This window comes from Macrosteles quadrilineatus, unplaced genomic scaffold (assembly GCF_028750875.1).
Source record: "Macrosteles quadrilineatus isolate MER2022 unplaced genomic scaffold, UCM_ALF_1.0 Scaffold_1__1_contigs__length_201487025, whole genome shotgun sequence".
Taxonomy (NCBI): Eukaryota; Metazoa; Arthropoda; class Insecta; order Hemiptera; family Cicadellidae; genus Macrosteles; species Macrosteles quadrilineatus.
In genome coordinates, this window is record NW_026542594.1 from 129,081,746 (window position 1) to 129,202,340 (window position 120,595).

A 120,595-nucleotide genomic window follows, 5' to 3' on the forward strand; every position below is an offset into this window, starting at 1 on the left:
CCCTGAAGGACTTTTTTAAAAGTCTCTCACTAGAGTTCAGGATATATTTTAAGAATAGCCCAAACAAAAACAGTCTACTAACTCACATGACTTATGACACTAAAATGTTCCTTAAATGCTGATAGTGGTTATGAATGTGTCTTTTGATATTTTTGGATATATTACCCAAGTTAAAACCTCCTGCAACAGCCTTTAAGGTAATCTTATCCATAGTTGGGACAACTTTCAAAGAACAAAATATTACCAAACTTCTAGGATTTGTATTTGAAACTGGGTATTTTTTCATGCCATCAAGCTGAATAAGTTTTTGATACTGCAAATGTCTACTAGGCAGATGTGATTTGTATTTTGTTTTCTTTAATTTGGTACAGTAAGGAGAAAATGATCTAAATTGTAAACTTGAAGGGAAAGAAATGTGACATGAAAACTTAAACTGTTATTTAATTGGACTTATTATCTCATGACTAAAGTGAAGCAAGCCAACTAATACACACAAAAGATATTTTTATACCTATAATTACTGAGTAGATACCACAAACCAACTTTGAGTAATAAATGCAAATATAAACATTTTTTTACATAAGGATAGACTAAGTAAAAAAATAATGGGTTTCCTATAAAAACTAATAAAAAAACCTTTGTTTATCACCATGAGAAAATAATCCCTATAGTCCATACCTATCTTCATGATATGATAATTCCACCGTTAAAGGAAATTCCTTGGTATTAATAGTACGGTGCAATTAGACCTAAACCGGGACATCCAAAAAAAAAGTTTCAAACCAGTGCCAAATTGTTGAGTACACTTCCCTCAATATGTAAAAAAAAGTTACACTGATTTGAGTGTCGGGTTTGGGGGGGAGGGGTGAAAATGGGGTGGAAATATGACTTTTTTTACTTTTTCGCAAATAGGCCTACCTCAAAAACGGTGCGTTTTTCTTAAAACATAATCAATTACAAAAATAATCTACATAAAATTTCGAACAAAATGATACCATACAATACCTATCTAATATGAACGGTTCAGGTAATATTGAGGGGTAAATGTGATTTTTTTCTTAAAATTCTAAAAAAGTTGTTTTTTAAATGGAGGAAACCCATGGACACCCATAAAAAAAGTTTCTAATGAGTGCCAAATTGTTCAATAAACCTCCCTTAATATGTAAAAAAAAAGTTACACGGATTTGAGTGTGGGATTTGGGAAGGAGGGTTAAAATGAAAGGGGGAGAATGGGATTTTTTTTTTGCTATTTTACAAATATCTCAGAAACGGTGCGTTTTTCTTAAAATATAATGAATTACAAAATTAATCTACATTAAATCTCGAACAAAATGATACCATACAATACCTATCTACTATGAACGGTTCAGGTAATATTGAGGGGTAAATGTGATTTTTTCTTAAAATTCCAAAAAAAAAAAGTTTTTAACAAGTACCAAATTGTTCAATAAACCTCCCTTAATATGTGTAAAAAAGTTACACTGATTTGCGTGCCGGTCTTGGGTAGGAGGGTGTGAAAACGGGGTTGGGAATTTTATTCTTAAGTAATTTTGTAAATTTTGTTAAGTAACACTTTTTATTTTCCATTTTAACACAAATATAACTACAATATAACTAAATATGACTTACCTACCTAAAAAAGACAAATCTACCTAGATACGGGAACACGGTGAACTTTCTACCGTTTAAATTCTCAAGAAGATCGAATAAAAAATAACTGAAGTTACAACGATTTTTAGTTGTAAAATTATTGTGATCATGGCTACGCTATTTAGGGTTGCCTCATTTTACAAATAAAAATCGTGATATTTATTTATTTTTTATTATTTTAAAAGCTAAATAAAGTGTTACAGACATTTTTTCATAAAATTAGCCGTTTCTAGCCATTTCAATTTTAAAAAATTAAATGGCCGCCATTTTAAAATTTTTATTGGATTAAGATAATTTTTTTCTAACGTGGGTCTATTTTATCTCAACATACATACCAAGTTTGTTAATGATCGGTTAAAAAATTCAGAGTTGGAATAATGTTTTTGTGAAAAAAACAAAATGGCAAATATCTGGTTAACGAAGCGATTTTGGAAAAAATATTCTTGATTTTCTTTTTATTTTCACCCATAGAACCATTTCCTGGGGTTTGGCTGTTTACTTACAGGACTCCCTGTACACAGGATGTCTCACCTAAAATGAACCAATAGTAACTTTTTTATCATGAGTTATACAGTTGACTTCTTATGGGACCCCCCTTTATTTTTTTAGATGATTTGGAATGGTTCCCAAATTTAAAAATATGTTCGCCATTTTCCAATATGGCCGACAACTTTGTTGTTTCTTATGGAACACCCTGTAGTTTATGATTGTTTTAGAATATAAATCCAATTTAAAAACATTTTTAATTTTGACATTTTCTCTTAAAAGCAACTCGTTTAGGAGTTACAGCATGTTACACTTATGGAAAAAAGGCTTGTTGTGTACATTCCGCATCCTGTAGCTCATAAACGAGTGAGTTAATAGAGAAAACGCAAAGAACAAAAACTTTTTTACGGGTATCCATGGTTTTCCTGCATTTAAAAAACAACTTTTTAGAATTAAAAAGAAAAATCACATTTACCCCTCAATATCTCCTAACACGTTCATGGTAGATAGGTATTGTATGGCATCATCTTGTTTGAAATTTAATATAGATTATTTTTGTATTTCATTATATTTTAAGAAAAACGCACCGTTTTCGAGATATTTGTAAAATAGCAAAAAAAGTCCCATTCCCCCCCCCCTTTTCTTTTAACCCTCCTTCCCAAATCCGACACTCAAATCCGTGTAACTTTTTTATTCATATTATGGGAGGTTTTTGAACAATTTGGCACTCATTAGAAACTTTTTTTATGGGTGTCCATGGGTTTCCTCCATTTAAAAAACAACTTTTTTAGAATTTTAGGAAAAAAATCACATTTACCCCTCAATATTACCTGAACTGTTCATAGTAGATAGGTATTGTATGGTATCATTTTGTTCGAAATTTAATGTAGATTATATTTGTAATTTGTTATATTCAGAGAAAAACTACCGTTTTTGAGGTATTTGCAAAAAAGTAAAAAAATTCCCATTCCCCCCCCCCTTTTCTTTTAACCCTCCTTCCCAAATCCGACAATCAAATCCGTGTAACTTTTTTATACATATTAAGGGAAGTTTATTGAACAATTTGGCACTTGTTAGAAACTTTTTTTATGGGTGTCCATGGGTTTCCTCCATTTAAAAAACAACTTTTTTAGAATTTTAAGAAAAAAATCACATTTATCCCTCAATATTACCTGAACTGTTCATAGTAGGTAGGTATTGTATGGTATCATTTTGTTCGAAATTTAATGTAGATTATTTTTGTAATTGGTTACATTTTAAGAAAAACGCACCGTTTTTGAGGTATTTGCGAAAAAGTAAAAAAAGTCATATTTTCATCCCATTTCCCCCCCCCCTCCCCCCCAAACCCGACACTCAAATCAGTGTAACTTTTTTTTACATATTGAGGGAAGTGTATTCAACAATTTGGCACTGGTTTGAAACTTTTTTTTTGGATGTCCCGGTTTGCTCTTTTTTTAAGCTAATTGCACTGTACTATAAATGGATGTACAGTAATCACTTGTACGAGGCGTATTTTTTAAGTAAGTACCGTTTTTAAATTTCTCCGTTGCAGCGCTGCGATTGGCATTTTTGACACTTTCGCTGTATATGTACATCTATTGGCAAGCCCTAGCCAGAAATTCGACAACAATCGGCCGTGTTTACATCCAGTATCGAGCATTCAAAATGGTGCCGCCAATTGAGACTGCCGCCGACTGTGAAGTGCGTGCTGTAATTAGATTTTTAAGTGCTAAAGGTGTGAAAGCCATTGAAATTTATCGACAGATTAGTGAGGTGTGTGGCGAGAATGGTACGCAAGTGGGTAAGGGCCAGCGAACACAGGAGGGCATCTAAAGACGGTCCCATCAACGTCCATCATGAGCAACGCACTGGGCAGCGTCACTGTCCCCAGTACCCAGTGCGTTGCTCATCATGAACGTTGGTGGGGCCGTCTTTAGATGCCCTTACCCACTTGCGTACCATTCCGTCACTCATAAATGTTCTCGCCATACACCTCACTAATCTGTTGATAAATTTCAAAGGCTTTCACACCTTTAGCACTTAAAAATCTAATTACAGCGCGCACTTTACAGTCGGCGGCAGTCTCAATTGACGGCACCATTTTGAATGCTCGATACCGGATGTAAACACGGCCGATTTTTGTCGAATTTCCGGCTATGGCTTGCCAATAGATGCACATATACAGCGCAAATGTCCAAAATGTCAAGCGCAGCGCTGGAACGGAGAAGTTTAAAAACGGTACTTACTTAAAAAACATGCCTCGTATAAATAAATGAAAATTAGTCAACACAGAAGAAAAAGTAATCCTGAAGAGAAACTCATTTTTTTATGGTTGTTAGCTTAGTTAAGCTGTGGCAGAGAGTAAAGAAGTGTTTACACCAATGTCTTCCACTAAATTTTCCACTTAGTTGCGGCAATTAGTTGCTTTTTCTACTAAATACGGCAACCCTTTTTTCTGTATTTCACTAGTGGAGAGACAAGTCTTACACCAAACTTTGGTTTCCTGCATAGTGTTGGTTTGCGCGCTTTACACAAGCAACTTGTAGAAAACTATTGGAGAACTTTTCGATAACTGATATCAAATATTCAAAGTTGCTACTGGTCAGTTTTAGAAAGACTTTTACACTCCTTTGCACTTCAGATCACCACTCTACGGATCGTCGTCAACTTCTAGGACTATCAATTCCATAGCTACTCTAGGAGTGTAGCTATCAATGTCCCCTAGCCATCAATGAGGGTCTCACCCAATATCTTCGCGGACCTCTTGTACAGTGACTGGCTATTATGACACAGACAGCCTCAGCAATGATTGGGTCTTCTTCATCCAAAATACTTGTAAGGGGTAAACTTGCCTAAAAATGTTCAAATGGACTGTATGATGAAAGAGCAATATTAAAAACTTGTCACTAATTATTTTACAGATAAAAATGAGATTGATGGTACCTTCCTTTTAACTGAAGTGTTGAGAAGACGAAGCCGGTAGACGTACACGAGTTTCTTTTGCTGGCCAGCTATCGCATATTTCTCGTACACAGACCCGGACCGGCAGTAGTTTCACTTCACAAATGTTTAATCGTTCACTTTTAATATGTGTCACTAATAATAATTAAATATACTTTAAGGTTAAGAGTTGAGAGCAGCAATTGGAAGTTAATTGTGCCGGGTACATGTTGGTTGTTGCATGAACGCAAGAGAACTGGGGCGAGATTGGGGCTTCCAGACATCACGTGACAGGGCAAGGGTTATTATATGATATGAAACGTCTGGAAATATCTATGTAGCGCTTGAATACGGAACAACTTGACACTACTGCATATTTTGCGTAAATTCTTTGTCGACAATTTTGTTCAACTTGCTCCAAATTGGAGATGAACAACTTTTGGATTCCTACAAATATTCTTCCAGTAGTTGTCTTAATTTTAAGAGCAACTTTTAGTTGTAAGCTTTTAGTTGTCAACTTTGGTGTAAACATGACTTAATGTTCACTAGTATCTATTACTTAAGTGATGAGAAATTTATAAATCCTTAACCGTTTTGCAAAATGGCAAAACTCATTGATATGGATATACATCTGGTAGCCTTCCAAGTCTGCTACCAACAACACGCTGCGTGCCTTGCCGGACATGATAGCGCTATCTAAATGTTTATTTGTACCTTTCGGTTTTTATGTTTGTGTTATATGTGTTTTAACTGAGTTAATGAAGTTGCAGCTTATAAACTAGTGTTATTGCATAAAAATAAGTAAGCTGATTCAACTGAAAAATTATTGGACTTCTTGACGGTATAGTAAATCCTATTCTGTCAATTTACTGTACTGGCTTTCAGTCACCTAGAAGGTACAATTTATGTGTTTCAAAACTTTTTTAGTACTGTTTTGACAACAGATTTTCGTCAATTGAGATTTTAAAAATGTCTGTGAGTTGCAATATACTGCAAACTAATTTCATATCCAAATTCTAAATGTTAGACTTGTCTGTTAAATAGTGGCAGCCAAGAATCTGTAAAGGGGGAGGGTTTCATCTAGCAGACCGATGGAGGGGTCTGAGGGCAACCCCCGTAATCTTGAGAACATTAATAATGAGGCTTTTATGGGCCATTTTAAAAAGCAAGTATAAAATGTTATAAAAAAAATTAAGTATTTCATGAGTGTAGGTATACTCTTGTAGTATATTTGATTTTTTATTCAAACACATCATATTTAAACATTAAAGTTTTATAGTGTGTGCAAATTTAAAGGAAACGGGATAGTAAAGATGGGCGTATCACTAATGTTTAGTTCTGCATTTACAAAGATGAAGGCCTACACAAGTCACACCTCTAAACATTTTAAAAGAAAAATTGTTCTAGTTAATACACAGACCTTATTGTACACAGGAAATTGTTCTAGTATACTTTAGGATGGAGAAGGGAGAGAATAACATTAGACTAATTGAGATTATCTCCTGCGATCATGGCAAAACCGTGAAAATGTTCCGCGATCATGGTGAAATCATAATCATCTCCTGTAATCATAGGGACATAATGGGCACCTTCCACGGATGCATTGTGAGCATCTTCGACAATCACAGAGACATAATGATCGTACCGGTGATATTTGCTAAAAAATACTTTTGCGGTTACGGATGGATACATCATGAACATCTCCCGCATTATGAATATCTTCTGCGACTATGGTAACACACTTCTGGAATCTATTAACATCTTCTACAATCACGGACACATAATGATCGTCTCCCGCAATGGTGGCGAAATCCTAATCATCTTTCGCGATCTCGGCAAAACCCTTTTGTCAAGGGGAGGGCTATGACTCCCCAAACCAAATTGTCTAAGTAACAAAATCAAAGAACAAATCAACAATGACTAACAAAACACGTCAATGACTTTTATCCAGACTGTATTTTGTTTTCTATAGAATTCAAAATTCGGTAGGCCTGTTTGACTTGTAGAATTCAAATGCACCAACATAAGGAATAATCATTAAGTTTTGTAATTGTGATTGAAACGGTCCCAACTGTAAAATTTCACAGTACAGTATATCGATCGGCTAAGGGCGTATCTAAAGGAAGAAACAGTATCACATTATACCTTAGTATTTTTCCCTCAGTCACCGATACTATCAGTATTTTACAATTATTTCCCTGTATATGTTGACAACATCACTATGGAGAAGACATGATCCGGAAACAGGGAATTTAGCATTAATTTAGGGTTTAACCTTAACAAAGTTGATTATGTACTCCCCTACATAAAGCAGCTGGCCGCTTCCAATGGAAGCCACATTAAGTTGTTATGTTATATTGAGTTTTATGCATGACATAAAAATTATCATTTGTCTGTGAGCCCAACAACATTTCCCAGCACTAACTGAGATAAGCTGGACCCAGCAGGATGTTTCAAAGGATCTTTGGAAACTGGGAAAATAAGTTTCTCTTATATTGAATTCCTACTATCCAATTGGCTACCTGGCAGCCTAATATCGGTTACATCCAGGAAAACATTTAAATATAAATTTAACTTAAGATTAAAGACAATGTTTCATAACAACTCATTTTAGTTTTCCATTGTAAGATTGGAGGTTGAAGATCCTGATGATCTCGATATATTTACTGATAAATTGAAATTTTGTTAAAGAAATATAGCAACATTTTTGTTTAGTTCTTTCTATTGTTTTGATGAATTTATATTGTTTGGGAGTACAAGTGGTAAAAGTATACGATTTCAGTAATTTGGGTTTTATGTTTTGATTTAAGCTGTTATATAATCTTCATGTATGATTAACTGTCAGCATAGGGTTACTTATGTTTGTCCTTTATATTATGATTATATTAATAATAACTTAGTTAAAATAGCTTAGTGGCGCATTGTTCTGTGAATATTATTAAATAAATAATTAAAGTATCATGCTAGTCGATAATATTTGTTCTTACATGTTTCAGTCCATACAGAGAACGCTAGTTAACTAAAGGTGTTATTTTTACTTATTTAAATTTTCCTGTGTTAAGTTCATTTCGCAGAATGGAACGCCTATGGTGACAAGAAGTTTAAATTAAAATATATAAATAGTTGATAATTTTAACATTTAACCAATATTGGAATAGGATGTTAAAGGTAGACATGAATACGTTGCAACATCTGTTTACAAACCATCAGAAACTCTTAATAATCTCAAACATGATAAGCTATCATGTCAAGAAGGTAGGTGTATAGTTTATTACTATGATTGAAGGTTGAATTAAATCGTCAAATTAGAAAAAAAGATGGAGTAAGATAATTAATCCAGGTCGTGGATAATTAAGGCTCTTCAAAAATGATTATTGCATTAGCCACTGGCACAGTAAGTCTTAACGAATAAGAAGCTCTCCAAAAAGATAGCTTCCTGATAAAAAAAAATGTAGTAATGCTCAAATATTTACACGATTTGAGAAATTCTTCATATTTTCATTATAAAAAATATCCCTGCTGCAGCAAACCTGCAGACTAAGTGAATTTTCATTTTTCTCATTACATTTTTACAAAATATTTCCTTAGACTTGTCGGATTATTCCTCATTTGAATTTTAAATTTAATCTATGTAGGCTACGTAGGTTTGCTGCTACAAGGAGGGTAATTTTTAGTAAAACATTAATAGCTTAGTATAAAATTTAAAAAAATGCCAGGTTTGGTCGAAATATAACCATGAACAAGCAAACTGCAACAGTCTACTTATTCTCAATAAGAATAAAAATGGAAATTAAAAATTTACAATTGTTTGAAATTTCTCCGTATGGTAAACATTAATCATAAAAAACACTTCAATATACTAAATTAATGTTTTTAAGCTCTTTAAAATGGTTTTTGAAGAAAAATTGGAAAATTTTAAGTTTTTATGGTCAAAAATGAGAAAACCCTTATAAAAACCCGGGTTCCCATGATACAGTTATGCTGGTTCGCAAACTCATTCAAGTTTATTCGGTCCTACATCTTCAAGCCGAATTTCATTAAAATTGGAAAAACTACTCAACTTTTATAGCGTTCACGGATGTTTAAATCTATTATTTTCCTATGTACAGTATTCCTATTACTGTGCCCTCACCTTGATGTAAATCCTTCTATAGTTCGGCCGCTTAGAAAGCGACCTCCTCTTGCATTGGTTAGCATTAGCGTGCAGGTCGTTTTCTAAGCGGCCAAACTATAGTTTCAGACATTGTACCTATACAGTTTGACACTTCCTTGCACCCACGTAATGCACAAGTTTTTGAGGAAAGGCATGTAAAGGTCGTTTCCTTGCAATAAAGATGGCAACTAAACATTTTTACTCTTTAACAACAACTTATTAATAAGTAGTAAGGAAAAGTGTATAAAGCTATATATTTTGAATGTGTGATAAAAAATCTCATTCATAACACAGGGATACTCCCTCTCTGCAGACAGTGACAGTCGGACGTAGGTTTGATATGCGTGATAGGTAATAGAGATTACCGATGGTCTTAATAATTTCACTGTATTATTATGCAACTTTTGGTGAGAAGATATTTAGCTAGTATTTCCAACTACTATGTATAGTTTTGCCCCGAATTCCTTTAAAATCTACAGTTAAACTAAAAAACTATATAATTAATTGCGTTTGCATCGGGCGGAAAATTTAGGGGGGGGGGGAAAATTGAGGTTGCTATATATAACTTGTTATAACTATACCATGAAACAAGTTTGGTAAACTAAAGTTGTATAGCCAATACAATGAAAAGGGCTCTTAAGAAAATAGAAACTGTGGTGGGGTGCACGGACAAGAGCAGCGGATGTGATGAACAAGATTTTGTCGCAACCGGAGGTGATGATAACGACTTAGAATGTTCAGAATTTTGTCGCGATCGCGAGATAGAAGTAAGACCAATGCCAGCACAACGATATAAACAACTCATGGATCGCTGGCTCAGTGTTGGTCACGTGGTCTAGCTTCCCCACTCCCGACTGACAGAAGCCGATGCAGCCCATGTACTCACCGTTATAAAACGCACATTTTTATTTGCTGCTCTGTTGAAATATATAGGGATAAAATATTACTAACGCATGTACTCTTTTTATTTTTCAAAACGTTACCTATGTCTGTTTTGTTTCTTGCAAAAAATAGCCCATTTTAACTCTTTACAACTACACATTCACTAAACTCGATTCTAGATAACTTTAGACAACTGATATTGCTAGTTCCAAACTGTACATGGTAAAATAATACCGGTAATTAATTTCAAAGAAATTATAGAAAGTACAATATATGTAATAATTACAATCCTATTTTATTAAACAAAAACATTAAACCTTTATGAATAGAATAGGCCTACTTTTGTTTTTGCCTTAGATATATGTTTGACGTAAGCACGATACCGGTACTTATTTTCTTTCACTGTGTGATGCCAATGTATTTACAAAATAGGTTACAAAACAGAGAAAAAAAAAGTATCGCGTTTGGTTTAAGTATTAAACATAAGTTAGATTTGCGGCAAAAGCTGAACAAAATTATTCTATTCAGAAATGCTTATGTGTACAGTAATATGTTTTCGTTTAATGATGAGTTTGAAATTACAAATATTGTATTTTCTACCCTTTTTGTACCATTACACTCATTATTTTGCCATGTATAATTTGGAACCGAACTACATTAGTAATATCAGTTGTCTAAAAACATTTAAACTAAAATGTAGTGAATGTGTAGTTTTAAAGAGTTCATACAACTTATGTGTTATTTTCTGCAAGAAACCACTGGACTAATTTAGTAAAAAGAGTTTTACATGCTTTAGCAATATTTTATCTCTCTCTATATATTTTAATAGAGCAGCCATATGGGCGTCCTTCTAAAATTTCAATAGGGGTGAGCAGGGGGTTGGGGTATAGAATAAACACCATTAAAAATTTGGTCTTAAGAGTTACTCTTACTTTGCTCTTATGTACGGTACGGTACAGTACCGGTAGACTACATGAGAAAAATGATAAAATTTAACTTCTAGTTCTAAGTTAAAATGTACCGGTAACTTATGCTTTTACACTTTTTAAACCTGAAATTGCTTTGTCAATTTATATTATGTCGTTGTATTATGTCGTTAAAAATATCAATACCTACTACTATGGCCCAAGAGGCTCCCCGTGATCATAGGTGACGGAAATATTCTGTAATAGGCTATTTGAATATATAAACAAAAGCCTACCATAATACATGTTTGTCTAAGAAAAGAACGGAATTTCAAAGATGAATTTCAAAACACTCAAACATAGGCCTACATAACTAATTTCTTTATTTAAACTTGTTTTCAAGGCTGCTTTGTATTAACCTTAAAATTTCAGCTAATGATAATGGTATGTAGGTATGTAATGAAAGTATTACAAACAAAATGATTATTTTCTATAAAATAAGGACTAGAACCCCAAATAAGCTAGCCATATACACACTTGGGAACATTGGCTATACCATACTTAACCTAAAAACCTATAGTACTTAATGAGCTTAATATTAATTAACCAGAAATGTAGGGCATACCTTTAATGGAACAGGATGTGAAATGTAATTAAAGTAAACAGTGTTACTCATACCACGAACGGTATGCCAACATCACTTTTCACTAAATCAAACAGAACAACAAAACAAAGCAAACAAAATAACAAAACAATAATAACATAATAATACAATTGTTATCGAGGTTAGTTTAGTTCAGTCACTAGTCAGTTGTTTTTGTTTTCAGGTTTTGAAAATCAGATGGTTTTCTTTACGATTTATGAAAATCAGGTGCACCAACATCAGTTCTACCCATGATAACAGGAGCGTGTCAAGCAGAATATCCAGATTGTGGTGGTTGTCCTGATAAGAGTGCGCGCGCAACTGGGCATTGGAATGACCCAAATGACGTCATGGCACTCTCAGCACTGTTCGGGTGTTCTGGGGCCCATTTCATAATAAAGTACAAACTAATATTATTAGTAAATCAGCTGATCACCCAATGCAAATCTAATGGAAATTACAAGTTACAAGTTGTAACTTTTAACTTGTAGTTTATTATGAAATGGGCCCCTGGTGTTCTGTCCTGTCATACATGAGACTACATGTATTGGAAATTTGGAATTGGAACGGGGGACGGTCTGGCCGCCGTCCTTTCTTACTTGCAAGCACCCGACGATAAAAATAAGTCATTAACGAAATAAATTATCTGATTTTTTTTTTAATTGTGTACTGTTTTAAGTAGTTACTCGTTAGAGTAATATTAATGAAATTTAATCACAGAATAATAAAATTAAATGTATATGCCCTAAGTATTGTTGGGAGAATGGCATCCGCGAGTCCTTATAGGCTAGCCGCCACTACTGTGGCCACTGGCATTATGCAAATCGTTTTAGGCCTACTACAAAATCAGGAAAAGACCAGTTGTTTGGGGCAGAACACTTAATCAAAATTCAAAATTTTTTCAAATTTTCCAACAGAAAGCCCTGGTTTTACCGGCCTTGATTCCTAGTTCCCAAATGTACTTTAAACTAGGGGTCCGGGAACGCCATGTTTTCGGGTCTAGTTTGGAGCAACGGCTGGCACGACAGTTCCGTGGGAAAAGATAATAGCGTTTACGAAGATGCGCGCTCGAAAATTGACGATTTTACCGTGATCGTGGGAGACGTTGATGTCACGTGACCACGGGAGATCGCCAAGATTTTTTTAAGCCTCAGAGGATGCTCATGGTTTCGCCGAGATTTTTTTTGTCCTAGGATGCTAGCATTGACTATGGATGCTAGGAAGGAGCCCGGAATTGTTTTTCATATTACTTCAGGCTAGACCTAGCGGGTTGGGGCATTATCACATAGATAAAATCCATTGGTGATTTAGCGGGATTTGAACCCGGGACCTCTGGAACCGAAGTCCAGCACTCTAACCACTAGACCAGCCGCTCCCCATTTTTGCCGTGAATACTGAAGATGTTCTCAATTATGCCATGACTACGGAATATGTTCTCGATCTTGCCGTGACTACTGAAGGTATTATCAATTTTTCCGTACCGCGGAAGACGTTACGGGATTTCACCGTGTCACCGGAAGATGTCATCTACTTTTCCGTGGCCGCATAAGTTCTCAATCCGGCCGTAACCGCGGAAGACGTTTTAGATCTTTCCGTGACCGCGGAAGACGTTCTCGATCTTGCCATGACCGTGGAAGACGTTCTTGATTTTGCCACGACCTCGGAATGTTTTTTTTCGATTTTCCGTGTCCACTGATGACGATCACAATTTCACAGTGGCTGCAGATTAAAGCAGGTTTCCCAGTGCAAGTTGAAAAATCCTTTATAGTTCCTCGTTTAATAAATTTACGCAAACTTACCGGAAAATTCTCAGTCTCTATGATCACCCTGGCAGGGTCTCAAAGGGAGGGGGGGGGGGGCTTAAGTACCCTCTTGCCCGTATGGATGAACTCCCATGAAAGCACCAACTAAAAAGGTGCGTTTTATAATTAGTGAGCGTATGGGCTGCGTCGGCTTCTTCCAGTCGGGAGCGGGGGGAGCTAGACCGAAAACAGCACCCGCACTGCTAGTGAGTGGCAATCCAGTAGTTCTGTACATCGTTGTGCCAGACTACCACTAGGCCGCGACTTTAGGGCCACAAACGAAAGGAAGCCAAAGTGTTTTGTAGAAAAACTACTTTTTGGAAACAACAAAATGTTTTCTAAAACTAATTATTCCGTTACGCTAGCAAGTAATGTGAGAGGTTTAGGATTTTCCGCGTTCGCAGATGACGATAACGATTTTACCGCGATCGTGAGTGACGTCAATCATGTCAACATGATAGCGGGAGATGTTTTCAGTTTTTCCACGATCGCAGACAATTATATTTTGCCAAAAAGGGGCACCCACGCGACCCCTGGGGCTGGATTCACCCCTGATCATTAGACAAGACGATCAAAGCCTGAACATTTATTAGCAAGTAGCATCTCAATTAAACATGAAAAAGTGTAAAAAGTTTCATTTTCTGGCATAGTTGTGAGGTTTTAAAAAAAATCAAGAAAATAAAATTTTAACAACTTTTAAACTTATGAGGGACTTTATGTATGTATATGGTTGTTGCATGTCCTGCAATTAAATAAACAAATATTAAAGAATTAGACTTATTTGTTTTTTTTTATTGTACTTAGGTGTAAGGGTTTCATAACAATAAACCAATTTTAATAATCATTAATTTTCAATAACCTTATACAAAAATATCGTCTAATGTTTGGGCCATTTCCTTTTAAAAGCTAGCGTGCTTTGTGTTTAGATTGACTGGAAAATGCCATTGGCACTTATAAAAATTCCACAGTTGAGTGGTGAAGGGGCGGCAAATTTAGGACTTGCCCCTCCTAGAAAATTGTATAGCTGCGGCTCTGTGTGTAACGATTGAATCAAATTTTGACTTGGGGCTAGGCCGCGGCCAACGATGTACTGTATATAGTGTAACACGACCACCTTTAACTCTAAACTTTTATATTAAAGGTGGCCGTGGCCGTGGACTAAACACTAAACAGTCCAATTCCAAGGAATAGGAAAGTGTTAATCCGCCGGTGCGGTGTAATTTCATTTTACCGATGAAGCAATTGCAATAACTTTTTTATATTTGTGTTTCGCTGTTTGGAGCTAGAACTATACCGTTTATATATTATTTTAATTATTGGAATAAAACATTGTACCAAAAATTTCCCTTAAATTCGATAGGAACGCTGAAAAAACGCAGGAACTACTTTTCATGAGCCCAAATTAAATTCCTAAAAGGCTCACTGGCGCCACTTTCCTGTTTGAATTTGGTTTGGTTTGGAGTAGTGTAAACTGTTCGGTTCACCTGACGACACCTATAAGTGTCTTGACAAATCTAAATCTTCTTGATAAGGTAAAATACTACGCTTAATATTTCATTCATCAGTAATTAAATTCAATCATATTCTTTACTGTAGCATAATTAGTTAACTTAAAATGTGTATACCTAGAATACTTTGTTCTGTTAGTGCATACAGTAGGCCTAGGTTTAGCCAATGCAGCCTTTCCCATTAGGCTGGCTAAGGAAAAGAGACATATTTATTTGCACGGAAGAAACTCGATAGTAATAATTATTTGTAGGCCTATTATTACTGGCAAGTTTATCAACAATATAGCATAGCCTAATCTCATAGGCCTATGGTAGGCTATCATTAAGTTAGTTTTTCCATGACTTTTTAAGGCCAAAGATTTATGGCTTAGGCCTAGGCCTAAGTTCCAACTAGGCCTGTCTCCAACAGCCAATTGATCTAAGATCTAAGTACCAACCAATGATTAGTGGTGGCTCCAGGGGGGTGATCTACAACCAACTTTAGAATAGTGATCATTCGAACATCCACACCGGCAACGTAGTTTTCATTTCCTGCAATAGTGGTTTTCTCCTCTTGGTAAGGAATGGACACTAGGCTACTTAGTCATAAGCTGTTGCCAGTGATTCTTTCAAAATTAAAATTTCCCGAGAGGGCTGTCCCTAGAGTTAGCGGCGCCCGGAGCAAATATGGTCGTGGCGCCCCCTCCCCCCCCCAATCAAAGTCGCATTCACATATTTTAACACTATATGTTACTACAAAGCTTGCCCCGGTTGCCCCCTCCCCCCTTCGGACGGCCCTGTTTCCTGGTCCTACACAACATTTTGGGCCTATGTTGTCTAAGTTACTAAAAGTTACTTGATTTTTAGTTGTTCGGTCTTTAAAATTTCTCGTCGGTTTTAGTGAATTTCTCTCTAGGGAAGTAGCTATTATTGTAGGTGGCACAGTAAGACCTAGGCCCTGGACCAATTTATTTTTCTCATTTTTGTGTCCCCAAAGGCTAAAAACACTATTCGTTTTAATTTATTATGTACCATATATATACCTAAGTTTATACATACAGTCTGCGATAATTCGAGTAATTTTGGTGCGATTTTATGAAATTTAGGTTGAAGGCACAGGGCGGGATAAACATGAAGGAGTTCGCGAACCAGCATTATCGGACCATGGGAATAGGGTTTAAACTTAATGGGATGGAAATTGGTTTTTCCCATTTTTGACCCTCAAAACATAAAATTTCCACAATTCTCTCTAAACCATTTTAAAGATCATAAAAAAACAAATAATTTTGTAGGCCTACATTGAAGTGTTTTTGTGCTTTTGTTGGTTAGACCCACAGAGACAATTCTAAAAATTATAAACTTATTATTTTATAATTACGTTATAATTCCCATGTTATTCTCAACCCTTTCAGTGCTATGCAACGATATATCTGTTCGCGTTTCATCCAAAAAGCGTTAAGCAACGATATATCGTGCCGGCGCGACTTTCGATCATGTGAGTTAAAATGAGCATATCGGTTTACTCGGTTGTAGTTTCAAAACATCAATGGTTTCTTTCGATTCCTCATACGATCGAGGCCTGATACATCGTTCCTTAGCACTTTTGAGATGAAAAATTGTATTTTTACCGATTTTTTTCTCGCACACTAGACCCCCGTGGCAAGCCTAGCACTTTTCGGACGAAATAAGTAAAATCTCTAGCACTTTTTGGAAAATTACAAAAACATATTCTAGCATCGAAAGGGTTAAGGAAATTAAGTAAACTGTGGTAGTTTGCTTGTTTATACATGTTGATACATGTTGGATACATGTTGATTAAATTTGGCAAATCTATTCATTTCACCTTATTCTTTAAAATTTAGTTGAAAAACATTTGATATACCTTCCCCGTATCAGCAAACCTAACTTAACTTAAGTTAAGTACTCGTTAAATCTTATGTTATTTAAATGTGAAATAAATGTGCGTTGTTTATGGTAATATTTTAGAATGAATCTAATTAGAGAAATTGAAATTCGCTTAGTCTGCAGGTTTGCTGTGGCGGGGGTATTTTCAGTTTGATATTGTGATTGGCTGTCCAGCCAATCACAATAAATAAACTTATTATTACTAGTATGCCCAGACATACTAGTAATAATAAGTTTATTTAATAATAATTGACAACTCAGTACAGCAGGGTAGGTAGCTGGTTGCTTACTCTTTTGTTGTTGTGTACGTTGGTACGGGTACGTACACAGTACAGTGGTGCCTTCAGGGCCTGATTCAAGCTCTAGTCGCCAGTAGGCTGACGTTTTTTCGCGCCCCCCCCCCCTCCGTGTCGTCCTGCACTAGTGCGAATGAGGCTTAAAATAGTTACAAATCGGTTGTTCAAGGAATGTAAAACTTTTTGATTTTAAATAATGTATTTATTTTACAGTTTATTAAACACATGATTGTATTAAATCAAAAGTAGACCTATCTAACATAAAATATCAAAAAACCAAACAATAATATACATACTTTCTAAATTAACTGTTAATTGCCTAGGCCTAAAACAATTTTATTAGGGCCTTTAGATGGGGCCTTTACGCCCCCGGTCCCAACTTTATAAGTCTTAGCTGTCTGGCGGCCCCCCTAAAACACTTGGCTGACTGGCGCCCTAGGCTCCAGCCTAATTAGCCTAATGGGTAATCAGGCCCTGGGTGCCTTGCAGGTAGCCGGTGTGGTAGCAGTAATGCTGCTACAGTAGGGGCCAAGTTGATTGTTTGTTAGCTGTAAGCGGGGAGAACTCGATTGGGGCATGCCCAATAGCACATTTAGTTATTGGTTTGCGTACATGAAATATTACTATGGATGTGGAAAAATTAACTTAAAATAGAAATAATAGATGAGCTTTTCATTAATTAGCCTTTCTGTTTCCAAGCCCATCCGGACCACCACAACCGTCACATTCTCAATCATTTGTTAGGATTCAATCATAAGCTTTGATTCATATTTTATGCTCATCAAATTTGATCACAGATTTTTACAAAACGGTTAATTACTATTTAGAGTGGAGGGTGTTATGTAGAACATATGCTAGCAGAAGCAGAGATTGCTTTTGTATCACTTTGTGCTCTGACTACTATCTACAAAAGTTTCTTGTTTTGTTGTTTTGTAGATGATTAATGTTTAATGACCCAGTAGTCATCAACAATATATTACTAATTTTATTCAGTAGACTCAAAGCCGAACTTAACTAGGGGTGGACAGGGCGAGTGCCCAGGGCCCCGACAGTGACACAGTAGTTTTTCTCAATAACTTCAAAAATTAATTAGACTCTTACCGAATGGAATGGCCTATTTCGTTTTGCGTGGTTGAAAATTGTGATCGTAGGAAACTATTACATATACCGGACGTTCAAGATCATAACGAATTTTACCTCAGTTGAGCCTGGAATTGCTTTGAATTTTATTTTGGTTGGACGCTGGATGCCCTGAAAAAGTTGTTTTAATTGCTAGAAAAACATATCACGATAGCAAGTGATGTTTATAGAGAAAAAAATAACTATGTTTTAAACATTAATATAAAAAGTAGACTTGTTTTAACTCATATCATTGACTAGGGTCAAAGCTTATATCTTATAAACATGAATTCAGTCAGGTTTGTTCGTAAAATTATAGTAAATAGTAATAGAATAAAGTAAAGCTTTTTTAGTGTACATTCTGCTCTTATTTACCCCTACTGGACCTTAATGTTTTTTCACGTGTGTTTTCATTCAAGCCCAAAATCTAGTATGGATTATGGTGAAAAATACATTTAAAATAATACATTATGATGCTATTATTTTATTTAAATTTTCACTTTAGTATTGCAAAAGAATGTGTAAGGTACCTACTTATGTGGTAGGCTATATTTAATTTTTATAAACACATTTACTACAAATTATAAAATCTTACATTGTAATTAATATCTTGACACTTAGAATATTTTATGTATAAAATTACTTCATACAAAATGCAGCATATACTGATACTCTAATAGGTTTAAATATTATTTCACACTTAAATTGCTTAATTAAAATCAGTGTACATGTAAGACACATTATATTGTGTAAACATATGTTCATAGTGGGGGCCCCATTAACCATTATGCCCGGGGCCCCTGAAGTCTTAAGTCCGAGCCTGAGTAGGCTAACATTAGTTTTGTTTATGACTAGGCCAAGGATTTATGGCATAAGTTTAAACTAAACTTCGACAACATCCAATTGATCTAAGATCTATGTACCAATCAATAGTCAGTGGCGGCTTCAGAGGGGGGGGGGGGCTTGCCCCCCTGAAAACAGAAGAAGAAAAAAACATTTCACAACCCTTTATATAACATATCTCTCACTGCGAACAATGAATAAACCTATACGAAAAAGAGATCAAATTATTTCAATTGTTAACAACTCATTAATTGATTTAAGTTGTAACTTGTGATTTCCATTAGATTTACATAAGAGATCAGCTGATTTACTAATAATATTAGTTTGTAGTTTGTTATGAAGCAGGCCCCCAGGTAATAATAAGTTTATTTAATTTACAAAACTATAAAGTAGAATACGTGAAAAAAGGTTAAAAAAGTCCCGGGACAGTTAAATAATTCAAAAAGTATTAAAGATAGTGCTTAAAAACTTGGTACACAGTTACTGGGCATTAAAATCATTTTAAGACATTCAATCAACGATACACTACCTATACTATTGGGATGGCCCCTAGGAGTCAGAAGAAAAGATAAGGGATAAGAATGTATTTATTTCCAAAATTACAAATCAGAGATTACAATCGTGGCTTAAAACAAATGTACAAAGGGAAAAACCCCACAATGACTGTACATCTGCCTGTGGGAAGAGTCTTCTTTGTCGCTCACCACTTCACGGACAAAGTAACAAGATAAAAAAATAATTAAAATAAAAAGACGTTACATTTTTTTGCCATATCGTTGGTAAGAAAAGACTAAATTGAACATGAACAATTACTATAGAATGAGTTGAACAAGTCTATAATACAGGGTGTTTTTAAAAGAATGCCGGGATTTCAAACGGTCGTTGCTTGGGGACTATTCAAGATATTTAAACGGCAAATTGAAGGGAAAAGAGTAAAGTTTTTTCATTCTTTCAGACAATTCAGAATGATTTAATAAAGTTCAGATTTTCATCAATCTTATATCAGCGTAAAACTGGCAAATTCTGTCCTCTTAGGGCGATCGGCGGGTTTATCTGATGTCTTAACTGAATCTTTTTCTGCACAAAGACTCTACTTTTATAGATAACATCATAAAGTGGCCAATTTAGGTTTGTTCAACTGAAGACTTTGTCGTACAATCAATTTTTTCGGGCTTCTGGCGCAGAATTGTCGGAATTCTCCGACTATGTCATTGCTTGTTTTTAGCCGGCCAGGTGAATGTCTTTTCAAAACACTTCGGTGCCACGAAATGCATTAAACCAGCTTAAAGTTTCTTCATCATCAATATAGTTAAATTTAGCAATGGATATAAGTTCTGCGAACTACAGATTACAATCTGTGCCTTCTGTTGCGCCGTAAACGTTGCACTAGCGACAGCGTCAGGAGTATGAGTCACAATAACGGCCTATCGCCCCACACCTGTTTTACGCTTACCAAGGTTTAAAGTTTCCTCCCTTGCTATACAGGAAACAAAACTTAATTACTTTAGCTTCAATATGACATATAAAACGTTTAGTTACCTTGAATAGTATCCATGCAATTACCATTTAAAATCCCGGCATTCTTTTAAAAACACCCTGTATAATAAACTTAGAATACTTGAATGAGGGTGCCAGTACTGAAATGGTTTTGGAATTGTTATCGACTTTCATTAAGTCCTGTACTGGGATCTGATGAGCTCTAGGGCGGCATCATCGCTCAGTCCGAGAAGCATAGGTTGATATGCACATAAAATTAAAAAAATGTTAAATACAGTGCCCCAAACCCAAACGCCAACAGACAGCCGAGTCAAAAATGACAGATGTTCAAAGATTGATTTAATTTGCAATGCAATGCCATTATATGCTACCTCCTCATAGTGGCACCTGCCAGAAGTTGGAAGAAAATCATAAACGTAAGCATAAGTCAATATGCACATTGCACATCAGTGTTTCCACACGACCAAAAAAATAATCCCGCTTACTGGGTCGAAAAATCCCGTTTTATCCCGCTTTTAAATCGTTGAAAAATCCCGTTTTATCCCGCATGATTTTTTTGGTACAATTCCTAGCATTAAACTTTACGTATCATTTTTATAAGTTGTTTAAACATCACTATTATATTTTGCTACAGTATTTAAACAATTTGAGTTAGTTTTTCTCTAAAATTGAGTAGAAAAAAAATTAAAATAGTCGTCACAGCCGAAAATCCCGTTTTATCCCGCATCCCGTTTAAATCCCGCTCAAGGTCTAAAAATCCCGTTTTCGGGATAATAATCCCGCGAATGGAAACACTGATGCACATCAAATTAAAGGTCTATATTAGTAGAATACAATGCCGCATTTGGGGAAATAAGATATATCTCCTCTCTATTTAGCCACTTTTAAAATGTACAACCTTTGAGTTATTACCAACTTATTATGTTAACACAACTGAATCCTTCGCCACTACCCAAGGAGCACAAATTGTTTAACCAAAGTTGGGAAATGGTGGTAGGAAATTTCTAACGCCTTGCCCCAACAGGAACTTGTATTCGTTAGCCCTACAAAGGAAAGAATCGTTGGGCCTTTGTTGGATTTAAGTATAAAACATTCTGAAAAACATTTTAATAATAATTGACTTATTTAATAAGAAAATAAATGATATAGCAGTAGAACATAAGACGATTTTGGAGAAAATTAGATCCATAACAAATGTAGTCAGATGATGTTGTGATAGTCGTGATACTAGATACAGTGGCAGAACACCTGTTTAACATATAATAATGCAAATAATTTTTTAATTAAAATTCATTTACTTATTTGAGCAAATTTTTAATAGTTGAACCATTTAAAGGGAAATATTAATTAATTACAATAACATTACTAATGGTAATTAATTCATCTATATTCAAATATACTGGTATCCTCTCGAACTCATAGAAAAACAATTTAACAACTTGATGCATAACAGAGAATCATAGTATAAAAAAAATATTTTAAGTATTGCGACCTTTGCAACTGTCGGCTCCTCTTTGACCACTTGAAATCTTAAAATATCAACAATCACATATAGCTCAGAGGTTATGTAAGAATTTCATAAATGAAAGTAACAGGTTTGAGACCCATCTCAGGAAGATATTTTTTCTAGTTTTTTTCTTCAACATTTATTTGTTTTACTTATCTGCATCCGTCCAAGTATTGAGTGAAAGCTCATCCTGAACAAAATTAAAGCTTGCTCGTTCTTCCAAAATAGGAAATACAATCCTCGGCCTCGATCACTTTACCTAAAGCACTGGAACTCCTCTTACTTAAAGATTTAAAATAATATTAATCTTTGTGGGAAGTGTTTGAACATCTTAACTTCCTTGTGCTAACAGTATATTTGGCTAGAGGACTTTAAAAGTGAAGAAAATAAATGTGCAAGGGAATCTTAAAAACCAATTCTGCATTATGGAATAGGCTGATTGAAACTTTTGCTTTTGTTTCAAGTTAATTGTTAGTGATGGTGAATTGACGTTTGTCAATCAAATGAGTGCAGATGTTTGGAATCATTTTAGTAAAAACTTAAAAGTAATTTTCATTCCAAGAATCTGAATTCAAGTGAAAACAGATTCCTGCGGTAACATGTTGAACAATGTCTGTAATGTTGATGCTGTTACCTGCAGGTTAGCAGTGCAGCCGCATTCATGGATGAGCAAGAGCCGCCAGTGGTAATCCTCACGGAGAAGATCATCGAAGGCAGGATCATCAAACGGTCAGAGCTTGAGGCGTTTGAAGCTTCACTGAATCTTCAAGGGAATCCAGCTGGTGATGGTTAGTATCGTCTGTCGTCAAACTTGAATTTGGAGGGAAAGTAAGCTGTTACAATAATTATAGCGTCTAGTTTTTACTCTATAGCTGGGTTTCTCTGAAGCCCTGCTACAGACAGGTTAATCCTTATGAATTGCACACAAGACCTGAACGATATTGATTTGAACCACCCATTATGCATTGTGCTCTCTTCTTGCCAAAACGAACGCCTTGGCCACAAATTTGATCCAGTCTACTGCAAAGTTCTGGTTAATCAAAAGCTCTTACATAATCAAATCTAATCAAATAATTATTTAGCCATTAAACACATTAAGACAATGGGTCAAGTCAAGACAAAAGTATTAACAAGTTACTAAAAGTTTTTTACAATGCTAAAAATAATTTGCACAGGATAGCAGGAGTTGTCTAATAAGAACGATTTGATTCTCTGCTGGAACGGCTTTTTTGGTAGTGTTTTCAGGCTTATGATACGATAGGTTACGTACCTTTTTTATTCCGTCTCCAGTCCTAATATAGTCAAAGGGTGACTAGTTTCGGGTCAGAAATGACCCATTTTCATCAAATTGATTGGTCCAAAAATCCGACAGAAGTCTTCGTTATGAGGTACAAACACATGTCGACACATAAAGTTCACATATTTTCGACACTAAGCACATTTAATGAAAGTAGCCGGCTACATTTTTATAAGAGACACACTGACGCAGGTAGCACGGCGGACACGACGGAACTAACTGGAGTCAAAAGGATATGAGAGATCGCACAATTTGACTGCAGTGATGCCCTGGCTTCAAAACTACTCATGACAACAGATATTAAGTGCTAAATGGCATCAAAAGTGCTTAATTTTTCCCTAAAGCTAATTTGGTCAGCTGTAAGGAGACCAATTCTCTCCGAGTAACCATAGAGCTGCATATTAATTACGTTTTAAACAGTAGTGTTAAGCTTACTTTCAGGTTGCAGCACATTTTTAGGTAGGCCTACTGCTAACAGTAATAGTATTTTTGTTATTGTTGAGTTACACTTGCTTAGATATATGGTTATTTGAAATATAGATAGAGATATGGATTATTTGAAAATGAATAGAGTTCAGCTAGCTTACCTGAGAAAATTGAACTTCTTTCGAGAGTAGATTGAAGTAAAAATACATCTCTTCTTATTAAAATCCATCAATTGAATACATTTGACAATTATGTAAAAGACTTTGTCCCAGAGTCAAGTTTACCCAGCTGCCACTGATTACACACAGAACTGTATTTCTGTTAACATTAAGGGCGATATCCAACTCTAATCTGGGCCCATTTTTGAAATGGTTGACTGTTGAGTCACTCACTTTCCTATCGTTTTGTATTTTTCAAACGATTACTTATCCAACCAAAACTACTCACCACCAATCGAGCTACCATCGAGCTGTCTAGTGGACGGTTGACTGCACTTTCTTCTTCCTCTTTTGGAAAAAAATGCTCTTTTTGAGTCAACGCCATTGTTATTGATTTAATTTACTAATTGCGATTTGCAACTAGAGGTTATGTATTTGTTGTCAATGTCGTAGCAACCAATACTTTATGCAATTGTTTTCTGTAATTGCATTTTTATTTTATTTACTGTGTCAATACTAGACTATCAAATCAAGGGGTTTTATCCTTATATGTTTGCAATACTTTGAAATAGACTAGGCCTACAAATTAATTGAACTTATTATAAGATAAAGATAAAGAGCTGACATCAGTTTACCTCGGTTTCTCGAAATATTGCAGATTGAGATTAGCTGAGAAATGCATTCACAATTTAGATTGAGAGGTTAAATCGAAGATTGCAAGTCGCTCTGCACTGTGATTGGTTCAAAATGATGTCATCTGTATTTCGTGCGATGTTGCCGCTTACATTTCCAAACGAGTCACTCAACTAGTGATTACCAACTCACTTCTCAACTGTTGGATTTCAAAAATACCAAATCCTGTTGTTGGTTGAGTTATTGACGATTGACTCAACAATCGTCCATTTCAAAACTAGGGCCACAGGTGTGAATGTGATAAAGGTTTCCTATATTTTTATTAATGTAAATCATTTTATGAGGAAAGGAAAAATCTTGCTAATATTTCTTATTAGCATATCTTATTAGGGGGTATGCCTATAGGCCTAACCACCCTGAGGGTTCATGAAGATTGACTCTCCAACTCCCTTCTATCTTTGCTTATTTCTGATCACCTTCTGGTATTAGCCACCTTATCTTACACCACCTTGTGGAATCTGTGTACCATGTTCAAGTTTTTCCTTCTCTATCATGACTCTGTTCAGGTTCTCAGAGCCGTCACTTTGATGTAGATTTTTCGTCACTCACTTTCCAACTTCTAGAAATCATTAGGAAATAGTTTCATTTCCAAGTCATCTTGGTATTGAGCATCAGCACATTAACTATTCAGTACGGTAATAAAGGCATTATTTGTGTAAAGCTCTAAATGTATTGCTCAAGTTTTTAAGGCCCTGATTGTTTCTAGGACCCTCAATTGAGAACAAAGGGGTGGTAGAACACAACCTGCAGTGTGTCAGTAAGCTCTACAAAAGCATTAAGTTTGAGGAGCTTGGTGAATTGTTAGAGGTACCCCCGACCAGAGCAGTGAATGTTGCATCCCAGATGATCTCAGAGGGCAAAATGAAAGGCTCTATCGACCAGGTTGGCGGGGTTCTTCACTTTGAAGGTAGGTTTACAATTGTTGTCAATTCCATATCGGAAAAATTTATAAACCTCAACATTGACTACCCTCCCCAACTCATGTTACCACTTAAAATACCTATTGAAGGAGTGAAATAATTTAAATAATTATATTTATGTAAAATGGGACATAATTGTGTGAATCCATTAAAAAGGTCCTTAAGAGTGCTTGGAGCCTAGACATTACACAGCTTATAAAACAATTACAAAAGTAGGAAGACAATCTCTAATCCCACAGTACACTATATATTTAAATTACAATCACTGGTATTTGAACAAATATTTTGAGATGGTAAATAACTCTTCAGCGGCTGTTTGAAATTAACAAAATTAACATTGCTCTAATGGTGGGCAAATCCAAGGTGGCCGCTAGCCTCCACAGACTCTTTAAGCTAAACATATCCTCCAGGTGATTACTAAAATGACAAATTCGGTGGTTACCTGTGATCGCACAGCTGCGTCAAATACAAATCAAGCAACCCTTTGGAAGTCATATTTAGGTCACTGATAACAACGTCAAAGTAAGTGTGAGTGCCTTTTAAAATACTGCTTGAGAATAAAGTCTTTGCCCTTCAAGAAACTGTATATGAGACTTTGAGCGTAATGCAAGGGGTGAAATTCCTATAGACATGTTAAACACAACAATAATAATAATAATCTTTTATTGTCGTAAAACAATTAGCGTTGACAAAGTCGAATACAATACAGTCAGGGACTGACATAGTCAACATGAAATGAAATATGGGGTTTACAAAGAATATAATGGATGAGAATACTATTTATAACTACAGAGTAACTAAATATAACAGTATCTTTTTTTTAATTTGTTCGCTTTACTTAAATTTATACAATGCATACCAAAAAATTCTTTAAGAGAACAAAAGGGATTGTCCAAAAGCCAATTTGTAGAATTTAGTTTTAAAAGTATTTTCATGATATTTTGGTATTAGCTTGTTGTATATTTTCAATGAAATAAAAATAGCCTATGGCTTTTATGAGTTTTAGACAAGCTAAACAATGGTAACAACTGTTTTCTAGTATTATGAATATGAGAATTTTGTTTGAGTTGGGATTTTTTAGGATATATAATACAGCAGGGCCGGTTCTAGGAATTTTTCAGAAATAAGCGAACACCCGAATCAGCGCCACTTAGAATCCCCCCCCACCACGCCACCATCAACATTACTTAACTCTATTTGTGAATTGTTTCCCAAAGATTTTGGGAAGAACTTTTTTATAAGTTTAGGTTAGAAGAATACTTGCAATAAAAGACTGTTTATTATTCCCAGGAATTTAACATTTTTACACTTTTACTCATCGTATAAACTTTAGCAAAACCAAGGCTACACTAAAAAAACAGGCCGTAATGCTCGTCAAGGATGACGTCACGATAGAAGACGGCAATGACGTAATGTTTGCCGTTTGTGATCAGCTGCTTGTTTTAATCTTTCCTTGGAAAATAAATAAATAAATACCTACGTCATTGCCGTCTTCTATCGTGACGTCCTGCTTGACTAGCATCACGGCCTAAGTTAACAATTTATTTCTAAATGTGAAAACAATTTTTACGCCACACTACACTATTTTGACGAACTTCCCACACAAGGATTTAGTCCAGAAAACAGCTGTTTGCCGCCAGCTTAATCAAATGGGGTTTCATTGCGTACCCACTGTACTGTAATGAGTTTTACCGGACACCAATCAGCTGATTACACTGTATTTGGGTGACAATGAGTGGTTATAAACAAAAACACAACCTCTCTTAAAGGTTATGACTAGTGATTTTTAGTCCTTTAGTTGGTGGTAATATGTAAGGATTTGTACAGATTTAGTAGTATGGCGTAAACTATCGTACGTAACTTGTCCAAAATGTGTTAACCGGACTCGTATGGTAATCCCGTACTCGATCGTCTCGCACGGGAACGACCACACTCGTCCGGTAAACACTTATTTTCAGGACTAGTAACGTAATATACTATTACAGGATAACTTGGATACGATATAAGTTAAAGCCTATTACAATGAAAAACAGGTGTAGATAGATGACAAGAGAAGAAATTTTAATTGAACACATTAAACATGAAGAAAACATGAAAAACCAAATTTATTACCTTGACAAAAAGAATACCTACAAAATTATTAATTTGAACAGTTCAAAAGCTCTTAGCAGTTAAAAATTAATTTTCCTAGCTTTGATCTTGGCAAATTCTTTAATTGCAGAATTGGTATCAATCTGGTTCAGAACCTCAGAATGTGGTTCGGAACATGAGTCATGAAATGAAACCCACAGGCGCCGCGCTGTAGTACGCTGCCGACTGCCGAGCGTCAGCTCACTACAAATCGAAACTACAAATGGCATCAAGTCCTTAAGTTGTAGTGCTGTACAAATATACGCATTTTTCATATGCTGTTGGTACAAACAGAATAAATTCCTTTATTGTGGTGCTTTGAATACTTGAACTCTGAGCGAAAATAAACAAAATTACGTTGTTCACTAAAAAAAAATTGTTCAGTTGGCGCCACGGCGCCAATTTTTCGTGGCACCATATGCGGCCGCTTAGTTCGCGTATGGGTTAAACCGGCCCTGTAATACAGAGTCAAATACATAAATGTTAATTACTGATGGAATTTGTAGCTGAATGAATGGGAGGGACTTAAAGTGTTTCGGTAGGGGTGCACAAGACATTATTCTAACTAACTTATTTTGTAAGATTAAAATTTCCTCTATCCTACTGCAATTGCCGTAAAATATAATATTGTATCTGAAAATAGATTGAAATACCCCCACCGCAGTAAACCTGCAGACTAAGTGAATGTCAACTTGTCTTATTATATATTTACTAAAATATTTCCATAAATAAGACACATTTATTCCCAGTTTAAAGAACATTAGATTTAACGAGTGCTTAGGTTTGCTGCTATGGGGAAGGTAATCAGTGTTTTTTGACCAAACGTCAATAGTATAGAAAGAAATAAATAAATTTGCCAAATTTTATCAAAATATATCCAAAAACAACTACAACAGTTTTCATTTTCTCCATAAGAATAACATGGAAATTTTAAATTTGCACTTCTTTGAATTTTCACCGTAACTATTAGGCATACAACAATGCTTCAATATACTAAATTATTTCTTTTTTAAGCTCAACAAAATGGTTAGAAAAGAAATTCAAAAGTTTAATTTTTTGAGGGTCAAAAATGGGGAAAACCCATTTTTACCCCATAAAATCCCCCATAATCCCCCGTTCTCATGGTCTGATCATGCTGGTTCGCAAACTTGTTCAAATAAATGTAGGTTTACGCGTCTATACCAAATTTCATCAAAATCGGATAATTTTTGTTTGAGTTATCGTGCTAACGGACATATATATATACAGGGTGTCCCGGAACTCTCTACCAATATTTTAGGGCATTGCTCCTGGGTAAGAAACATAACAAAATATCATATTTAAACTGTCCGGAAGTCCTTAGTTACTCACACAGCCGCCATTTTATTTTTTTCAGTTATAAATTTTTTTCTAAAGAATGGTTAAACATACGAAATGGAAACTTTGCACACATTTATGACAACTAAACAAAGCTACCAAAAAATTATCACGATTATTCAAATTCATAAAACAAAATGGCGGCCATTTAAAATTTTTGTAAAATCAATGGTTTTTGAGTTATTTAAGAAAGGAAATTTTAAATGGCCGCCATTTTGTTTTATGAATTTGAAAAATCGTCATAATTCGTTTGTAGCTTTGTCTAGTTGTCATAAATGTTTGTACAAAGTTTCCATTTCGTATGTTTAACCATTCTTTAGAAAAATATGTATAACTGAAAAAAACAAAATGGCGGCTGTGTGAGTAACTAAGGACTTCCGGACAATTTAAATATGATATTTAGGTACGTTTCTTACCCAGGATCAATGCCCAAAAATATTGGTAGAGAGTTCCGGGACACCCTGTATATATTTGAATTTGAACGGATGGTGTTTTCGGCCTCTGGGGACCTCAAAACAAAAAGTAAATCGGTCCCGGGTCCAGGTCTTACCATGAGACCTACAGTAATAGCTTATACCCTATATGGGAAATTCACTAAAAAGAAAAATAGGCTGTTTTAATATAATTTTAGTCCGTACAATGTGAGAAATATTTTATTTTAAAGCTTAGAATTTATGCAGTTGATAAGAAATTTAACATTTTCTACATACCCATACAACATATTTAATTCTCACAGTCTAAGGCTAAAAAACAATTCTTTGAGTTTTATCTTTATTTAAGAGGAAGCCATAAGATTCATACCAAATAGAGGCTTCATTAATTGAGTTTTGAGCTAAATCTTGAAGTGGTTTAAGATCAGGATTAATATTTTAAAATGTTGTATCATCTGCATATAAGAAAGGTTTTATAGTTATACATTCTGGGAGGTCGTTAATACAGATTAAAAACGACAGAGGACCTAGAACAGACACCTGAGGAATGCCATATTTCATTTTTAATTCCTGGGACCATTCTCTATCAATACAGACTGTTTGTGTTTTATTGTTGAGGTATGATTTGAAAAAAGAGAGTGGAGTTCCATTGAAACAGTAAAAACTTAATTTCATTTTCATCATTAGGTCATCATGGTCCTCACAATCGAAAGCCTTATTTAGGTCGCAGAAATTGGCCTGAGCAAGTGACTTCCTCTCAAAGACAATTAGGACCTTAATCAATTTGTCTATGGTGTCAAATCTACACTTGCACTTAGTAAACAAATTGTCAAACACTTAAAAAGTTGTTTCTTTCAAAAAAAGAATTCAGCTGATCAAAAACCATGACTTCAAACTACTTTGATATTACAGGAATTATTGATATTGGGCAATAACTTTCCGGAATGTCTTTTTTACCTTTAAAAAAAAGGAGAGACTCTGGTGACCTTTAATTCATCTGGAATGACACCTTCAAGGGGACAGAGATTAAAGCAGTTAGAGGTTCAACAGATTACTAATAATATGTTTAACGAAACTGTTAGACATACGATAAAAATCATTACTGCTAGAGGAGTTTAGTTGTGTCAAAAAGAGATGTGTCAAAATCATTCTTTCTTAACTAATTCCGTTTGTGTGAGTGATTTCAGCTGGGGAGACAATGCAAGCAGGGGACCACGGCATGGAGAAGGTCGAGGAGAATATCTCCAACGCTGAGCCTGAGCGGACTGCCGAAGCTATGGAAGTAGAAGAAGAAGACCAGGAGTAGTTCAGTAACCTGACCTCAACCGACTCACAGTTTCCTTGCTGTGTTATAACAAATAAATTGACTTAATTTTTGTTTATTAATTTTTTTTTTTTTATCTTAATGGGGTGTTGGCAAGTTGTAGAAGTGATCATAAGATCGAATACACAACTATCTTCATTCCGATTTGTTGAAACGTCTGTTCAAAAAGAACACGTTGAGTGTTATGGAATGTTAACATTTTTGCTAAATTGGAAAATTGGTTGTATCACAAGGTACAGAGGAAACACGCTTATAAGAGGACTGTTTGCTTTCAGCTGTAGTATTTTGTGCAAAAAAAAAAAACTTGTGACAGGCAAGGAAGAGCTCAAGCAGTGATCATTGGGCATGGGGTCTTCCTCTACCGTGAGCGTTGTAGTACATGATGGCGAGGGCTTTTGGAGTTTACCCTAGACACCAACGACACCACTTAGTCCCAGACACCACTTAGGTGTAACATTGAATGTTTCCTCTATACCTTACATCTCTGTGGTTGTATTTAAAATTGGCAATATTGGTAAAATATAATACCATGAATATTTTTCCAAGGCATAACTTTGAATGTAAATATTACTTGACTTTGAGTTTAGAACCATAATGACAGTATTTTTAGTTATAAAAGAGGTTGAGTTAAACAGGGCAATCAAACACATTTTTGAAAAGGTTTACGAATGTACTAAGGTGCTTCATCTGACTGGATGGATTGTTGTACACTCCAGGGTTTTGAGATCATCACTTAGTTAAAAGTCATCGTGATCTCACGGTACATCCAGGGTGCACACAGATTTTCGTCACGTGGTTAATCTGAGTCAGATATTTTGTTGGTGGCCACAATGGAAGCAGGAAATACGCCTCCGGTACTACTCGGTTAGCAAAGAAGCAAGTCAGTCGTAGTTATGGAATTGACAGATGAGGAATTAACATGTAAAATTATTGAGCGTCTGAAACTGTTGTGAAGCCAGTGAAAAATGGGGTTCATATTATATATCTCTTTTCCCATAGCTATAGAAATGATAGAGCACTGTTCTTTCTATATTGTTAAACGGAGCCCGAAACTCACTATTAAAATTGAATATTGTATTATACGAAACTGGTGTAACCTACATAAACAAAGAATTTTTCCTGAAAAGCGTTTAGTGTTAACCCTAAAAGTAAGGATACAAAATGTAATATTCTACTATAAAAACAAAATTTATGTAATTAAATAGCATGCATACGAATATTATTTGAATCGGAATCTGAAACCAGAACGAAGAATGAAGAAGCAGGTGCCTGCACACGGGCTCGGCAACCGGCAGCCACTATAGCCACTTTCATTTGAATGCAAGTGCCATTCCTGCCGCCGAGAATCGGAATCAGAATCTGAATCGGCGTGCACTCTGGAAGTACCGTTAGGGACCGATTCCTCATACTCCCTCCACCTTCAATATTCCTCAGCAAATATTTGGCTTATTATGTGTGACATTTCCTTTGCCCAATAAGTGGTTTAAAATAAGGAAATTTGAGAATAGGTTGCCAAAAAGTTTTATGGAAATACACATAAAATGTGTTACATGTTTTTATGTAACACTGTTTGTGAGCCAACTATGCCAAAATGTTAGATACCATACAGAGTACAGATAACCCCTCATTATATGATTCATTCTAGGATTGCATGAACATAAGAATGTATCGAGTCCAAAAGTCAAACCAGTGTTGAGATATTAATTGACCTAACAATTTTCATATAGCCTACTTAAAGTAAGTGAATCATGACAACAATACAAAATCCAACTAGAATATGTCTTTATGGTTTTAAAAATGTTTACTCACGTTTACTGTGCTAAGCTGGAGGCACAGGCATCTTCTGGTAATATATTACTGAGATTATTATATTTTGTTTATAACATCATCTGACTGCTTAAAAGGCAATGAAAAGGGTGAATGAAATAACTAACTAACTATACCACTGATCGCGTCTTCTTATTAACAGCAAGCATCAGATATAAAATAATAGTATCTTGGTAATAGATTACTGAGAATAGCATATAATTTTTGCAATGTTGTCTGAACTGTTAGAAAAAGTAGTGAAATAACGCCGATAACGTAAGTAAGTGAAACACCCTTAAGGAGGAAGTAATAGGTGACAAAATTAATTGTATTATTTCACCTATTACCAAAAAGGTAAGTAACGTTCCTGACTATTTATTGCTGTCTCTTTTGCCATAAGGATAAAAGTAATTTGGCTTTTATATACATATTATGTCTTAGACGATTCAACCTAAAATTTAAACTACCTACAGATATCTGATAATGATTTTAAAACAAAAATAAACACATTTCTGTATAACATAAGCTATTTGTCAACCAGTTTTACTGACATTACTAAGCTAGACCTAAATGTTCAATATTTCCTTTGTTCTATGAATAGGAAACACAATATATTCAATTTTGTCCTGTTAGACACACACACTTAGACATTACAGCTAGATTTTAAAGTGTATGTCTAATATTTGTTGTTTTAATTATTTTATAATTTAATTAAATGCAGCCAAATCTCAATCTGTGATATTAGTTATAGATACTGTGATATTAATTATAGCTACTGTAATATTATTCTGTGTTATTAGCTTAAGAAGTCTGGAAAACTGAATAAAGATACAGTTTTCTCTTGAGTAGAGATCCTGCAGAACTCGAAATTATAAAATTATAAGCATGCCATTTTGTCTCTTGTCCAACTACAATGCAAGCCAAAAATGAGGGTGTATTTGTTTTTCAACAAAATCAATCACAATATTGTATTGTTTAGAGATGGAATAAATGACTATTCATTCAAGATAGTCAATCATAAGCACACCATGCCTAACAAGAAGAATCACAGTTACCATAATCTCACTGTTTGTCAAGGTTTTCAAGCCTAACTCAGGTGTATTGAGAGATGTGTGAGCTCCCACTTTATTGATTGCAATTTCATCTCACAATTAATTGATATGCTTCACCCAAGTTTTTTTTACCATTAATGAGATCCAATTGAATAAATAATCACCATCTTGATGGTAGGCTTCCAAAAGTAAATGGGATTGTTAATTTCTCACTTTCTAAGTCTGAACTGTTATCATAAATTGCAAATGATTTCCACTGTGTATTTCAGCATAAGATTTAAACTTATAAATTATGATGGTTAATTGATTAGCAGGATAAACTTTTATTTTATCACATTGAACAATATAAAACCAGGGGTTTTTGCATGAATGCTATATTTTCTGGTCAGCAGTGTTTCTATGTTGATGTTAGTTCAAAATTAATTTCATTACATAGGCCAATGTTTTAAACTAACTACCTAATTAGATTTAAGATATTTTTTTAAGACCATAGATTAAAGGAGAAGGAGTAGACAATCTAAAATAATAAATAGACAATCTCTCTACTCCTTTAATCAATGGCGGGACTCACAAAAATGTGCTCTGTAAAGATTTTCTTATTTTGAGTATTCTTACTTAAAATAGGTATGAATTGATGATAATGAGCATTGATTAGTCTAAAATAACTTTAAGTTATCTAGATACTTATTTTTTTATAGGTCAATTTCGATAGTTAGTATATTTTTGACCTAAGCAGATTTTTTTACCTTAGCGTAATATGGTGAAAAATACCAAATTATTTTGTAAAAAAACTGTTTTTTATCAAGTTAAGTAAAACTTTTACTAAAATTGTGGTGGTTTTTATCCAAGCCTACCTGTTTCTCTTACACTTAGCGAGTAATATTATCGTGATATTTTCCTTCATGGAATCCATATATGACATTCTAATAAACTAATGTTTTAAAGAACAATACAAATTTTTATTTTGAAAACACACACTCCTCAAGATTGTTAAGAAGATGAACAGTTAACTTACTGATGTTACGTGGTTCTGTATGTTACCTTCTAATGTTATATAGTGTTTCTTGGTTACAAGATCTTAGATTTGTAAAATAGTAAATGGCTGCTGTTGTAAAACACCAGTTTAGGAAAATGTCCCTATAAGTTAAACACTTTGCCGCCAAATCCAACCAGGTAATTTTCCAGTTTTTCATACAAATCACAAATAAACAGATGTCAAACAAAGCAAGTTATAGTAAGACTCATGACATGGAAAAAAGATGTTTTGAATCAATAGAAATTTACTAAAGTTTCTTTGCAATTACTAGAATTGATTACATTAGTCTTGATGACATTTTGATAATGCATATGCTCAATTCATAATAAGTAAAGCTAAAATTATTACGTATACATTGTGGAACCTTATAAAATATTAAGGTGGATGGCTACCAAATTTAATTTATCAAGTGACTTGAACTATCAAGGTTCGAATTATTAAGGGTTTTCAAGGAAAATCGCATCTTTCAGAGGCAAAGTTTTAGGGTATAATCGTTCTTCATGTCAATACATAGGTACAATTATGGATAAAAAACATACAAATTTAAGATGACATTATTTTATCCACCAGTTCCAGTTTAATATTGTTATTTGTGTTCTTCCCCCATGAAGGGGCCAGCTTCAGACTCTCCTGAAGGTCCTCCCAACTTAATGTTTTATGAATATGTTTGCCCATAGTATATTCACATGCTAATGCTAATGCAGATAGTGTGCAGGATTGTAGGTTAAGAAAATCAACAGACTTCATTATTCTCATTTCTATTTCTGGTTTTTCACCAAACATAACAAAGAAATCATAAAAATATCTAGGTCATACATTTATATTTCATTAATATCAAAAACCAAAACAAAATATCTTCAAGTTACTTGGGCTCAAAAGCAATTCCCATGTTAAATCAAACATTAAATGTTGAAATTTGTACAACAAAATTACGCAAAACATATTTTAAATCTTTAGCGGTTTTTACAATAGGAAACAACAAACCTTCTTACACTGATCATGACATAAAAAATGTATTATGTATAGAATTAAGTGGAATAAATCACTTTTTTATAGCCATTTGGAAATAAATCATTTAAAATTTAGAGGCAAAAATTATAGTATGTAAGACTATATAAATTGAATAAACCAGTCAATTTTACATTGTTACACATTTCTTAGTCTAAAATTATGTTACCAAGAACCTTAAACTTTTTATTTCAAGATCACTTTCGATGCTCAAATATATTGTATTTACCACAGTAAAAACACCATAGACCCTAACAGTGGAATATTCATTGCTTGTGTAGATATATAAAAATGAAAAATACAGACGAGAAATTCTATACATCTTAATTATACCACAATAACTTCTAAACCATTATAAATTTTAATTTTTTTTTCATTTTACATTAGTGCTTGTGATGAATATTGTTAAAGCTATACTTCGTTCACAAGCTTACCATATTTATAAATCAACTGAACATAACAAATGTAAAATAATTACATAAAAAACACATAAACTGTACTTAGGTTCAAAAAAACAAAATATACAAATACACAAACTAATTAATTATGTATAATAGTGTAGAAAATTAAATATAATTCCATAAACATGGAACTAGCAAAAATCTTTCTTATAGTTTTCTATATAAAAAACTATAGAATTTACGTTGAAAAGAATTTATCAATCTAGGCGCTCTAGCCAAGGTGGTACATGTGTACAAACATGAATTACATCCCTGTGAATAACTAACAAAAAAATTTTAAAACGCCAATTCATGAAACATTTGTCATGGTTCCTCATCTGCAGCAATCACGGAAGCGTGATTGTCATCTTGCACAATCGTGGCAATAGCGGTAATTTTTTCGATCACGCAACCTTCGCAGATGAGTTGAGCATCGGTATCGGAATCAACTTTTGACGATCGATTCTCGATACCGATACCAATGTCCAAGTATCTGTGGCATCGAGTAACGACCTGTCCCTAGTTAAAATATATACTGTAATCTTATCTACTTCTCATCACAATAAAATTACAGTGTTTTAATGAACCATTATAATCCGGGAGATAAATAACAACAGTGCTAATTTTAAGATTGGTAAAATAAACATACCCATACAGACTTCCAATACGTATAGAAACTTATGCAAGCCAAACCAGAAGTTATTCCTGATATTTCATTACATAGAAAAACAAAAATCTTAGACTTTGATGAGATCAATTACGGCTAAAGTAATTCTACCAATGCTACTGCCTAAAATGATAACACACTACTGAGCAACATACAATAACATGGTGAATATTTTGTTACTAAATAATAAAATGCCAAAATAGTCCACAATCAATAAATAAAAATTGACAACAATAGAAATAGAATTAAAAAGGGATTGTAAGGAAAATGTAAGACAAGTATTCTTCAAATACACAATCTGTAGTACTGTGTATTGTGCTTTGCACAAACTCTCAAAACATTTTTGAACAGACGATTTAATCAACTACAACAAAACTCTTAGTTAAAGTGTTGCATTTATAGTATTACAAGATCATAGTAAAAAAGATATGTACGTTATTCCAGTATGAATACTTGAAAAGCACAATGGCACAACATTGGCACATTACACATAGAAAATGCCTACAATAAATGTTAAAAATTTTGGTAAAGGGAATATTAAAATATGTTGGTCTATATTCATAAGATTTAGCATAAAATATCAGGATTTGTTGGTTGCACTTGGATATTTATCCTTGGTTTTTAATGTGTCAAGCGTTATATTCTAGTATAAATTTGTAAATTTATAAATTTACAAAAATTATAAATTTTGTAAATTTATTTGTAAATTTATTATGCCTTGTATGTTTATTGCTAAAATATGGTATATTTCTGAAACAACTCACAAATTCATTTTGAAAAAGGTGTAAAACTGTTTGTACTTACGATGATTGATTACAGATTATATGGTACATATGATCATATGCTGGTACAGAGAGGAGAGAAGTGTTCTCTGGACAGAAAGTAACAAGTCACTTGTTAGCTTGAGCGATAGAAATAAAATGTCAAGAATAAATGCATAACGACTAACGAGTGTATAGTACAAATTTGAAAACTTTATTGAAATATTTAGATTTAGATTTATGTGTAATTTTACATCATGTATGTACATTTAATCTAGTTCTCTCTTATATTAAAATATTAACTATCACACAACATGAAAAATACTCCTGTACTTAAACCTCAGAATTCTAACATTTCTTTAAGTTCAAGCAAATGTACTAAATTTTAAATCAAATATATTCATGAACAGTGAAAGATATATAATTTATCCTCCAGTAGAAAATGGTTTTGAATACTCAGGTTTACATACAGGAGTATAGTAACCAGCAACTTCTCAAAATTAACAGAACACAGCCATATACAGTTATAAAGCAAGTTCATATAATATTAGTAATTAGTACATAAAATAAGAATGCTCACATTTGCTTTCTCAGCTATCACTGAAATACGCATAAATTATCAAAATTGTAGGAATAAAATATAATTTAAGAAATAATTTAGGGAAAATATTATTGTAAACTTTGAATTATATGAAAAATTCAAAACATTAAACAAAGTGAAGTAAGCAAATTTTTATTACAAGTCGGCAAATTCTTGAACTAAAACGATTCTCAATAAAACAACATGGAAGAAAATGACATTGTAGATAACACTTTTATCACATCATAAACCAGATGATTGATTTAAACCAATACACAAGAAATCTCTTATGCATTTGGTTGGACAAGATAGAAAATAGTCCATTGATTGACTCAGTGAAGTAGATAACAACACAAAATATAAATAACAACCAAAATTATTTTATAACAAATTGTAAAAATAAACTTGCAATAACATTTATTAGTATATGGTGTTAATCCTTGACATAACAAAGAACTTTCTGAATATTTTACTAAAAAAGAAGTGAGAAAAACATGTATACAAATATAAATGGAAAAGTATTAATTTTCAGAGGAGAATTTCCGAAATATTTAGCATTAAAACATCAAACAACTGATACATAAAAAAAGAAATAATCTACAACAAAACTTACCTAAGCATTACAGAGACTTACCCTCAAGATTATGTAGTGAAAATACAAAATAGTCATTATGTAAAAAAGAAACAAAAAAACTTCTATCAGAGGTTAAATTATAAAATAACTGATCTGTGTAAAGAAGATAACGTAAAAACAACAAATACAAGCCATTATTAACTGAGATACTAAAAAATTGACCGCAGTTAATACCAATAATCGCAATTGTATAAAGAAAAGATTATATCAAACAAAATACAAATACTAGCTATTATTTAACAGGAGTAACAGGTAGTATTTAAACACTGATGCAAAAAATACATACAAAAGAAGTTAACCAATAATCGTGATCATAAAGAAATGATTGTGTCTTAAAAATAGCTATTATTTAAAAGGGATACCCTTTGAAGAACAACATGGGAACACAAATAATATAAAATATTATGTAAATAATCAGATAATCATGAAATATTTCAAGGAAGGAACATGAAATCCTTGTGTGTATCACATAAAAATACCATGAAGAATGTGGTATCCTTGGGTTGGTGTAGGGGCAAGAACTGCTTACTTAGCCTTCCCATCTCCCCCAGAGCCTACGGGAAACACAAAGTTAGACAGAAACAAGTTTATACAATAACTTAGAGCATTGGGAAGGTGCCAGATTACCAAAAGTAATACTGGAAATAATTAACCTATCTGCTAGGTGCTAAGAAATGTCAACTCTTGATGGTTTATTATGTACAATTCTTTATTTGTAGGTAATGCACAAGCACAGATAGAAAGTGTGGGGCTCACACCCACTACAACCCCTGAAGGCTTAGTGGAATCAACGGATCAAAGAAAACCTGAAGTCATCTAGGCGACCTTCAACTTACTTCAAACAAAGAACTTGTAACGTATAATGAAACTAATTTCTACTCATTGCTCATTCTAACTTCAAAGCATTGCCTTAACCTACAAGGCTGTCAAAATGACCAGGCTGGTACTTTTTCCGTACAAAAAATTAAATTAAATTTTTAGTCGGTAGGCTGCAACAACAACAGCTTTTTGTCTTGCACTAGTCAATTCCACCCTGTGCTTCTCCTCATGTTTTAAGTACTAAGACAGTGTGCGTTTCATCGTGGTTTGTTAATTAATTTTTATTTTTCTTTTAAGAGCTGACTAGCTTCTGTTTATATTCATTGTTTTGTTATCGGCATTAAACTATGTGTTCGACCACAAGTATGTAAAATCTGTCGCTAAACATAGAATTTAACAAGAGAAGGAGGATTGATAGTCGATCGTCGAGTGACTAGAGTCGGGAGGATGTTGAATGTTTAGTGAGGACTGCAGGATATTTTCTAAGCCAACTTTGCAGTGAACCATTTACTGAGCTAGAGGCCAGTCTACATAAGTTCAACTGACAAATAATAAAACAGCATACAGAAAACACTCGTTCTAAGCACTAATCACTGTAAGTAAATACTGTACTGGGAATTACAAATAAAATTAAAAGGGAAATAGATATAAGGTTATCAGAAGGTGAACCCATCGTACTTAACAAACAAATATTGTTTTTATAGATTGTCACACTAGTTTCTGGCAAAAAAATAAAAACATCAGAAACTTCTGTCATAAAAATATTTGACTGTTATATAAGTACAAAAAACCCTGCTAATCCAGCATTCATAATAATCTGACACATTCAATAATTTATCAAGATAAGGGTGTTCGATAGAGTAAATTTCCAAACATTGTAGAGTTAACTACTTCAGAGATAAACATATGAAATAATAAAATATTTAACTTACTTAGCTAGAAAAGTCGTTTCTCGTATGAAAAGAGGCTGTGAACGTTGCCCTCAGATTGCGCTGATTGTGTTCTGCGCTCGAACTTGAGCTCACCACAGTACATCATCGATCTGAAATAGAGGAGGCAAATCTCTTATTGCAAAGTACATAATTCAATCAATTATACAGGGTGTTTAATAACTAATATTAGGCTTATAAGACTTTTTCATGGGCTGTTAATACAAATTTACATAAAAGGAAAACAGAAACTCAAATAGTTTTGTCTGAATGCCTACACATGTTATATGTAAGCACAATTTATAAGAGGACATAAGATTGTTAAGATTTATTCAACATTGATTATTGTTTATGGAATAATTGTATGAAAATGAAATAGATCAAAATAAGCAAACAACAATGCTATATCAGGTGATTGTGGAGGCCATGCTAAGCACGATTTGGGGAACTAGAACTCCTAGTTCCACATCTTTTTCACTAGCCTATATCTTAAACACACTGACATGTTTGTACACTGACATAAAAATTGTGCCAATGATACAAACATATTTCCCCCAGAAAAAACGTTTGCAGTGTAGCATGAAACACATACATAAAAGAATCTTGAAAAGAGTTTGGTAAGGATGGACAGGTCCGAAATAAAGGGAGATTTTCTGGTAAAACTTATTTCTAATCTTCGGATTGGATTACATCTGATTTAGAATTTTCTCAGTACAGGATATAATATAACACCATCTCGAGTGACAATAATGTCTTTGAGATCGTGAGAGATTTTCACATTATTTTGCCACTATGGCTGGTGAAGATAACCCAGGAATAGTGGTATTTTGATAGCAATTTTATCTTGTATTAAGAATAAGACTCACAAAACAGAATAGACACAGCAATAAAGATTATAAATTAATTTAATTTATGATTATTGTCATTTGCAAGAACGTTTACTCAAGATTTAAAAAATAATTGAGTTTTACTGGTTGCACAGGAAGAAAATCCTGCCTGAAACTCGAGATGGAAATGAAAATTTAGGTGAAATCAGAAATTATAAACAATAGTTATTTGTGTAACTAGTGGACGAAGTGGCACTTTGCTGCACACGAGAGAAATGTTTACGCACAAGCTGTAGCCGAGTGTGAAAAGTTTCCCGAGTGCAGCAAAGGTTTTTTGCACTCGAGTTAGAAATTTTTTTTTCCTACAGTTACTTACTATAATCATATAAATAATTAGTCTCTCAAATACTGCACAACACGTTTTTAGGTTAAGTTAAATCCAAACACTGAACGAAATGGGAACGCTGCACCAGCTAATTGTTATCTTTAAGTGTTGCCAATTTACTTTTAAGCGTACACGGATTACGTGCATAATAAAAGCACACTGTTTTGTGTTGTTATGTTGGAATACTGGGGTGTACCAAAGTAAAAACTGTGTGCCAAAGTAAGGTTTTCTGTACTATAATCTGTGCAAGGAAGCCCACTTTGTAGGTTGATTGTAGGAAAAAAGAAAAGTCTATTCAATTTCAATGAGATTCTGTTTATACAAAATAATTTAAGCTAAACAAATACTTATGACATGGTGGTCATTTTCCGCTATATTGATGTTTCTTATTCTTGCTGCATGCAGCGATGATAAAAGCAGCTGCTCAGACAGGTTTTTGGCAACTATTTCAAATTTCTAGGTCCCATGCGAAATGCATCTACGGTTCAAAGAATTTTCCTGGCCATAAAAAAACCCACATACAATTCATGAACTTGTCTGGTTACCTGAGGAGTGAGAGACTGCGAGCTCCGATATCCTGACAACCATGTCTCAGACCACACTGCAGGTACGGTAGGAACCTCAGAACAGAGCCTTTGTCTACGATGGAGCCACTGACTCCCTGCGCCACCTTCAGCTTGTCCATCTCACTGTAACACCACTATATTGTAGCAAACTATACAACATAGCTAGGCTAGAATACTAACCTCCGTCATTGACTTTAGATACTGAAGTATACATCGTTACAGGGTGTCTACAACATTCTGGATAACAAATTCATGGACAATTCCCGTACATTTAAGTACACTTTGTCGCAACCTTTGTCAGTGCGATTACCGAATATATTTTCCTGATTTGTCAAACTGTATTAATCTTGTTCTTCACTGTAGTTGTACCAGAGAGAAAAGTAAGTAATAATAGACAAGAGTTAAATTTAAAAATAGAAATATATTGAAATGAGACAAACATTTACTTTGGGTAAGACTTTATAGTGTAACCACAAATACTAGAAAAATACCGGTATGGATCATCAACATAAACAAATTACGTTTTTTGCCCGTATCCTATACTAATAGCATTAACATATGGTTTAGACAGTTCCATTTAAACAATAAAATAAGATAAATCACAACTTATAATAATTAATAATATTTCATACAACATATTAAAACGGTATAACTGGTAGGTAAGGTGACACCAGTTATCATCGTCTCCCCCGATCGCAACAACACCGGTATGCATATTTTGCGGTTTCGGCGACACCGATAATCGTTTCCCACGATCCCGGCAATATTCGTGAGCATATCTTGCGGTTTCGGCGACACTGTCAATCTTTTCCCATGATCACGGCAACATCAGCGGTAGTGTTTCAGTTAATCGATGTTTCCGATGACCGGGCTCCAAATTCCCGGAGGTTTGGGTTAATTCCTGGAGTTTTCCAGGATATTTCAAGGTAAGACAAAACTCCCGGAGGTTTCCCGGTTTTCCCGAATTTCCTGGAATGTAGACACCATGAAAATGTTCGTAGTTGATGTGAGCAAACAGATTATGCTGATCGAAATTGGAACCAATTTCTGTTAAATACAAGAACTTTTTTACCAAGTCGAACTAATGTAATAACTTGTTGTGAGTTATAGCAACTGTTATGATCCATCTACTTGGTAAGCAACAAAAAATGAGATAGAAAATAAGAGTTGTAGACACTATCACATTCTGTGACCGGCTCACAGAACCATGTTCTTGTTAAATAAAACATTGGCGACAGTTGGTCCATATAGATGGGATGTCTTCTTCAGTATCCAAAGTGAATAGTTATATATTAACACTAGTCATTCTAGGGACCCATCTTTCAATCTATAGGGACTGGAAAGAACAGGTATGACATACAGAATATGACACCTACTAACCCTATATGAAAATAAACAACCGTGCTAAATGTCAGCTCAAAATTACAGTAATTCAAGGATAATAGGGGTACTTATGATAAAGGTTTTGAAATGAGTTTTGATTATATATTTTACAAAAGATATAAATATAAATTGAATCATTTAGTATGGTCAGTGGGCAATCATTCACATTAGAACAATTCCCTCACCACCATTGCTTTTGTTATTTTGTATTTCAATCTCATGAAATTTCATTAGATATAACTTAATATAAATATTCAGCGTAGAGGAAAAGTGGTGGAGGAAGTTTTCTGTTCTCTTGCACTACCTAACCTATACGTCATCCTGATTGACACGATCTTTAACGCAATACAAAGCAGGGATACAATTAATTTTTAGATTTTTTCTGATAAAAACATACCCCCCAAAAAATAAAAATTAGATTAGATAACATTCTATATTTATGCTATATAATTGTTATACAACTAGATTATACAGGGTGTTTTTTTTTAAACTTGCATCTTTATTTATGTAAAAACCGCAAAGGTAGAAATATGCAGTTTGCGGGAATCATCTATTGACGTAGGGGGCCCAATTGTTTTGAATTCAACGTTAAATTCACATTCCCCCCCTTTCCCCCCCTGCCACCAACTTAATTTTTTTTAATAGCAAGGTACCCCTTGTGACATATCAAATGAAAGAGCACGAAAAAAGAAAATGTTTGATGAAAAAAAATTGAAAATCGGTTCATAAATTTGTGAGATATGCCCCCCCTCCCCCCCCCGGAACTTAATTTTTTTTTTAAAGCAAGGTACCCCTTGTGACATATCAAATGAAAAATAAATTTCACCAAACATTTTCTTTTTTCATGCTCTTTCATTTGATATGTCACAAGGGGTACCTTGCTTTAAAAAAAAAATTAAGTTCCGGGGAAGGGGGGGGGGGGAATATCTCGCAAATTTATGAACCAATTTTCAATTTTTTTTCATCAAACATTTTGTTTTTTCATGCTCTTTCATTTGATATGTCACAAGGGGTACCTAGCTATTTAAAAAAATTAAGTTGGGGGCAGGGGGGGGAAAGGGGGGGAATGTGAATGTAACGTTTAATTCAAAACAAGTGGGCCCCCTACGTCAATAGGTGATTCCCGCAAACTGCATATTTCTACCTATTGCGGTTTTTACATAAATAAAGATGCAAGTTTAAAAAAAAACACCCTGTATATTTAAATCAAGAGTTTACTGATTAAATAATCTATACATTTTAACTTTGCAAAGTTAATAACCCTTGAATGTTTTAATAGTGTAGGCACTATGTATTATTATTGTTAAATAATTATTTGATCAAAATAAACCATAATTTATCTGTTCAAAAACTGATAGGCTATTTGGATTTTATATCTCATTGATCAAGATTTTTGATAACATTCAAGTTTTTAAGTACTTTTTTAAGAAAAAAAAAACTACTTAAAGGGTTAAACAAAAATAATTTTAAATATCTACACTCTATATTTTTTTGTTGCTAATTTGGGGGTTTTCAAACATTTTATTTATCTAGTGAGAGGGTTCCAAACTTGAGATGTATTTACAGTCACACACAAACTACTCGGTGTTAAGGTAAATGAAATTGACGAGTTCTGTTGCCAACAAAGTAAGACAATAACGACTTACAAGAATTGTTTATTCTTTAATCCAGTATTTTTCTTTCCACCCCAAGGGCCCAGGAGTCTACAGAACAAGTTGATGTTATAATGTATTCTGCATAAATTTGTTAACAAAATCAACTAGTCCTACATCGACCACTCGGGGAAAATAAGTCTGTGTAATCCACTTTACTATGCAACAAATGAGAATTTCTAAAAGATGGTATTTGTTTATGTTGGCTGACATTTTTTTACAACAAAATATCTTAAAATGTTCACTATTTTACCACAGTATCTTTAATTAAGAGAGGTTATGAATACTACTAGTACTCAAATATGTTTTGGAAAGGTTTCTCAAACGAATAGAATTTGATTTAATCAGTATTGAAAATCTACAACACAAAAGGTAGAACCCCCCATTAAAATATACAGTAAGGATTCCTTTTACGAAGTGCTGCTGCAAAGTTACAAGACTGTTTGTACAATGGGAGCATAAAAATCAACCCAGTATGTGTTAATTTGTTGAAATTTTGGCTTTAAAAATCCAAGCCTGTAAACAAACCTAACTTGTTCTACTAACTCACTGCCTTCATTCTCGATAGTGATAGATTGTTTGAAACATGTTTGTGTTGGGAAAAATGTATTGAATTTTGTTGTGTTAGAAAAATTGTAGAACAAAGTGTTATTTGGTTGTGAATCCTAGAGGGTTCACCCATTTACTTCTAAATGAGTGAACTATACTCATTTACATTAGTATATCAAAACTAATGTCTGAGAAAGATTTTGAGGATATGCGCACCAGAGGTACTGCACTTGACTTGAATTTTACATCATATTGCTCTTACTTTTTCAAGGATAGACTTTATCTTTTTGAGATTTAAGTAGCTATCAACTTTAATTTTATACATTCTAATCATTTGTAAGTTGATATTACAAACTCTCCTCTTAAATTGTTTAACTTTGCAACAAAGACTATTAGTTTAATAATTTAACAAGAATAGACTGTTTAGTCTAAGCATCTTTAAATTTATACTAACAACTATATTTTATTACTTACAGTTTAATGTTACACTAATAACGTTTTCATTTTGAAGAGTTTAGGTACTTCTCGTCGAGTAGTTATATTTGGTACTTACGTATTATACGGAGGCCACTTATTTTACAGCGCGCTGCGGCGGTTGGGTTAAGTTGGGTTATCATAAATATGTTTGTAGAACTTTCCTAGTTTCGTTATGAATCGAACTACACGAGATGAGTCATAAAAACTTATGATAACCCAACCTAACCTAACCGCCGCAGCGCGCTGTAAAATAAGCGGCCTCCGTATAATACGTAAGTACCTTATATTTGATAAAGTTTTTACAGTGTGTAGAAATTGATTTTTGCAAAGGTGGTAATTATGTTTGTTTATCTTCTTTATTAAGTATTGCCAACTCAAAATTAGTATTTTGGGAACAAAGATACACAATTACCTGTGAAAGTATCTGTCCATGGCACCACCCTGGGCATCCTTTCTGTTCATGGCCTCCAGACTGCCCATTCCTCGGTACTTCTTGAGCCTGACTCCGTCTGAGAAGTAGTACTCCCCTGGGGCTTCAGATGTTCCAGCCAGCAGTGAACCCATCATCACTGGAATGGTCAAATACAATGTCTACACTCCACCAGCATAGTTACGTTTAATTATTGACAAATCAACATTGCTTGACGAAAAACACTTTTGGAACATGGGCAGACATTTGAATCAGGCAGAGCTCAAATGCTCAGTTTAGTCAATTTATAAAATACCTTAAGTCTGACAGGCTCTAAGCACAACTCAGGATGCATAAATAGCACAATGTGGTTGATATGCCTAGGCAAACAGCAATAAATCAACCACTTCTCCAGCCTCTACAACTCTTTGATAGGCATTGACTGTCTTGAATCAGCTTTAAACAAAAGCAATTTTAGCTCAAGTAGCACAATATACTTCTACTCATGTCACGACACAATATAGGTTAACTATTATCGGAGGTAAAAATTCTGAATCCCTAAAATGAAGATTTGTCTAAAGAGATAGAATTCAGGTAGTTTAACTGAGTAGCTTATAGGTACATAAAAGTAACTCGAAACAGCAACATTCTCATTGGTATTACGTATGCAGCGGTCAGTTATAGAAAAAAAATAATTAACTGATAATCAACAAACTCTTTTATCATGTTTTGTTAGGTAGAAACAAGTTAATTTAAAAAATAGGGATAGACAAGTTTCAAAATTTTGAGAAATTTTCGGGAATTTTTATATCTTGTTCTATGAGACGAGATTTTATTTTGATTGAGATTTTTTTGAGACAAGATAAAAAAACTTTAAAAACGCCTGCAGAAAGTCAATGCAATACCCGCAATACAGGAGCGCATTGTAGTTGCGTTTTCTTAGGGAAGGCATTCTTATTTAATTAATTCTTTGCATGTAAATATTACTTAAATTGTTTTATAATTTTTGGTTTTGACATGGCAAATGACAAGATGTTTTGTTAAGTGTAAGCAGTGTGAGACATGTTTAACATAGCCAAAACAAGTCACTCCAAAATCATTCTAAAAATAACACAAGAAAATTGTTACTTGATATTTAACTAGTAAGGCTGATGTTTCACAATGATAAATTTTGTATTTTCCAAATTTGAACTATATCCTAACTGATATCACTATGTTTCCTATGCAGAAGAGTTATTTTTAATAAGGTAGCCCTAATTAATATTTGTTCTTTTTATACTGACATTTTTGTATTAATGTTTTTAATAAAAGATATTAAACACTCTCGTCTATTATTATTATTTTTGTATGTCTAGTCATTATCATAAATCCAGTAGGTATTTTAAAATTTTACAAAATCAGGTTAAAATGGCTAATGTGCATTTCCCATTATGTATGAGAAGGGAAATCCCGTCTCGATCTCGTTTTGAAATTTTATGAGAAATAAAAAATCCCGTCTCGGCTCGAACTAAAAATCCAATCTCGTCCATCCCTATTACAAAGAAACTTAATCATACGACTATGACCTTTAAATTAAGTTTTGTCTTGTCACTATTATAATTTATATAAAACTGTAAGGAAGTGCTGATATTTATTGCAATTTCAACTGGGAAAAGAAAAAAAAATTCTTACATAGATCAGAATCATGAAAAATTAATAAAAAGAAACAAATAGAATTTGAAAAATATGCTGCAAAAAGTCTAAAGAGTAGAAGACACAATGATAAAATGAAACTTTACAACAGCATATAAGTAATGGGGGAAATAAAGTGTCGAAGAATCAGATGGTACATGTAATAAAAAGAGACGAGAATTGTCGATTGAAAAAAGTATCAAAGGGGAACCCTGATGAAAGGCCCCCAGGAAGATTTAAGTGGAAATGTTGGGAGCAAGTGAAGGCGGATATGGCTGATTACAAGAGCTTTCGCCATCATGGAGGATGATTATTATTTTCCGTGATTGCACTAGACAGGGATTATGTCTACAAGACCAAGGAAGATCTGCAAGATTTTGTCACAACTGCGAAAAAGATGACGTTGTTTCTGTGACTGCGGAAGACGATGATGATGTGGCTTCATTACTATGGGATATATATCAAATTTTGCTGTGATTACAGAAGACGATGATGTTTCCGTCATTAAAAAGAGACAACAATGATTTCTGCAAATCTGCGGAGGGTGTGCAAGCTTTTGCCAAGATCATTATCTTGGCAAAAGCTTGCACACCCTCCGCGGTTTTTCACAAAAAACAATGACAATGTTTTTGCGACTAAGGGAGACGATAAAAAAAACGACCGCGAGAGTTTTGGAATAATGTAAAACATAAAATACCTGTAGATGCTCCTAGAGATAGAGCCTTGATAATGTGGCCGATGTTCTGTATTCCTCCGTCAGCAATGACTGGGACGCCAAACCTCCTAGCATACTCTGACACCTTATACACTGCTGTACCCTGGGGCCTACCCACAGCCATCACTTCTTGTGTGATACAGATGCTGCCTACAAATACAAGCATCCATCAGTAAAAGGTTACGACAAGTCAAGATTTTAACTGATTTGTTGGCATGGTTTCAACATCATTTCCCGTTTCCAACTAACTTCTCAGATCTAAACACCTTTAAGGTTATTTTAAATTCTGATCAAATAGCATTACCCACACTGTTGAACATGTACAAATTCCAGACATCTGAGTATAGGGTTGTTGCTAAATTAATGACAAGGGCTTCATGCATTAGGTCATGCATGCCCAAGTGTCGTTTATAGAATATAATATGCCTAATGACATGTGAAAACCGCAGATTGAGATTTAAAATTCACAAATAAACATTGTTTTTACCTGGTTAAAACTAATAAAACTGCCATCATGATTCTCAAATACATGGTCCCTACCAATAAATTATACAACCAATTTAAAACATGTTGCTTCATACTACTAATTATGGTTTACCTGAGCCCATTCCTACTCTTAATCCGTCAGCGCCCGCATCTATCAGGTTCTTGGCTTGAGCAGCAGTCACCACTAAAACATAACTGTGCTTAGTCTACAGAATGAAATGCTCATGTAAATCTAATTCAACATAAATATCTAGTATAAGATTGAGAAAACAAATTCCAACTTAAGTAGTTTATGTATGAATTCATTGACTATATCATTGAGGAAAAACAATGGCAATAAGGTTTGATATGTATTGTCAGGAGACTTAATATGTTGCATCATAAATGGAAGCCGAGTGGTTGACTAAGGAATTATGATGAAAACTAATACAGTTCAGCTACCTAAGAAAATTAGAGTTTAGTGGCTATTAGATACACAGTAAAAGGTCACACACAAAACATAACACTGATATTTCATCCTAATTCCTAATATAGGTAAGAGTTCTTTGACAGTAGACTGAAGAGTTTATCTATGAAGAAGTCCTATATTCAAATGAAATATTAGTGTAATGTTTTTGACTTTACTGTTTTGTAACTTAAAGACTCTCCGTATCTATTTATCTACATCTTCTATTTACATCCCAGTGAAAAATTTCAATCCTTAGTTATGGGGGGGGGGGGAAGTCGTGTTGAAATGTAGAGAGGGTAAAGTGAAAGTACGAGGGTGTTTTTTTAAGGGCTCATTTTGCGTAAAATCCGTAGTTTGCTTGTACGCCGCAACTTATCTCCTCACCACCTACTGGTATCATTTGTGAACAGGATGACAAAAATTGCAGCTCTGTAGCTGTCATACACGCTCCGCTGTGCGTTTCTAAGATTGTTTAAACCATCGAATATCCCACCGCATCCGAGGTAAGAACAGTGATACGTTTTTTGATTATAAGATACATATCCGATGCAGACATCCATCTCCAGATGACTGGAGTTTATGACCATGATGCAATGATAGCGTAAAAGTGCAGAAATAGGCTGAGGAGTTTAAAAATGGCCGTTAAGACGTTTATTTCGGATGAAAATGTGTTTTTGATGAGTACCCAGACTTCTCACAGAAGACTAAAGAGGAGAAAGGATTTTACAGCCATTTTTACACTCCATAACTCATTTCCGCACTTTACCCTCACTCATTGCATTAGGGCCATAGACTTCAGTCATCTGGTAAAGAATGTCAGCATTAGATATTTTTCTTGTGGTAAAATAACGTATCACTGACCTTACCTCGGACATGGCGGGAGTTTCGATGGTTTACATTTTTTTAAACACACAACAAAGCATTTTATATGACAGCTACTGAGCTGCAATCTGTGTCATTCTGTTCAAAAATTATGCCAGTAAGTGGTGAGGAACCTCGTTGCGGCGTACAAGCAAACTACGGATTTATACGCAAAATTGGCCCTTACTTAAAAAACCGCCCTCCTATGTAATGCTAAAAATGTTTGTTAACAAGTTATTGTAATAATGAAATGGTATAATGAAATGGTATAATATTTTTCAACCAAACAAATGTGCCTTTCAATATTAATCCAAGCAAAATATTAATACACTATGAATGTAATTAAAAGAACCAATTGAAGCAGCTTACCATTACCACCGATGACTTGAAGTTCGGGATATTCTTTTTTTATGTACCTTATCATGTCTATTTGATAAACTGAATTTCCTTGAGAAGAATCCTGGAAAATATTAAGAAATTAATAAATTACCTAAATATTACCTAAATTAATACATTTATCGACTGTATATTTGTTAAAAAACACTTGACCTCATTCTCATCAAAAGATCACCAACATCCGTATAACACTCGACATAGAAACACTCTTAAGTTCCCTATCCATAGAACAGTTATTTATGAGAAAGCTCCTTTGTATATGGGTAGCAAGCTATTCAACCACCTCCCTAACCAAATCAAATCGACAGAAAAGATGGATATTTTTAAATAACTACTTAGGGTACATTTGGAACTACTTTGTCCTTATTATGTAGAAGATTTTTTTTGTAACTAACGTCACTACTGTTAATAAAATATACCCAAAAATACCCAATCGTGAAAATACTATCAGAGGTGATGAAAGTGTAAGCCAAGTAGTGGGCTAGGTACATTTTGAGAAATCAGCTGTTGCAAAACTAATTCAAGTGAACAGAATTCCACTTAGAGTAGACAAAATATATTTTTTGGATAAACTTCTACGTTAAACCTTCTTACCAAAACAATAACATCGACTCCAGCGGCGGCTAGAAGTTTTAGTCTTTCTTTTTCCTCATTCCGTGTACTGATGGCTGCACCGACGAGCAACTGTTTGTTTTCGTCTTTACTGGCGTGGGGGTAATCTCTGGACTTCTTCAGATCAGTACGAGCAATCAAGGCTACCAACTCTCCTTTGTCATTAACTATCGGAAGTTTTCCTTTCTTGGACTTCTCCAGAATGCTGTTGGCTTCTTCCAAGGTGACATCGGAAGTGGCGTATACTAACTGGTCCAATTTTGTCATGACCTAGGGATTCAAAATAATTAGATCTACTTTAGCACAGGTTTAAAAAGTTGATTAGAAGTTTAGACCTCAATTTATGTTATTTTGAACAGTTTGATTCTAATAAATAATATTGCTTGACACTGACTATACAAAGCTAAATAACAATTACAGTTGACATTGCATGAAGAAACAGACAGAAACATGAAATTGCTAATATTAAACACTTGTGGGTTTAAAATAAACTTAGGTCAATTTAATTCAAGCTTTAAAATTGACCAAACTAATCTTTAAGTTAGTTCCTGATGTTATTACAGTTATAATTGGGATATACAACTTTTTTTCCTAGGATGCTAGGCACGAGCCTGGGATTGTTTTTCACATTACTTCAGGCTAGACCTAGGGGTTGCGGCATTATCACTTAGATAAAATCCATTGGTGACTTGGCAGGGATCGAACCCGGGAACTCAGGGAACCTCGCTCTAACCACTACTCCAGCTCGCTCCCCCATTCATTGAATTAGACATCCTGCATATTTTACATTAATATTTTCTAATGTAACAAAAATCCATTTAGTAAATATGTATACTTTATCATTTGAAACTATAAAGTTGCCAAAAAATATCTAAATGATCAAAATGATTTCTTATGAATACAATTTTAGGCACAAATTAGAAATATATATTTTAAACAGATTTAGATATCTTTTTTGCGTGCTTTAAATCATTTTAGTATGACTAGGCCTACTGCTTGACTATAAAAATATATAATTGGCTTTAGTTTATATAAACATAGGAACAATATCATGTTTTATTTACTTCTTAACACATTCACTGCTAATGATATGTAATACTTTTATAAATGGCTAAAAAACATAAACATTAACATGATCATGTTAATTGAGTGACAATATATCTTTAATTAAATAAATTTTATACTATAAATTGTGGATTAAAATATATTATGTAATTATATACATCATGTATTATATATCTGCTAATATACTTATGACGCACAAGTGTGTCATTAGCAGTGAACGTGTTAAATGTTGAATCATTCCGAAAATATACCATGTTAAGTGAGGATAAAATACAGAAAAATGACAAATGAAAAAAAGTTACCTATCCATTTAATTTGATGATTATATTAAGAACTAAGAAGGGATTGCATACAAAAGACTGCCTTCATCAAAAATGTATTATTTCTTTTATGCTTTTTTCACTACTAGTCCAGTCAATGAATGATCCAAAAGTAGGTGTAGAGTGCGTGAGCAGGTAACTAAGCGATTCCTTCAGAAACTTGTTCAGGGGGCTTAGGGTGTTAACATACCAAAAGTCCTGACTCCTAGGTGGTGAGCCAGGGGGTGGAGGGGGGAAAAGGGGGGGAAAAAGTTACGCATTTTGGGTTTTTTGATTATATCTCGAAAACTATCAACTTTTTGTATACTATAGTAAATTATAAAATTGAAGAAGATTAAATTTTCTACAAGAAAAGTATATAATGTGTTTATTTTGGTTCAAAAGATTACGAGTTATAACTTATTTAATTGATATCTTATTAAAATACTCCTTCCATAAGAAATACATGTAAATTAGTATGCGAAATGGGGCGAATCCTATCCGCCCAAAGGAAATAAAGGGTGTCCCAGTAAGAACGCCGGATTTCAGGAGCGTCTTATCCTTATCTGTATTTTAATAGGAATTCCCAAATTATCAGCGATGTTATCAGTATTAGGTCGCATTTGTAGTCATGAATCGTTACATGACGGATCAACGCGTGGTCATAGTTAAAGTGCACTACAAGTAGGCGGAATGTTTCGCTGAAACGGTGCGGAAGCTGCGCGCTATTTTCGCCCGGGATAATGCACAAAATGAGTCATCTGTCTGAAAATTAATTTCTAAGTTCGAAGGAATTGGCTCAGTTTTGGACATTAAAAGACCAGTGCGTAGTCGGGCAGGTTGTTCCCTTGAAAATATTGATGCTGTACATGATAGTGTAGAGGACAACGCAAGAACATCAATTCGTCGGCGTAGTCAGCAGTTGGGCCTAGCTCGGAGCACAGTACAAAGAATTTTGATAAAAGACCTACACATGTTCCCTCAAAAATCCAACTCAAACAAGAGATCAAGCCAAGAGATCCTGTAAAATGGCTTGAATTTGTAAACTAGGTGCTTGGAAATCAAGATGAAAATGACATATTGTAAAAAAACATTGCGGTTTAGCGATGACGCACACATTCATCTAAGCAAGATCGTGCGATTTAACACCGTGTGACTACTTTCTTTGGGGATGTTTAAAGTCGGTTGTTTTTGTCAATAAATCTCAAACAATCCAAGACCTGAAGGAGGAAATTATTCGTGCCATTAATGGAATTCAACATGAAGTGGGTGAAAAAGTTATGGAAAACTTCGTCAATAGATGTCTGGCTTGTCAGCAGGCAGCAGGTGGGCACTTAAGAGACATAATATTCCATTACTAATCGGAGATACTAAGCTTTAAGATTCATGTTTCAGATTGTAAATTTAGCGTGGAAATATATGGTCTATTAAAATTTTAAATCCGGCATTCTTATTGGGACACCCATTATAACTGATATTCTGGAAATCTTGACAAAATTTCCAGTAATTTGACACTTTAATCATGAAATTTTGTCAAAAATTAAAGCGAGGGTGAGCGTTTAAAAATGGAATGATTTAAGGTTTTTTTTTATATTTCCAATAAAAAAAACACCAAAACTCGACATTTTGTTACCTCGCCCTTGCCTTAATTTTGGATCAATTTTAATGATTAAAGTGTCAAATTACTGGAAATTTTGTCAAGATTTCCAGAATATCATTTATATTTCCTTTGGGCGGATAGGATTCGCCCCATTTCGCATACTAATTTACATGTATTTCTTATGGAAGGAGATTTTAATAAGATATCAATTAAATAAGTTATAACTCGTAATCTGTTGAACCAAAATAAACACATTATATACTTTTCTTGTAGAAAATTTAATCTTCTTCAATTTTATAATTTCCTATAGTATACAAAAAGTTGATAGTTTTCGAGATATAATCAAAAAATCCAAAATGCGTACCTTTCTCCCCCCCTTTTTCCCCCCTCCACCCCCTGGCTCACCACCTAGGAGTCAGGACTTTTGGTATGTTAACACCCTAAGCCCCCTGAACAAGTTTCTGAAGGAATCGCTTAGTTACCTGCTCACGCACTCTACACCTCATTCCTTGACTGGACTATACTTATATAGTGCTAATATAGTTTAAATATTTTTTTCAATACTAACGATAAATAAATATAAATAACATTCATCGATAATAATTTAAGGTTGATTTTAAATATGAAACTCGTTGGATATAGTTATCAAATTACAACAATAACAACACATTTTAGATATGTCTAGACAGATAACAGTTCTGTTGTTTACTTCCCTAACAGTTTAAAATAGATGATCTGATATCAAAAGTTAACACAATAACTGTACTGTATGTTTATGTACTAATGAATATCTTTCATAATTAAGGTTTAAAAAATAAAATAAAATCATTCTTTATTCATTAAACTCAAAGAACATGAGTTGGATAAAGTCATAAACAAACGTTAAAAATAATTAACTTTTAATTAACTTTTAAATAAATGAGAAAAAACCCAGATGAAGAAGATACAATATCATAACTATTACTACAATAATGTAGGCAGTAAATACATATCTATTTTCTGGCTCAAATAAAAAGAAAAATTGTATTTATAAACATGGTGTGGATTTAAAAAAGTACCCCTAGCTTTATTATGAAGCTCAACTTAGAGATTACGGTTTTATTTTCTGCATAAGTAGTTTAGTTGTGATAGCAAGGAAGGTTTATTTCACCTCCTTATGTAACATTCAACTCCTTATGTTTATGTAACATTTAAAGCATTCCTAATGGGAGAATATTTTGAAATTTAAATTGAATGAGCCATATGCAATTGATCTCAACTAATATGTCATTGATTCAATACTTGGTCTTAGATACAGCAAAAAACAGAATATTGGATTGCAGCCAAGCTTGGAATGACTGAATTTTCTGAACCACAGAGAAGTAAGAAACAGAGGAGACATTCAATGGTACACTTGAGTAGTGTCTAGCACCAGTCACTGGTGTCTAGAGCAAATGCTATTTGTCGTTCTGCTCTCCTTTTCCCCCTTGCCATCACATACTACAGCGCTAGCACTGTAGGAAGACTCTGTGGGCTACAACTGCTGTACAACAATGCTATGTGGCCATCGACGTTTGGGCTCTTCCTTGCTCGGTACAAGTAGGCTACATTTCCGCCCCAACAAAAACATACCAGAGCTAAAAGCGCATAGTTAGTTGTCCCATAAGCTTGTATCCTCTGTATCTTACTGCTTTGTGCTTGAACTGACTCAGAAAACAACACAAGCAGTACACACTTGTTTAGTGTTAGAGAATATGCTACACTAAGAAAGTTTCACTTCTAATTACATTTAAAAAGCAGTTATTAGTAAATGCGTACTGTGCATACAGTGATCATTGGTTACTTTTAGCAAGATGTAGGCTATCAAATAAAAAGCACTTGAAAAAAGTTTATAAGACTGAAAAATAAATTGTTCTTATATTAGTTTGAAAAATGACAAGCTGAGATGAAAAAAAATCACACTACTAAACTGTGTTTGAAACTTAGTTACTTTAGTAACACAGTTTCAGAGGATTGCTTGATATATTCATGCATAAAATATATATCTAGGCCTATATATCTTCAAGAAAAGAATGCATAAAATACTTGAAATATAAACTTACAGTCTCTAATTTTAGTCTTTGACTTTGGGCATCTTCACGGAAATCAATATCTCTGGATGTGATAATTCCGACCAGTTTTCCACCGATTTTACCATTTTCTGTGACTGGAAAACCGCAGAAACCATGTTCTTTTTTTAGCCGAAATACATCTGCCACCTAAAAAGACAAGGAAAATGACTGAGGTTTTGGGTTTCCCAAATTCTTATGATGCTTGAAGGGCAAAATTTAGTCTAGGTTGTAACAGTGCATTAATAATTTTAAATTTTGTACACAATGCAGTTAAAAATTATACTTTCTAGAATTAACTATACACTTATTATAGTAGTCAAACACAAGTGCACTTTTGTTACAACAAAAATATATTTCCAAAAATAACCAGAAGTATTAATACTCTTGTGAATATAAGATATTATCGCTTGATTATACTGTATAACTGAAAGTTATAGCTTAAAGGAATGTCAACAAAACTTTGTCATGGGTACATCATCAAAGCTATTTAGAAACTAGCTAAGTGCTTTTCTGAGGCCAAGAATGCTGTACACTGTTTATCACAACACAACCCTCACCAACACTCTACTTACTGATACTGTAAACAGTCAAACCTACTTATAAACAAAACACTCCATGTATACTTTCCTGGTTGATAACTATTGGTTGAAATACACAAATAATTTTACCTTACGCTACTGGAATCACACAACACTCTTTCATCAAATCAATTTATTAATCATTGTATTAATCATCAGAGGTGAGAAATTTACCCATAAACTGAGCTCAACATACTGTAAAACAAATGTGTGATGGTATACACAGCTTAATGATACATAACTAATTACTGTATCACGGCTAAATACCTTTAATCAATATTTGTTTATGTATCAAAGTGATTAGAGAACAAATTTTTGCACAACTTAAATTACCATAAGCATACATAACTTACAAAATGTTCAGGTGACAAGACAATAGGGTTACGGATAAATCCGTGTTTGTATTTCTTAACTTTGGCGACTTCGTTGGCTTGGTATTCAGGCGTGCAGTTATGGTGAATGATTCCAATGCCTCCACAAAGCTGGAACGATACAAACAGAATAGGCTAGATTTTATATCCATGTTTAATATTACGCTACTTTGGAAGTGAATGAAATGTGCTTAAAGATAGACCAAATAGCAGGTTGAATAGGTTTATAATTTGTATCTTCTCAAATAATTTAATTTCTTTATTTACAATTTTTTTTTTCTTTTAAAACAAATCGAATAGGTAAATACTAAATTTTTATCGTTCCTAGATTTGATTGAGAATTAATTTTTTTTTTACTATAAGTGTTATATGTGTTAATTTTTACTTATATTTGTTTTTGATTTCTGTAGTTAATTGTGCCCAATTTCTTGTTGTCTCCAAAACCTTCTCTTCAACAACACTCTCCACTAAAATATGGATTTAATTTGTGAGTAATGGGAGAGGGGATAGCGAATAGAGACCAAAATTTTACAAATTAATTTAGGTAAACCTGGAACATTTTTAATTTTTGGTCTCACAGTCAAATATACAGTAGACTACCTCTTATCCGGACACCTTTTAACCAGACATCGGTTTAACCTGACTACACTCGAGGGAAATGACATCTCTTTAACCGGACAATTTTTATCAGCACATTGGTTTAACCGGACTAGATCGGCAGGAAGTGGGCGGTACTGTAACGACTGTTCTCGTGGGAAAGATTTGAGACCAGTGATCACATGTCTAAATACAATGCTCTCCTAAATTAATGTCGAATATCACCGTAAACGGTCCATTTTAATGAGTTTTTGGGGACGTCTTCTTAACCGGAAAACCCGTTATCCGGACTGGTCTCGGTCCTGAGGAGTCCGGATAAGAGGGAGTCTACTGTAATCAAGATATTTTCTGTAGTTTAGTTCATTAAAACTTTACATATTCTGTTAGACCTGCTTACATAATTAATTTTATGTATACTATAATAGAGTAAGTGGTTGATAAAAATGTTTACATTACCATTAAAATTTTTTATACTGTATCCAGTTAACTATTTTAAACTGTAGTATGTTTAAGATACCTACCGCCATGGCGATTGCCATTTCTGACTCTGTCACTGTGTCCATGGGGGAAGAGACCAAAGGAGCCTGCAAAGTAATCTTCTTTGTCAGGGCTGATGTCAAGTCCTGAAATCAGTAACGATCTGAAGGAAATTTATTTTTTAAAGTAATATAGTTTGACAGTATAAGATGAATGAATTGATACTGGTTTTGTTTACATACCTAAATAACACTACGACAAAAAAAACCATGATATGTATGGTTTATATTAGTAGGTAAATGTGAAATAAGAGGTATGCACAGAATGAGCTATATGAAGCTTTGTTACTGACCAAAGACAAGCTGGTTTTTCAGTAAGGTCACTAATTGAAAGTCAAACAATCAATGATTGCTGGGTCAAGTTTCACCTTGAAAACTTACTTCAAACATTATAATGTTTTTATTCATATATAATTTTTTTTGTGATTCTGAGCAGATATAACCCATAATTGTGGAATTGTAAAGAAGCCAAACCTCATGGCTTCCTTGCAGTTTACCCTCAGTTACTTTGGAAACTTAGCACAGGAATCAAACTGGAAACTCAACAAAAAATTTATTCACAGCCCAAAATATGGACAATATTACAAAAAATAACTATCAAACCCATAGTTAGATTAGGTATACTGTAAAGATTAAAAACATATTTGTATATAACCCTTTTTCGGAAAAGAACTTTAATCTCTAGTTTAGCACTAAGTCTTGGCCAGTCCCAAAACTAAAGGGGGCCTGGAGTCTTAGCACAAACTTCTCCACAATGCTCCCATCCCTCACACTAACCCCAGATCAAGTACACTGACCTACTTAAAACAAGAGTTTTCTGTAGGTCAGCATAACAAGTTATTGTTTACCAGAATGTAGGAGCTTACTCGCACAACATTAACAAACACTTCATATTTACGGATAAAAAGTATTCAACTGCTCTGGGTTTAATAGCTTTAAATATTCAACCCTTAAAATGTATACAAAAATATAAATCAGTACTTACAACTTCATCTGCAGTAAAATCAATGAAACCTGGCAGTAGAATGAAGTCACTGTGAACATAAACGCAATTATATCATAAATAAACGGAAATAAATTAAGTATTGGAATACTGTTAAAAAAATATTTAATTATCAAGTATAACAATGTGAACTGTAAAATTTATTATGCAATCAAAATTTCTATTTCCAACCAAACCTCAAAATCTGTTAAGGAAACTAATGATTGTTTTTACTGCCCAATTTACAAAGATAAAAAAGTCATATCATATCAATTATTGGCCTGAAATCAGCTATTAAAAGATTTACATAACAAATCGTTCTTTAAACTAGATTAGACGACAAACTAAAACTCTTTAATCTTTGTGAAAAAATAAGCAAAAAATTATCAGTCTATTTTTAGCAGGATCAGGATGATCCTAGATTCATTGTAGGCAAATGACCTGATCCCAAGGTCAAGGCCAAGGATCAGAATGTGAAGGACACAATAGAACGGGATCCTTTGTTATATAAGGGACAGCTTATATAAACCTGTTATGTAACCAATTCCAATCTTTAAACCCTTCTTACTGCTGTCATTTTATAAAAGCATGATAATTAAAATTTTCCCTTTAAGCATTGCTGTCTAGATTTCTCAAAAATATTTAGGCCCTAATTGTTTATAAAAAAGTAAACGGTGGTGAGAGGTCAGAGAAAATGTTTAGTTCATTTGTTGTACTTTATGATTATCGGTACGATGATTAATAAGAATTTGTATTTGAACTTATACACCAACTCTAATTATTAGAACTGGATCATATTCAAGGGAGCTTGGAATTATATTTTTGGCAGACAATGTAAGAGATTTATAGAATGGTTAGCAAACATACTTTGCTAATAAAAAAGCAAGTATCTATTTAATAACTTCAGGAAACTTTTCTCCCTCAAACAAATTTGCTCAAACTTTATTTTGATGTTAAGACATTTGGTCAAAATATATTTTTGACACTGCAAGATTAGAAGAACAGAAAAGATAACAAGCAGTTCATGGATAAATCAATTAATGATAGTTTTAGTAAATGAGAAAACAAATAACTGCTTAAGAAAAATAAATATAAAGGATTTTTTTATGTTCTTAGTGTCATTAAATTCCCATAGGCTAAGTAAAAACAGCATAGAGGTAAGTGTACTTAAACTCTAATTTTAATTTTGTTATGGTAAAAATATATACAAACACGTTTACAATGACATTCTGAAAATCCACTGTTGGTTAGTACTTATCAAAACCAAACATGGATTAAATGCTTCTAATTTTAAATCATGCCTACGTTTCACAGCTATTGATTATGAAACCCTAGAAAATAAGCACAATGTAGAGTCACAAGTGATAAAATAAGTGTTTGTCTGAATTGTGTTGCAAAATTGTTTACTTTTGTAATAGTAACATCTTGAACTATTGAATTATTAGTCCATTACATTGTTATCCGATAATAGGCTTACATATGGAAGATTTTGTACGTGAATTGCAAGTAAAATTAAGTTAATACAGTACCTTGATATCTCAAACTATACAAATTAATAGATCTGACAAGATTCAGTTTCAGCTCCATATGTTAACCAATGTATGAACTGTACAAAAATCTGATGGTATTGAAAGTCCCACAGATATCTGACCAATTCTTTTGATGTAGCACCACGGCTCTACTGTCCACACAATCACGAGCGACAGACTATTTAGTGGTGCGCTGTACCTATCAAGTAGGCTATAGGCCTACTGTACGCCTATTAAGCAAATAATAGACAATTTCGACTGAAAATATACCCCTAAATTCCCCATCCCATGAGGATACGAACATGAACAGCTGATTTACCTGAGCTCGTTTCAAATTCGTTCAGATAATCACTGTACAATATTCACGATACCAGGTAAGAAGTTTCTTATGTTTGCGCTTAAAGCCTATTTAAAAACATTAATGTTTTATTTTCAATTAACTTTAAAACCAGGAATAGAAAGAAAATTCATTTATGTTTTCCTCTATCTCAACAGCTTAACCATGAGCATTACATAATTCACCTACCGGTACTTCTAAACAAGCATACTTTCATACATGACTACGTTGGTGATTAAACTTACTTAAGTTACATGTAAGTAGGCACTACAAAATCAGTAAGGTAAACAATTCTGATTAACGTAGTTTTAAAGAAAGTGCTATAGGTAGTTATAAAGTGACGATGTGGTTAATAATCACAATGAATGACAGTTTTGCCTACCAAGATTTGTAATTCCAGCTAAAAGATTCATTCAGCATTCAGTTTTGAACAGCTAGGCTATTAATTATATTATATGATTAGATGTCTGTAAGTTTAGGGTAGTGGTGGGATATTAACTGAAAATATTAAACAAACTGTACGCAGACTGAACAAAAATACAATTAGTAGTCTCACCAAACAAAAAGTATGTTGTAAATACAATATTTTACATTCTAAGTTTAACTTATATAACCCTACAAGCATAATATTTGTTCATAGTTAATCCTTAACGACTGATGTTACATAACTAACCACAATACATTATATTTACCACGAACATATTATTAATTTAAAATCAATTCATGCTAAGTAACATACAACTAACATCAAGCTGAAAGAGCTTTATTGTTATGTTGTGTTTGCAATAACTAAAGGAAAATATTTTACAGCCAAGGCAGCTCATAATAGTAACCCATTTTAGATTGAATAGCCACTATATGACATTTTATGTGGCTTCGATTTTGAAAACACATAACTTACTATACTAGATAGTCAAAGAAAACAAACAAAAGCACCTGAATGTGAAGTAGGCTTCATTCAATCCTAACCTCACTAACCTAAAAACACAATGACCCATCTAAGCCTTACTAAAAACTTGAAATTGATAATTTATAGTTTACTTATAATATTGTTAGTAAATAATACTTACTTGTATGTAAGTCCATCCCCATTGGAAAACAGCTGTGCCCCTGTAAGACCATCTTCAGGTACATAACCAGCTCCAGCACAAATTAAGTAATCGGCCATATCAATATACAATTTACAACAAAAATATATATTTGGAAAGTTTTAAGATATTGAAAAATATATATATTATGTAAAAAAACTCTATGGTTGGTTTTCCGCAACGTAGGTTCCACGTGGTATGCCTAACAAGATTTATATGAGATATATTTATCGGCCCTTGTACAGCGTCTGCACTCTTCAGTTCAATGTACACCGGCCAGGCCGCTAACAGACAGAAGGTATTGAATCAGATGTCGATACTATTATACAGCCGGCTTTTCATCCCGCTCCAAACAGCTGACTCTACTTCGTTCTCTAATCACGATTGCCAACACACTTTATATTTAAAGTGAAATAATGAAGAGCAATTTTTGTTATACTATAAATATAATCTTTTATTGAATTATGCATGTATTTCAGTAAATTTAACAACTGTCTTGTGGTTTAACAAAAATCAAACAAACATAGTTCTTGGCTCTTAATTTACTGTTGTACAGTTCTCAACCACACATCCATTACAATTTTTTACAGACTAAATGAATTACTTAAATAAATTAATAAATAATGAAATATTTATAGAGGTCACGATTATTTTTATTCACCGGAGCATAGCTAGCTAGGGTATTAATGGATTTAATGGGAAAACAATTATATCATCTAAATAGCCTATGACATATACTGATCAAACTCTATAAAATTCAAAAAGCTCTACAATTCAAATATAAATTATTGTGTAATGTGTACAATAATTAACTCAATTTATAACAGAATAACATGATTAAATCAAGACGAATAATAAATTTTAATGTGAAAATAATTTAGAAAATAACATATACAGTAACGTAAAAAATTCAACACATTACAATTATTATTGTTCATAATTTTTTGTTAGAATGGATCAAGTTGTTAGTATGGATATGGATATGGATATGGTAAATAATGTAGGCTAGTCTGGGTAAATAGCCTGAGTGATTCCTAAAAAATGATGTTTGAGTATTGAGTAATTAAAATAAGGTTTGTTTGCATATTGTAATGTAAGTATGGTTTTTAGATTGATTTGAAAGTATATAATTTTTGGAAAAATCCAATTCATATTTATTTTTAAATAATCATATTGCAGGCTGCTGTTATTTTTGTGTTTTGATAATAATCTTATGTTCAGAGCTATTGGTTAGCACTATCCTCTAATATTTCCTAAAAAGAATCTACAAAAAAACATTGTCACAGAAAAAACCAGCAGATTTCCAGTTTTTACTTTCTCCCCCTATACCATAGTGTATGGAGAAAGTGTTGTTTAATAAAGTGTTCAATCAAACAGATGATATAATAGAAATTTATAATTAGATTCATATGTACCCAGAGGATTATCATATAATAAATAAAGACAATTTATTCTATGATATTATACTCTGGCAAGTATATTGTATCAATACCTAGGGTTGCAGCTACGAGGCACATACATATTTTTGGTTTGATAAATTATCAGAAAATGTTATGAAACAATAATAAAATAACGAAATTCACCATATTACATGAAACAATAATCCATAATCAAGCAATCTCCACCAATTAATATATTTTCAGTATGAATAACAGTGCACACAACATTTTGCTTTACGTGTTTATATACTTTTTGCTATTCCAGTTTCAAGATCTTTAATTATTTTAAGTTTTCTGTGTTTTTGAGTAAGATGTTCGTGTAAGAACACAGGCAACAACTAAAAAGGTGATTTTTTTTAATTTTAGCCCTTATAATGTCTTGGTAACCAATAAGTGTAGGACTAATATTATTCTAAATTGTTTGTCTTCAACTACTTTTAATGGTAACAAATATTTTTTATGTTTAAAGTTTTGTCTCCTATTTCGGGGCACGAAACAACTCAATGTATGTGGTGTAACCACACTTATTTGTGAAACTAGTGTGTGCACCCGCACACATTATATTTTTCCTACAGTTACCTACGATAAAGCATTTAAATAATTATTCTTTAAAACACTATACAACACTTTTTTAGGTTAGGTTAAATCCAAGCTCTGAATGAAATAAAAAGCGCTAGTATCTTTAAGTGTTGCCAATTTTTTTTCTAGCGTACCTGTATTACGTGCCTAATAAAAGTACACTGTTTTGTGTAGTGTGGTTGGAATGCTGGAGTGCGGTAAAAAAATGAGTGCGGCAAAAGTAAGTAAATGCAGCAATTAGCTACTCATACATATTGAAAATGGTATTTTATTAAAACCCATAGAGCTTGAAAAACCAAATAATTTAGTATGTTGAAGTATTTTGTAGGCTTAACGATTACAGAGAAAACTCCAAACACTTGTAAATTTAAAATATCAATGTCATTGTTATGGAGAATAAATAAACAGTTGTAGTTAGTTTGTTTATGGATATATTTTGATAAAATTTGACGATTTTATTTATTTCATACTAATGCTATTAAAATGTCACTAAAAAGACAATATAAGTTGCCCTGTAGCATCAATCCTAAGTGCTCATTAAATTTGAGTAGTGTATTCCCAGTTTCAAAAACAATAAATTATTGAGTAGGTTTACCTTATGTTTGCAAGGTTCTTGAAGAAAGTAGACTAATGACGCTCCATGCACATTTCACTCCAATGAGTAGCATCTTCAGGAGCACAGTTTATTTACAACATATTGTTTTATATTACATCACTGGTCTGCACACGAGTTCCCGAGAAGGGAACCTACATGTGTGCAATGTCCGCCGACTAAGTGTAAATATTGAGTAGTTTAGTGTAATATAAATACATATGTTGTAAATAAACTGTGCTCCTGATGAAGATGCCACACATTGGAGCGAAATGTCTATTGAGCGTCATTATAATCTACTTTCTTCAAGAACTTGGAAAGGTAAACCTACTCAATAATGCTCACAAAACCTAGTTATTTAAATAGGGGTAAATCTGAGATTTTACAGATATATTTGAGTGAAACTTCAATCTGGCAAATGGAAATTCTCTTTGCCTGCAGGTGTGCAGCGGTGAGGGTATTTTATTTACTTTAAGTCATATTTAGCTATTATCCATCAATCCATGCAAAAATTATAAGTAATTAGTTATTAATTAGTTAGTTTAACTATAAGCTAAATGAATTTACCAATTTTTTTAACCCATCCTCACTAATCACAATTTTCCAGTACTCATTTTAGCACTCAAATTTAACATTCCTACATGAGACAAATATATCAAACTGTCATCGTAACCTTATTCAAACCAAATCCTAGAGATTAACTGCCAATGAAAGTGCTCAATTTTAATGATAAAGATTTATTATGTGCAACATGACTGACTTAAATTTCTATACTTATACTGATTAAACTTACCGGTTACACCCTCGTCAGGTAGTTTGGTATCAATAACCTTCTCCCCCATGATGTGCTGAGTGCTAAGTGCTGATAGAACTAGCTCTAGACGCTGAAGCTGTAGCTGTTACGTAACTTCAGATAAGATACTGCACAATCAACAGAATGGACCATGCCATGAGACAGCTGTTGCTATGTCCAACTCTTTCAGCTGTTATGTATACAACTTTCAAGAAATAGTTTTATTTTTGTATTGTTTTAACTCATAAGGTGGTAAAAAACACAGAATGTCTATGAAAAATTATTTTAATTTGACATATGCATTTTTATCATAAATTCTATAAAATTATGATAAATATGTTGATGTTTTAATTATCTACAGTTAAAAAGACATTATATCTGTCTCAAATGGAGAGGTTCATAGAAATTGTTTATTACCAATAAAAAATTATAACTCGAGACTATAAGCATTTTTCAAAGCAACCATAAGCACTGTTTGTATAGTGGTGGTGATTTATACTATACAGTACTCAACTGTTAAATTAATTAATAAAATATCCATAGCCTATATATATTTTTTATTTTTTATGAAGTGCGTAAAATGGGATGTCTATGAAGCAGATGATGATGAAGATGATATCTTGCATATAGAGAACCAATCTTTTCAAACAGCAGTAAATAGCTTTGAGTTAAGGAGGCAGAAATATACAACAACTAGCAAGAAAGGGTTCATTATCTCTTGTTGGCCTTGGAACATTCTGATCATAAAAAGACACATTCTTTAACAAGGAAAACCCTAGAAGGAGTAAGATTTAAAGCACAGTGAATCCTTCGTGATATAACCAAATAAATTATTGTCAAAGACGACAAGATCTGAACTATCTTAAGACCCAAGAAAAATAATCTAAAATCCTGATGATTTTGATGACTTTATTGCAGCTGAGACGCATTTCAGGTACATGAGAATATTTGATAAGAGTGGTTACAGATTCTGTGAATATAGGCTATTAAAGAGACACTTTTTAAATTTAAGTAATACTATTCCCTAAATCAACAAATATCGTTGTAAACTGTTTACAACTCAATAGCAATATACTAATATACCGTCCTCAACAAAATACCTCTGAAAAAACAAGACAAAGACAATCAAACAAACCCCCTCCATGAATTTGATGGATTATCGACTGTGAAGAGGAGTCCTAATTTAAGATTTACATCATTTTTATAAAGTTTTTTAGCACCCATATATCTTTTTAGCGAATTTCCCTATAGGGAAGTAGCTATTACCGTAGGTCTCATGGTAAGACTTAGGCCCGGGACCGATTTACTTTTTCATTTTAATGTCCCCAGAGGCCAAAAACACCATTCGTTCAAATTTTTATATATGTATATATATATATATATAGATTTATATATATATACTAGCAACAGTGCCCGTTGTGGTTAAATACAACGGTCTCTACTCTAGTAAAATAATGGTTATGAAATCCATACACCACTTTACCCACTAATATTAATGGTACAGATTAAGCACATAACATTAGATAATTATATTATGCATACTGGTAAACCAATTATTGCCATCTATAAAAATTATTGGTTTTTCTTTTCCGAGTCGGGTTAGCTCTTTTACCCAACCGATTTTCATAATTTTGGTCTTAAACTAAAGGTATGGACGTACCACAGATTTGCCATAAAGCATCGGCATTTATTTTGACGTATATTTTGAAAGAATTTTAATTTTATTATTTTTATTTTTCACTTCAATTAAAGTTGTATTCCAGCAGTTCTATATGTTACCCCTATATATTTTGGTCTAAAAAACTTTAGTGAAATACCAGCTTTCATTTGAGCTATTGATTATTAAGATCTGACTACCTAAAACACACTGCTGAATCAAAAATCAACAATAATTACAATCGTTTTAGTACTTATCTGCAATCAATGATACGTAACTTTATTTTTATGTAAGTTATTTTAATATGTCTTGGTCTTAAAATACTTCATAGGCTTTCACTTGAGATATTGATAGTTTTAAACAGTTAAGTTTAAGATACTGTATCGCTCAATCAGAAAATATAAATTTGATTATATCTTGGATATGGAATTTAGTTTTAGATATATTTACTTAATTCTAATTACGTTATTCTATTTGTTTTGACCTAAGAACCTTCTTTGAAATACCAGCATCCATTTGATTTATAGATTATTAAAATCGGACGTACCTAAAGCACACAGCTAAATGACGTACAACACAAATTGTTCAAAAAATGTAGTTATTTGTCATTGATTTATAGTCAAACGATCTTGCTTGCAACCTCTACAGTAACTGTCGACTATGACGGGTTTAACCTAGTAAATCTTTAAAAATATCAAACTTTTATGATTATTTGCAAATCTACACAAATTAGGCTTTCCAATGACCTATTATTTAATAAAATCGGTTCAGTAGAACTGTAGATTTAATTGTACAAAGTTTAACTACAACATCTCTAATTCAGTATTTTCTCACCACTATAAATTGGGAGGTTGCTTAACGTTTTTGCAAATAACTTTGAAACGGTGAGGAAATCGACCAAAGTGGAAGGTGATATTCTGAAAGAGAATAAAATTTCCTACAAATTATTAATATGTGTTTTTTGAAAATACTCAATAAAGGCAGCCTAAAGTTGGCTACAAATATAAACTTGGAAATATAAACTTGGAAAAAATGAGTTTTAAATGTATTGTTGTTTATTTTCATTTTTTCACCTCAAATATCTAATAAAATCAAACTTTCATAATTATTTGCAAATCTACAAAAATTAGGCTTTCCAACGACCCATTAAGTAACAAAATCGGTCCGGTAGAAGTCTAGATTTAGTTGTACAAAGTTTAACAAAAATATATCTAATTCAGTATTTTCTCACTACTATAAATTTGGAGATCACTTAGATTATTGCCAATAACTTTTAAATGGTGGGGAAATCGACCAACGTGGATGGGATATTCTGAAAGAGAATAAAATTTACTACAAACAACTACTATGCATTTCTTGTAAATGCTTAATAAAGGCAGCCAAAAGCTGGCTACAAATAGAAACTTGAAAACAGAAACTTTAAAAATCAGTTTTTAATGTATTTTTGTTATTTTTACTTTTTTACCACAAAGATATAATAAAATCGTACTTTCATAATTATTTGCAAATCTACATGAGTTGGGCTTTCCAATAATTAACAAAATCGGTCCAGTAGAAGTCTAGATTTAGTTGTACAAAGTTTAACAAAAATATCCCTAACTCAGTATTTTCTCTTTACTATAAATTCGGAGGTTGCTTAGCTTTTTTGCAAATAACTTTTAAATGGTGAGGAAATCGACTTAAGTGGAAGGTGATATTCTGAAAGAGAATAAAATTTCCTACAAATTGATACCATACACTTCTTGGAAACACTCAAAAAAGGCCCCAAAAAGTCGCACCAAAATAAGAAGTGTGAAAAACACCGTTTTCAATGTATTTCTTATGGAAAACATGTTTTTTTAAAAATTTTCACCATAAATCATAACAAAAACAAACTTTCATAATTATTTGCAAATCTACACGACTTAAGCTTTCCAACGACCCATTAGTTAATAAAATCGGTCCAGTAGAACTCTAGATTTAGTTGTACAAAGATTTTTAAAACTGAATTATATATAGAATAGATATGTGTCCGTGAACACGATAACTTGAGTAATTTTTATCCGATTTTGATGAAATTTGGTTTGAAGGTGTAAGGCGGGATAAACTTGAATGAGTTCGCGATCCAGCATGATCGGACCATGGGAACAGGGTTTTATGGGGTAAAAATTGGTTTTTCTCACTTCTTACCCTCAAAACACAAAATTTCCCAATTTTTCTCTAAACCTTCTTAAAGAGCTTAAAAAAACAAACAATTCAGTATATCAAAGTGTTTTTGTACGGTTATTGGTTACGGAGAAAACTAAAAAAATGGTAAATTTAAAATTCCCATGTTATTCTTATGGAGAATATTGTAAAATGTTGTAGTTTGCTTGTTTATGGATATATTTTCATCAAACTTGGCAAATTTATTTATTTTATAGTAAGCTATCAATATTTTACTAAAAACACACTACTTTATTAGTTTCCTTGTAGCAGCAAACCTAGGTACTCGTTAAACCTAATGTTATTTAAATAGATCAATTGAAAATCAATTCGGCCAAATGGAAATTCGCTTAGACGGCAGGTTTGCTGCGGCGGGGGTATTGTAGTAAAATATAAACCCTGAAAATTAACAGGACAAAATGTTTTTATCTGAATTAGTTGTCACAATATTTTTTGAGCTGACCATATATTTTATATTGGTAGGCCTAATATTGATGCATCTTTAATTGTGCGTGTTCAAGACAAAGTATACCTACAATATAAACTTTAGTAAATTTAAATTTTGTAAAAATTTACATTTACATTTCGTGGATTGGACAGTTTACAACTAAACTATATGGCGGTCTAACAACTCATAGTCTTAAAGAATCGTTATAATTTTCTGAAGATGGGGAATTTAACACTGTATATATGTATTGAGAATTGAAGGAAAATCAAACTATTGGTAGACAGTCAGACTCAGAATTGCTATTCTATTATTAGCCAATGGAGATCTAGATTCAGTTGAAGTACATGTAGTTTATCTATAACTACAGCTGTTTCGCTACATAGAACATTATCAACCAGCCATTTAAATATTACATGAACTATGTTGTACCACTAAACTACGCATGGTCTTCTTAGCTAGATTATGCTATGTTCTCACTTCTCATGAAACATTAAATAACTTGACTATGGTTAAACTACAAAATCGTTCAACAGTCCAGGAAATTTAGACCTCTATGGTCACTAGCCTAATTTTGACGATTTCGAGGTAAATTTATCACGAAGTAGCTATTATTTAGATACGAAAATTAATCAATAGTTTTTTAAACGATTGACAATGTTTAAGGTAATAATCGTTTTACATAATCCAATAATACTAGTTGCAGAGAAACATGAGTGAATGTAATGTATAACCGTAAATAAACTCAGTAAAATTCGAAATATTAATCCTCTCGAAAGAACATTTAGACATGCGAGGTAGATCTGTATTCTAGAACAGATTGATTGGGGTGACGAAACAGCGAAGGGAAGAATCACATCAAGGTATCGATGGCTCTAAAGGGGTCAGAAGTCAAACGCCCCCGGCTCGGGCTCGAACCCCACTCGTTGTACTTTGAGTGACCCAATTTGAGTTTCAGCCTAGAATGTTAACATCGCATCGTTGATTTTATATGTAATGAAAACATAACAATCAAGCAATTCGGCGGGGCGGGGAAGAGTTACCCAACTTTAGACAGAAGTGGGGGGTATCGAAGTGGAGGATTACTAGCAATCCTGTTAGGCGTTCATGATTCCATTAGCAGTACAGTTAGGCTGTAGGCTCCGTGTTGGCTACCAACTACCGAGAACATCATGCATTGACGGCACATGGACATTTATCTCCCATTTACACAATCAGGTGCTTGTAATTATTACATTGTAGAATCGTGTGTTAGAGATAGATTGTGATTTGTGACGTAGCATCCTGACTCAACACACGCCATTATGGTTTGTCCCGGTGGTTCTCAGCTATTGTTAGAAACAAAATATACAAGTGATTTGATTGTTTGAAGAATTGTGATAATTGTACTGTATTTTATTCTAACTAAGACCTTACTCAAATTCTAATTTGAAACGTATTCGCGATTTCTTGGCCCGTGTTTCTAACCTAAAAGAGATACCAATTTGTTTGCAGTTTCTATGGGTTGTGTTGGCGTCACTGTGCGTTACTCCAATTGTGCGTTAAGCCCAACTGGAGAAGGAAATGTACGGTATATTGTTTTTATGTTGACATTAACTATAAACTATAACACATTTATAGCTCACTTAGACTACTTATTTCATTGAAGGTAGCCACACCACAATTAATTATCGAATTTACAACTACTGTAGAAGATAAAGAATGTACCTGATTTTATTTTACGAGTAAAGGAATTTCTGAAGAATTTAATAGAAACATTAAAATATTACATTATTTAGCCTACCTAAAAACGGTCATAACTAATAAATTGATAAAATGTAGCTGTACAAATTTAATTTTGTGAAGATTTAAAATTACAATTGAAACGTCTGTCAGCATTATTTGTATGATCTTAATCTACGACAGTGCTTAAATACTCTATCATATATCATAATACAGAAACACATTTATTTATATTGTCCGACCCCAATCAATAGGTTGTAATTAAACGTGATATTGCCTATTGAATATTTATATATGTGTATGCATGGTGCTAAATAATGAGGTAGACACATCGATGTATAATAACTGAACTCCCTCCTGTACATTGATGGGTAGACATTGAATTACATGGAAGGAGTATTTTAGACGTGGTGAGATACGCCTAAAATGGTTGTATTTTTAGTAGATTTTTAAGCGTGCATCCAGTGAAAATATCAATACATTCAAGCAGTACAAATACATTCAAAACAATTGAGAATAATTACGAAATTATGCTAAAATTCTTAACTCTCACCAAAGCAGCTACCTTACTGAGTTGCTGTTCAGATGAGCATGTTCCACCCATCGATGTATATAGTATAACTAGACTATATAAATCGATGACTTCACCATAGTACTATATTCAACCAGTGTATCGATCCGTAGTTCTACAATACGGAACGCCCGGGAACGGTGTCGGTTTTCTGTTAATGCCTGATTCAACATTGTAAGACTTCATTGCGACCAACCCGTCTTTGGCCAACCCCGAGACAAAACTGAGACGATTAAAAATCAATTAGTTAATGCATTTTAATTTCGAAAACTACTTATTAAACTGTCTATTAAAACCAACATGTATGTAAAAATATTTCGTCTCTAGAACTTGACCTAAAATAGAAAACATAAAAAGTAAAATCAAGACAGCATTGGAACTAAACATGAAAACCATAGAATCGTTCTAACAAACGGATACGGATAAAATGTGAATATAAATAGGCCCAGACAGAGTGCTAGTGCCTGCAAACTAAATTGATCCTGAACAACATTCTTGATCACACAGCAAATGCATTACATATATCTGTAAACACAACATACTTTCTTTAGCAGGCACATGCTAACCTAGTGTGCTGAGCCACGACCGCCTTTAACTCCAGGCCGCGGCCTTCAAAGTGGAAACGTCGCAAGTAGGGTTGTAACAGCTGTTTTTTTTTTAAGCAGCTAATGGTATTTGTCTATTTACGAAAGCTTGGCCATAGTCATAGTCAAATTTCTTTATTTATCTTGTATATACATACATAAATAGTGCCACAATAAGTTAAAATAATGATATCATATGGTAAAACTACATCAAAGCTCTCTCAAAGCTATTTAAAAATTAATTAAATTAAAATGACCCATTAATCAACTTACTAGAGTTAGATACTGAAGAAAAAAAATAACACTACTTAAAAATGTTTACATGCTAAGTTAAATTACATGAAGTATATACATTTACATGTATACCTCTGAGCATCTCAAAGAATCAACTCCAATGTGGTCTGGAATCAACTCAATAATGGTTACTGGACTATGAAAATATTGACTCCGCTTAAAATGTACAGATATAGATTTTCAATTCATATTGTTTTTGGTTTTCAATTCTGTAAGTTTTATTTTCAATATTTTAATAAATTTATGTTAATACATTTAAATCAATAAAGTGCGAATTAATGACCTGATGTCACCTGTCTGTCATGTTATGTTATGGGACGTCTGACTCTTAACAACCCTCCTTGGACGTTGCCAATTCTACAAGGCCGTGGCCTGGAGTTAAATGTGGCCGTGGCTGAGCCTAGCCTCGTGGCCTAAAAAAAATCATCAAATTCCAGAATGGATTCCATATATGAACCGATTTTTCAGCACACTCACAAAAAGGTGACTTGTGTAAGAGTTGAGTTTTTGCAATACTATCTCACATTTAACAGTATGATAAGGCACTTGTTTATCAAAATTGCATTGGGTTTTCACAAGGGTTGTTTATACAATAAAATAAAACTATTAGTTAAATGCAAGCGAACATTGTAAACTGTGCTCTTATAATGGAAAGATAACTGAATTATCTGGTATAAGTTTTTCATTACTATCGTATTTAAAAAATACATTTTATCAAAACTATCAAAGGTACAAATATTGTCAGTTTTATTAGTTTTTTGGGCAATATGGAATTTTAGACTGTGAGTCCAAGGAGTCATTCAAATTTTAATTTCATTGTTACAAAAAGCTTGAAAGGCTTCACTCAAAATATACTTCTAAGAATAAACACTTTCTAGTAACATAAAGGGAAGTAAATTAAGTATAGATCTGCTAATTTAAACATTCCAAAATACTCTGGAATCGGGTGAATGCAGGAAATAATGGCAAGCTCTCATTGACCAGATCCAGAACTCACAAACTGCAGATATTCTGAGATTCAAGAGACAATTCAAAGAGAATTTACCATCCAGTTTTGTTTCAAATATATTGAAAGCTTCAAATTATTTTCTTACTAATTACTTAACACGGTGCTCAGTTTGTAAAAAAATGAGGTGCCGGCACTGTAACCTGTTTCATGTGATTAGTACCTATATTTATGCCAATATTTTTATGTTTCTGAAAGAGAGGTACCGAAATGTTGTTCCACCGCGTTCCCCCGCAAATCGAGCACTGACTATAAACATATCCTTGTAACTAAAATTAAACTAGCTGACTTATAAATTTTACTAATCCATTTGACTTACCATAAAAGTACTGGAATTCAAACACATACATATACTTGGGCTTCTTCAGCCATCCCCAAAGATAATTTAAGACGAAGAACTTCAGAAAAATTAAATTATCTTGAATATCCCTTAGATTAAAAATATGAAAAGAACATCTCTCCTTAACAAAGCTCAATGCAAGTGGTATTCAACATTATCCATAGAATGAAGAGCTCATATTATGCAGAGTGGACAACCCACTAAGAAAAGCAACTAAAGGGCAATTATCGACTACGTCTTTCATAGTTCAACACTCATATCTACTTACATTGCAATAATGAAGAATTGGTTGAATCAAATATTGCATCTATGTAATTACATTAAACCTTGGGTTTAGGCAGTTAATTGTAAGGACTTTGCGTTTATTTTGCAAGAAGAATTGCTTGCACCATATGGCATTTTTTACAGCAAATACTTCTTGTTCCAGGTCATGATGCCATTCCAAAGCCTGATCCGGCCGTCCCGAACTGACCTAAGTCATAGATAGCTCAAATGGTATACTTGAGGTGTGTTTCAGGATTACTTAGTTATTTTCAACCTTGAATAATAGTTAATTCAATATTTATAAACGATAAGGTAAAGGGGCTTTCAAATTAAATTACCAAAAAACTCTCCTTAATGACAATGGAATTAGTGGATTTTTGGAGTTTTTTTACTTGATTTAGCACAAACACATGATGAGCCTCTTTTGAAGAACAAATTTAAATTTTTGTAAATATAAAGTCTTGTTGTCTAGATAATCGAAAATGTGTCGAAACCAAATTATTAAAAATATTTTTATTACATCTATCTGAGTAAAAACTGAAACTTTTAGAATCACCTAAGCTATTGAGATGTTTTGAAATAATATTTTGAGAAGTATATTTTTTCACTCTTTTGCTATTTTAAAAATACTTTGAACATTCATGTTTCATATATAGCTAGTTTTAATAATTTTAAACACTATCGCAAAAAAACCTACCTCTCTAATTAGCGTTCAAAATGTTAATGTTTAACGATAGTAAGAAAATTATATTTTTTTTGTTTTCTGCTTGTTTCTAAAGCAAGCCAAATAATGGATTTTCATTAATAATTATTATGTTTTTTGAAGGATGTCATAGTTTGATAGTCAAATTTTTCACTAAATGAATTAAGGTCTATTCCATTTTCAAATACATAAGTTTGAAAAAGATCGTTTGAAAAAATGCAATAATACACATTTATATTTTAACAATACAAAATAGCAGATATATGGTTAGCAAAATGTTTTCAGAATAAAAAACTTATCTTTGATTTTCTCTTTATTCGACCCATAGAACCATTTCCCAGAGTGTGGCTGTTTACTTACGGAACACTCTGAATATTTATATTTTTTTATTATTCTTGTCTTGTTCATTAATATTTCATCAATTTTTCAGATTGTAATGTGGACGAGATCCATCCTACTGGTTATGTTGACGGCATTTACATTATGGCACGTCACTAACAGCAATGAGTGAGTATATTGCACTTTCTAGATGTAGGCCTACCATTTCAGTTAGAATTAAAAATCTATTCTATAAATACTCACTACGGTAGTTAATTCATTAAGTGTGACATTTAAAAGAGTTCACACATTATTAGTGTACATAGTATATTCACTACATATATTCACCACAACATGATGACAGTAATTTTATCAATGTTTTTTTTTTTCAATTAAAAAAAATTTTATTATGCTACCTATAAGAGAATAATAACCAACATTCCTACACTACTGGCAGAGAAAGTAAATTTGATTATAGTGATAGGAGGATTTTGAAAAAGATGGCTTACTTTAACACAAACTATTAGAAAAACCGATGAAAACCGAATTGCACAATCAATCAGTTTCTTTGAGATAAACGTCTCTCCAATCGGTTCTCCCCTTCCCTAAAACCTATACAAAGCTTCCCTGAAAAAAAAAACAAAAAAAAATTGGAACATGTTGTATGCATGGGGAGCATTAAAGCTGTATCAAAATAAATTTATATCTGTTGTGTGCAAGGTTACCAAGCTAAAAAAATAAAATTTATCTTGATCATCTTTTTCCACACTTAACAACCTGAGTTAGAAACACATTCCAAGTTGACACACTATTTTTATCTTTGCCATCACATTCTTGCATATACACCAAATGACTTGTATACTAGATCACATAATGACATAAACAACAAAATGTCTAATAGTGGTTTAGAGGAATGATAAAACACAATTGTCAGTTTTCAAAAAAAATTTGAAAGCAAAATGTCATCATTATTACGTATTATTGCATCTTCCTTAGCAATTAGTTTCACAGAATATTTCACACTATATTTTGATAGATGCGTAGCTTTGACGCCATTTGATGTACAATATGAAATAAAGACTTTTTGATTTGATTTGATATCTGATCAAAAATCTATTAGTGATCCGATATTACACTTAATTGCTGAGGAAGATACTGTTTTTGAAAATTTGATGAAACTCTCCCAAAGGTAGCCTGTAAGCTAAATTTAGAAGCCCATTCAAATCTATTTGGTAGCGGTTAAACCTTTCTCATAATCAAAAGTTCTGACTACACATTTTGCACAACCTTTTAAAACAAGCAGTGCAAATACAACAATATACAGTATTAGTCTTCGTACTAAGGGAGAGGATGAAGGCTTGAATACTCACTCACAGTTGATTCTGGTCATCTGGCAAAATTTGCTACACGGAATAGCTTATGTACGTTGTGTCGATCATACAAATACATATCCCAGTTCACGAGGAACGGTTGAAATCCATGTTCAAGTCTAATCAAATATGAAGGGCTTTAGGAGCTATGTATATGCACTATGAGATATTGGTGAAACTGGGAGAAAAAATAACTTGTATAATTCCGAATTGGCTTAAACAAAAGATGTTACATATATTTTTCTGTCATACATAGCACCCTTAGTTCTATAGCCTACTTTAGAGCAGAAATGTTTCTTACAATATACTAGGGCATATACTTAGGATAGATATAGAAATGTACAAGAAATCATAGAAATAAAATTAATACCTTTTAACTACATTTATTTGCCTTTCTTTTCAAAATATTTCAAGCATTCATTGTAATGAAAATAATTAGGCCTACCGGTACTCATCCTTCCTCATATTCCTATAAACCTCACTCTATCTCTAGTAATTTTGTTTTATGCATGACCTATCAATTAACCTTTAATGTTTCTTTAGCAATTATCGGTTAACTTAATCTAAAGATTAAACGATAAATATAAACGATTTACTTTACAACAAATGTACCAGTAGGCCTATTAACAGGATTGTTTTGGTTGTTCTCTTACATCAGTAAAAAGAGTAAGGTGTTAGAACGATTTTAATGGCAAGCTGGAAAGTTTTTCAAAACCTACGCATTCCTTTTAAAATAAAATTTCAATGATCTGTACAGCATATAACATGTCAAGTCGAACATATATGTGTTGAAATAAAATGCATAAAAGTTTCAATTTTTGTAAATATCTCACCTCACATTCACACTTCACAGCAATATAAATATTAATTTTTACTATGTTATTTCATGTGTTTGTGACCACTGTAACCTAACATGTTTAGGTTAGTTTAATACGTCACACAGAGATGTATGGCGTATAGCTTGTAGCGCGGTGGTGGGGGTGTTTCAGGCGATGTCACCGACCACGCCACGGCCGCAGACCGAGGGAGCCTGCAGGGTTCAGATATCGGCCTCGGACAGACAAGTTGTGCCACGGGCCCTGCATCGAACCACAACACCGACACCTCTTATTGTTGGGAGGAACCAACAACCGAGAGCGATTGCGCCATTGCAGCATCAGTCAACACATCGATGGCATTTCTAGGCTATACTCGGCCCTCTCCCTCAGTGAGCCTGAAGTTGTCATATTGGTCCAAGTGACCAGAGACTGGACACCTGACCCCCAAGTTCTAGACCTGATGGCCGGCCGTTTAGGCAACGTGTCTGTATTTGTAGGAGGTCACCACTCGGCAAACTCGATCCTCCATTACTGTCGAGGAATGGGCGATCGGTGTTTCCGACTTCAGACTTTATTCCCCGTCCTAACTGAGATCCACAAATGGACACCTCCCGGAGAAATATCATCCACTCTTTTGGACATTTACGATCCTAGATGGCTTCCCATCACCACCCCTGCCCCTCTAAATCCCAACCTTACGTTGTCGACGCACAAACAAATCGAAGAACTTACTTCCCAGCTCTGTGTTCGAGATAGGAGGCTCAATCGCTACTTCGAACTGCATCATACGATTACTGATGTAGACGAATTGTAAGTTCATGAAAGTGCAAGCAGTTAGGGGAATAATTCTTGTTCTTGTTCCAAATCCACCAAGACAGGTTTGATTTAAAATTAAAAAAAATTGATGTAAATAAATACAGGTCTTGAATTTTTACATAGTATTTGTTACCCTGCTCAATTAAACTTTCCTATCATGCACATGTGTAAATCTCTAACTAATGTGCTTTTCCTATCCATCAGAAAACCTAGACAAAATATACAATGATGTGATACCATGAATACAGAATCAATCAGACTTACAAACCTTAAAATTGAAAAGTACTTAAAGTAGTTTTGACCGAGTAAGTGATCCTTGTCAGCAGACTTTGTACAAAGACATGTGTGATGGTTGGCAGTGACAAAGCGAGCCATCGAATGTTTTGCTCTGTTACAGGAGGACTGGGGGAGACGTGATAGAGCCTGGGATGGTAACAGAGTCCAGTCTCTCACTAAGAGACATTCTACCCATCAACCCAAAACATTATGACAAAAACCGAGCACCTAAGTTCCAAGGACAAGCAACTATTGTTTATTTCCATGTCACTGTTCTCTCTCTGGACTCAATCAATGAGGAATCAATGGTTAGTATCTCTTGTATTACGATCAATTAGGGCCTGCCATCATTTTATCTTACATACCGAGCAGTTTTTGAAAACTGAGATGTGTTTATTCTAAATATTTTATTGTTTGAAATTTAGAAAATTGGAACGTAATGACTCAGCATCCTTTAATTTTCAAGGGAATCAGACCAAATGTTTAGTTTAATTTAGTTTTAAATCACAATCATAGAACAAATATAAATTTTTATACATATTTTTGGTAGAGGGCAATATAGGTTTGATATTGTATTTGACAGAAAAACTGGTACAGTGAGTATTCTCAATAGTAAACATATTTATATAGGTACACACACAAAATTAATATATATTAGGTATTGTATTGTTACCAACCATTTTGTCAATGACAAAGAAATGAATATTGTAATGGTCGCCAGAACAAGTACAACAAAAAGTATAATTTTTCTTACTTTCATGTAACTTAAGGTTTTTGGAAACCAAGATCTGTTTATTATGTTCATTGAGATTTTTGTACTAAAAAATTTGTAATGTTAAAATTTAAACTCATTAATTAATTTTCTAGGGAATTGTACCCAACATACGGCTTGGCTTTGATATTAATTGGTAACACCATTCAACATATTAAATTAATTTATCCTTGCTTTTATCGCTACAATCATTTAGATACCACATCAAATACTGGAGTAAGTTATTCTTTTAAGCTTCACATATTGTGTCTCCAAAGACTTATTTTGGTAGTTCAAAAATATTTTTGAATATAAAAATCGTAAGGTTACATATGATCAATTTTTAACTTGAGTTTTTGTTATACATCAAGAGTTCACTAAAACATGTTTATTTAGTTATATTTTAAACATTTGCAGGTCAAAATTATGGTAATACCATTTCTAAAAACGGGATCAAAAGCAATTATACAACATAAACAAGTGTTAATATTTTTTGCAATGAAAATTAGTTAAATTCATAGAAGGCACTTTTACTTTCATACAGCAACTGTAGCTTATATTCTTGATATTGACAATAGGAATACATATTATATTTGACCCTAATTTTCTTCCCATAGACCTATGTCGCAGACATTTTCTTAGCACAAAGTTGGAGGGACCCGAGACTTCGCTTGCCAGAGAATATGAGTGAGGAGTACAGGATACTAGACGTCGAATGGCTGCATGATATCTGGAGACCGGACTGTTTTTTCAAAAATGCCAAAAAAGTAACTTTTCACGAAATGAGTATTCCCAACCATTATCTATGGCTCTACCACGACAAAACACTTCTTTACATGTCAAAGTGAGTCGGTATTTAAAAATATATTTCACCACTACAGTAGTTTCTTGTTGAAAAGATACCTATCATCAAGGTATGAGCAATATGAAGCTTAAAGCGATTAAGTAGGAATTTAACTTCCAAGTTATAGTCAGGGTTATAAAAAAACTTAGTTAAATTAATCCACCAATGTATGCTGATGAAAAATAAATCTTTTTCACACCTCAATTATAATCATGACAAACTTAAAAGGTCCACTCATAGTAAACTACAGCATATTTCATGTCCTCATTAGATATCACACAGAGAACAACTACAAGCAATTAGAACCAATAGTAAACACTAGGGATTCATTCATTAACTTATGTTACCCTGAATAAAAATACTGGCTACACCCAGTCCATAAAGATGAGATGTCCACTCAAATATCCAAAGTATTTGTACCAAGCTATTTCATGATAATGCATGTTATACTTTTGAGTAATGGTTTAATCTCTTAAGCAAAGTTTGAATGAAATCTCTCTATTTTCTATCTGACATAGGTTTTTCAATACATAAGGCTAGAAATAAAACTATAGCTAAGCGCGCACTGGGATGTACAGCTGATATGGATGTTCCTCACTTTTTTAATAGAGTGCACGCACCGTGGCGGCCTAGTGAGCGCACAGATAGGTATATCAATGCTAAATATTTTTTAAAAATCCCGTTCTTACCGTCTGTCTGTGCTGTCATGACCCAGTGCGTTCTGAGCTTAAGGATGCAATTTTTTAGAAATAAAAGTGAACATAAGTCTTGTAAGGAACTAAGGCTTGATGAAAGATTTTTACAAAGCAAACTATGTTAATGAACGCAAAAACAATATCATTTTCAAAACTCGGATGAGTATTTTGCCCTAACTATTATTGATAAACTGGATTTATCGTCCAAAAACTGACAAAACTTTAAAAATTTCATGTTTTTCAGGCTTACACTTGTACTGTCATGTGCTATGAAATTTGAGTCCTATCCTCATGATACCCAAATCTGCTCAATGATGATTGAAAGTTGTAAGTATTGTTATACAATTTAAATTTTTAAGTCGTTTGAAAACCATAAAAAATATTGTATATACAAAAACTAAGAAGTCTTGAACATTAAGTGAAAGATCTGTATGAAATTAATGGGAAGGTAAGCAATGAGCGTAAGCTATTAATGATGAAGTACCCACCCATTTCACTCTTTCCAAAATAAAACCAAACATACAAAACCAAAATAAATAAAGAGATAGATTAGACATACTTCCTAATAAATTTACTATCCTTATGGATCAGCTGAAGACAAAAATTTCAAACCATTTTTATGTTTGTAACTCTTGAGTGACTAAATGTTTTCTATTTATAAATTTTTATTTTACTGCTTTTATAATTATCTGTACCAATTAAAATTAAATATTTGTCAACTACTTTTCGTCCTATAATTTTACAACCAAGAAGTTAATCTAAAATTGTAAAAGAATATAAATGAAACAGAATACAGCAAGGTGTGATACTCTTGACTGTGATTTCATGGACGTCAATAATGACTACATGTGACGGAGAAGATGTGTTAATCAAACGCAACCGACCTGGGATTTTCTATGGCTTCTGATGGCTAGGCTGTATTGATTGACCCAACAACATCTGCCTCTTAATCATGCCTTCTTGAGCCCATATATTGGATTGCTGTTACTGATAGCATTACTTAAACTCCGCTTTCAGTTACACTCGTTTTTCCAACGTTGCTTTCTGGGTTTCACTTTCCACTGAAAAACTAATAAGTCAGGAGTTAGTGGAGTTAATTAGTCTCGTAGTAAAGTTTTTTAAGGGAACTTATGCATGCTACTGAGGTGCATTTTCTTCAATGGATCTTTGGAAGACTTAAACTGTTTTATGACTTTGTCAGATTTGACTAAACATTCTTCATGGTGCAATGGTTTTGCATAGTCAGAAAATACTATGTTAGTCCCCATTACCTAAAGTTACTGAATTATGCCAAAACAAGTCAATGTAAAAATAAAAACAGAGGAAATTACGTTCCGCTGTAATAATAAATACTTTGGTTGTTGAATCTTTTAATTGCTCCAAACATTATTTTGTGTACTATCATTGCACAGACCTCTCCACTTTTTTTTATATATGTGGATCATAAGCTTTGGATGGGCTTCCAATCACCTAGTTTCAACACTATCACAAAGTATAGTCATTGGTTATTGGGGAGATTTTAACCAAGGCTTCTGGCACACAAGTCCTGTGCTTTAACCATTAGACCAGCTGTGTTCCATTTCCATTTTATATAAGTTTGTCAACAAATTTTAAAATGCCACAGGCGTAGAAAATAAAAGTGACAATTTCAAGTGGAACACGCTTAATCATAGTAATGTTTCCAAAAAACCCTTCTTGATAGGAATTTTATAAACTTTCTGGGACTTTTTTATTCAATATTTAAATGTTTATACTCATCTGGAATCACTTGGTAGATTTGGGCTTATCTTTTACATGTTTCAGTATCTCACACAACACATGATTTGGTGTTCATATGGAACATGACGGACCCATTAGTCGTCAATCCAGAAATAGAACTGCCTCAACTGGACATATCTAACAACTACACAGCTGATTGCACCATTGAATACTCAACTGGTATGTTCATCATTTACGTACTTTAGTTACGCAGTCTGATCACGGGTTGATCAGCTGAACATTGCTGGTTTGAGACTGGAATTATATAATCCTCATTTTATGCCGGGTTTAAAATGCACAATACAATAGAAGCCAGGCATCCAAACTTATACTCGTTCTCAAGTAGGTGAGTAAATGGATGAAGTAGATGGTTTGTCTTTATATTCGTCTATTAAACTTTGACACCGTACAGGGTTTTGAAAAAGAATGCCAGGATTTTGAATGGCCATTGCTTGGGGACTATTCAAGGTAATTAATCAATTCAAACGTCAAATTTAAGGGAAAAGAACAACTTTTGTTCATACTTTGATAAAATCATATGATCATAAAACTAGCAAAGTCTGTACGCTTAGGGCGATTGGCGTTGAGCTGAAGTCTCAATCTTTTACGAATAACATCGTAGAGTGTGGATTTAGGTATGTTCCAACGGAGACTTTGTCGGGCAGTCGAGTTTTTCGGTCTTCTGATACAGGATTGTCGAATTCTTTGACTTTGACATCACTTGTTTTTGTCCGGCCAGGTGAATGTACTTTCAAAATACAAATTGACTTTCAAATTGTTTAGTTATCTTGAATAGTCCCCCAGCAATGACCGTTTAAAATCCCGGCATACTTTTTCAGATACCCTCCATATTTACGATTCTTATTTGATCTTCTTTCAGGAAACTTTACATGCTTAGCAGTAGTATTCAACTTAAGAAGACGACTGGGCTATCACCTGTTCCACACATACATTCCTTCGGCTTTAATTGTTGTCATGTCTTGGATATCATTTTGGATCAAACCTGAGGCGATTCCAGCTAGGGTCACTTTGGGAGTAACTTCATTGCTTACATTAGGTATGTATATTATTATGTTACTAATATATGAAAGTACAAACATTGACTTACATAATCTTTATATGATGCCTTGGGACTTTTTGCATCAACTACAGTTACCCCTCCGTCGTTCATCGCCCAGGGACAAAACCCTTGTTCAAAATTCATAGGTCAATCCAGTAAAACCCCCACTAAAACTGCAACTGAAACCCCGATTTACTGATACCATGATACAAATTCAATTCAATTGGAAAATGAACTAGGTAACGGGGACTGTTCTCCGTGACATGAGTAGTTGGTCCGACACAGACAAAGGTTAATAGAGCAGACTATGACAAGGATCTCATACTGTGATATAAAGCTCAGAAAACAACTCTCAATTATTTTAAGTACAGTAATAGGTTTTGTTTATTTAGTCGTAGATTTTAAGATATTAGTAATAAAAATAACATAAAAAATTACTGCTGTACATCTTATGAACTGAAACGGCTGTTAAATTCAAACCAATGACTGACAAAAAAAATAGGTCATTCAAAAAAGCTTTACATCCTTTATTTTGGTTAATCAGAGTTTCACTGTACAAATTGGAGAATATGTTTCAAAACCTCATAGTATGTGTGGATTTAGTAAACAAAGTTTAAAACTCAACAAAAAAGAAATATGGCAATTACATCTGTATTCTGTACAGAGTTACATATCAAGATCAAGACACAACTTTTTGTTTACCTAAACACGGCGGTGCTTATGTGTCATAGGTCTTCTGGGGGGTGTAAAAACATTTGACTATTAAGCAGAAAAAAATAGAATAAAATAATGTTTTTCATTATTTAGTTTATGTTCAGTAGCTTTAAGGTACACGTAAGAAAGTAAAATATAAACTTTTTATGTCACTTTTCAAATAAATTTTTAACTCATATAAAAACTGTGTTTTTCATGTAGTGTTTTTTATATGTTTTAGCAACACAAAACACACAATCACAACAATCCCTACCACCAGTGTCTTACGTGAAGGCTATTGACATTTGGATGTCATCGTGTTCTGTGTTTGTGTTCCTATCTCTGATGGAGTTTGCTGTAGTCAACAACTACATGGGCCCCATCGCAACAAAGGCGATGAAAGGATATTCTGAAGAAGACGTTAGAGGAGGTTTAGACGATCTCAAGGTCAATAACAAAAATATAAACCCTAACAACAGCTGTAGTTCTGTAGTTTGAAAAAACACTCCATATTAATCCAAAGTACTGAATTATTTCGAGAAAAATGTGTGTGATGCGAATGCTATAATGAATCACAATTTAACAAATTACTGTTTTGTCATACAGTATTTTAAGTTTTTCAGGGTTTTCCCCCTTTGAAACCCTACATCTTTCAATGCACAATTTGCCCCTACATAGTGAACAAAATATTTAAACATTTTTAACACATCTTAGGTGTCTAAAAACGTATTAGTCTCTTTACAAGAAGTCTTAACCCTTCCCGGACGAGCAAAATCATGACATAGAAGGGGGAAAAATTATAGGAAAAAACAATAAAATTAATTTTCCTTATTTGTGTTTTGTTATACAAGTATACATAAAATAAACACAATGGAACACTTCATACTGTCAAAATAATTTTTTACTCGTTTTTAACTACCCGTCCGCGGATGAGTAGAAAAGCAGCGGATATATCCGCCACCCGTCTTTGAAGATATGACCATGACAAAGTTAGGCAATAAATAAAGAACAATATCTAAACAATAAATAAAGACAACGTAGTGTTGAGCGCGAAACGTCAAGGGGGGAGCGTAGGAGAGGTGGGTGCTGCGCGGGAAAGGGGGAGTCACGGGAGAGAGGGGGGAGTGCGGGAGAGAGCACAGCCATGGAGAGAGCAGGTAAGTGGCGCCGTGGTACCGCGAAACATCTGGTTACTGCTCAAGCACCTGCCAGTCCGTATGAAGAGAAGGTGGATATATCCGCTTCCTGTACAGAACATCAAAAACCATAAACGGATATATCCGCCACCCGTCCTTTATCACCAAAGAGAAAGACTTGGACAGATATATCGAATGCCTACAAAAGAACATAGCCTCTTGTATGAAAAGTAAATCAGTCCCGCGTTTAGGTATTTCTGTGCCACCTACCTTAATACCTATGGGGAAATTCCCTAAAGATAAAAACAAAAACTTTATAGCAAACCTAAATTACAACGTAAAAATTATAACTTTAAGTTTTAATGTGCAGTAAACAGGCAACAGAAGCTAAAAATACAGCAAAACTAGCTTATGTCCATTTGTGTTCACATCTGTATTGTCAAACAGTAAAAACAGATAATTTCAATAATATAAATAAATTTTAAACAAACTCTAGCGTGCATTACGGAGAACTGATTGAGAGCAAGGGAAAGTAAATTAAGAGCTGATCGTTTTTTCCTGAGGCGTTTCATTCAACACTAAGTTCACCAGTTTAAAACCAACAACCTAGATAATCATTATCTTCATCTACAGTCTTACAGCCGACAACCAAATTTATACCAGAATCAAATTCAAACAACCAAGAGCACATTAATTGTTCATTATCCTTAGCACCATCAATGTAAATAAAATAGTTTTTAATGTGTCCAAATAATAAACCTCTTCTTTTGCATTGTGGCAAACACATATCTTGTCGCTGAAAATGGGAGTGCCAGACCTTCTTGGGAATGCTTGGAAATTGGAGCAAAATCTGCGAGTTTTAACAATTTGTGCGGCTTTTTTGTATCTTGTAAACATTAAACTTTACATTTATTGCTATTTGTGATTCAGACATACCATACCCTTTACTATCTTGCAATAAATGTTATAATTTACTATTAGAATAAGTTTTCTTATTTGTGTGCACGTTTTGGATTGTTAAACTACAGAAATTGTCTAGTTGCTTTGCATAAATGTTGACCATGTAGACAAAAACTAACTAGTTTCAACAGCACCAATTAGAAGCATTAATGACAAATTTCTCTCTCTAAAATTCAAATTGGTTTACTCTTTACAGTAACGGTAAGTAATTTAAATAGCAAACAAATGGTAAACCATACATAATTTCAGTTAGTATAATAAAAAATATTTATTTAAACAACCAAACTCTTTCTAGACAATGAAAACTATGTTTATGGTACATTTTTAAGAGGAAAGCAACTTAAATTATAGTGCTTATAATTTAGCCTTGAAACCACATGTAGACAAGTGGACTGCAATAAAAACATTCTACTATTAAACGGAACCACTTATATTTATATAAAAAAATAACTTCATTGGTTTTTTCTTGGGGCGACTCTTCTACAAATGGTATCATTAGATATTCAAGCCGATCCTGACTCATTGTAGAGCTCAGCTTACTTTTCATAATGGTCAATTTTAAAATGCTTCGTTCACTGGTACTATTACGTATTGTATATGCTGTACTCGATTGAATGCATGCATCGATCTCGTATCATACCGAATTTCCTAAAGACTAACTCTATCAACCATAGGCCTAACAATCAATGATATAGACAGATATTAGAACTAACTTTGTAAAAAAGTCAGGCTATTAAAAGGTTGCCACGGCACTCCCTGTGAATACGCCTATGGTTCCAAAGTTATTTTGCATCCTTACGTTATTGACCAACTGATTAACCCAGTGTTGTTACAAAACAGCTACAGTTAGTGCTCTGATACCTGCCGTTTAGAAACAAACTAAGGAACCAATAAGAGTCGTCAAAACACCTCCCTGCTGGTTGAAAGAAGTTACCATAGCCTTCTCTGTCTTTTTTCTCTACCAAACCAATAATGTATGAAGAGACTTCAACTACCATACTGCTCTGTAAAATAATTAATAAACAGTAAGGTAGTCCTATTAAATTGCGTAACCGAATGTAGAAAAAAAGTGATACCTCGGTTGTTTTGTCATCCGATTTTAACAAACAAGGTCTCATTTGATTTGAATTTATATTCTCTATCTTTTTGATGGTAAGAAGTTTTCTTAATTTGTACGGTTTTCATGAAATTTGGCATTAAAGATTTTAAATAGGTGCCATATTAAAACGGTTTGAGATATTGGAACAAAACTTTGTACACTCTTTTACCTTTTCAAATACACAATTATAATTATACCACTTTTGAAATTTCTATCTTGAAAAATACCCTAGATAAAATCACAAACAGACTGACAAACAGAAATTTAGCCATTTTAGACCCATAGCATTTTATGTTCCTCTTAGCCCAAGGAACAAATCCACAAATATGTCCAGACAATTTGAAAACAACCTTTATATAAAAGTATAAATAATATGATTTTGTTCAGGGTCTTGGCTTGCTTGGATGCACGGCATCCCCCTTCACCACCACATTGCCAGTCTGAGTTATTCCTCCAACTCTAACCCCATGCTATGTTTGCAGGAGCTGAGTCCCTCGATGAGAAGTCCTCTCAGGACCTCAATCCCTCCTCTGCCTCAATATGCCAATATTTGGAACACTAGGCACATCGCACTTTTCATTGACAAATTTTCTAAATTCTTCTTTCCATTTTCTTTTTTTGTTTTTAACGTTGTATATTGGACATCATTTTTATGATGCACTTTTATAGATTCCATTTCGTACCTACATTACATGATAAGCTAATGTATAAACAATAAGTGTTTGCAAGAATGTGAGGTTTTGTGGTGGGGGATATTACGTTTACAAAGACAATTTTTAAGAACTTGAACCCTACATGGTATATAGTATCATGGTAGGATAGAAAATAAATTATATACAAACAAACACAACTAAGTGGTTACATTTTTCATTTTGTTAGGTTAGTTTGTTAAGATTTAGAAACAAGTTTTTTAAACAAGTTGTTTTAAACTAAGTAGTTACATCCTTCTCACATGATAGCATTTTACGGTGATAATATTACCTTTTTAACATCCTGTGTGGTTTTTGTAGAATTTGTTTGGAAAACCCATAACTTTAGAATTAAGGTATTTTTGTTATTATAGTAAATTTTTGCAGTTGACGTTGACACTCTTTTTTTAGTGCTAAAACAAAACAAAATTTACCATTTTACGAAATGAAAAGCCATTTTTTGTGTTGGCAGGAATTGGATCCATCTGGAAGGGGCCCCCCACGGGCATCTATTCTCCCATCTCTACCACAATACCCCACTTTCTGCAATGGTAGGGAAATTGCCCTCTCAATCGATCAATTCTCCAGATTTTTTTTCCCGTTTTCATTTTTTGTTTTGAACATAGTATACTGGACATCGTTTCTCGAGGTGTAAGGGTGTGCTTTTGTAAATAGCCTATACGATGTCTGCTGTAATTTGTGTGCAGTTTTGAATTTTGAAAATTTTGTATGACTTTCTGTTTCTAGAGTATTGTTGTTATGTGTAAGTTGTTCATCAGTAAATGTTGTCAATAAAACAACTTGTTAAACAGCCGACTTAAGTTTTATTTTACACAGATAAGTTTCCCCTTAATGTTAACTGTGATCCCAAGTTGTTTTGTTTTATCACTTGGTGTAGCATTTGACAACCAACTATCAAATTTAAGTTTAAAAGCAATGATGGAGTTTACTGAGCCAATTAATTGATATTTGTGTTTGACTAAATTTATTGTCCACCTTTGTAATATTTAATATTAGTATACTCACTTACTACAAAAAAATGTATCATATGTGAATAAATTAGGCATGATAGAAAATGTATGTTTTATATTGGTTCTCCAGGACAGAAAATGTATAAAACCGATGGTTAAAATCATTAATACCCACAATTTTAGCGTATGGGTATTTTTCACGAGTATCTCAGGTCTTTAACTCAACATATAACCAACAAATGACCATAATTTTTTCTCATTTTGACATGAAAAAAAGGCTACAGGGTGTTTCAAAAAGAATCATCCAATTTTATACGTTTACAATTTCAAACTGATAAAGTCTTTTTACATACCAACAGTACGGTACCCCACCATACTGGAATATTCATGTAAGAGATTTTTTGAATAGTAGGCTTCCTAAAAGATAGATCGCCTGGACCAAACGATTCTGCGTTACGTCAATGGCCTCCAATGTCACCAGACCTTACTGTTTGTAATTTCTTTATGAGGGGGTTTGTAAAAGACACTGTCTATATCCTTCTAACAACATTGGTTAAACTGAAGAACCACACTAGAGCAGTTGGAATTCATCACTCAAGACATGCTAACTATGGTGTTGGACAAATTCCAGTATCGCGTTGACATAAGATGAACATCTAAAGGGGGTCAATATATATATTGAGCATTTAAATAGTATGTAAAAAACTTTATGAGATATAATTTAATATAAAAATAACTTCATGTCCGTATGATCATTAGTTTTAAAATTATAAACCTAAACACCCTGTACAATAAACTAGGCCTACGCAAAACACTCTTAATGTTTATACTTTTTTATAAATACCCAAACTTAAGGGTATTTACGCAGGCCTGGAGTAAATACCCGGGTATACTTTTGTTGAAATTTTAGTTTTTAAGGGGAGAAACATTAAACTAAAGGTTTTGAGTATTTGATTTAGTAATAATGAGCAGTAAAGATGAATGTTGTTGAATGTTATATTTATGATCTTGTTTTGTATTGAAACATCTGCCACAAAATTTGGATTTTTACTTAACATAAATTTAAAATGATGATTCTTCAATGTGTTAGGAATTCATGTTATGTACCAATAAAAAAAAAACAATATAATTACGAAAGATGTTCATGTTAGAGGGATAAAGGTAGTATTATAATTTTCTGTGAACTACAAATTTCTACTGATATTTAGTACCTTCTTCCAAAGTAATGCTATACTAGGATCTTCACACAGGTAAAATAACAACTATTGGTGTATTTAAACAAAATTTCTTTAATAATTGATTGTATTCAATATACTATTTCAATAAATCATAAATTGAGTTACTAACAGAGCAGTATTTAAAATAATATATGTCATTTATTGTTACGCTATATGACACCCAAAATCATCAACAGTACATAAATGCAAGTATGACTTTAACTGTAGGAACATGGTTCCGCATGCTGAACGACAATGTTAAAATCAAGTTTTAGAAACTATAACTTAAAATACATGTATATTACATCACTCTGATGATTTTAAATCATGGATGATTAAAAAATAAATATTTATATGATCTGAGACAGTAAAAAGCTGATTAATAAATATACTATTAAAACTAACATATAAATGTATAATATAAATAATGCAATTGAAAGCAAATAATATAATCCGTTGTAATCACCAGGATTAATTAAATTGATTCAGTCTTTGGAAATTGCTGCTCAAGTAAAATAATGTAAGTACATGTTACACTTCGTAATTGGTACCATGGATTAAACATATTCCTTTACAAATTCATTATTCTTATGGGTCAGCTGAATACAATTATTATGTTCCGTCAGGTTCCTGTAGAGGATGTGTTTTTGTTTACTGTTTGATTCTTGTTATTTCACTCATTTCAACACTAGTTTGACCAAATGAAACAATCTAATTATAAACAAAAGATCCTTTGCTGGTTTTATAATCAAACAATAAAGCACAAATAAGAGAAAAGACATTTTGTCGATACTAGCCCTCAACATCCCAACCATGAAACATAAAACCAAGCTCCAGATTTTATAAAAGGATCAGAAGTCTACTTGTACTGTTCTAAATCAACATTAGGACCTAAACTACAATTACAAACTGATGATTGTTATTATATATTGTACATTTACAGTAATTAAATGCACAGTAGTTGCTTGAGCAGCAAAGACCAAAACGAGAATTCAGCTTCACAAACAATTATTTCCATCAATAAACTCTGGATAAAAAAAATTAAATATATAAAATACAGAAACAATCGATCAAGAACCTCTCTTAAAATCAGTAAGACTGCATACCTCGAATTAATAATAAATTAAAAATAAAAGTTAATTACATCTTTAAAGTTCACTCGATTAGTTAAAATTCAAAAATCTTAGATTCTGAAACAATTAAAAAAGATGAGAGAAAACTAGATAGGCAAGAAGAGTGATCCGAGTTCACACGGTGACACGGTTGAACGATGCCAGTGAACACAGCGGTTCTATCCTTTAGAATCGTATATTAAATAAATAATTGCCAAATGACCGAAAAGGCGAGTCCATCAGCCACGGCGATTAACAGAATAAATTTCAACAACAACCTCCACCAGCCAGTAACACTAGACACTTTAAAGTCTAACAACGTACACTCAGCGCCAGACGATAACAAGCAGTCCAACAAAGCGGAATATAAATGAGCGTCGCACTCCAAATGATAAACGAGATAAAAGATTATTGAACGTAACAAGATTAACATAAGATGAAGAGATTAACTGAAGAAGTTACCGAATATGGGGGTCACTGACTCTTGAGCTCCTTGCCGATGCTGTAGCTGACGATTTTGTTCCAATCGATCTTGGTCCGTGTGACGGGCAACTGACGTCGTAGGGCCTTGAACGTCGTGTCGCTCATTGTCTGGTAATTGTCAGAAATGGCTTTCTGATAACTGCTTTCCGTCTCTTCTATTAGCTTCACTAGGTCCTTAGCGGTTTGTTCTTCGCTCTGGAAAGATTAGGGATGTGATAAATGTGATTCTCGATAAATATACCAGAAAAATCTAATCCCGATTCTCAATACCGATACCACTTTTTAAGGTTTTATATAACATTTTCTGGATGGATTGGTTATACTGTACCAATCCCTGTCTTTATCTTCCATAAAGTATTTTTGAGGTAATGGGATGTTTTTCAAGAAAAGAACAAATTAATGCGGCAATTAAAATTTAAACTTGCAAATTTCAGTTTAAACCCTTCAAAACACTTGAAATAAATAACACATCAAAGGTAAATGAAGATCTGACAACAACAAAATAAAAATACCCCCGCCGCAGCAAACCTGCAGACTAAGCGAATTTCAACTTGTAAGTCTGATTACATTTTTACTCAAATATTTCCATAAATAAGACATATTTATTCATTATTTAAATAACATTAGATTTAACGAGTGCTTACGTTTGCTGCTACGGGGAAGGTAAAAAGTGTTTTTTGACCATACCTTAATAGTACTGTATAGGATGAAATAAATAAATTTGCCAAATTGTATCAATATATATCCATAAACAAGTAAACTACAACAGTTTTCATTTTCTCCATAAGAATAACATGGGAATTTCAAATTACACTATTTTTGAATTTTCTCCGTGACCGTTAGGCATACAAAAGCGCTTCAATATACTAAATTATTTCTTTTTTTAGATCTACAAAACGGTTTCAAAAGAAATTGCAAAAGTTTTTGTTTTTAGGGTCAAAAATGGGAAAACCCCATTTTTACCCCATAAAAGCCACCATAAACCCCCGTTCCCATGGTCCGATTATGCTGGTTCGCGAACTCGTTCGAATAAATGTAGGTTTACACGTTTGTACCAAATTTCATCAAAATCGGATCATTTTTTCTCGAGTTATCGTGCTAACGGACACATATATAAATAAATAAATATATATATATGAATTTGAATGGATGGTGTTTTGGCCTCTAGGGACCTCAAAACAAAAAAGTAAATCGGTTCCGGGTCCAGGTCTTACCATGAGTACTACGGTAATAGCTTATTCCCTATATGGGAAATTCGCTAATATTCCCTATATGGGAAATTCGCTAAAAAATGTTATTATAACTAGAGGTGTGCCAGCCTAATATTTTCATGTAGAGATCAAACATGTAGAGGTCATCAAATTATTCCACGATCGGGGCAAAATTCTTATAATCTTCCACGGTCCTGCAGACATCATCATCGTCTCCCGTGGACATATAGACCTTATCATCGTCCTCCCCGATCACAGAAACATTCCGATCATCTCCCACAGCCGTGTAGACATCACCATCGACTGCTGTGGTAAAGAAAAAACGTCATCATCGCCTTGTGCGATCGCGCGAATATCATGAACATATCTTACGGTTACCGGTATGTAAACATTATTATTGTCTTACGGTCACAAAACGTCATTGTCTTACGTGATCGCGGCAATATCGGTAATTTTCTAACTGCGCGATCTTCGCAGACATCTCGGGTATTGGAATTGACTTAATCAATTCTTGATTCTGTACCAATGTCCAAGTATCTGTGGCATCGAGATTCGGTAACAAGAATCGACACATCCCTAGTTTTAATGAAATCATATACTTAGCGCATGACATCAATTCCCTTTTTAAAAAACTCTGAAATATCCCTGACTTAAGCCCTTAAATGCTTAAGTCCGCTCTTAAAAACCTGTATAACCAAAACAATATACACAGAGTTTGTATGGGTTTTATCTTAAACAAACTGGATCCAGCTTTTTAATCCAAGTCAGCGTGCTCCTTCTGGAATGCAAAGATGAAACAACCCACCTGGTAAGGCTTATGAATTAAAGTTAGCTATCAAATAAATTATCCTTTGCCTGGATTTAAACCCCCCAGTCATATGACTGAATTTTATTTTATCGCAAGTATGTTACAAGTAAAGGTAAAGTATTCAGCTATGTCATTGTTTTTACTTTTTGCATTGACCTAAATAGCAATTATTGGTATTAATCAATCTTAGCACACTTCTAGTCAACACCATCAGTTTGTAGGTATACAAAATCAATATTTATATTTCAACACACAACTAAAATTTTGAAATATTGTTAACTCAAATACTCACAGAAACTCCAAGGACTTCTTTTATGTCTTTCGAACTAACAAGTTGGACATTTCCATCTTCATAGTAGTGGACTTGGACCTTCAAAATGCCTCTGACCTCTGCGGAACCATTGTTGATTGTGACGATCCATTGGGACCTCCATCGCCCATTCCTAAACATAACAGTTGGAATATGTCAAGAAATGGAACAACAGTTATAAACCCCACCAATGCAAATATCTTGAACTTTTACCCCAAGCTATGTCTGGGTTATAAAATATATAGCCTAGTAGGTTGTCAAAACGAGTATAATTTTTATGTCAAAATGAGAACAACTCATAAATAACTAAAAATCATTATGGGGCTAAACAATTTTTTGTATTAAACACATCCAGGATATTTTAGGTTATTTTATCCACAGATACATATTTTATCAATAAATTTATTTAATATTGAAAATCCAATTCTCACATACATTTGACTGTACTTTGAGACTGTGAATATCTAAACATAAACTACTTGTCCCATTCATAGAAGAAAAATTAGCACATGTATACTGAGGATTGCAACATAACAACTTTTTGCTTCATAAACCTCATATTAAACAAAGTTGTACTTTATCTCCAAAAATAAAAAAAATATAGATCTAGAAATGTTGAGTTTAGTATCTACGCTTCCCGTTCTACAACTTCTCCCATTAACTTTGCTGTAACGTTTCATACAGTATGCTCCTAAGAAACAACCTATAGTTTACAAATTTGCAAAAGTAAAACATACCAGTAGTTTTTGGGCTGGAATTGGTGATCTTCTATACAAGCAGTCAACACGATGGCTGAACCTTGTCTCTTGGCAAAGACGCTAGAGGTGCCATTTTTGTAGTGATTGCTAGTGTACTCGTCTAACTCTTCCTCCAACGGAGATCTCCAAGGTTCTGTGCCAGGCTCGGGTTCCCAAGGCTGTTAACAAAACAAACACTTGTGCTTGGAATACGAGTAGGGAAATAGTAGTATAAAACACACTTATTTTAATGACAGTCTCTTTTAATCTTACATTTCTTCCCAGGGGATCTTCCCTTCTTGGCATGTTGGTTAAGATCAAAGTGTAGCATCTTTTAATTATACAACAAACTGGTTTGAAAATTTTACTAGACACTAACACTTGACAAAATTGTCTTGTTTTCAGAGTTTGTTGAGCTAACAACTGCACCACCGATTCACAATCAATGGTTTGTTAATTAAAAGAGCCTACTAAAATGTTGACAACAGAGATATTTATTGGTTATTCTAGCTTTGAAGGAAAAGTAATACAAACCCCCGTGAGGGCATCCTATCTCGGAGTGAAATAACATAAACTTTACTCTCGAAAAACATTCCTAGGGCACTCATACTTAATTTTGCTCATACTCATACCATCAGCTTTCAAATGGAAAGCTTTCTGGAACTTCAGCCAAAAACTAAATCTTAAGATGACACACAAGGAACATAAGTTTCTAATCTGTAATTTCCTAGCGCAATAACTGCTTTTCTATTACAATTTATTAATTTCCAATATCACGATAGTATTACAATACTAACCTCATAGTCGCCAGCGTCCTTTCTCAGATGATCGTATTTGAAAGACCGTTTGGAGCGAGCATCGAAGAACCGACAGCCTCCAAGGTCATTGTATTCTGTTATCAGGACTTGATGAACACTATTTTCGATTTTTACAGGTGTCAGTTGGTCCTTGTTATACTGAGAAAATGCCCTGTAGAATAAGATGAAGATTTTGCTTTATTATGGTTGAGTAAATTATGGTGTCAAAAATTAAAATAGCACACTCTCAATTATAGCAAACTTTGCTGCTTCACCCCGTAATGTCCACATTGAACAAGAAAGGATCAAGATTGAAGGATTAGAGTAGCCCGCACTGAACGTGTTAAGGGGCACAGTATAATAAGTGTGTGTGAAAAATTATGAATGAGAGTAGAGATGATTAAATTAAAACTACTCTAAACAAAATCAAAGTATCCTAACGTTTCATAAACAACAATACTATAGACATATCCTGTTTCATCAAACTTATAATTTAACAATTCAAAGATTTAAAAGGAACATAAAGTAAAGGCTCTGCAAGGGAAGTGGTTACTTTTGGCCTTATCCAACATGATGCAATAACGTTATATGTAAGATTGTCACGATATATTAAAAATGTACTGTTTAAAGATTCTATAAAATAATGGCACAATTTATGAGATCTAACACATGTCTATATTTTGTACACAAGCATTTCATTCATTGACTTACCCTGAAGCTCCTTCTTTTAATAGGACATCATTGTTGAGAAGTGCTCTTACATCTAGAAAATAATAATCACAGGTTACAAGTTACTCTAGGGTTAATCTATCAATAAGACTATTTTAGCAAACATTTCATCTGTTTAAGGTGAGGTTTTCATAGGTATTTAAGTTTAAATGTAAATTAGTTACCTTCTGTTCTGAGGTTCTAAAGACTAATAGGATAATCAAACCTAATATCTTTACTTTAAGTATTAATGTATGAAAGAAGGGATGAAATATGGGATTTATTTTACCTCGGCTATGAACATATCCGTGCCATGCATCGAACATACAAATCAAAACATAGGGAAAACCAGTATAGTAAGAATGAACTGTGTTTATGAATTTTAAGTGGCAGAACAAGAGAGAAACCCACAACATCACAACCGTGGTTCTACATCACTACTTTTTAGTAAATTATACTTGGGAATTATTTCAAACAACGGTAAATGTTCCCTTGTTTGTCTTTTTTTCATTTAAACTAAACTGTAATAAGATAACGGAAGTTATTTTAAATAGCACAGCGCATTGTAAAAGAGTAGTGATAGATACCTGGGAAGTTTTCAAAAGTGTAAGATTTATTTTTTACCATCCCATATAAATTACTCTTCGAGTTGTCACTTTGCTTATACAGTAATAAGAAACAACCATTAACTGACTCCATAGAAATTACAATACATTTTAAGACCTACCATTAAAAACTTCATTGAATTCTCCAGGTGGTGAATGGAGTATAAAATCTGAGACTATGCGAACCTGCAATAGATAAATAGAATTACAAACATTTCAAAAGCAAAAAGGTACCTTTAAAATCACTGAGACATAATTTAGCCGATTGGGAAAACTGTATAGTTTTAAACAATTGTCATGAATTAAATTACAACTTGTAAACTTACAACTCTAATAGCATATGATCAAGGGCTACACCCATTTAAGTATTATTGAAACCGTACATTAAAGAGTTTCAACAGTATAAAGAAAGAAGAATCAAATTATTTAATTTATTTGAAGATTTAACGACTCTTTTACTGTCTTTAAATAAGACAATGGTATCATCGACATACCTATTGCAAGGTAATTTTGCATTATATTTACCTATTCTTGTTTAATAAAATGATTCATTTTCAATGTTGAAATGTATGTCGAAAAATGCCGGAGAGCGAGGAGCCCATGGCAGTGAAAATGAGTTAGATCTTTAACTAACCCATCCCAACAAAAAAGCACAAGACAAAAGTTGACGTTAGAAACTAAAGAAGACAATGGAATATTTTTTACATTTAATGTTAACTAAAATGAACAATAGATTTAATCATGAAATATACAGGAAATCTACTTTTTCAGTCCAAACTATTCAAACAACCTCATCATCCTTAAACTCACAAAACATTGCAGCTTTCAAATCTGTAAATAGACCTTTAACAGTCCCTTTAAGTCACACAAATTATACAATAACATCAAGCATAGCAATATGAAACGCCTGCAATAGCAAGCTTGTATACAAACTCATAGCAAAACATCATAGCAGGCCAACTAAAGGATGATCATAAGATGTAAGTTTGTGTTGAATATTTCTACAGTTATAAATTTGTCTATCCAAGAGTTTAGTATACGGTACAGGTAATTGAATTTGCATTCAAAACTACAAATTATACCCGAAAAACTCACAACTAAACGGTCCAGAGATCAACTTGAAAAAACAGGTGTTAACAAAATCAATTCTCAGGACTGTCCGAGCCTGTATGTGGAACAAACAGGTCGTGGATTTGTTAGGCCTACTTGTTATGAAGAACATATAGGCTACACAAACCAAGATCAACTAAACAAAACATTTGCCCAACACTTAAATGATAAAACCAGCCTATAATGTGAGGTGCCTAAAATTACTGATTGTCTAGAGGTGATACATGTATGCAGTAAAGGTAGGCCTAGTAAATTCAAAACATTTGTGGAATTCAAGATCTACAAATTGTACCACAACAACACCAATGGACATATTTTTCAAGAAAATCCGCAGTTCCAGTCATTCTCTATTCTCACTGTTTTAATAAACCTAAGTAACCTGTCACCTGACCTCACTGATAACGAGGATAACAATGAGAAAGGAGTCTGATGCTGCAGTCGACTACCTGCGCCTGGACTGCTGATGACACGTAATAAGTCTATCTGTGTTAAATTTTTTTTGTTTTTATGTATGTTTATTTTGTTGTATTTGTTCACTAAATATGTCAAGCTTTTTGTGTACCGGTATTGACAATGAAACAGGACTAGGAAAATTTACGCCTAAAATCAATTTTGATTACTTGACGAGGTAAATTTACCTCTAATTAGATAGTCCACCATTACATTAGAAACAGATATCTAAGGGCAGGTGATAAGTAAATGTGGTATAACAATTTTTAAAAAACTTCTGGATCAGCATTTTACATATTATGTAATTTACGAGTGTAAAAAAAATCTAGTAAACATATATTTACACTTATACTTTTAACTCACAAGACGGTAAATACATATAAAAAAATCTAACAATAGGTTCCACCAATATGCAGCTACTAGTTACTAGATTGGGATTCACCTATCGGGTCTGATGATGATTGGAGTTTCCAATTGAAATCGATAGTACCTTATCCGAAATTATCTTATCGGTGCTATCTATCCACTTACTATATTTTATATGCATTATAGTCTTGTGGGTGAACAGTATTTAAGTGTAAATCTGTGTTTTAAGTGATAGACATATTTTTATGTACTTTAGATATAAAAATCAATCATGGCATAGTACAGTTGTTAGCCTAAGCAGTTAATTGCATTATCTTAGCCACCCAGCCGAGAGCCCATTAAAAAATGACACAACTCAATCTAAAACCTGCCAAGTCAGCAATTAAGAGTCTTCACCGTCCCTCTGACAAAACAGTAAAACCATGTCTTTGAAAAAGCTGTTTCTAGTTCAATATTAGTAGAGTACATTTAACAACAAAAGAAGCCTATTCTTGTCACGTAACCTGTCTTTACATCTCTCTGACCTTCTACCATATTCCCTTATTATATGGGACTAATTGGGGTTCCAAGTTAATCAGATTAATTAAAGTACCTGAAGATTAACGTAAAAAAAAATGCTTTTGTCATAACATACTAGACCTGGGGCCAGAAACATAGATTTTGAACGTGATATAGGTAGCTAGCAGTAGACTAGTCTAAATTGCATCTTCAGTCTAGTATTTTCTGACTTAACAAGTTATATTGAGAACATAGCCTAGTTCAAAAATATACACCAACCTAACGTTGAGAAAAAATATAGCTATATATAGGCAAACTAAGTAATCATTTGAGTTTTAATACATCTAAATCGAGTATTATTATCAATTGTTTTGATTCCATTCTAGGCCAAACACTATCGTCACATATTTTGTTAACTTTAATCTAACATAAATTAGGCTAAGTTATTTATTTATATTTTTTTCCATATAAAAGGTTAGCCTAGTATTCTTGAACAGGCCTGTACAATTCCAATAAAACAACGTTTTTCCTTTTTATAAGTTAAGTTACATGATTCCTTCAGACCTAGTCCTAATAATTGAAATATAATATAATAATTTGAAAACCGGCTTATGGTAGCCTTATCGGTAATAATTTACAGCACACACGTCACCTAAATTATGATTATTGAAGTATGAAATTGTATAAAAAATATATTAACTTAATATATAAAAAATATTGAATTACAAGAGGGAAATAGGTTAATCTGTAAAAGAATAAAAGAGGCAAAAAATGAATTAGGCTAAAAATAACCTTACCTGACCAAACTTCCTCCAATACTTTATGAACAATTCCAAACTCTAAGGCAAAAGTAATAAAATGATAAAAAAGGATCTGAAAATGCAAACCAACTAACTTTGACCAAAAAGTACTAATTTCAAGACAATCATTATTACAATAATGATGTACTATGTCCGCCATTGTACTATGTCCACCATTTCTAGTCCCAAACTGAAAACTGACTAGAAGTGGCCCAGCAACAACAAGTAGACAATGAAATTGCAGAGACCAATAACAATGCTCTATTTTAGAAATGTGACTTTAGAGTCACATATCCTGAGGAATTTGTTTTGTTTTGTAAAATATCCCTCACTTCCATAAAGACCCCAATCCATCCCTCTTTCAATAATATAATTACTGTAGGATTACACTTTCCATTCTAACCGATAGGAAATTCAGTTGGTATTAACTCAATTTTTCCATTTTAGAGAAAACTTCCATTTTCTAGATAGTGTTTACCACCATCCCATTTAAACAAATTATTCCATATTCTCACAAATTACCCTTCACCCCAATAGGTTAGCCTTTTCTCCTGCCAATTACCTATCTCGTAATTTACCCCCCAAAACCCCCATTCCTACTGTATTCCAACGTCAGTTGTAAGGTATGCTTATTTGTTTCAGTTTATTATTAATTAAATTAAGTCTTTCCACAGTAAAATCGTTCAGAACGATAAAGTTTAACTTCCAGACGACATATAATATCATATAGTATAAAGGGTTTCATATAGGTAGTTTTAAAGTGTTTTTATATCATTTGGACATCATAAATAAATACCGGTACTGTCTAATCACAGGCTGCAAATGTATTTAACACATAAGTTAGTGCCTATGCCATTATTCTTTTGAAATATTGAATTCTTAAAAAATTTAAATGGTTTCAGTAGGTACTGTACAGGTTATTTACTTAGGCTTAGGCCTAAAATGAAGTTGGTTCCTTGCCATTTCATGTGACTGAAAGTTAGAACCTACAAAATATTTAACTTAGAAGTTAATTAGCCTGTAGAAAAGTTAGCCGCCATGCCCACATGCTGTAACATAACATCCCATCTATATAGGCTGTGATAAATATAAAGATTAGGCTATGGCAATAAATTCAAGATAGGCTTACTCAAGAATTTTTATTCATCATAGGCTTGGCACTATGTTCAATAACTACATACATTAAGACGTTTATACACCAAGGTCTGCAACTATGTTTTCCACTAGATACGGCAATTAACTTAGTTGCTTTTTTTACAAAATACTGCAACTTTTTCTATTCCCCAATAAAATAGTGGTACGAAATCCACTAAATCAATTTTGATTTCCCACAGAGTGTCGGTAAAGATCAACTTTTGGCTTTCTTGGCCCGAGGACTTTCATCAAGCCATGAAAGCCCTGGGAGAGAACAACAAGGTTATCCTTAGTTGGGTTCCAGGACACAAAGATATTGCTGGCGATTAGGGAGCTGACAAGTGGGCAAACAAAGGAGCAGAAAGCCAACTTTCATCATGCTCATGGGTCCAGAGACAACGTGTGGTTTAGCTTACAAAACAGCACTGAGAGCTGTTGGCCAGTGGATGGGCAAAGAACATCGAAGGAGCTGGGAAAGAACAGAAGACAACATACAGTCAAAGAGAATGCTGCAGACACCTACCGGTGCGATAGCGGCATATGCCCTTGGGCTGAATAGGAAGACCCTGCGGAAGGTGGTTGGCTTCATCAGCGGCCATTGGGTATTCCGCGGACATCTACCACTACACAAGATGGGAATTCAAGTTGAAAGCCTCTTATGTAGGAAATGGTGAGGAGGAGACAGCCACATGATATTTATGTGTCCAGCCCTACAAGGTCTGCGTATGATATCCCTTGGCCTATTAATTGGAGATCAAAGGGAAGAACTCGTTACCATAGTCAAAAGGATCTCATGGTTCACCAAGGACCTGCGATTTGACGGAGAATGAGAACCTGTGGAAGAGGGTGCAAAATAAGCTGTTCCAGCTGCGATGCAATCCCATGGTAACTTGTATGCCAGGCCCTCTGTTAAATAAAAAAAAATAAAGTTGACGGCTAAAAGTTGAAGATACGCGTAGCGCAAACAACTTGTAGAAAACTAGTGGAAAACTATTCACCCACCAAGTATCTCGGCCGTAACAACAGGCAGTAGCATGCCATGGCCAGCCATGCTCTACAAAAACCTTCTGCTAGAGCTCGTGCGTTTCCTGGTGAAACCTGGGGGTAGGGTTGAAGCCCCTACAAAACCGGTTCTGTACCGTACCTCCCAGGCTTCACCAAGAAACGCACAAGCTCTACTTAGTTGCTCAAATTTGTTAAGAGATACGTTTAAGTTAAGTTAGTTGTAAACTTTTAGTTCCGTTGTAAACTTTAGGTTGTGTTTAGTTGTAAACTTTGGTGTAAATGCGCCTTGTGGGCCTACGTGCAAAAACAGGCAACTTGCCAAGTTTGTAAATCACAGATTACAGTAATTCCATTGCTTAATAAGTTAATTTAGAGATAAGTTAAGCAAGTAGGAAAATTATGTAATATATATGTTTGTTATGTGTCAAAACTTAAACCTGTGACTGGTTTTAGGCAGACAGGCTAGCGACAAGCTAATAAGAATTGGTCAGATTGATCCAAAATAGGCCTAGGCTAGGCCTATCAGATGTCAATTTTAGGGTAATAAACAGATATGGCTTCGGTAGCTTTACCTCAAAATTTTGATAAATTAGTATGTTTTTAGACTGTTTTATACCTAATAAGAATAAGAAAATTCTAAAATTAACATAGGCCTAAAAAGTTGTGTTGAGGGTAATTCAAAAAGAGAGGTTATCCCGATCTGGTGCATGACAAACAAGGACCTTTAGAACATAAACTAGGATGCTAATGATAAATAAACTAAAAAAATAGCAACGGCAATCAGTTTTAATTAATAATATACTAGGTAAAGACTGAAATACATAATTTGCGGAGAACATGAACTTGTTTGGGCGATGACACATAAACAGAAATGACTCACTCTGTAAAGCGAGGAAACAAAAGTACAACCAACCATTTTAACAAAACGAATGAACAGTAGTTTTAGTAAAGGTTAAAAGAGTATTCACAAATATTTACCTTTTCTTGATCTGTTATTAATTCATCTCCATCCGCAGCCATTTTTACCTAAAAACAAACACTAAAACCTAAAACAGGCTATGCACTTGCACTAGGGCTAGGAATTCAACCAATTATTATTAAGAAGACATTTATCCAGGCCAGGCCAGAAAATGACCAATGAACGAGTACGTGGGATCTACATAGAGTATAATATAAGGTATAAGCAATGATCATTAGGATTACCTTACGTAGACATAAAAATATGTATCATTTTAATTTCATATTTATAGAAAATTATTTAACTTCTAGGAACTTGGTCTAGAAATAATTTTAATTTATTTACTAGTACAATCCAACATCATAGGATAAATATACGAACCTTACACGAATTTATCTCATTAATTTAGTGTTAATGTTACCGTTGATTAAACATCTCAGGTCGATACTTGCCTTTATTTGGAGATGTATAATCATAGATAAAACGTACTCCCTTAGTAATAGTAGTTAGTAGATTCCCCATCATTTGGAATCACTGAGCTATAATTCTAACTCAGTGTTATAATTTTAGCTCAGTGTTTGGAATAGCTGAAGCCAATTTTATTGTTAGTTATGTCTGGTGCACTTTAGAGGTTACCTATGTTTTGTTTACAATTTGTTTCTTGTTATTTAAGTTATTTAAAACCTCGTTTCACCAAACAAAGTGATCCAATCATAAATAATGACTCGTCACCTTGTTATATAAACAAACAGTAAAGTACAAATCATAAAATTAACCCTAAAATAATAGAGTCAAAATGTCGTCGACCCTAGCGATAAGTGCGTTACCGGACATGAACTAGACACTAAAAAAAGCTTCTAAATTTACAATGGGATGAGAAGTCTACTTTGTTGGTTAGTCCATGGTATAATCAACGATAGCGCTGCATAGCTAAATATTGAGCTGTCAAAATTTTAAGTATAATTTAGACTCATCACGATTCAAAATGTTATTGAGACTTTCGGTCATTGACAATTATTAGCCAAGTCACAAAAACTAACAAAACAGAGAAGCATGCGCTCCTGACTCACACTAAAGTCCAAGCAAAAAGTCCAAAGAGCACATTTTGCAAAACTAGATAAAACAAAAATATAACATGCAAAGGGGGAAGGAAAAATGTAAAATGTAATGCAAAACAGGAAAAAGGCAAAATGGAAAACTTAAAAACCACACTCATACCTTTAGGTAGGGTTTAATTCTTTTCTTTATTTTTTTTCTTGATTGTGTGATAATCTGAAATACAAAACTCCTGCAAGGAGTAAAATGGGTTTGCCACACCAAACAATTTTTTACTCATTTCGCTAATCTTTTGCAGGCCTTCTTTTTAATAGCAGTGGGTATTGTGTAAAAAAACGTTATACCTGCAACAGGAATAGAATTTAAAGTTTTGGTTAGCCTAACACTATGCCTATGGGGAGCGAGCTGGTGTAGTGGTTAGAGCGTGGGATTTCAGTCCCTGAGGTCCCGGGTTCGATCCCCGCCAAGTCACCAATGGATTTGATCTAAGTGATGATGCCGCAACCCCTAGGTCTAGCCTGAAGTAATGTGAAAAACAATTCCAGGCTCGTGCCTAGCGTCCTAGGACAAAAAAAAAACCCCTATGCCTATGTACCTTAGAAGAGATCCTATAGCTGCATGGCTATGAACACTACTCTTCAGAGAAATTGTGTTTACTTGATCCCCAATAAACATTCAGGATTATATACAGACATTATACAGTTTTCCTTCAGCGAGGGTTTGCAATACCCAAGCTGTTGGGCTCCACAGAGGACCCTGACATCCTTTTTTGCACAAGTAGAACTTGCCTTTTGGACAGCAGGTGCAAGTCCCCGATTGCTAGTAGTACTATAGAGTAGGTGGGGTTGGAAGAAAGCCATGCAAACAAGTCGAACGTATTAGCTTTTAAACGTTAAAGTAGGAATATATTACTCTGAAACAAATTATTTCAATATGATTTGTCCAATGCAGCTGTGGGTCAAGTACAATGTCCAGCAGCTTAGCAGGCCGATTAAGAGCATTTAGTCTTTGACAAACTAAAAAGTGATGGTTTATGTTTTTGCTTCATTGTGAAGCCTCTGAACCAGACAAAGCTGTTTCCAGTAACTGCTAGACTGCAGCCCTGGAAACACAAAAAGAAATGTCAGGGCCGTCGCATGAGGGCCGCTGGCAGGGGGGGGGGAGCTCGGAAGCAGCGCCAAGTTTATTCTCAAAGTCCAACGAGTTCGCCAATGGAAACGATAATGAAATGTATTGCATGCATGAACAAAATGCTACAGCCCTCAATGCTGTAGATCAATCTAGATTTTTTCTTATGAGTATTTGACAATCACGCCCTGCTTTATAATGTAACATGATAATTTGGATAATCTCCAGACACAATACTCACTCTGACTTGTTCTTGCTATCTTGCTACGCATTCCCGATCAGAGGACAAGTTATAGTGTTTCACCCACACAGCACAGAATATCCCACACGGTTCCCAAAACGTCCCAAAATCCCATGGGATATAGGAATAACCCTGGGATATGCCCGTTGCAGTAATGAATTTAAATTTTTTGAGGGTTTTTGATTGATGAACGGGAATATCTTTGGCATATCCCTCAAATATCCACGATATCCTTTTTATCATAATTTGTAAAATCCACTAAGAATTCAAGAGTTTCTCGAGATATGCTACGGAATACACTGCTGGTAATCTTTATATTTTTTTTCAAACGATAATGTTTATTACGTCTTAGTATGGTAAATATATTGGTTCTTATGCTGAGAAGATCCGTGGAAGATCACCTGGGAAATCCCTGGGACTATCCCACACAGCACAGGATATTCCAAGGATCTCCTGACCAGTTCACACATATCCCACACAGAGATTCCAGGATTTGAGAATGTCCCTAGGATCACTGTAGGATATTGCGCATATCCCACACCAAAAAATGTATTTTGGGGATTTCCTTGGGACTTCCTATGGATATTCTCAGTCGGTAGGCTACCTCAAAACATATTTTATAGTATTGGATGTATTTTTTCAAGTGACAAGTGCTTGAGAAACGCAATTAAAAACGATTTTAATCTTATTTCAAACTAACAATAACATTGCCAATGCGATTTATAAAAATTAATCAAGTTTTCTGATCATATCCATAGGACATCCCTTGGAGATCTGTAGGAATTCCCCGTGGGACAGAGCTTCGCAGAATAATTATACAATTCAAATTATTAACCTTTTTATAATTATAATACACCTGCTTATAATAATAATACTAATAATAATAATGCATAAATATATTTTTTTAACTAAAATTCTTTAACTTATTTGAGAAAATTTTATTTGTTGAACAATTTAAGGGGAAATATTAATTAATCATATAACAATTATAATAACATTACTAATGGTAATTGATTAATCTATGTTTAAATACCAGTATACTCTTCAACTCCCAGAAAAAAATTCAACAACTTTATGCCTAAACAGAATCATAGCATCAAAAATATTTAAGTATTGCGACCATTGCAGCTGTCGGCTCCTCTTTAACAGCTTGAAAACTTATAATATCAACAACCACAGATAGCTCAGAGGTAAGGTAAGAGGATCATTACCTGAGGGTATCAGGTTCGAGACCTGTCTAGGGAAAAAAATTTTGACCTATTTTTTTTAAATTTGTTTTTATGAACTATTTAATCAAAATACTCAACTGATAAATGTGCTTTTCAGATTAAATCTTTATTATTTTGTGTTTTTATGTATTTTTTTTTTTTATGATTCCTGATGGGATATCCCAGGGATCAGGATTTGGGTGGACATAAGGAATAGGGATATCCCAGGAAACTCTGAGGACTTTGAGGGATTTACAGAGGATATCCCCAATATCCCACTGAGATATCCCCAAGACTTTCCAAGGATATTCTTGTATTGCGTGGGTCATTGATAAAATATTTGTGTTCCCAGTAAAAAAAAACCTATTAATCAATATTTACCTTGATTTACTTTCCTTTTTTTTGAGTCAATGTAAGTTGAGACCTGTGCACACTTTGCCACGTGGTGTAGCATCTTCACGGTCTTCATTCACATAAAATTATGATTCCCACATGTTGAAACGTGTATTGGTTACCACCTACAGGTTACCTACAGTTACTCAAGAACAAAAGGCAACCATTAAGGTAAATATTGTTCCACTGAATAAATCTGTATTAACAGCATTGACTATTTTATACTGAAGCAGACATACAATCTATATAGACCATCTGTACCAAATTTTTTATTGTAAAAAAATAACATAGTTCTATGAGCCAGTAACAGAATGGACTAGTATCTGAAATTATATATTGTTTCTGATCAAGTTGATTACAGTTGATAACAGGTGCTATAGCTCACAATACCATAAGTAGTTCTATTAGTTTGACTTGGTAAAAAAGTTTGTGTACCTATCTGACAGAACTTAGTAATGTAGATCAGCACAATCTGTCGGAGGCTAACATCAACTACAACGATTTTGATTAAAATTAAGAAAAACTGGTGACAACTCCATGGGGATGGGATGTCTAGTTGTATCAATTGTCAGAGATTAACAGCATGTTGTGTGTGGGATTCTTTACTTTATCCTATGAAATAAAAAAAAAAAAAAAACAGTTCCCAGTGGCACTGAAAGAATAAGTTATCACTTTAACCAGATGGTTGTAGTGTGGATTGGTTGCCTGGTTGAAGCAGAGAGTGGACTGAATGTTAAAGATATGAAAAAAGTTGCTATAATGCAAACCCTTTGGTAGAATCAATTTTGTTCACGTAGTTATTTTTATTGTTTGGTGTAGGAAACTGCAAAGACCCAGTTATTCCCAGGGCATGAAGCTATCTTTTACCTGAAATATTCTACATAAAAAGATGATTAAATGAGTCTTAAGTTGACGCGTCCTGTTACTTAAGTTGACGATCACGGCGCAGTGGAGCTTCCAATGGGAGTTAGTATCAAGTTTCATTTTACTTTAAGCAAAGTAAATAGCCATTACTCTTCCAAGTAGGGCAAGGGAACTAGACCAGCATAATTTGTGTGTAAGTGTATACTAAAGCATGTAACATATTATATTTACTCAAGGAGGGAGGGATAAAGGTTAAATAAGAAGAGATATTTCTTAAATTATGACACTCTTCATGGGTTTATTGCATTGATTGTAAACAGTGTTTGAGTATTAGGTTACACATATCACAAGTCAATAATTGAATGTGTCTGTTGGATGGTTAAAACTTATTACAATAATACCTGTCTTAGTCACTAGACACAAACATTTGAGAGCACGACTGCTTAGTCTTGTTCGACCAAGGCAGATTCTACAACAGGCTGGACCACTGGCTGGTTGTTTGGTAATGTGCAATTAAAAACACATTTTGTAGATCATATTACTTTTTTAGCGAATTTCCCATATAGGGAATAAGCTATTACCGTAGGTCTCATGGCAAGACCTATTTACTCTGAAACCGATTTACTTTTTTGTTTTGAGGTCCCCAGAGACCAAAAACACCATCCGTTCAAATTAACATATATATATATATATATATTTATATATGTGTCCGTTAGCGCGATAACTCGAGCAAAAATGATCCGATTTTGATGAAATTTGGTACAAACGTGTAAACCTACGTTTATTCAAACGAGTTCGCGAACCAGCATAATCGGACCATGGGAACAGGGGTTTATGGGGGTTTTATGGGGTAAAAATGGGGTTTTCCCATTTTTTACCCTAAAAACAAAAAATTTTGCAATTTCTTTTTTCTTTCTCAACCATTTTGTAGAGCCTAAAATAAGAAATAATTTAGCATATTGAAGCGCTGTTGTATGCCTAATGGTCACGGAGAAAATAAAGAAACCTTTAATTTAAAATTCCCATGTTATTCTTATGGAGAAAATGAAAACTGTTGTAGTTTACTTGTTTATGGATATATGTTGATACAATTTGGCAAATTTATTTATTTCATCCTATACTATAGACATATGGCCAAAAAACACTTTTTACCTTCCCCATAGCAGCAAACCTAAGCACTTGTTAAATCTAATGTTATTTAGATTGGGAATAAATATGTCTTATTTATGGAAATATTTTAGTAAAAATGTAATCAGACAAGATGGAATTCGCTTAGTCTGCAGGTTTGCTGCGGCGGGGGTATTTCATAGTTGCTTTGTAATCTACTCCTTAATTAAAATATAATGCATTTATTCAGAACACTTTAGTGACCGTAAACTACTGTGCTATGTTTTGAAGGTTTGCAAACCTAACATTTTTGATTTTAAAATGCAGTTCTACATAACACACATTATTGTGACACCATGTATGAATACTTTGGGTGTACATAAATATGTTTTCACCTATAATTTACAAATGTATACTTATTGATCGTGACTTAGGACGACATGGAGACAGGGTGGTGGGAGAAACTGAAAACTTCTTCCATAAATTTTCATCTACTCTGAATACATATATTAAGTGAGATTTAACGGCAATTTTTGAGATGACTATACAGAATAACAATTTAAGTTAAGTGATGGTGGGGAGGATGAGTGTTAACGACCATGCACATCTCGCTCGCCTCTCTAAATGATTCAATTTATACATGAGATACACCCTTACTATCACTTGGCGCAAAAGGGTGGTGCAAATCATATCTGCTTGTCTGTAAAAACTCCTCAATACATAGCAACTTGAGCAAGGGGGTTCTAGCACGTATGGTGTGTTTGTGTTCAGTTGAATGCTTGTTATTTTGATTTTAATAAACCAACTTTACAGTATACAGGGTGTTCAAAAAAGGTGGGGACATATTTTACCTAGTGATTCCTTGGGTCCAAATAAAGAGAAAATCAGGAATAACATTTTTTCCAAAAACGCTTCGTTAACCAGATATCCACCATTTTGTATTTTTTACATAAACATTTGTATCTTCTAAAAGTTTCAACCGATCTTTATGAAACTTGGTATGTAGGTGAAGGTAGAAGAGACCCGTGTTAGAAAAATATTTCATCTTGATTCAACCTAAAACTTCAAAATGGCAGCCATTTAAAGCTTTTAAGCTTAAATTACTCAAAAATTACTGATTTTATGAAAAAATGTCAAGAACACTTTTATTTAGCATTTATTACCTATCAAACGATACCAAGTTCAAGAAGATCAAATAAGAAATAGCTGAAATATTGCAATTTTCAATAGTAAAATAGGGCAAATATGACTAACTTCTGCCTTATTCTACCCCATTTTACAACTAAAAATTGTAATATTTCAGCTATTTCTTATTCGATCTTTTTGAACTTGGTATTGTTTGGTAGGTAATTAAAAATGCTAAATAAAAGTGTTCTTGACATTTTTTCATAAAACCTGCCACTTCTGAGTAATTCAAGTTTAAAAGTTTTAAATGGCCGCCATTTTGAAATTTTAGGTTGAATTGAGATGAAATATTTTTCTAACACGGGTCTCTTCTACCTTCACCTACATACCAAGTTTCATAAAGATCGGTTGAAACTTTTAGAAGATACAAATGTGTATTATGTAAAAAATACAAAATGGTGGATATCGGGTTAACAAAGCGATTTTGGAAAAAATGTTATTCCTGATTTTCTCTTTATTTTGACCCAAGGAATCACTAGGTAAAATATGTCCCCACCTTTTTTGAACACCCTGTATAATAGGGTGGGTTCTAGCCAGTGGAAGAGCCAGCCTTGGTCCAACTCTTTGAACAATTTTTTAAGGATAAAGGCACAATCTTGAATGGCTTGAATTTGGCAAGACTGTTCAATAACAAATCACAGGTATTGATAGTTAAAAGCACATACTGTAGTAGTGCACTAGTATTAATATCACAGAACCAGTTAGTTTTTAAAACCACCGTAACTTATCAACCTGTAAGGGGTTTTAAGTTTACTTTCACTTTTTCGTGGAAACTTAACATTCCAACAGAAGGAAGAAAACCGCCGAACGGAAGCATGACTCTTCTTACTCCAACCATTGTCCCGTTTTTAGTGAAGAAGACCTAGAACAATAAGTGTTTAGGTAATAACTGAAGCTGTAGGATGATAAAGGAGGGTAATTTTTATGAGGAAATGAGACTAGAAGTTCGGATCTAACAAAATTGTTTACAAGTCTACACTAAAAAATAATTAGTTAACTGCTTGAAAGTAGACACTCATTTCTCATAATTCCTTGTTGAATGCACAATCAAGACTAAATTAATTACAGTAAAGTCCCACATACTCAATACCTGATAAACTAGCAGTCCAGTTTTCTGAGCAAACTCGGAAACCATGTATATGTAAGTTCTTTAGATAACTATGTCGGATGTGATTTGCGACCCTTGTGGAAAACAACCTAAATTAGAAGCTTTGATATTTACAATACCTTTGCTTTTTCTTTTGGGGCCAAGCACTACTTTTAGACATATAGACCAGGACGCCTAGCACACATTTAAAGGCCGAAGTGCTTGTAAGTTGCTTAACCAGTCAGTCAACACAATACCCTTGTTTTTTTGGGGTAAAAAGTAAAAAGTTGGGTACGGTACAGTATTTTCCTCAATACATTTTCGGTTCGGTACAGACTATAACAATTAGTTACTTTCAATTCTCTGTGTTGGTTAGGAGCACATAAAAAGGTTTATCAGATGTTTGTTTAGGATTTTCATAATTTATTACTAGGGTTTTATTCCTGGGGTTTTATTCCTTTACGACTTCCATGATTTATTTAATTTAATGTTTAAAGAAAAAGGCAGAATAATAATACTGGAAAAGCAAAACAATAGAAGGGTGGGAGGGGTTGGACAATGACCTCGAAACGAGCTGGCCACAGCGAATTGTGATGGCGGGGGGGGGGGGGGAGGGTGCAACCTTGAAGCTATATTTAGACTAGAGGGCTGGGCTTACGCAATTGCACGGGCAGACGACTGTGTCTCGAACTGACCTTGAACAGTCGTCCCGCTGCGTCGTAACGCCGATTCTTATTCGGGTCGAAGTTCGAAGGATTCGAAAGTCGAATCTCGTTGACCGAATCTTGAATCCGAATATTTCCTAAAGATTCGATGGATTCGAGATTCGGATTCGACACATCACTAGTTTTCGCTGTTCTGTAAAATTATCGCAAACACACCTTCACCAATATCCACAATATTATTGCTTAAACAGTATATTTTACCTCAACAAAACCTGAACCTCCAGTTTCATCTTCTTCATCGTTACTTCTTAAATCATCAGCAGGAAATCTGCAGGATTTAGACTTTCTGAAACAAGGGCAAAATATGCTATGATTTTCATCATATTTGTTACCGGTATCTAAGCTATCTAGATCATGATTCATTGTTCACTGTAAGGAAACTTCAAGGGCTATTCCCAAGGCACCAAATTATCGTTTTGATGAAGTGTGCAAGTTAACTACCCTGAACTTCGTTTGACCTTGAAATTTTCTATCTAAAAGCACCGACGGTCTAAAAGCACAGAGAAGAGGATTCCTTGATGCATTGAAGCCAATTTTAATAACTCATTGTTCATGATCTTTCTTTATCAAAATGGTTTGTTAAGTCCTTAACAGATTCATCTAAAATTGTCTTTTCAAAATAATGAAATTGCTCACAAAGAAAATATTATTATAAAATTGCTTGAGTTTAATTTCATGTCACGTAAATTATTATGTTTAATAATCTTTTTGAAATTATTTAAGACACCACCTTTAACAAAATAAAAAAGATAGGGTAATACAAATCAGATTTATTTCCACAGTAAATATATCAAGAGTCATAATGGAATGTTACAAAAGAAATTCCAAAACTAATTTCAACATACCAAAAACTGTCTCGAGCTAAAGGAAAAAATACTTTAAAAGAGCTAAAGTCTCAACTCCAAAATGAAATCAATTGCAGGATTAGTATGGATGAAATGAGAAAGTTCACTACTTACTGGCTTAAAGGTACAGGGAAGGATATACCACATCCCATAGTGTCTCCTTTATGACATTTTGGCCCGAATTTTTCACCTACTCCACAACCAACAAAGACTTTTCCGTCGTCTGCATGGTAAGCAATTGAGCCTTTGTCCCAGCCTGGTAGTCTGTTCTTTGGGTAGCCCTGAAATCATTTTTACGTAGGTAGCTGTTATTTCATACAGTACTCATTTCATAAGCATAATCATTGTAATGTGTGTATATCATGATGGCAAGTTTGACCTAATGAATGTTGCTGTGGTCCGATCATCACGCCACCTCAACCAACCACATAACACACTGCTCAACCAATCACGTAACACACTGACGAAGACATGCTTTCCCAGCAAGTCCTTCCCCAGTCAGTTCATATTCAGTTTATACTAGGCCTATGTATGTTTGTTTAAACATAGAGAACACAAATAAAATTGCAATAAAATTTAAAAATCTGAATACATACATTTTTAGATCAATGTAACAAGGAAACAAATGGGCACTTAGAGTGTAAATGTAACTCACATTAACTAGCCACTGTATACAGGGTTACCAACTCAAGGAGGCCACCATTGGGATATCGAGAACGGTAAGAATTAGAGAAAGCAAAACTTTAAATGAGGTACATTCCTTTATTTTTTTTCCAGGAAACTGCCCCATTTTAAAAGATGAAAATAAGAACAAACAAACTAAAAGTCATGCTTAGTTTTAAGTTTTGACATCACGGAAAACAGGTATCTTGTTCACTACTAGCAGTGGCCGAGTTTTGAAGTTGCAGTGCTGTGGTTGCTGAGATGATGCATATAGACATTATGTAACCACGTCAAAACTAGGGCACGTCACAGTACTTTTGGCTTGGGATAAAACGTCTGTTATCTACCTTCTCTTGAGGATAGCAGCGGGTTTCGGTGTGGCAAGCCCTTAAAAGCTAAAAGCCATCAAATCAGGCTAAATGAGCCATAGTAATCATACACAGATTACGGTAAAATTAATTATGGTCTGAAATGGATCGTGACACAACGTTGGTTTTAATCGTATTGAACGTATTATATTCAAGCCAGTAAACATGGATAAACAAGAGCAAAAGATTAATCTGAGTGTGACTCAAGGGCTATATTTATTATTTTGTTTCACTAAAACAATGTTAAATAATAGTTGACTGCATAATTACCTTTTCGGTCAATCCAATAGCGATAAAACAGTTTTTCCCTGGATCAAGTATTTCAATTTCAAAATAGTGTGACGTAGTGTTTAGTGGCTGTCTTGCTTGGGCTAAACCAACATCCAGAATGCTTGCTCCTTGTCCACTATACTCCAGTATCTGTAGGAATAGTAAATCGTTAGTTTAGGTTTCAAAATTACTTGTTATTGGAAACTACAGGGTGTTATTAAAAGAATGCCGGGATTTTAAACGGTCGTTGCTCGGGGACTATTCAAGATAATTAAACGATTTAAACGTCAAATTGAAGGGGAAAGAACAAAGATCTTTCCTCATTCTTTGATACAATTTAGAATGATTTAATAAAATTCAGATTTTCATCAATCTTATATGAGCGTAAAACTGGCAAAGTCTGTACGCTTAGGGTGATTGGCGGGCTTATCTGATGTCTTAACTGAATCTTTTTAGGCACAAAGACACTATCTTTTACAGATAAAATCATAAATTTACCAATTTAGGTTTGTTCAACTGAAGACTTCGTCGGGCAACCGATTTTTTCGGGCTTCTGATGCAGAATTGTCGGATTTCTTCGACTATGTCATCGCGTTTTTAGCCGGCCAGGTGAATGTCTTTTCAAAACACTATGGTGCCACAAAACTCATTAAACCAGCTTCAAGTTTCTTTATCATCAAGTAGATTTAAACTTAGTTTAATTTAGCAATGGAGTTAAACTCTGCGAATCACAGATTACAATCTGTGCCTTCTGTTGTGCCGTAAACGTCGTACTGGCGACTGGCGTCATGCGTATGAGTCACAATAGCGGCCTACCACCACGTTTTGCGCATGCCAAGGTCAAAGTTTCCTCCCTTACAACAGTACACGGGAAACAAAAATTAGTTATTTAAGCTTCAATTTGACGTATAAAACTTTTAGTTACCTTGAATAGTCCCCAAGCAATTATCATTTAAAATCCCGGCATTTTTTTAAAAACACCCTGTAGGCCCTATTTTAAAACATAAATGCTTTTACAATGTATTAAATTATAACTTTGGTAACAGGGCTGTCGCTTGGGTTGGAGCGACTGGCGACAGGCAAAAAAGATGACAAAGACAAAGATTAGGCATGAGTGGTTTTACCATGAAGTACTTTTTAAACTGCTGTACAGGAATGTTGAGTAAAATGAAACATGTATTTACAAAACAAATACATATCCTACATGAATAACTAAATTTTTTGTTTTTTTCTTTTAAAAAAAGAGGGTTTCAGTCTCTTGTTAAGATCCAACCACTTAACATCGCTGTCGTGGCTTTGAAGTCTGCTAGGCTGCCAACTGAGCAACCGACTCACCATTCAAAAATAAATACATATTTCCAACAAACAACTTTATTTGATAATTACCTATTTAAGAAGATATTCCAAAATAAGTTTTTTCTCAATACTGAGCACTATTTGAGCTAATAGTGTAAACAATAATTAACTCCACAGTGTGATTGTAGGCTTCTATTCTTTCAGTGTTTACATTGTCTCTGTTTGGGCCCCTGGGCGTTCCGATGCACCCACACACTCACGGCTTTATACGGCGCATATACACTGACATATACCGTAGCAGCTCTTTTGCTGCTCACAGTAGGCAGGAGGACCAAAGTCCCAGGACAGCCCCAGTAGACTCATCAGTCACAAACGACTCATGCAATGGACTCGTGGTGAATCCCCATTTTAACCAGAGACCTGAAGGTCGTTTTAACTGACCGAACTCGAAATAAAAATGTCTGGCCTGTTGACTTATGATTATGTCAAACAGAAGCATTCGACTTCTGATATCACAGTAGTTCAAGTCCTTCTGGATTGGGAAAAATTAAGACTAAAGATGATTTTGTGACCCTATTAGTTCTTAAAATGGTCAAATCAGTTTTAAAAGCTGAGACTCAGCATATAGACAGTAGGCCTACATGAGATGCCATTTTACAGCAAGGACAAAACGTCTGGCAGTGAATTACATCTGACGATACAGTTTAAGCTGTAACATCGATGGATTCAAATGTTTTTTGTCGTAAAAACAGTCTGTATAGCCTACTTTTGAAAACGCTATGCTCATAAACTGTATCTATCATTTAAAAATAAAACCCGCATATTGAAAAATGCTCTGTAGAAGCTAGCTCTGCTAAAAAGCATTCCTTAGGAGCAAAGAGCTCAATAAGCTGCTTACCTGGCCACTTAGTGTTATATCGTGGAGACAGTACCAATCATCTTCTCCATAATCCACAAGCATCAAAGTTTCATCCCATCTTGTGACCCACTCAATGTCTTCACTAACCTCGACCTGGTTTTGTTCATCCTCTCTGTTCATGTCCAGCAGAGGAACACTAAATATGGTCTTTTGACCTAACATAGCTGAAAATAATAAATTTAAAATTTATTATTAAATTAACGACAGAAATAAAGTTTCAATATTAGCCTATTTTAACACAAACAGATGACACATTTTTTCAATGAGTACGCCTAAACAGAATCATAGCGTTGCATAGCATTCCGATGAGGTAGTAGGCTAAGTGATAAAAGTCAAATCTTAAAATGAAAACGGTACCTGTAGCATAATGAGCAAAAGTACCGGTAGTTATATGGGCAGTAAGAAATGGTTGCCCCTTATAGTTTTTTATTGAAATTCCTCCTTTTACAGTACCGTATTTCATAAGATACACTTAATCCAAAAACGCCAATATTGTCAGAAACAGCATGAGGTGTTGAAAAACCGAAAGCGAAGTTTGCAATTTGCAAATGAAAACACAAACTTATCAAGTTATCGATGTTAGATTGCCGATGTTTTTGCCTAAGTATTGAAATACCGGTATCGATGTTTTCTACGACTGAATTGTATTAGTTAGAGGTTATACAGTTTTGTTGCAGATGACAATAAAACTGAAAAAAACATCGATTGTCATCGATAAGTTATTTAGCCTCGAAAACATCAATGTTTTTGCGACGATGTTATTGGTACATCGATGGTTGACCTATTGATGCTCATCCCTTCTAGGGCCCTATCTAACCAGAATGGAGTAGATATTTTTTTGAGAGAAATGACACTGCAAGACTAGTAAGCTAACACCTTCTGCTAAGTTAGTTTAGCCTAACAGAAAAGGACTGCACAAGGGAATGTTTTTGGCTTTTGAGACTATGATTTGTAGAGATATAGGTAGGCTACCTGTGGCAGAACAAATAATATGGCTTACAGGAGCTATTTAGCATCACTGCATTTCTCAACTAGGCTATAACTTAATTGATTTTAATATTTTATGAGAAATCATGCAAATTGATTGGCGAAAACATTGGTGAAATAAGGTCTTCAATACTAGTTAAAGGTCGGTGCTTAAAAACAAAAATTTCATCAACAAATTTGAATTGATAAACTGAATCGTCAAAGGATTTAGACATTGATAATAGCTTACACTTACCTTTAAAGGGTCTATAATGTTAATTTCATCTTGTATGTGGATACTACAGGGATGTATTTTGTTAGTTGTTACACTTGAACGAAAATGACACACTTTTCTTCAATTCAAGAGAACTTGGTGAGCTGGAATAATTTATAAGAGCAAAGCAATTGTAAATTTTGTAAACTTGCAACGTCGATCACAACCAGAGATAGGACCTAGACCTACACAGAACAGAAATGTTGGCACTTAGCAGAAGGAAAACTACCCACTATTATTCAGTATTCAGTAGAATGTCATAAAACAAAAACATTGACAATAATGACAATACTCTCGTACTTTATGTTTATTATCATCACCAGTGCTGCCAACAAATTCTTTATGCGTGAAGAAGAATTCAATGTTTGGCTAATGCCAACTCATACGTCATAAAAAAATATCAAAGTCCATAGACCTCACCATTGATACTACAAGTCAATTATCAATCAATGATCTGTATCTTTGCGGATGACACGTCTTTAGCTCTGTCTGGCTCAATTTCCGAGGAATTAGAATTAAAATCGTTTATTGAAGAAAATAACATAAAAGCAGCAGTGGTTGAGTGGTTTGTTCCCAATTTATTAAATCTCAACCCCAACCCCAAACAAAACTGAATTGCTCAGGTTTTCAATCTAAGGCAATCCACACACACAACTATCACAGTCACCTTTAATGTGATTTAACTCCAGGCCGCGGCCTTCGAAGTTGCAATATCGCAATTAGGGTTGTAACAGCTGATTTGTTTGGATGCAGCTAATGGTGATTATTTGTGTATTTTTTAAAAACACGAATGCTTGGTTGGTGGGCTATGAAAATATTGACTACACTTTAAAAGTACAAAAATTGACTTTCTATTTAAATGTGATGTGCGAAAAGGGACCTCTTGTCGGCGATGAAAAATTGTCAGTACACCCGATATAAGTAATTAAGGTCAAAAATATTGACATTCGATTGTTTATCGATTGTTATACCTCATTTAGCATAGAACAGGACAGTATCGTTTGAAATGTCGAGTGGAAGATGTAAAAGGTCAAAATAAATCATTTGTTAACCTCTGCACGGTCTGAGAAAAGGTACCTCTTGTCGTTCAATGTTATTTTGCCATAACGACGAGAGGTCCCATTTCTAATATTCACTTTATAAACAGATTTTGGTCCAAAAAATTAATTGTCC

General features: G+C 33.8%; 5 protein-coding genes across 8 annotated transcripts; 2 read left to right on the forward strand and 3 right to left on the reverse strand.

Moving 5' to 3' along the window:
- Positions 1-14,926: 14,926 nt before the first annotated feature.
- On the forward strand, positions 14,927-30,888 carry LOC128988816 (COP9 signalosome complex subunit 4-like). Its single transcript, XM_054410525.1, has 4 exons — positions 14,927-14,993; positions 22,756-22,903; positions 25,396-25,596; positions 30,714-30,888. The coding sequence occupies exons 2-4, from the start codon at positions 22,777-22,779 to the stop codon at positions 30,830-30,832; spliced, it is 447 nt and encodes a 148-aa protein (XP_054266500.1). The 5' UTR covers positions 14,927-14,993; positions 22,756-22,776; the 3' UTR covers positions 30,833-30,888.
- A 4,598-nt stretch (positions 30,889-35,486) lies between these two features.
- Positions 35,487-66,546, reverse strand: LOC128984802 (inosine-5'-monophosphate dehydrogenase 1-like). Of its 2 annotated transcripts, XM_054404181.1 has the most exons (14): positions 66,495-66,546; positions 63,074-63,113; positions 60,141-60,189; positions 59,141-59,242; positions 58,005-58,133; positions 57,065-57,220; positions 52,002-52,289; positions 51,381-51,471; positions 49,815-49,886; positions 49,199-49,366; positions 46,834-46,990; positions 42,340-42,483; positions 40,586-40,695; positions 35,487-39,388 (listed from the first exon to the last, which is right to left on the reverse strand). In XM_054404181.1, exons 1-13 carry the CDS (start codon positions 66,541-66,543, stop codon positions 40,590-40,592), a joined length of 1,551 nt encoding a protein of 516 aa, XP_054260156.1. In that variant the 5' UTR covers positions 66,544-66,546; the 3' UTR covers positions 35,487-39,388; positions 40,586-40,589. The 2 variants fall into 2 exon arrangements, with proteins under 2 accessions (XP_054260156.1, XP_054260148.1); XM_054404173.1 differs by lacking the exon at positions 66,495-66,546 and having other exon boundaries at positions 63,074-63,371.
- A 5,366-nt stretch (positions 66,547-71,912) lies between these two features.
- On the forward strand, positions 71,913-90,339 carry LOC128982837 (glycine receptor subunit alpha-2-like). 3 transcript variants are annotated; one of them, XM_054401869.1, is made up of 12 exons: positions 71,913-71,998; positions 75,725-75,803; positions 76,695-76,771; positions 78,942-79,569; positions 79,958-80,170; positions 81,231-81,457; positions 82,397-82,479; positions 83,956-84,090; positions 84,791-84,967; positions 85,905-86,110; positions 86,818-86,820; positions 90,020-90,339. In XM_054401869.1, exons 3-12 carry the CDS (start codon positions 76,701-76,703, stop codon positions 90,200-90,202), a joined length of 1,926 nt encoding a protein of 641 aa, XP_054257844.1. In that variant the 5' UTR covers positions 71,913-71,998; positions 75,725-75,803; positions 76,695-76,700; the 3' UTR covers positions 90,203-90,339. The 3 variants fall into 3 exon arrangements, with proteins under 3 accessions (XP_054257844.1, XP_054257842.1, XP_054257843.1); XM_054401867.1 differs by lacking the exons at positions 78,942-79,569; positions 86,818-86,820 and having other exon boundaries at positions 79,984-80,170; XM_054401868.1 differs by lacking the exons at positions 78,942-79,569; positions 86,818-86,820; positions 90,020-90,339 and adding an exon at positions 89,341-89,734 and having other exon boundaries at positions 79,984-80,170.
- Positions 90,340-91,789: 1,450 nt separating this feature from the next.
- On the reverse strand, positions 91,790-104,998 carry LOC128984821 (F-actin-capping protein subunit alpha-like). Its single transcript, XM_054404192.1, has 7 exons — positions 104,848-104,998; positions 98,629-98,692; positions 97,905-97,956; positions 97,194-97,365; positions 96,397-96,575; positions 95,642-95,792; positions 91,790-93,525 (listed from the first exon to the last, which is right to left on the reverse strand). The coding sequence occupies exons 1-7, from the start codon at positions 104,887-104,889 to the stop codon at positions 93,322-93,324; spliced, it is 864 nt and encodes a 287-aa protein (XP_054260167.1). The 5' UTR covers positions 104,890-104,998; the 3' UTR covers positions 91,790-93,321.
- Positions 104,999-112,467: 7,469 nt separating this feature from the next.
- On the reverse strand, positions 112,468-119,657 carry LOC128982967 (SPRY domain-containing protein 3-like). Its single transcript, XM_054402077.1, has 6 exons — positions 119,405-119,657; positions 118,162-118,346; positions 115,968-116,117; positions 114,781-114,947; positions 114,023-114,107; positions 112,468-112,871 (listed from the first exon to the last, which is right to left on the reverse strand). Exons 2-6 carry the CDS (start codon positions 118,342-118,344, stop codon positions 112,737-112,739), a joined length of 720 nt encoding a protein of 239 aa, XP_054258052.1. The 5' UTR covers positions 118,345-118,346; positions 119,405-119,657; the 3' UTR covers positions 112,468-112,736.
- Positions 119,658-120,595: the final 938 nt, after the last annotated feature.

Excerpts from the sequence above, each read along its gene's own strand:
- LOC128988816 (XM_054410525.1), top strand. The coding sequence starts at position 22,777 with ATGGATGAGCAAGAGCCGCCAGTGGTAATCCTCACGGAGAAGATCATC. Across the intron at positions 22,904-25,395 it reads AGGGAATCCAGCTGGTGATG|GACCCTCAATTGAGAACAAA; the intron begins GTTAGTATCGTC and ends GATTGTTTCTAG. Across the intron at positions 25,597-30,713 it reads CGGGGTTCTTCACTTTGAAG|CTGGGGAGACAATGCAAGCA; the intron begins GTAGGTTTACAA and ends GAGTGATTTCAG.
- LOC128984802 (XM_054404173.1), bottom strand. The coding sequence starts at position 63,171 with ATGGCCGATTACTTAATTTGTGCTGGAGCTGGTTATGTACCTGAAGAT. Across the intron at positions 60,190-63,073 it reads GGGGATGGACTTACATACAA|TGACTTCATTCTACTGCCAG; the intron begins GTAAGTATTATT and ends TTATGTTCACAG. Across the intron at positions 49,887-51,380 it reads TCAAGTCATCGGTGGTAATG|TGGTGACTGCTGCTCAAGCC; the intron begins GTAAGCTGCTTC and ends GTTATGTTTTAG.
- LOC128982837 (XM_054401869.1), top strand. The coding sequence starts at position 76,701 with ATGTGGACGAGATCCATCCTACTGGTTATGTTGACGGCATTTACATTA. Across the intron at positions 76,772-78,941 it reads CACGTCACTAACAGCAATGA|GCGATGTCACCGACCACGCC; the intron begins GTGAGTATATTG and ends GGGGTGTTTCAG. Across the intron at positions 79,570-79,957 it reads TGCATCATACGATTACTGAT|CCATCGAATGTTTTGCTCTG; the intron begins GTAGACGAATTG and ends TGACAAAGCGAG.
- LOC128984821 (XM_054404192.1), bottom strand. The coding sequence starts at position 104,889 with ATGGCTGCGGATGGAGATGAATTAATAACAGATCAAGAAAAG. Across the intron at positions 97,957-98,628 it reads ATTCAATGAAGTTTTTAATG|ATGTAAGAGCACTTCTCAAC; the intron begins GTAGGTCTTAAA and ends ATTATTTTCTAG. Across the intron at positions 97,366-97,904 it reads TTAAAAGAAGGAGCTTCAGG|GGCATTTTCTCAGTATAACA; the intron begins GTAAGTCAATGA and ends CTTATTCTACAG.
- LOC128982967 (XM_054402077.1), bottom strand. The coding sequence starts at position 118,344 with ATGTTAGGTCAAAAGACCATATTTAGTGTTCCTCTGCTGGACATGAAC. Across the intron at positions 114,108-114,780 it reads TTCCCTGTACCTTTAAGCCA|AAAGTCTAAATCCTGCAGAT; the intron begins GTAAGTAGTGAA and ends CCCTTGTTTCAG. Across the intron at positions 112,872-114,022 it reads GAGGTTCAGGTTTTGTTGAG|GTCTTCTTCACTAAAAACGG; the intron begins GTAAAATATACT and ends TTATTGTTCTAG.